This window comes from Pongo pygmaeus, chromosome 23 (genome assembly GCF_028885625.2).
Source record: "Pongo pygmaeus isolate AG05252 chromosome 23, NHGRI_mPonPyg2-v2.0_pri, whole genome shotgun sequence".
NCBI classification, from domain to species: Eukaryota; Metazoa; Chordata; class Mammalia; order Primates; family Hominidae; genus Pongo; species Pongo pygmaeus.
In genome coordinates, this window is record NC_085931.1 from 56,333,376 (window position 1) to 56,469,357 (window position 135,982).

At 44.6% G+C, this 135,982-nt stretch overlaps 2 protein-coding genes and 1 long non-coding RNA gene across 4 annotated transcripts; 1 reads left to right on the plus strand and 2 right to left on the minus strand.

The window, feature by feature from the left end:
- Positions 1 to 1,056: 1,056 nt before the first annotated feature.
- On the minus strand, positions 1,057 to 70,553 carry SMC1B (structural maintenance of chromosomes 1B). Of its 2 annotated transcripts, XM_054469816.2 has the most exons (25): positions 70,282 to 70,553; positions 65,529 to 65,717; positions 63,567 to 63,679; positions 63,274 to 63,477; positions 59,154 to 59,392; positions 55,906 to 56,164; positions 53,195 to 53,335; positions 51,532 to 51,614; positions 50,476 to 50,683; positions 46,544 to 46,729; positions 43,708 to 43,887; positions 40,307 to 40,453; positions 28,981 to 29,118; positions 28,299 to 28,415; positions 26,727 to 26,833; positions 19,660 to 19,801; positions 18,611 to 18,756; positions 16,528 to 16,681; positions 15,420 to 15,518; positions 11,681 to 11,837; positions 10,713 to 10,867; positions 9,209 to 9,360; positions 6,803 to 6,872; positions 2,607 to 2,717; positions 1,057 to 1,648 (listed from the first exon to the last, which is right to left on the minus strand). In XM_054469816.2, exons 1-25 carry the CDS (start codon positions 70,388 to 70,390, stop codon positions 1,550 to 1,552), a joined length of 3,705 nt encoding a protein of 1,234 aa, XP_054325791.2. In that variant the 5' UTR covers positions 70,391 to 70,553; the 3' UTR covers positions 1,057 to 1,549. The 2 variants fall into 2 exon arrangements, with proteins under 2 accessions (XP_054325791.2, XP_054325792.2); XM_054469817.2 differs by lacking the exons at positions 6,803 to 6,872; positions 9,209 to 9,360 and having other exon boundaries at positions 70,282 to 70,443.
- Positions 70,495 to 92,395, plus strand: RIBC2 (RIB43A domain with coiled-coils 2). The gene is made up of 7 exons (XM_054469818.2): positions 70,495 to 70,838; positions 71,145 to 71,226; positions 74,426 to 74,770; positions 79,780 to 79,898; positions 83,581 to 83,808; positions 88,480 to 88,646; positions 89,890 to 92,395. Exons 1-7 carry the CDS (start codon positions 70,725 to 70,727, stop codon positions 89,966 to 89,968), a joined length of 1,134 nt encoding a protein of 377 aa, XP_054325793.2. The 5' UTR covers positions 70,495 to 70,724; the 3' UTR covers positions 89,969 to 92,395.
- Positions 92,396 to 114,951: 22,556 nt separating this feature from the next.
- Positions 114,952 to 116,093, minus strand: LOC134739369 (uncharacterized). The gene is made up of 3 exons (XR_010125966.1): positions 115,972 to 116,093; positions 115,387 to 115,512; positions 114,952 to 115,158 (listed from the first exon to the last, which is right to left on the minus strand). It is a non-coding gene; the product is annotated as an uncharacterized LOC134739369 (long non-coding RNA).
- Positions 116,094 to 135,982: the final 19,889 nt, after the last annotated feature.

Below are 135,982 nucleotides of genomic sequence, written 5' to 3' on the forward strand. Positions count from 1 at the left end.
ACAGCCAAGCGCGGTGGCTCACGCCTGTAATCCCAGCAATTTGAGAGGCTGAGACGTGTGGATCACTTAAGGCCAGGAGTTCGAGACCAGCCTGGCCAATGTAGTGAAACCCTGTCTCTACTAAAAATACAAAAATCAGCCGGGCACGGTGGCAGGTGCCTGTAGTCCCAGCTACCTGGGAGGCTGAGGCAGGAGAATCGCTTGAACCCAGGAGGAGGAGGTTGCAGTGAGCAGAGATCACACCACTGCACTGCAGCCTGGGCAACAGAACGAGACTCCGTGTCAGAAAAAGAAAAAGGACAAATAGAGTGGCTTCTGCTGTCTGCAGTTCATAGAGGTCAGCTATCTCACCATACTGAAGTCCCCTCCAGGAAGGAACCAAATCTTTTGAGATTTAATTTCTTCCTCACAGAGTGCATTCTGTTACTACATAAAACAGTGTTGTTAAAATGGATACATTTACTCAGGAGGCTACTCCTTGGTTAGCACTTGGGCCCAAAGCAGTCTGAAGTGGAAGCCCACCTCAGAATTTTCTCGTTCCTTTTTTTTTTTTGAGACAGTCTCTGTCACCCAGGCTGGAGTACAGTGGTGCAATTTCAGCTCACTGCAACCTCCACCTCCTGGGTTCAAGCGATTCTCCTGCTTCAGCCTCCCGAGTAGTTGGGATTACAGGTGCACCCCATCACACCTGGCTAATTTTTGTATTTTTAGTAGAGACAGGATTTCACCACATTGGCCAGGCTGGTCTCGAACTCCTGAGCTCAAGTGATCCACCCGCCTCAGCCTCCCGAAGTGCTGGGATTACCAGCGTGTGAGCTGCCGCTCCCGGCCTGTCTTGTTCCATTTTGAAGTGGAAATGAAGTGGTGAAAGTGCAGCTTTCTGCACATAACAACGTTTGTAAGTGGAGAAGTCAGTTGTCACTTGAGAAACTCTGGATTCTTCAATATTTCTGTAACAGAAATTCTATTTAGAAAAATTCAGATTGCATCGAAACAGACATAATTCAATTTCACCATTAAAATATTTTTGGCTTCTAAAATTCTACATTGGAGACATTTGAAATTAGAACATTTTTTATTGATATTTTCAATACTAACATAGTTTCTCTGAAACAATTTCCCAAAAGCCAGGTTCAACAGTTTATTAACAATCTTATAACTAGTATGTTTAAAAACCAAGAGAAGTTCCCTTCAAGATTACTTGGGTGCGAGGCAAGATCAGAGTGAAGATGAAGCCGAATTCAAAATTTTTCCAACCAGACTAGCTTATTTCAAAGTAGAAGTTAGAATTATAGTACAAAATTGTACCTTTTGTTTGTTTTTTAAAAACTCATTTAACACCTGCTCTCACTGAAAACTTTCCCTACTAGAATGGGGTCTGAACACTCAACTAAAGTGAGCCACAGCCTCTTTGGCTAGACCGACTAAGGTTTCTCTTAAAGGGTGCACCAGGCTGGTCCTGCTTGCTCCAGAAGTCTCCTGTGGAGGAGCTGTGTGAGTATTAGAGTGGAAACTGAACAGTGATCAGGTGACCGCTGCAGGACTGCCCCTAGTGGGACTCTCCGTGTCTCTTGCTTTCTTGGCCTTCAGTGTCTGGATACTGAGAAAGATCTAGGGTCAAAACTCGGCTGAACATGCAGTCATCGTACTAAAATGGAGAGAAGACAGTTAAAAGTTCCCCTAATTAGGGAAAAAGTATTATTAAAGTAAAATAAGAGCCATTAGTGAGTCTAGAATTGCATTCAAAAGGAATCTTCTTCAATCTAATAAGATATCTGCATTTGTATCGGTTGTGGGTTTTTTTTGGTATTATCTGGTATGAGAATTTCCATTACTCATGCATTGTATTTCCAGGTGGTCCCCTAACATTCTGTAGGCACAGGAAGGTAAATTTTTATCTTTGCTTAAAGGAAAATTCAGGAAGTAAATCCTAACTGTCCAAAACCAAATGACCTGAACTAGTGGCTCTACTCCATGAGTTCAGGTTAGTATTTTCAATGGCTTGAGAAAGGTGTGTTCACATTTTAGAAGTTACTATACAACTGGGAACTTCTAATGTATTTTTTTGTTTTGTCCTCTGATACTTTTGGAGGATAAATGGTTCCTTGCTCTACCACAGTGCATTTGTTTTTGCTTAAAACACTGAAACACTACAGAAATAAGAAGTATAATGTTAACAGTTCGTGTAAATTAACATGGACTATTATTTCACGAAACAAAACTATCCTACTTACTGTTCTGCAATTTTCCATTTGCTTTTTTCACTTAAAATATATCTTCAATCTCTATGTATTGTCTAGGAAAACACCAGTAGTTATTTTTAATCTTATTTGATTAAAAAATCATTTCAGCGTTAGACTCCATTTGGAAGTTTTAATTAGGAAAGCCCGGTGGCTGTCAGGGTACTAAGGGAAGCTGGCAGTGCGTACACTCCTCTCGCCTCTGATTTGTCTACCTCAGGATAGATGCCGATTAGCGCACCGGCTCTGGAATAGAACTTGGGTACACTCCTCCCCTCTGATTTATCTTTACCTAAGGATAGATGCCAATCAGCGTGTCGGCTCTGGAGTAGAATTTGGGTACACTCCCCTCTGATTTGTCTTTACCTCAGGATAGATGCCGATCAGCGCGTCGGCTCTGGAATAGAACTCTTCTTTTAGGGAGATGACTATCATCTGAAACTGGTCTTGAGTTTGCTCTTTGATGTAACTTGACACCTGGAAGAAATAAAAACACACATTTCACTAGGAAGGAAAGGCCTTGTCTGGGCTCTGGGGACAGTAATTCTGGCATGTCTCTGAGTCTGGTCAGTTTAGGTGACAAGGACTTATCCACCTTTCCAATAATTCAATAAATCCTCAACAACTGCAGAAATGGAAATAGATTCTAAAATGAGATAAACTTCATTAAACCTATGATCTAAAACTTTAAGAACATTTTAAAGAATAAAGCTCCAACTTAAGATACTGTGATGTGATAGGTAATCAGCCTTTATAACAAGAAAAAAACTACCACTCAAAAGTATTTTTTGAGGGTGAAAAAGGGCTGGTATTTAAACTTATAACCTCTAGACTGGGTGCAGTGGCTCACACCTGTAATCCCAGCACTTTGGGAGGCTGAGGCAGGCGGATCACCGGAGGTCAGGAGTTCAAAACCAGCCTGGCCAACATGGTGAATCCCGTCTCTACTAAAATTACAAAAAAAATTCGGCAGGCATGGTGGCAGGTGCCTGTAATCCCAGCTACTCGGGAGGTGGAGGTTGCAGTGAGCCGAGATTGTGCCACTGCACTCCAGGCTAGGCGACAGAGTGAGAGACTCCATCTAACAACAACAACAACAGCAAAAATCCAAAATAATTTCCATCTTCCTATTTTGCCAACTCAAAGCCTGAAAGGAAAAACAGGGCAATTATGTATGTATTCGTAATCCATAATCAAGTCATTTGGTTAGAGGTGAACTCTGATTCCTTAAGGAAGCTCAATTCCAAGGAAATGAGAAGTGCAAAATGGACTCAATAGAGATGAGTCTTGGTGAACAAACCACTCAGAACTTGGACAGTGATAAACCCCAAGAAGAGAAAAACTACCAACAGTCTAACAAAGGTAATGCCAACTCCTGGATTTCTCTGAGGGCCTACAATGGGTCTTCTCCATGTGCACCAAAGATCCTGTGGACACAAGCTCTGGAAGTAGGAATGGTAGCTTCCATTGAGGAATGAGTGGCCATGTTTTATGTGAGAAAGGAAAGAAACTGCTCTAAGAGGCTGAATTCATAGAAGGAACTTCCAGCATTAGAGGCAATGGTAGTAGCCACTATGACAGGGCTGAAAAAAGGTCTTGGGCCCATAATAGGAAAAGAAGGGGAGACAGGATGCGAAGATGCAGGGCATGCGTTTTTCCTGGAGAGTTACCTGTTGGGCACCCTGATCACAAGAGGGAGTGGAGGGTGCTTCATAGTTCATACTACATAACTGCTCATACTCAATTCAGCAACGGAGTGTCAGAAAGATACATCTCAAAAGGAATAATGCAATTAAGAGGTTTTAATACGTAGGATGGGTACTAATAGGAGTCTTAAGTAAGATCTAGTACCTGGAGATGCCACCAATGCAAACATCTAATTTTTCCTCAAACAAATACCTTCAATACAGCCAAGAAAAAGATAACCACCAAGATTTCCCCTCACAGAATGTGGGATATAAAGTGCCAAAATTCTCCTCCTAAGGGGAGATTTCTCCCAAATGAGTCCGCCATGGAGTCCAGTCATTTGATGCACGCTGGCTGGCGTTCAAGAGACAACTCAAGATGTTCTTCTGTTCCTGTTTCCTTTCCCAGCTGCCATGAAGTTTCTGGCAGAGACTTTTTGGGGGTATGGAGTTGATGTGATACTCTTGTGTATCCTGTGCCATGTTAAAAATGCAGGGCCTTCAAGAGATTTTCTCAGATGAATACAATTTGAGAAATGCTCAAAGACTACATTCACGCCATCAGAAGGTACCTCAGGTTGCAGCTACCCAGGCAATTCACGTGGGACTCAACAGAGTAAGAAATCAAGGAGGTCAGCTTCGGAGGTGCAGAACCTACTGGGCGGTACCCCGAGACTGAACACATCTCTCAGCCATGGGCTCCTTAACATCACTCACAAGACTAGGTTATAAACCAGAATGCCAATTTCTTTCTTTTTTTCTTTTTAAATTTCTTTATAATAGAGACAAGGTCTCACTATGTTGCTCAGGCTGGTCTCGAACTCCTGAGCTCAAGTGATCCTTCCGCCTTGGCCTCTCAAGTGTTGGAATTACAGGCATGAGCCACCGCGCCTGGCCCAGAATGCCAATTTATAAATAAATGATGAGAAATACATCTCTCAGCATGACCAGAGCAGCCACCCTGTAAGCAGCCATTAATGCAAAGCCTGGTCATTTCTAGAAGATGGATGGGCCTGGAATCAGAACCAGGAGAACCTAATTCACCCATCTCCAAGAATGAATGGCCCCAGTAGCAGAACCATGATACTGGGAACTCTGCAGGCCAGTGCTACCCTTCCCCTGGGCAGTGTCGGGCACTGCCAGGATTTGCCTCCATCCTTTGTTCATGTTCCATAGCAGACCCCACTCTCATGTCCAAAATTCAATCTAGTCACCGTCAAGATGTGTGGGCTGAGAGCCCAGCTCTTTTAGGTGGGCTCTGAGTATCTACCCACTGATCCTTGAGTACTGACCAAAATTTAACTCTTAAGTGTGAAACTGTTCCTTAGTTCTCTCATTCTCTCAAAGACTGAAAACAGGATCATGCTCAAGTACAGTAAATTATTGGATACATTTTGATAGAACTGGGAAGTAGGGCTGGTGTGGTGGCTGACGCCTGTAATCCCAGCACTTTGGGAGGTTGAAGTGGGTAGATCTCTTGAGCCCAAGAGTTCGAGACCAGCCTTGGCAACATGGTGAAACCCCATCTCTACCAAAAACACAAAAATTAGCCAGTCTTATAACCTGCTCTCAAATAAATAAATAGATTAAAATAAAAAAAAAACTGGGAAGGTAGGATTTTAAACTTTAATTCTTTTGGAATTTATTTAGAGATGGTATTCTTGGGGCCTGTTATTAGGGGTTCTCTAATTCCCAATATCTAGATTTGGTGAGAAGCCTGTTATGCCAGCAGTAACAATGTTGATCAAGTACAGTGATCCTCATTTGACCCCCATGTTGATTTCTCTCAACTCTGGAAGGTCCTCTAAGCCTTGAATGAAAACTACCCTGAATCAACTTGTTTTAGATATTTAGCTTAGATTTCAAAAGGACTGATTTTTTTTTTTTTTTTTTTTTTTTTTCCTGGAGTGCAGTGGCACGGTCTCGGCTCACTGCAATCTCTGTCTCTCAGGCTCAGGTGATCCTCCCACCTCAGCCTCTTGAGTAGCTGGGACCACAGATGTGTGCCAACATGCTCAGATAATTATTTTTTTTAATTTTTTATAGGGACAAGGTCTCCTTATGTTGCCCAGGCTGGTCTCAAACTCTTGGACTCAAGCAATCCACCCGCCTCGGCCTCCCAAAGTGCTGGGATTACAGGCATGAGCCACCAAGCCCAGCCTACAAGGATTGATTTTTTTTTCTTTTTTTTGAGACAGAGTCTCTGTCGCTCAGGCTGGAGTGTAGTGGCACAAACTCAGCTCACTGCAAACTCCACCTCCTGGGTTCAGCCAATTGTCATGCCTCAGCCTCCCAAGTAGCTGGGATTACAGGCACCCACCACCACGCCTAGCTAATTTTTGTATTTTTAGTAGAGATGAGGTTTCACCATGTTGACCAGGCTGGTCTCGAACTCCTGACCTCAAGTGATCCACCTGCCTCAGCCTCCCGAAGTGCTGGGATTACAGGCATGAGCCACGCGTGCCTGGCCAAGGACTGATTTTTTTTTTTTTTTTTTTTTTTTGAGACAGAGTCTCACTCTGTCGCTTAGGCTGGAGTGCAGTGGTGCAATCTCGGCTCACTGCAACCTTCACCTCCCGGGTTCAAGTGATTCTCCTGCCTCAGCCTCCCAAGTAGCTGGGATTACAGGCACACACCACCACACCCGGCTAATTTTTGTATTTTTAGTAGAGACAGGGATTCACCGTGTTGGTCAGGCTGGTCTCAAACTCCTGACCTTGTGATCTGCCTGCCTCGGCCTCCCAAAGTGCTGGGATTACAGGCGTGAGCCACCGCGCCTAGCCCAAGGACTGATTTTTAATGAGCATTTTCCATTGCTTGCCTCACATGATCCTTGAATTGTAGACAATCTATTGAAAATGAAAAGCAGAAACTTACTTTGCCTATGTTAGTATTGTCTAGGGCTGCATCCACTTCATCTAAAACAAAGAATGGGGCAGGACGAAAACTAGAAAAAAATTACAATCAAGTAAGTTACAATTTTCTATTTGTTTTACAAAAGACTTGGAGGAAAAGATTAACAGTATTCAGAATAAATAAAACACATTCTTTTGGATATTTCTAAGTAATCGGTGACCTCTATGTTACTAAATCCAGTGCTCAGTTATCAGTCCACATGTATGTGACCTCTGCAAGGAGTATTTGGATTGGTCACTCCCTCCTCCTTGAAATACCGCTTTGTGACTTGTAAGGGGACACAGTCTACTTCCCCTCAGCCCCTGCTTTTTCTGAGTCTGCTGAGAACTCTTCATCTCTCCAACTTTGGATGGCAGCAGTGCCCTCAGGGCTCTGTGCTTATCTAATCAACTACCTTGGTGATTAAATCTGGCCTCAGGGTTTTAAATACCACCCAAATACTGATGGCTCCCGCCCTCTTACCAATAATTCTAACCTGTCTCCTGAGTTCTAACCTCAAATGTCCAACTACTTTCTCTACAATTCCATGTGGGTGTCTAATACATATCTCAAACTCTTCTCAAAGCAAACTTCTCCCCTGCCCTCCAAACACGTTCCCTCCTGTGGTCTTCTCCATCTCAGTTAATGGCAGCTCTTATTACTGTAGTTGATTAGGTCAAAACCCACAGAGCCATCCCCTTCACATCACTTCCTTCACACCCGTACCTGTCAGCAAATTCCGTCTGCACAACCATATCCTCTCACCTTGGCCCAATCACCATCGCCGTCTTTCACCTTGATTGTGACCAGTCTCCTAGCCCTATGCCTGCCACTGCTGCATACAGTCTATTCTCCATCCATGCTGGGCTCACTCTGGCCTCGGGGCCTTTTGCACTTGCTGTTGCTGATGTCTAAGAACATTCTTCCCTTAGCTGTCCACATGACCTGCTCCATTTATTCCTTCAAATCTTTGCTCAAATGTTACCTTCTCAAATAGACCTTCCCAGATGACTCTTCAATATTGCTAACCACTTCCCTGCCACTCACCATCTCCATTCCCTGCTTTTTTTCTCTATAGAACTTGTTACATTCTAATATTCTCCATATTGGATAATTTACCTTATACCTGGATAGTTTACTAATTTACCTTATTTATTATCTGAGTTCCCCAACTAAAATGAAGTATCTTCGAGGCAGGCATTTTGTTTTGTTCACAGCTGTCTCCCCAGTGCCTGCAACAGCACCTGATACACAGTAACTAGTAAATATCTGTTGACTAAATGGATGTGGGTGCCATCTGTCTGATTCTGCTCAGATGACTTGTTCAAAGCAGGCCTGCAGCTTTTATGGTTTTCTCTTTTCCTTTCCTGTGGCGGCCTATTCCTTTTCCTTCTAGAGACCAGTAAAAAGTTTTCAAACTCTTGTATGTTTTTGTTCCTGGTCATGGAAATAGAGAAACAGCAGTATCTATATTTTACTAATTGTATTATGCGTATTTTTTTGAGACATAGTTTTGTTCTTTCACCTAGGCTAGCGTGCAGTGGCGTCATCACGGTTTATTTGCAGCCTCGACCTCCTGGGCTCCAGCAATCCTCCCACCTCAGCCTTTGGGTAGCTGGGCCTACAGACATGTGTCACCACATCTGGCTAACTTTTTTCTATTTTCTGTAGACACGGGGTCTCACTATGTTGCCCAGGTTCAGCATCTGTACTTTAGATCTTCATCTAATGTTCTGAATGTTGAAAGAGGTTAATTGCCTTAATTGTAGATAACTTTTTGTTTCTTGATTTGTTTTACAAAGAAACAGTTCCACCACCATCAGTGGAAATAAGGAGATTAAATACTTTTATAGAAGAAATACTTCAACATTCTTTACTAAGTAGCAGCTCTCTGACTATTGACTAAGAAAATAATACACAAATTGGGATTTTTGTCAATCCTGATGTCACCTCTGGCCATTCCAAATATTTTTTCTTTTCTAAAATGGAATAGTAGTAGCTATTGATAATAACAGAAATTGAATAAAAATCTGTCACTAACTAGCTGGGCATGGTAGCACATGCCTGTGGTCCTGGCTACTCAGGTGACTCAGGCAGAAGGATCACTTGACCTGGGAGTTTGAGCCTAGCCTAGGCAACATAGTGAGACTCTGTCTCCAAAAAAAAAAAAAAAGCCCACTAAAAATCTAAGAATTCTGTCTTACATTTGCTGTGTAAAGTCTAAATTGTTGTAGGCCTAAAACATAATCTGAATTGTCTGACTGAAGAAGATAGTTTTGTATCCCATTTGCTACATATTAATAAAGACAATAGTTAATATATCTTCTGTAGGAAGGTCCCCTTGGCTTCTGCCCTGATATGAAAACTGAATAGCTTTTGTGACCTTACCTGTGCACGGCAAACAGGAGAGCCAAGGCTGCCACACACTTTTCTCCCCCTGACAAATTGTCCATTGGCATAAACCGTTTGCCTGGGGCCACACAGTTATAGCTAATTCCCTCCAAGTAAGGTTCTTCAGGGTTCTCTGGGCTAAGAAATGCCTGAAACACATGTTATTTATTTAGCAGTATCAGAAAAGCAACTGATAAAGTTCAACTTGGAGTTTAACTGCAAAATATTCTATTGGTTAGCTTTTCTTCAATTTTGATGGAAAACTACCAATGCCTATAAATAATGTATTTAGTTCTACATGTAATCACAGACAACAGGGTTGTCTGGGTAGGCGGTAGAGGGAAAACACTCTCCTAACATACCCAGGAATCAGCCCTTTCCACCAGACTGCCAGTCAAACCTCAGAGGCACATGCCACAGTCTTAAAAAACAGTCTTCATGCAGTTCACTCACCGATACATTCATCAAACATGTACTGAACACCTATTATGGGCCAGGTACTGTAGATAAACAGAGATGAATCTTGTTCTCAAAGAGTTAGGCATGGTGACTCATGCCTGTAATCCCAGCACTTTGGGAGGCTGAGGCAGGCAGATCACTTGAGGTCAGGAGTTTGAGACCAGTCTGGCCAACATGGTGAAACCCTGTCTCTACAAAAAATACAAAAATTAGCCAGGCTTGTTGGTATGCGCCTGTAATCCCAGCTACTTGGGAAGCTGAGACACTTGAACCCGGGAGGCGGAGGTTTCAGTGAGCCGAGATCGCACCACTGCATTCCAGCCTGGGCAACACAAGGAAACTTTCTCAAAAAAAAAGAAAGAAAGAAAAAAAAAAGAGTTAATGGGTTTTAGTCTTACTTTACTGAAAATAAGTTATTTTCAGTTGAAGTTCTAAATATCTGATCCAGGATCACCTTTTAGTCATAAAATGAGAAAACAAAAGCAGAGCAGGTACGTAAGTCTCAACCTACATCTTCATTTCACATTCAATTCCACAAGTATTTGCTATGGATACTGATAATGGAATGGGAGTGGTTCTCATTAAAAGGGTCATATCTGAATTTGAACCCTGCCTTTAGTTATTTTCCTCTCTTTTGTTACTCTGGTCAACTCCACAGATGAACCATCTTCCCAGGATCCTCTATTATTCCACATTTACCACAGAAACCAACAGTTCTATAAAATCAAATTAATACCAGACTACAGAATTTTGGAACTAAAAGAGAATTTGGAAACAAAATGATTTAGTCCATTTATTTTTCAGATGAAGAAACAGACCCAAAGAGGTTTTGACTTGTCCACACTGAACAGTGTGGAGTGAATGGGATCTACAATGCAGGTCATTAGATAACCACTCTTCATGAACTGACTTTGCCCCATGAGTGAGTTGCTCAAATAATGTGGCAGTGGTTATTTCTCAACAAACAAACAAACAAACAAACAAAAAACCACCACCAGTAACACAGAATTCTCACTAGTATTTGAGGATGAAAGATACATACTTGCGCGCTGTTGTTTCTGCAGAGCTTCTTGTAGATTTGATCAATTGAGATTGAGACATGCTCAAAACAGTGGGTGAAAAGATCGTATCTCCTTTTTTTCACTTGTTCGAACTCTTGCCTACACATTCTGGCTTCCTTTCTGCTGGCCTCAAAAGCTAAGAGAGAATCAATGTTCTTTATTTTAGAGACCACTGAGGAGGTTCTTTTACTTAGACTGTAAAGCATAAAATATTTTTAAAATTGGATTTGAGTTTGGATCTCTTGAGTAAAGGTACCTTCAAAATACCTAAACTATTATTAATTCCAAGAAAATAGCTCTTAGAATTCATAAGCCTCTTTTCTAGTAAGGCTAATTGCTAAATAATATTGACAAGTTCTGATAGGGTATGTATGTATGTATGTATGTATGTATTTATTTAGAGACGGAGTCTTGTTCTGTTGCTCAGGCTGGAGCTCAGTGGCGTGATCTCGGCTCACTGCAACCTCCACCTCCCAGGTTCAAGCGATTCTCCTGCCTCAGCCTACCGAGTAGCTGGGACTACAGGTGTGTGCCACCACACCCAACTAATTTTTGTATTTTTAGTAGACATGGGGTTTTACCATGTTGACCAGGCTGGTCTTGAACTCCTGACCTCAGGTGATCCGCCCACCTCAGCCTCCCAAAGTGCTGGGATTACAGGCGTGAGCTACTGTGCCTGGCCTGATAAGAGTATTTATTATGTCAATTTTGTTGGTATGAAAAAAATACATGTGTTTTAAAATCACCAATAAACCTGGTTTTAAATTAAAGCAAAACATTTCAAAAAGGAAACAATTAATGATTCAGTATTAAAAGCACACATTAATATAAGACCACAGAGCAAAAAATCTATAACAAAAAGGGACAACAAAGGGGGATTGTTGGCAAATGTTATAGCAATCAAAACACCCATGAACATAATCTTGTTAGTGACTACACTCAATTTTACCATCTGTGGATTCTTGAAACTTGTCTCTGACAGTCTTTAAGTTCTCCATTGCTCGTAGGTTTGGGGCTGCTGTTTTCAATAAGATATCTTCCTGGGATGCTACTTGCTGCAATAAGAGTCTAAGGTGGGCCTCGATTTCTTGATCAGACTGTAGAGCCTATTATGGGCAAAGAACAACACTGACTGGCATGGCATGTCTTTTACATCCAGCAAGATAGTGTGCGTGTGTGGGGCCCTTCACCATCTGGACCCCCCAGGTCCCTATGCATCCATTCCTTCTCTCCCCAAAGCCCTCTCTGAGCCTGGAGGTGCAGTCCTGCTGCAATATTTGTAGCTTCCTGAGTCGGCAGTGCTCTTTTCTTTGAACACATTTCAGCTCATTTTTTAATCTGGGTAAAAACCAACAATTTATACTTCACCTTCATTTATTTAAAAATATTCATAATCTACTATGTATTATACTGAGGATTCAATGATGGAAGCTATTCAGTCTTTGCCTTTAAAGACTTACAGGGAAGTCAGACATATAAACTGGATTAAAAATTTTTTGTAAGAGACAGGTCTCACTCTGTTGCTCAGGCTGGTCTCGAGCTCCTGACCTCAAGCAAGCCTCCCACTTCAGCCTCCTGAGTAGCTGGGACTTAAACCAGCTTTTACAGCGAGGTGAAAAGACTTCTAATAGGGCAAGCATAGGTACTACGGGGCAGGGAGAGGGGATCCAATCCAGCTAGACAGGTTAACACTTAAACCTGACACAAGTGATGAATAGAAGAGAAAAAGTGGCCATGCCCTTTCAGAAGCTTTTTTTGCCACAAATACAATGAGAGTACAAAAAGTAGGCTGTGTGTGGTGGCTCATGCCTGTAATCCCAGCACTTTGGGAGGCCAAAGCGTGTGGATCACTTGAGGTCAAGAGTTCAAGACCAGCCTGACCAACATGGTGAAACCCCACCTCTACTAAAAATACAAAAATTAGCTGGGCATGGTGGCGGACGCCTGTAGTCTCAGCTACTTGGGAGGCTGAGGCAGGAGAATCGCTTGAACCCGGGAGGTGGAGGTTGCAGTGAGCCGAGATTACGCCATTGCACTCCAGCCTGGGCGACAGAGCAAGATTCTGTCTCAAAAACAAAACAAACAAAAGTCTAACAAAATATATTAACAACATATGAACTGAAAAGATGTGGTGGATATTGCTACTCAGCATCTGTTCTCCATTTTTTTGGTAATGCAGCACATGCTTTTGACCAGGTAGATCCACTTCTCCCTCCTGGACCCCATGTACGTAGACTTAGAGGCAGGGCCTGCTTAGTCTAAGGTGAAGTCCACCATCCTCCTCCCTCTACAGTGATTGGTTCAGCAATGAATATGTGACCCCATTCAGGCAACTGTGATGAGGGGACAATTGCTGGGGCTTTGTAGGTAAAACCTTTCTTCAATTTTAGAACAGCATGTAAACCAAAGAGTATCTGAGACAGGTCTCAATCAATGTATTTTATTTTACCAAGGTTAAGGACTTGCCCCAGAGAGAAGTCTGTGCCTTTCTCCAAAGCTGATTTTGAGGGCTTTGATATTTAAAGGGGAAAAGCAGGCAGGAGCAAGAGGAAGTATATGGTCACATCACTGAATCCATATATCGCAAGAGAAAAGGAGTAGGCAGGAAACAGTCAATTATGTATTCATCTCATGCTCAGTAAATCAGCACTTAACCATAAGATGAGAAACCATAAATATATCCCCAAAGAGTTGCTACCTGGGGAGATACTTAATTTTTTTTTTTTTTTTTTTGAGACAGAGTCTTTCTCTGTCACCCTGGCTGGAGTGCAGTGGCACAATCTTGGCTCACTGCAACCTCCACATCCCAGGCTCAAGCGATTCTCCTGCCTCAGCCTCCTGAGTAGCTGGGATTACAGGCACGTGCCACTGTGCCCGGCTAATTTTTTGTGTGTTTTTAGTGGAGACAGGGTTTCGTCATGTTGGCCAGGCTGGTCTCGAACTCCTGACCTCAGGTGATCTGCCCATGTCAGCCTCCCAAAGTGCTGGGATTACAGGCGTGAGCCACCACGCCTGGCCTGATACTTAATTTTTTATATGTAGCTCTCTGCTTAGGAACAAAAGGAAAGGCAGTTTTTTGTATGACTCAGCTTTCAGCCTAATTTCTTCATCTTGGTATAGTGAATTGGGGTCCAAGTTTTCATTTTCCTTTCACTAGCACCACTGCAAAAGACAGCTTCTTTCATCTCTGAAGGTTGTAGCTGTGTGGCTGGAAAGCCAAGAATAGCTGCGCTCATGTTGCATTCAGGAGAGAAGCAGCTTCAGAATGAAGCCAACACCCAAAGAAATGTATGGCTACAGGGATGACTGGGAAACAGAGCCAGAGCTGCTCAATTAAAGGCACTAAATTAAGTTAAATTAAAGCTGGATTCCAGGTCTGTGCTCTGCAGCTGGGAAGGGTGTGCCACACCATCACCTACAATCCTGAGAGAGGCCTATGTCTACTAAGGGTACTGCAGTGGGATGCCAGCAAGCAAATTTGGGATGCTGGAGTAAGTAGTTGGTTACTTTTGCTTATTGAAGGACTTCTCAAAAACATTAATATCCATTATTAATCTCTTCTCTTCCCTTCCCAAGAAGGGAAAAGACTTTCTCAAAAAGTAACCACAGAAACTTTTCTTCTTTGGCTAGACATTTCATGATACCAGTGTTCTACACAACGCAGTCTGAAATGCTGACATAAACATTTTTTAAAGTAACCAATACATTTACTGCTATTTTGTGATAACATGAGACAATAAATATATATTTGGTTTTTATCCCAGTTCTAGGCACAGCACACCTAAAACCTTTGCAATTTCCTGAGTGGTAGGAGTGGGAGGGGCATCTTTTATTATTCATGATAAGCCCCTTTCAATCATACCTAATGAGCTGACTGTTGGAGGATGGGGACTATTCCAAGAGGAACCAACCAGGTGATTGGAGGGCTGGAACCTTCATCCCCTCTTCTCTAAGGAGGTGGGGGAGAAAGGCTGAAGATTGAGTCCGGATCACCAATTGCCCATGATTTATCAATCATGTATGTAATGAAGCTCCCATAAGAATCCCTAAACAGTGGGTTGTGAAGAGCTTCCAGGTTGGTGACCACACAAGAGATGCTGGGAGGGTGACACGCCCGGAGAAGGTGTGAGAGAGGGCATGGACCCTTTCTCATACCTAGTCCTATGCATCTCATCCATTTGGCTGTTCCATGAGTTGTAGCCTTTAAAAATGAACTGGTTAATGTAAATAAAGTATTTCCCTGAGTTCTATGAGCCATTCTAGCATATTATCAAATCTGTGGAAGGAGTTGTGAAAACTCCTGATTTACAGCCAACTGGCCATGAGTCTGGGAGGCCTGGACTTGTGATTGGTATCTGAAGAGTGGCCAGGCTTGTGGGACTGAGCCATCACTTTGTGGGATCTGATGCTAACTCCAGGCAGACAGTGTCAGAATTGAACTGAATTGTAGAACACCCACTTGGTATTCAAAGAATTAGAGAATTGCTTGGTGTGGGAGAGACCCACAATTTGTGTCAGAAGTTTCATGATTACAGTGTTTTTCCTTTGTATATTTCTTCCAAAACCATTAGGAAATCTTTAAAACAAACAAACAAACAAACTTAATTCTATCATCCAAAAATGATTCTGTTAAGATTTAAATATTCCATATTACTGTGAGTGATAAACAACAGAAAGCTTTCCATTACCTTCAAATCCTCGTTTAGAGAGCTGTAGTCTATTTCAAAGGCTGCTTCTTTTTCATAGATATCAATTGTTGCCTGCGTACTTTCTGCTTCAGTTCCCATCTGAAAAATACGTGAACACATACATTTGTTGATGAAGTTTGTTGTCTTATATGGGAGTGGTTCATGGCACTCCAAAAACAATTACAATAGTAACATCAAAGATCACTTATACAGATCACCTTAACAGATATACAATAATAAAAAAGTTTGAAAGATTTCGAGAATTATCAAAATGTGACACAGAGACACAGAAAAGTGAGCACATGCTGTTGGAAAAATGGTACCAAGAGACTTTCTCAGCATGGGCTTACCACAAACCTTCAATCTGTAAAACAAAAACAAAAACAAAAAAACCCCTGCAAGATCTGTGAAGTAGAATAAAACGAGGCATGCATGTATATGGGAGGATGTGCATAGGTCATATACCAAAACTATGCCATTTTAGATAAGAGACTTCGGCATCCTCGGATTTTTATATACATGGGGGATCCTGGAACCATCCCTGTGGATATCAAGCAATGATTGTACTTCCAGCCAATCTAAAGTGTCCTGTATAATCCAAATGTGGTGAAAAAGAAAGAAAAAAGGCCAACAGGGAAATGTTAGTGAGCCTTGGTTTTATCCTGTGATTTCTCTGGTGTCCATTCTTGCCTCCTCCTGTTCTGTCACCACCTGGAGATACTTAGTAGGGCACGTTTCTTCTGAGAAGGACCTCAATACAACTCTTGGAGAAGGTGCAGAGCAAGAACCACCCCTGCACATGATGTAAAATGTTTTGAGAGTGCAGGGAACCGCTGCATACTGCCTGTGGCTCATTGTGCAAAAACATTCTTAACTCCAACAACTTTAATTGTCTGATTTCTCTTGGGTATCTAATATGTAGGTAAGAAACATGGGTTCATCCCGTGGCCCTAGTCCTCTGAGATGAGAGTCATTTTGTCCTTTTTCCCTCCTACGAGATGTCTTCACCACCCCTAAAGGGGCTACAGAGCAAGAGAAAGAATAAGCAAAGGGCAATGCATTAAGTTCCACACAACGGCACATATTTTAGAGTCATTTGCTAGTATACCTCCACTTCAATGATGTCATCCAGTGACCCCGACAAAAGGATTATCTCAATGTCTTGCACTTTGCAATCAAGCAGCAAGTTATGCTTCTCTAATCGTTTCTGTTCCAGAGAAGTTTGAATAATTACAACTTCTTTTTGCAATTTCCCCACTTCCCTGTAATTACACAGATATGAAAAAGTAATTTTACTCATTATGTAACACTGCACCAAGGAAGAAAAATGTATGCTATAAACTTGTATGAGAAAAGCATTATTTATTCCTGTGAGTGCTGTTAAGTTCTAGAATCCTCTCATTGATGCTTGTAATTTAATTGTTAACACTCCTGAGAAAGGTCATGAATATACTCAGTTAATCTAAGGGAGCATCTTCCACTAATAAATGTTACTGATTTAATCAAGGTTACCAAAAACAGTGCTTTCCTAGTTAATTTATTTTTAAATCTGTATAATTTTTCAAGCTCCAATTCTCACTCAAATATAAGCTCTACATTTTAGACCTCAAACCAAGATAAATAGTCTCTTAGCAAAAGAAATCCCTTGCCAGGTAAGTCACATACACTTAATAATCTGGTTTCCTTGCTACCACCACCACTAATGTAGTAATGCTTCTATCTGAAAATGAGGGCTTGGGTTTTACTAATCGAAATGATGTGGGATTTTTAAAGGAAACTGGAAAGAGGACCAAAAGAAAATGGAAAAAAAAAAAAAAAGAAGAAAGTAAGAACTATGTGTTTTTCAAGAATATGAAGGGAAAAAGAAAGTATTCTGTTTGGGCTGAGTGTGGTGGCTCATGCCTGTAATCCAGCACTTTGGAAGGCCAAGGGAATAGGATCATTTAAGCCCAGAAGTTTGAGACCAACATAATGAGACCTCATCTCTTAAAAAAAAAAAATGGAAGAATGTGTTCTATTTACACAAAATACAAGAGTTTTAAAAAAGCAAGAGTAAATGGACTTTAATTCCACTCCAAAATCTTAGACAAAGAACTTTCTGGCTGTATCTTGAAACACTGAAGGTCTTCGAACAGTGAGAAAAACTGTGAAATGCCAAAAGGCTTAGCAAAAACAGAGAATTAATTTTGTCTAATCACTCATGGTTATGTAAATCATGATGCATGACAGGAAAGCAGGTGTCATTTTGGTACAGGACAGTCAATTCAAATTGTCGTTGCCATCATCATGGCAAACACACAAGCTAATCTTGTGCCAGGTACTTTTTTGGTTTTTTTTTTTGAGACAGAGTTTCACTCTTGTTGCCCAGGCTGGAGTACAATGGCACTCTAAGTGCATATGAATATTAACATATGTAATACTTACAACGATTCTGTGAGGTAGGCACTATTACTATCTCCATTACTGATGAGGAAATTAAGGTATCATATGTAAACAGCAAAGCTGGGATATGAAACCAGAAATTGTGGCTCCAAATTCTATCTCCTTACCCTCTGTGCTATCTTGCACAGACTAGAGGGAATCTCTGTACAACAGAAAGACACCAATGTCAAGGGAGAATTAGGGTAAGGGACTCTATACAGGTTCATGTTTTCATCTAACAAAAAGAAGTATTTGCTCTAGGCCAGAAGCAGTGGCTCACGCCTGTAATCCCAGCACTTTGGGAGGCTGAGGTGAGCAGATCACTTAAGGTCAGGAGTTCGAGACCAGCCTGGCCAACATGGTAAAACCCTGTCTCTACTAAAAGAGAAACACACACACACACACACACACTAGCTGGGCATGGTGGTGTGCTCCTGTAGTCCCAGCTACTTGGGAGACTAAGGCAGGAGAATCATTTGAACCCGGGAAGCAAAGGTTGCAGTAAGCTGAGATCATGCCACTGTCCAGCCTGGGCAACAAAGGGAGACTCCGTCTGAAGAAAAAACAAAACACTATTTGCTCTAAACAACTAACCACTTCTCCTGGTTGAGAATGTTTGAAAAAAATTAGAATGTTTGAAGGGTGTCATGTGAGACCAAGAGCAACAAAGGGCACGTATTCAAATGCAACTCATTTCATACATTTCAGACAGTTAGTGTCCATGTTTAAAACTCTGACTAGGTCTTTCAAACTGATGAAGTCTTAATTACCTATCAACAGCCAGAAACTTCTTCCGTTCCTCTTCAATTTGAGTTTGAACTTTCTCGGCATTGGAGTTCTGAGTGATACGTATGTCCTTAAGTTGCTGCTGCTTTGCCATGAGCTCATTCACTGTCTGCAGACAGTTTTCTTCAGCCTGAACAGAGAGGATTTGCATTGTAGATTTACTATATTTTATATTAATAAGGTACTTCTATGTTCTTATCAATAACACCAAACCAATTATCCCGAGATGAACCTTCTCACCCTGTGTGCTACTTGACCCTCCATCATGGACTGTGACTCACATTCTATACTTTTTAGAAACTGGTGATCATTACCTGCCTTTATCCTTCATTTTGTTTTTGTTTTTTGTCCTTATTTTGGATTCATTCCTCAGCTCACTGACTTCTGTTCCCATTCTCCAATGACAGTGTTTTTGCTATCATGATCTCTAACTGGCAATTAAACATTTTCCAGACTTTTATGTTTTTGACAGCCTTGATCATTTCCTCCTTCCTGAAACTCGGGGGCTTCTGTGATACCACCTCTTCTGGCTCTCCTCATAAGCTAAGTGACCACCTTCCAGATCCCATCGCTGCTCCACTGCTCTTCACTGCCTACCTCCCTGCTAGGGAGTCTCAACCATTCTCATGTGGTTTCAGTTTACTCCCATAAACCAGCAACTCCCAAATCTGTATCTTCAGCCTAGACTTCTCCCATTGTCTACTCTTTAACAGCCTGCTGGAAATTGCCATCTAGACATTACATAGGCAACTCAAGCTCTACAAGTCCAGAATTTTCTCTCCTTAACCTGCTGCTCTCATTCACCAATCACCCCAGTTAGAACTAAGGAGTCATCTGTGACATCCCCTTGCCCTTCCTCCCATGTTGACATCCAGTAATTCATAAAGCTCTGCTGATTTTACTTTAAGTATTTCTTAAATCTGTCCCCAACCCCTTCACTAACAGGACCCTTCAGGATCTCACAAAAGGTTTACTACATGAAGGAAGTCATAATTTCAATGAAGAGGCACTTCAGCTACCCATTATTAATTACCTTCTTTAGGTGATCAATATCTTCACTACCTTTCTGGATAGTTTCTTTTAATGTGTTGATCTTATTCAGTTTCTTCTTAAGCTGATTGCGACTATACTCAAGTTGAATATTAAGCCGAGTTTTTTGTTTTTCAAATTCTAATCTAGTATAATAAAGTCAAGCATTACAAGTGTAAACAGAAAACTTTGATTCCTTCTTAACTTTTTCTTATGGGAAATTTCAAACAAATATAAAAGTAAAAGGAATACTATAATGAACCCCCAAGTAGCTGTCACCCAACTTAATAATTATCAATTCATGGTCATTCTTGTTTCATCTATAACTCCACTAATTGCCCCTCACACCACTGGCTTATTTGAAGCAAGTTCTAGACGTGATGTAATTTCACCTGTAAGCATTTTTGTATGTATCTCTAGAAGTGAAATGACTTTTAACTCATAACCATAAAGTATTATGGCTAAAATATAATTCATTAATACCAAATTGCTGTCATTGCCAAATTTCCTTTTTAAAAATTTTCTTTTAGTCTGGGCGCAGTGGCTCATGCCTGTAATCCCAGCATTTTGGGAGGCCAAGGTGGCAGATCACTTGAGGTCAGGAGTTCGAGACCAGCCTGGCCAACATGGTGAAACCCCACCTGTACTAAAAATACAACAATTAGCCAGGCTTGGTGGCGTGTACCTGCAGTCCCAGCTAATCAGTAAGCTGAGGTGGTAAGAACTGCTTGAACCCGGGAGGCGGAGGTTGCAGCGAGTTGAGATCACACCACTGCACTCCAGCCTGGGTGACAAAGTGAGACTCCATCTCAAAAAAACAAAAGCAGAAACAAAAAAACTTCTTTAAAAAAAAAAGAAAAATTGGTTGTTTGAATCAGTATCCACACATTGCATATGGATGATGTGTTTCTTAAATCTTTTATAATCTACAGATTTCCTCTCCTCTTTTTCTTTATGTGTTTATTCTTATTATTTAGTCTTTTCAAATAACTTTTTTTTTTTTTGAGACGGAGTCTCACTCTGTTGCTCAGGCTGGAATGCAGTGATGCGATCTCAGCTCACTGCAACCTCCGCCCCCTGGGTTCAAACAATTCTCCTGCCTCAGCCTTCCTAGTAGCTGGGATTACAGGTGTGTGCTACCATGCCCGGCTAATTTTTGTATTTTTAATAGAGACAGGGTTTCGCCATGTTGACCAGGCTGGTCTCGAACTCCTGACCTCAAGTGATCCACCTGCCTCTGCCTCCCAAAGTGCTGGAATTACAGGCGTGAGCCACTGTGCCTGGCCCAAATAACTATTCTTATATAAACACCAAACTTGGGAACTTTCATTCCTACTTTGCCAGCTTCATATACTCCTCATAAAGAATTCCATTGTCAACTGTAGCTCATCCTTTCCATGCTCACCCTGCCCCTCCACACACCCTGCTAACAGAATCATTTGTTCAAGAAACATTTTTAAGTACTAACAGCTATTGTGCTAGATGCTGCTAATACAAAAACAACTATAACAATTAAAACATTAAAAACTATTTAATGAGAGGTTACTATATACCTGACACTGTTATAAAAGTTTTTACATGAATTAACTTACAAGTTGTAAAACTCTACTAGGTCAGTAATATTATCATCTTTATTTAACAGATGAGAAGACCAAGGAACAGAGAGTTAAGCAACTTGCCCAAGGCTACCCACTTAGTGGTAGAGCCAGGGATGACACACTCAGACAGGGGGACAACGGAATCCCTGCTCTTAATCCGCGACCACACTGCCTGTAGGAGAGGTTAAGAAATTTATTTGTGCCGCAGGAGGCAGACATACAGATGATGTAGAAGTGGGACGCTTCTTCACTTGGCTTTGGGGTGTCACATTACCCTGGCTTTCCTTTCCCCCAACTAGCTGCTCTTTTAATGGTTCTTTCTCATCTCTTCAACTTGCTAACATCTTGTAGGATCTCTTTTCCTTTCTTTTTTTTTTTTTTTTTGAGATGGAGTCTCGCTCTGTTGCCCAGGCTGGAGTGCAGTGGCACGATCTCGGCTCACTACAAGCTCCGCTTCCCGGGTTCATGCCATTCTGCTGCCTCAGCCTCCCAAGTAGCTAGGACTACAGGCACCTGCCACCACGCCCGGCTAATTTTTTGCATTTTTAGTTGAGACAGGGTTTCACCGTGTTAGCCAGGATGGTCTTGATCGCCTGACCTCGTGATCCGCCCACGTTAGCCTCCCAAAGTGATGGGATTACAGGCGTGAGCCACCACGCCCGGCCGGATCTCTTCTCCTTTCTATCCACATTCATTCCATTGTTGCTCTTGTGTAGTTACATGACTTCAAGTGCCATTTATATACGGACATTCCCAAAATTTATACCTCTAGCCTGGGCCTCTCCTTTGAACTCCTAACTTGTGTATTCAGCTACCCATTCTATACCTCTAAGTGGATATCACAGACATCTCAAACTCAGTACCTACAATACACAGTGAATAAGCTACTACAAGCAACAGAGGATTTATTAAAGTTACTAGATGTTAGATCAATCTAAAATTTGAGATTAGGCTGAGCATGGTGGCTCACACCTGTAATCTCGGGCACTTTGGAAGGCTGAGGTGGGCACATCGCTTGATCCCAGGAATTGAAGACCAGCCTGGGCAACATGGCAAAACCCCATCTCTACAAAAAATACAAAAATTAGCTGGGCATGTTGGCACACACCTGTGGTCCCAGCTACTTGGGAGGCTGAGGTGGGAAGATCACTTGAGCCCAGGAGGCAGAGGTTGCAGTGAGCCAAGATTATGCCACTGCACTCCAGCCTGGGTGACAGAGTGAGACCCTGAATTAATAATGATAAAATAAAATTTGAGATTATTTTTCTACACTAGTAGAAACCAACTAGCAAAAGCATCATAAAAACACATACTGTTCACAAGAAAAAAATAAACCCTATAATTATCTAGAAATTAATAAGAAAACATAGATCTCTATGGGAAAAAAAACTCCAAAATTCTAATAAAGGATATAGATGATTAGAATAAATGGAAAGACATTCTATGTTTTTAGATGGGATGACAATATTTTGAAGGTATCAATTCTCCACAAATCTATCAATCCAATGCAATCTCAACTAGAATTCCATTTTGATTGTTTTTTGGGTTTTTTTTTTTTTTTTTTTTGAGACAGAGTCTCCCTCTGTCACCTAGGCTGGAATCTGGTGGAACAATCTTGGCTCACTGCAACTTCTGCCTCCCAGGTTCAAGCAATTCTCTTGCCTCAACCTCCTGAGTAGCTGGGACTACAGGCATGTGCCACCACGCCCAGCTAATTTTTGTATTTTTAGTAGAAATGATGTTTCACCATGTTACCCAGGCTGGTCTCAAACTCCTGAGCTCAGGTGATCTGCCTGCCTCGAGCTCCCAAATTGTTAGGATTACAGGTGTCAGCTACCGTGTCCAGCCTCCAGTTGGATTTTTGTGAGAACTTCAATAAACATTGTAATAGGCAGAATTATTTAGAAAGCAAGTCTAAATAAGAGGTCCAGGCTAGAGATACAAATTTTGGGAATGTCAGTATATAAATGTTACTTAAAGTCATATAACTAGACAAGTTCAAAGTTTACCTCAGAAGAAGAAATATGACAAGGTTAAAGAGGGGGCATTTTATGATGATGAATTAATTCATCAAAAAGACAGTGATCCCAAATATGTATGCACCTAATAACAAGGCTTGAAAATACATTAAGTAAAATCTGGCTAGGCGTGGTGGCTCACACCTGTAATCCCAGCACTTTGGGAGGCCGAGGTGCATGGATCACCTGAGGTCAGGAGTTTGAGACTAGCCTGGCCAACATGGCAAAACTCCAAAAAACTAAGTGCTGCGATTACATGCATAAGCCACTGCACTCAGCCACAAATAATTCTTAGATTTGCTCTTGAGATACTTTTCCATATCTTGTAGGCATTCTTCATTCCTTTCATTCTTTTTTTCTCTTGTCTTTTCCGTAGCCTATCTTCAAGTTTACTGATTGTTTCCTCTGCTTGATCCATTCTGCTGTTGACAGCCTCTAAGGAATTTTTCAGTTCAGCAAATGTATTTATCAGTTCCAGCATTTCAATCTCTTTGTTAAGCTTCTCTGATAAATTTCTGAGTTGCTTTTCTGTTATTTTGGAGATCACCAAGTTTCCTTAAAACTTCTACTTTAAGTTCTTGATCAGAGAGCTTGCCTACTAGTCTCACTAGGCTCAGTTACTGGCTCCTTGCTTTGTCTGTTTTGGGAGGTCATGGTTCCCCATTTGCTATCGTTTCTTCTGTATGTACATCTATCTCTTCACATTAAAGGATTATCTCTGTCTGGCTTGTTTTTGTTTTTTTATTTGGTATGTTTGCTTAGAAATTTCTTTGCAGTATACCTGTTGGGTACCTTTTCTTTTTTCCCCTCTGATAGGCTCACTGCCTGCTTTTTGGCACCAGGTGATGCCTTAAGCTCAGGTTTGCTTCAGCTCCAGCAAACTTTGGAGCGTTGCCTATCTTGCATGGGGGAGGTCCTAAAGGGGATATCCTGACAGTTTGGGAAGGCTGGCTACAGGCCGGTGCCCAGGGGACATATGGAACCTACCTCTGTGTGGTGCTGCTGAACAGCCACTCTAATTTGGTGTCTCCTTTGACCAAGTTACACAGCAGAGCTTCCTGGACTGGGGATGCTAGTCCTGCTTCACTGCTTTGTCTGTCGGTCCTCAGGAACTTTTCTTCCTTCAGTGATACTTCCTATGGGCTGAGGCAGGGACAGGCCCCTTGCCAGGGAACCCAAGATGGTGAGGAAGCTGGTTGTCCACCTTGATCTCACTCTTTCCAGGGTAGTAACCATGAGTCAGGGGAAATTTTTCTGCACACTTGGTGCCTGACATATTGGGAGAAGGGCACCACAGATATAAGTCCAACTATCTTACTGTCTGCAAGATTTTTTACTGCTCTGTGGCTTCAGGAACTGTCTCATTCTTGTTTTTGAATTCTGAGATATTGCTGGTGACAATCTCAGCACTGTATATTTGTTTTTGGTTTTCTCTGGGAAGCAGTGAAGCCAGCTTGATTCTATTCTGACATTTTGGTGACGTCACTGCCGAATTTGTATACTTTATTTTTCTTGTCTAACTTTATTGACTAGTATCTCTAGAATAATATTAGATAATAGTGATACTGAGTATCTCTAATTTCTGACATTACTAGGAAGTGAAACCATGAAACCACAATGCTGATTTCTCAGATGTATTTTTTCATATCATAGGTATCTTAACTATTCACATCTTAAGAATATTCAATCAAGAATAAATGCTGAATTTTGTCAAGTGTTTTTTCATCATCCTTAGAGTTGATCATATGATTTTTTCTTAATATGGTGAATTAAACAATAGATTTCCTGATACAGAACCATCCTTATAGTTCTGATATAAAGCCCACTAGATAACGGTACATTATTTTGTTGTTGTACTGCTGATTTGTATTTAACCTTGTTTTACTTGGTTATTTATAGGTGAGATTGATTTACAGTTTCTTATTGTATGTATACTTTTTTGAATTTTGGAATCAGTAATATGTTCCTTTTATAAAAAGATGCATTTTTTCCTCTTCTACATTCTGAAACAGTTTTTTTTTTTTTTTTTCTGAGATCGAGTCTCGCTCTGTCACCCAGGCTGGAGTGCACTGGCATGATCTCGGCTCACTGCAATTTCTGCCTCCTGGGTTCAAGCAATTCTCTGCCTCAGCCTCCAAAGGAGCTGGGATTATAGGCACCCACCACCACGCCTGGCTAATTTTTGTATTTTTAGTAGTGATGGGGTTTTACCATCTTGGCCAGGCTGGTCTTGAACTCCTGACCTCGTGACCCACCTGCCTCGGTCGGCCTTCCAAAGTGTTGGGATTACAGGCATGAGCCACCACACCCGGCCTGAAACAATTTTAATATTGAACATCTGTTTAGACATTAAACACTGAAGTTACATGTGCCTTTAAAGTTTGCTGAGATCATTCACATGTGAAGCTATCTATACCTGGTGTATTTGGCAATGGGGTGGGTAGGAAGCCTTTTTACTTTATCTTCCTATTGTAACTTGCCATCTTAGATTTTTCTATCTTGTTTGAGATAATTTTTGGTAATATATTATTTCTTGAAAATTACCACTTACTAACTACATATATGAATATTTACAGACAAGCAAATTATTGTCTTATTCTTTTTTTTTTTTTTTTTTTTTTTGAGATGGAATCTTGCTCTGTCACCCAGGCTGGAGTGCAGTGGCACGATCTCGGCTCACTGCAAGCTCCACCTCCCAGGTTCATGCCATTCTCCTGCCTCAGCCTTCTGAGTAGCTGGGACTACAGGCACCTGCCACCATGCCCAGCTAATTTTTTGTATTTTTAGTAGAGACAGGGTTTCACCATGTTAGCCAGGATGGTCTCGATCTCCTGAACTCGTGATCCGCCTGCCTTGGCCTCCCAAAGTGCTGGGATTACAGGCGTGAGCCACTGCACCTGGCCTATTGTCTTATTCTTTTAATAACCAGTATACATGTAATTATGCCCCTATTCTCTTATTTTGTGTATTTATGCTTTCTCTCTTTAAAAAATTATGGAACAAAAAGTTAGATCTCTTTGTAAGAATATAAATTTTTACTAGCTGTTTCTTTTTTTTTTTTTGAGATGGAGTCTCGCTCCGTCGTCCAGGCTGGAGTGCAGTGGCACAATTTCCGCTCACTGCAAGCTCCGCCTCCTGGGTTCACACCATTCTCCTGCCTCAGCCTCCCGAGTAGCTCGGACTACAGGCACCTGCCACCACGCCTGGCTAATTTTTATTGTATTTTTAGTAGAGATGGGGTTTCACCATGTTAGCCAAGATGGTCTCGATCTCCTGACCTCGTGATCCGCCTGCCTTGGCTTCTCAAAGTGCTGGGATTACAAGCGTAAGCCACCACGCCCGGCCTAGCTGTTTCTTGATGAAATGAAACTCAGGCATAATTCCTCTAAATTATGAAATAATAACTATTTTTATAAATATGTAAGCTCCTTACCAACATCTTTTTATAAAAATACCTTTTTTGATCAATTTCTTGTTGCCGTTTAACATGTTTGTTCTCAAATTCACGAATATTTTCCACACCAATTTCTTGACAGAAGTGTTGGAAGATATCATCTTCTACCTTTTAAATTATTTTAAAACAATTGATTTAATAAGCAATTTTAAGAAATATATAATCTTAAATATGTTTTTCCCTCCAAGATTTTCCTGAATTAGGCCAAAAACTAATCCCACCAAGCATTACTGTATTCTAAGAAGCCAGTACTTTCTGTTCCTTTAATTCCATAAATTAATTTCAAATTTCTTATTAAAAAAACTAAGAAGGATCATAATTGGCCTTATTAAATGCTTTGGCTTTCAAATTTCTTATTCAAAAAAACTAAGAAAGATCATAATTGGCCTTATTAAGTGCTTTGGCTTTATGAATGTTTAGTATAAAACTGGAAGAATTCCTTTTACTTTAGACCCACCAAAATATTACATTCTACATAAATAAAGGAAAGATTCTTTATGTATGAGTAATACATTAGCACCTTTGCCAGTATAATAACAAGTGGAATGGGGCATAGAATTAAGAATGAAAAAGACTTGGAAAAGCTAGAATGGGGAAATTCAACAAAGTAAAATTTAACCTCAATGTTTTAAAGCTGATTTTATGTATAAATTATAGGATGAGAAAGACCTATTTTAAGAACAGGACATTTAAAAAACTTTCAGATTTTAGTTGAATATACATTAAATATGAATGTGATATGACTGATGCAGTAGTAAGCTACAGTTAGCTTGACTAGATAATCCAAGTCATGAAAAGTTACAGTTATAAACATAAAGACCCACAATATGCTGTACAGACAATATTTTGACATCATGCTCTGTTCAGGGGCATTGATAACATCCAGAGGATGGTTACCAGAGCTGGTCTTAAATCCATGGCAATGTGAAATGAATAAAGAAACTAGGGATATTTAACCTGGAAAAGAGATAACTAATTAGGAAGTAACATAAGTGTGGTTCCAAATCATGTGGTAAACGTCAGGCCTAAAAGCAATGGGTGGAATTAATTGATGGGTGGTGTAACAAATCACTTTCTAAGGATCAGAGATACTCCACAGTGGAATGAATTAAATCAGGAAGTTTCTATCCCTTTATAAGCAGAAGCTAGGTGACCAAATTTTATTGTCCTAGAGCCAAGTACTGTGCCTGACACAGAATAGGTGTTTTAAAAAAAACTACTGAGTAAATAAATAACCTTAAAAGATAAGCTGAATGACAGTTCTTTCCCTCATGGTATTAGGGAAGTGGGAGAAAAGAATGAGACTATAATTTTCACAATGGGCAAGGAGAGGTTGGAGTGCAGAGGAGAGTAAGCACAGGTCATTGTCTCTTGAGGTGAGCAACAGAGGTTCTCAAAAAACACAAGGAAATTAATTTGGCAAACCAATAAAACTTAGCTTACAACATTGTTGTTTCTGATATGGCACTGTTACCTATCAACCTTTGCTTTAGCATATATTTAAGAAGCTCTAAATCTAGTATCTGGTCTAGAACTACATATACCATTTAGGAATAAATATAACATTCATGACCTTATCTATCTTTTCTTGAAATTCTTTAATTCTTTGTTGTCGTTCCTTGATTCCTTCACTCAACATAATACATTGAGACTCAATATTTAGTAGTTCACTTTGTAGCTGAGATTGTTCCTAATAACAAAAGAGAAAAATTTTTTTAACATGGCTGTTTTAGCTTTATATAGTGAAGCCAAAAATGTGATAGGTATCTTTCAGAATAAAAGAAGAATCTATGAGATAAGATGAATTCACCTGGATAAAAGATTAAATACCACATAAATAATTACAGGACTATAATATAATCTCAATCATGGGATAAAGTATCTAAAAATTGGCCGGGCATGGTGGCTGTAATCTTTGGGAAGCCAAGGTGGGCAGATCACCTGAAGTCAGGAGTTTGAGACCAGCCTGGCCAACATGGTGAAACCCCATCTCTACTAAAAAAAATATAAAAATTACATGCCTGTAATCCCAGCTACTCGGGAGGCTGAGGCAGGAGGATCACTTGAACCTGGGAGATGGAGGTTGCAGCGAACAGAAATAAAGCCACTGCGCTCCAGCCTGGGTGACAGAGTGAGACTCTGTCTCAGGAAAAAAAAACAGTATCTAAAAATTACATGGAGCTATATAAATGTAATTCCTGAAATTCTATGTTCTGGATCAAATGCTTATCATATTTTATGTAAGTCTATATTACCTGGTAAAAAGCAACAAGGTGCTTCTTTTTAATCATCTCTAGTTCATTTTGTGAATATTTGAGTCGTGTTTGAGTTCCTTGTACCAGGGTCTGTATTTGTTTCAAATCTGTTTCTTTGCGGAGTGTCTTCATTAAATCCTAAAAAGAAAGAAAAATACGAGAATATTTTATGATAGAAAAGCCCTTTCACTTTTCAAAGTGCTTTTATATGTAATAATTCACTGATTTTTACATACCACCACACCTGCACCTTACCTCCCTTTCCTCTGATAAGAGACTGGGCAATTTAGTACATTAGTGATCTGGAGTAACCAAAATGCCATACAGCTTCCTCAAAAAAACGAACACTGCTTAATAGGAAAGAATTGGGAATGGAAAATGAAGAGGGGTGTGTATATTCCATCCAACGCACATTAATGACATATATAGGATCATGTAATTGCCTTGTTTTTAGTGCATCTTTACCTTTTGGCTTGCCTCTCTCATTCCCTTCTTCTTTCACTCACCTTATTACTCAACCAAATTAACTCCCTCAGACACTCCCTCCCATTGACTCCAGGTCTTTTTTTTTTTTTTTTTGAGACAGAGTCTTGCTCTGTCGCCCAGGCTGGAGTGCAGTGGCACAATCTTGGCTCACTGCAAGCTCTGCCTCCTGGGTTCACACCATTCTCCTGCCTCAGCCTCCCAAGTAGCTGGGACTACAGGAGCCCGCCAGCACGCCCGGCTAATTTTTTGTATTATTAGTAGAGACGGGATTTCATCGTGTTAGCCAGGATCATCTCAATCTCCTGATCTTGTGATCCGCTCGCCTCAGCCTCCCACGGTGCTGGGATTACAGGCGTGAGCCACTGCGCCCGGCCGACTCCAGGTCTTTAGATAAACTCTTTCAACCAACTGCCAAGCAGAAACTCTGAATCTACCTATAACTTGGAAGGGCTTTCTCCAACCCCCAGCTCCCAGTTCTCCTGCCTTTCTGGACTTAACCAAGGTACATCTGACATGTATTGATTGATGTCTTAAGTCTCCTAAAACATATACAACCAAGCTGCAGCCTGGTGACCTGGGGCACACGTTCTCAGGACCTCTTGAGGCGGTGTCACAGACATGTCCTTAACCTTGGCAAAATAAATTTCTAAATTGATTGAGACCTGTCTCAAGATACCTTCGGTTTACAATAAGATGGGGCACAAAATTACTTTCTCCAGATGTGCCGATACCATTTATTAAATAATCTACCCTTTTCTCACTGAACTGAAACATCATCTTTGCTCAACATTAATTGTTAAGTATACTGGGCTCTATTTCTGGAATTCCTGTTGTTTCATTAACCTGTAAGGTACCCGTAAATAGCTATATCTTGAATTTAGTAAGATTACCATAACTTCTAATCTGAGACTTTAGGCAGTCTAGTCCACAAGCAGTAAGGTTTGTTTTGGGAAAGGGCTGTTACTGTCTTCGTTTCAAAGCTAAACTATAACCTAACTTCCTCCCAAAGTTAGTTTGGCCTAGGCCCAGGAATGAACAAGGACAACTTGGAGGTTAGAAGCGAGGTAGGGTCAGTTAAGTCAGATGTTTTTCACTGCCTCAGTTATAATTTTGCAATGGCAGTTCCATAACTTTAAATGATGACTATTGCAGTTTTCATAAGTAATCTAGGTAAATGATTAAAATAATTAGGCAAATGTGATGGGATAAATACTTGTAGACAAACTCATAATTTGGAATCTAAAGTTATATTAAATAATAGATATTTCATTATTGCGTATTTTCCAATAAAAATATATTGTAGGAAAACATTCTAAAAAAAAGGATGTCCATTTCAAAAAGGTGAACAATTTTTGTCTAATTCAAAGCTTATTTAAAGATTATGTATAAAACAAGGTAAAAGGAACCAGAAAATAAGAGAAAAGAAAGTTATAAAAACAAAGAGGGTTTTTTTTTTTTTTTTGGTAAGAAAGCTTAAAGAGAAATAATTTTATATGAGAAAGAATCTTGTATAGTAAATTTAGTCCTAGAATAAAATGACTGGTTGTTTAAGAAAAAGGGATGTTCAGGACAAACCAGAAAGTTCAAGCATATCATGAGTGGTCTGTGTAAGTCACAATAAAAGGATTTATAGAAAAAAAAACAAAAAACTTTTAGATGATCAAGTTGTCTCTAATTAAAGGGAAATTATAATGGTCTTTCTAGAGATTGGGCTTGATGTAAAAAAATTATTCTTGCAACATGTGTACAAATAAAATACAGCAGGCCCAGTAAAATACAGCAATTCAGTCCTACCGTGATTTGTCTTTAGTAAAAATGGAAAACTGGAGAGAGAAAAATTATGTTTCAAAAACTAGTACACCTGTTGTTAGATTCTAGTCTTGCCTAATGTTTTTGAATTTTTACAGTTTGGACCAAATTCTAATTTTTCTTGGTTACAAGTCTTCAAAATAATGTTTTCAATTATTTCCTTCTTTTTTCCCCATTTTTCCTAATTTGGAGTCGCTGAAAACTAAGCTGTGCTTTTCGTAAAGCCCTACGAACTGAAGCTAGACAACTTAAACTTCAGAAGAAAATAACAGCAACCTATTTATGTACATAAGCCACTTTCACACCTGCCTACTAATGTATGGACTTCAGAGTAATGTGGCCTATATCGATTTCCAGGATTGTTCTTTTGTTTTTTGTTGTTCTTCCTTCCTTCCCCTATTTTCACAGGACATGAGAAAATCAGCTTTCCTGGTAACTTGGAACCTACTCATCTAGAAATAAACCATCCTAGCCATGAGAGATCACATGAAACCTGAGACCAGAGACTCATTTTCCTCTAAAATGCTTTCTCCAAAATATTCTTAAAAAGAAAAGGGGGGAAATGTGAAAGGAAAATAAATCTTGGGGCTCCAAAATCACTAAGCTAAAGGAAAAGTCAAGCTGGGAACTGCTTAGAGGAAACCTGCCTCCTATTCTATTCAGAGTCCCCCCTCTGCTCACCAAGATAAATGCATATCTGACTGCCTCCTTTGGAGGGGCTTAATCAGAAACTCAAAATAATGCAACCATTTGTCTCTTATCTACCTATGACCTGGAAGCCCCCTCTCTGTTTCAAGTTATCCTGCCTTTGCTTCCAGTTGTCTTGCCTTTTCCAGAGCGAACCAATATTCATCTTACATATGTTGATCGATGTCTCATTTCTCCCTAAAATGTATAAAACCAAACTCTGCTCTGACCACCCTGGGCACATGCTGTCAGGACCTCCTGAGACTGTGTCATGGATGTGCGTCCTCAACCTTGGCAAAATAAACTTTCTAAATTAACTGAGACCTGTCTCAGATATTCAGGGTTCACACTTCCAAGACTACATTGAATAGGGATAACAGATAACTGTCTATTTCTTGATTTTAAATAAAATGATTTCAGTGTTTTCACCATTTAAGCAATTATTTCTGTTCAAGAGCTATTTATTTTATTTAAATAATTTCCACTAATTAGTCTTTTACTTAGTAGTATTTTAACTAGGTCTGGCTGCTGAATTTTATCAAATACCTTTTCTACATATGATGACATGACTTTTCTCCTGCCTTTAATTCATTAATATAATAGATTATGATGATCACTTAAACACCCATGTATTTGTGAAATAAATTCTATCGTCAGATGTATTATTTTACTACAGTGTTCAATTCTCTAATACTGACATTTTATTTAGATATTATATATTTATACTCATAAGGGAAGTCAGTTTTTAGTTTTATTTTTTGTACTATATATTTTATATTAAAGTTATACTACCTTTATAAAATAAGCTGGAAAGTTTCCATCTTTTTTATATATTACATAGAACTGAGCTGTAAACTCATCTGGTCCCAGAGGTTATTTTTGGTTTTTACTTGTGGTAAAATATACGTACCATAAAATTTACCATCGTTACCATTTTTATTTGGCTAGTCAAGCATAGTTGTGAGATCTTTACCATTTCTAAGTGTACAGTTCAGTAGTGTTTAAATATATCCACATTGTGTGCAAGCAATCTCCAGATCTCTTCATCTTGCAAAACTGACACTGTCTCACTTGAACAACAACTCATTCTCTCCCCTTCTCCAGCCACTGGCAACCACTGGTCTCCTTTCTGTCTCTATGAATTTGACTACTCTAGGTACCTCATGTTAGTGGAATCAGACAGTATTTGTCTTCAAGTTTCATCTATGTTGTAGCATATGCCACAATTTCCTCCCTTTTTAATGCTGAATAATATTCCATTGTATGTATATACCACATTCTGTTTATCCATTCATCTATTGATTGACACCTGGATTGCTTCTACCTTTTGGCTATTGTGAATAATGCTGCTATGAACATGGGTGTATAAATCTCCTTTTGAGACCCTGCTTTCTTGTTTTGGGTATATGCGTAACATATTCACAGGTTTCTGGGGTGACAAAAAAAAAGAATTGCTGGATCATATGGTAATTCTGTTTTTGATTTTTTGAGAAGCCATCATACCATTTTCCATGATATGATACACCATTTTATATTCCCGAAGTCTTTTTTCAGTGTAGATCACAGTGGCATTAAATATTTTGTTTTTTTTTTCCTCACACAAAACTAGTTAGACTGATGCCATGACTCAATAATGGAACTAATTTTCAGCTCCTTAGTACAATGGCTTTGATCCTCATGTTTGCTTTTCCCTTGGTGCAATATTGCTGCTGCATCTTGACTGCATTCCAGTCAAGAGGAAGAAATGCAGAACACCAAAACTTTCATTTATATCTCACTGGCCAAAACTTGTCACATGGCCAGCCCTAGCTACAAGGCAACTTGTGAAATTAAGTTGCTTTTGTTTTTCACAATCTTGTAATAGAGTCTAGAAAGGAAGGAAACTGTGGATGGGGATTAGGCCAGCAAACCACACCACTGCCTATCTTTTCAAACATTTCATTTTTTTTTGTTCAATCTTGGTAATTTATATTTTCTAAAAAATATCCATTTCTTCCAGATTTTCAATTTTTAAAACCAGTTATTTGCATGTAGGATGCTTTTAAAATTATTTTAATGTTTTCATTTCTGATCATGTATGTTTGCTTCTAGCTTTTTTTTCCTTCATTAGGACTGCAGAGTTTATCTAGTCTTTCAAAAGCACTAGCTTTTAGATTTGCCCCTTTTCTATTTTGAGTTGTTTTCTACGAAATTAATGTCAGCTTTAACAAAATTTCCTAGCCTGGGCATGGTGGCTCATGCCTGTAATCCCAGCACTTTGGGAGGCCAAGGCAGGCAGATCACAAGGTCAGGAGTTCCAGACCAGCCTGGCCAGCATGGTGAAACCCCGTCTCTACTAAAAATACAAAAAATTAACTGGGCATGGTGGTGCGTGCCTGTAATCCCAGCTACTCGGCAGGCTGAGGCAGGAGAATTGCTTGAACCCAGGAGGCAGAGGTTGCAGTGAGCCAAGATCACCCACTGTACTCTAGCCTGGGCAACAGAGTGAGACTCTGTCTCAAAAAACAAAAAATTTCCTTGTATAACTTTTGTTATTTTGTGGGTATTCTAATTTCTTTTATTTTTATTTATTTTTAAACAGAGATGGGGTCTTACCATGTTGTCCAGGCTGGTCTCGAACTCCTGGGCTCAAGTGATCCTCCTGCCTTGGCTTCCCAAAGTGCAGAGATTACAGGCAAAAGCCATCACGCCTGACCAGTTGTTCTAATTGCTTTCCTTTTTTTTTTTTTTTTTTTTGAGACAGGGTCTCCTTCTGTCACCCAGGCTGAAGTGCAGTGGCATGATCACTGCTCACTGCAGCCTTGACCTCCCAGGCTTAAGTGATCCTCCTGCCAAGTAGCTGGGACTACAGGTGCATGCCACCACTCCCAGCTAATTTTTTCATTTTTTATTTTTTGTAGAGAAGAGGTCTCACTATGTTGCCCAGTCTGTGATTCCTCTATTTTTTTTTAAAGTGACTAATAAGTTCCCTTATATTTTTCTTTCTTCTTTAGTAATGTAGACATTTTCCTCTTGATGTAGCTTTTACTGTGTCTCAAAGATAATGCTAGGAAGTATATTCCTATTAATCATTTTTGAAATATTTTGTAATTTGCCTCTGGATTACTTCCTTAATCCCCAAACTATCTACAAGTACACTTCTTAATTTCTATAGAGACAAATATTATTTTGGTCACTATTTCTTATTTCATTAAATTATGATCTAGGTGACCTATAAAAAGCTCTACTTTTAAAAAACTATTGAGGTTTCCATTGTGGCCAAGCGTATGATTAATTTTCATAAATGTTTAATAGATATTTTTAACAGTATCTCACATTTATTGAGCACTTACTGTTCTATGCAATTTACATTTATTAATCAACTTAATCCTCTTAATGCTACGAAATAGATGTTATTATTATCCCCATTATACTGATGAGGAAACTAAAGCATAAAAGCGTGTAACTTACTCAGAAGTCACTCTGCTGAAATGTTCCACTATATTTTTATTTTTATTAAGAAGTAGTTTCAAGCCTTCTTTTACCTAATTCAACCAAACTAAACACTTAACCTTTCCTTCTAAGAGTGATTTTCCAACTCCTGAGTTATCTTTTCCATTCTATTAAATAAAATTAGTCTCACTCTAAATATTAATATTTAGGTGCTATGTGCTGCAAACAGTTTTATAATGGAAATCTTTGTCTTATGTTACATATAATCTTCTTTATTCAATTAAATTATAAGTACTTACTGAAAGCTTACTACACACAAGGATTTTTAAACTTAAAGTTCACATTGTCTGATATTATTACTTTTGTTTTCTTTTTGTTTGCATTTGTCAGGTAAGCATCCCATTATTTTTCAACATTCAGGGTTTTTTCTTTTTTCTTTTCTTTTGAGACAGTCTTGCCTTGTTGCCCAGGCTGGAGCGAAGCGGCATGATCTTGGCTCACTGCAACCTCTGCCTCCCAGTTCAAGCGATTCTCCTGCCTCAGCCTCCTGAGTAGCTGGGACTGCAGGTGCGTGCCACCAAGCCCAGCTAATTTTTGTATTTTTAGTAGAGACAGGGTTTCACTATGTTGGCCAGGCTGGTCTCGATCCCTTGAACCCCTGGCCTAAAGTGATCCACCCACCTTGGCCTCCCAAAGTGTTGGGATTACAGGCGTGAGCCACCACGCCCAGCCTCAACATTCAGTTTTAAAATGACTTCTTGTAAATAACACTCACTTTTTTAATCTATGAATCTTGATCTTTTAATGGGAGACTTAAATCTACTCATGTTTACCGTAATCATTGACATACAAAACTTTCATTTCTTCCATCTTACTTTTGTTTTATTCTTTTCACTCATTTTTATTAGTTTTCTATTTGTCCCTGTGTTAGCTTGGTATACTTAACACTCGAGTCCCTCCTGTCCCCCTGCGCCCAATATACATACGGTCTTTAGAATATTCTAACTTCCTCTCCTCACAGATGAGACTTTTGGAACACATTGACCTTTCTCTCCACTTCTTATTCCTTGACTTTGCTGAGTTCGTTTAGCACTATTCGTTTATTATAATTAGGTCTATTCTAATTCATGTGTTGCTTAGAGTACTTTCCTTTTTCTTTTTACCTTTTTTTTTTTTTTTTTTTTGAGACAGATTCTTGCTCTGGAGTGAATTCTTGGCTGCAGTGCAGTGGCACAATCTGGGCTCCCTGCAACCTCCGCCTCCTGGGTGCAAGCGAGTCTCCTGCCCCAGCCTCCCAAGTAGCTGGATTCACAGGTGCAGGCCACCACGCCCAGCTAATTTTTGTATTTTTAGTAGAGACAGGGTTTCACCATGTTGGCCAGGCTGGACTTAAACTCCTTCCTGGCCTCAAGTGATGCACCAGCCTCAGCCTCCCAAAGTGCTGGGATTACAGGTATGAGCTATTGCTCCCAGCCACTTAAGAGTACTTTCTCTAGTATTTTTGTCACATGGAGTATGTGGATGACAATCTGAATTTGCTTATTGGCAGATCCTCGAAAGGTAAATAATATCTTGGTTGTAGTCCTCTTCCTTTTAGCTATTATTCCATAGTCCCATCCAGTTTTGCAGTCTGATACGAGCCTTTTTTTTGTTTAAACGTATAAGGAATTTTTCTTGAAGGGCAGGTAGCTTAGCATTGCTTCTATAACCTATAGGTTAAGGAGTTGCACCCAGATCTGTGTTATTGTGGGCCCTTTCTCACCAAACGTACATGAAACTCTGTGTGTCCTTTCAACTGGTCAATTAAAGTTGATCCTTAGAGAAATTTTCTTGTTTTTAATTTAATTTTCTCTTTCTCTGTGTTCTTTTCCTCCTTTCAAGAATTTATTAGTCTCACATCAAGTTTCCTGAGTCTATCTACTAAGTCTCTATTTTCCTCATACTTCATCTTTGTAATTTTGTTACCCTAATTGAGATGCTTCTTCCACTTAGTCTGCCAGGTTACAAATTTGGTTCTCAGCAATGACATGCTTTCCTTCAATTCATCTACTACATTTTACAGTTAAGAAATATGTTTTTGGCCAGAGGTGGTGGCTTATACGTATAATTCCAGCACTTTGGGAAGCCAAAGTGGGAGGACTGCTTAAGGGCAGGAGTTCAAGACCAGCCTGGTCAATATAACAAGGCCCTGTCTCTACAAAAAATTAAAATTAAAAAAAATTAGCAGGGCCTGGTGGTACACCTCTGTAGTCCCAGCTACTTGGGTGGCTGAGGTGGAAGGATCCCTTGAACCCAGGAGTTCAAGGTTACACTGAGCTATGATGGCACCACTGCCCTCTAGCCTGGGTGATGGGGCAAGAACTGTCTCTTTAAAAAACAAACAAACAAACAATAAAAGAATTACTTTTTTTTTTTGAGATGGAGTTTCATCCTGTTGGCCAGGCTGGTCTCGAACTCCTGACCTCAGGTGATCCACCCGCCTTGGCCTCCCAAAATGCTGGGATTACAGGCATGAGCTACCATGCCTGGCCAGAAGTACGTTTTTTAGTCCTAGGAAATCTTTTTGTGTGTTGGGGATTGGCAGGGGAAGGATGACACTATACTAAATTTCCTTAATGCTCCATTACTTTTTTTGTTCAAGTTATTGCCTGGCTCCTAGAACACCTCAGATACGTTTACGTATTTCTTTGCCCACTGAGGATCATGTCTGAGTATTAAAATACCTGAAATCACAGCACCCCACAAGGATTTTCTATACCTGAGGGTCAGTAATTACAAGAGAAGACTGTCAGTACCACCCTGAGACAGAGACCACCCTGAGGCAGAGGAAAAGATACCTCTCTGGTATCCCTGGACTCTTCCAAACTCAGGAATAGGGAGGCCACAAATTTCCTGCTAAGCTAATATTTAGCTTCATGGGGTTCAAGAAGACCAGGCATCCTCACATGGGACAAATGTTTAACTTACCCCCAGATTCCGCTATGTCCTGATTCTTACCCAAGCACTTTTCACATCAAAAGAGACAAAGCCCTATATCAGCTTTTCCCAGCAGCCTCCCTCAGAACCCAAGACATCATTCCCACCTAGCTGCCACCTGGTTCAGGTTGTAACACACAGATGGAACCTTAGCATGGACATGGATGGGAAGCAAGATTCACTTTAAGTTGGCATCTTCCCAGAACTTTCTCTGTGCCTAGGCCTAAATTTGTTAAAATCTTTAAAAGCTGAATATTTCTATACCTTAGATTAAAACATAAAATGTAGTCTTATGCTTCAGAAAAAGATGAAAATTAGTCAAGTAACCTTGCCAAAATATATGCTTGAATCACCCAAGTAAGAAAACTCAATAGAAACAATAAATGAATAATCTGAAAGCATTCTATATTGATTTAGCATCTGGAAAATTTGGCTTCAATAAATGAGAGAATTACAATATTCAACAAATGATACTTTTGTAAAATGGTAAGTCAGTTGGTAAAAATAAAGCTGGATCCCCAGTCATCAAAATAAATTCCAGATGAATAAAAAATATAAATGTTAAAAACACAAAAGCACTATTAGGAAGCATTATTGAACTTCTTTTGTGATCTTCAGAAAGAATTTGGTCTTTCTAAGCATAACACATCCTAAAATCCAGAAGTTATAAAAGATTAAATTTGGCTACATAAAGATTAAAAACGCATGTATGACAAAAAGAACAAAGTCAATGTGAAAGAGATACTCAGCAATTAAAAAGGAATAAACTTTTGATACATACAACATGAATCTCAAAAATACTAAGCTAAGTGAAGAAAACATAACACAAAAGACTACTGACTGTATGAATCCATTTATATGAAAGTCTAGAAGAGGAAAAACTATAACGACAGAAAGTAGATTGGGTTGTGAGGCCCCAAGGGGTCCAGAAGAGGGGACTGAGTAAAAGGAACCCAAAGGAATTTTGGGGGTGAAGAAAATGTTCTATATCATGAGTGCAGTGATGGTTACGTGACTACATACATTTGTCAAAACTTACTAAATTATACTTAAAAAGGGTGACTGTTATTGTATATAAATTATATTCCAACCGAAGCTGACTAAAAAGTCAAATGAAAAAATGTTTACAACACATATGACTAAGGACTAATTTACTTAATACAAATAATTCTTAAAATAGTAATGAAATAAGAAACAATGTACTAGAAAAATGTGCAGAGAAAATAAGCAGTTCACAGAAGGAAAAATTACAGAGGACCATTAAATTCATGAGGAAATGCCCAACCTCAGTTATACTTTAAGAAATGCCTATCAGGCCGGGCACAGTGGCTCACGACTGTAATCCCAGCACTTTGGGAGGCCAAGGCAGGCGGATCACCTGAGGTCAGGAGTTCAAGACCAGCCTGACCAACATGGAGAAACCCCATCTCTACTAAAAATACAAAATTATCTGGGCATGGTGGCACGTGCCTGTAATCCCAGCTACTCAGGAGGCTGAGGCAGGAGAATCACTTGAACCCGGGAGGCGGAGGTTGTGGTGAGCCAAGATTGCGCCACAGCACTCCAGCCTGGGCAACAAGAGCGAAACTCTGTCTCAAAAAAAAAAAAAAAAAAAAAAACAACAACAACAAAAAAACTTGCTGCAAACACTATTTATAGAAACAGTCTATCATAAAACAAAGAAAATAGGAAAAATAATGCATACACTTGCACACACAAAGAAAATTTCTGGAAGCTATGTATCAAACTGTGTTTAGTAAATACCACTGAGATATAAGAGAGTAAGGGAAAGATTTTTATTTTTTATTTTTATTTCATTCTGCATTATTTGAACTCTTAAACTATAGAATTGGCACTGTTATTATAAAAAATCCACCTAGTTTAAAAACACAATTATTCTACTTAGTATATTACAACTTTTATGGCATGGATTTACCTTTAGCTCTTGGATTTTCTGGCTTCGTCTGTCTCTTAGATTCTTTAACTCTTTCTCATCCCAGCATCTAGCCTTGTACTTTAAGTCAGTTGACCCTCCAGAGATCACTCCAGATTTTAAAAATAATGTTCCATCAAGAGCTACTGTCTGTAAAATTAAAAATATTTTACCCTGGAGAAATGTACATAAAGATACAGATAAAGACATAATGTGGCAATTTTTAAAGCTAAGAATAAAACATATGAGAAAAGCCACTTACTGAACTTTACTAATAAAATATCTAGTTTATGAAGAGACCCCAAACAATAAACAAACCACAAATATAAAACCCATTTTACTAAGGCCCAAAGCAATTCTAGGCAATAAATTATTGATTTAGTCTTATATCAATATCTGGGTTGGTTCCAATTTTTCCTATTATACACAATGGTTCAGTGAATAAAGCTTGTACACATATCATTTCATACACATGTAAGCTAATCTATATGCTAAGTTCCTCAAAGGTACAAGTGAGATAACTGCCCTTCACAGAACTGGTATAAATTTAGGTTCCCACAGCAGTGAACAGAAGAATCTCTTTCCCCATAAAGTGTTACTAAACATTTTGATGTTGGTCAATCTGACAGGTGAAAATAGTACCTCAGTGTAATTTTAATGGGTATTTCCCATATGAGTGAGGTTGCATTTTCATGTTTAAGAATTATTATATTTCCTTTTATGAAAACAAGTTTGTTCATATCCTTGCCCATTTTCCCACTATATTATTGTTCTTTTCCATAGTGATTTGTAAGAACATCTGCTCTTTACTATGAGCTATAAATATTTTCCCCAGTTTGCCATTTTTCTTTTGATTTTTCTTATGGTAGTCTTTGCCATGCAGAAACTCTTTGTTAGGTGAATTCATTCATCTTTTATAGCTTTTGGGTTTTTTGTCATATTGGAAAAGCCTTCCTGTCTCTGAGATTAAGAAAAAATTTCCCAGGCCAGGAGTGGTGGCTCACGCCTGTAACCCTGGCACTTTGGGAGGCCAAGGCAGGCAGATCACTTGAGGTCAGGAGTTTGAGACGAGCCTGGCCAACATGGTGAAACCTCATCTCTACTGAAAATGCAAAAATTAGCCAGGCGTGGTGGTGGGCACCATTAATCCCAGCTACTTGGGAGGCTGAGGCACGAGAATCGCTTGAACCTGGGAGGCAGAGGTTGCAGTAAGCAGAGATCACACCACTGCACTCCAGCCTGGGTGACAGAGCAAGACTCCATTTCAAAAAAAAAAGAAAAAAAATTTCCCATGGTTTCTCTTCAAAATTTTATGGTTTTACTTTTTAAATTAATATTTCTAATTCATCTGGAATTTATCCTGATACAAGGAAGAGTTTTAGATTAACTATATTTTATTCCAGGTGGTAACCAGCAAAGTGGTACCCTGCACTTTATTCACTATTGTTTAATATGTGCAATTTTGGAAAAAATAATCTTTTCACAAATTTTCCAGCTACTTACTGACATTTTTCTGGGTCTGTTTTTTGCTTCACCATATTAAAAGGGCACAGTATAAATAGATCTTTCTATAATATATATGTTTTAGAGTAACAACCAACCAGTCTATAGGAGATGAAAATAAATAATTGTATCTCTGGTTAAGTGGAACAGATAGAATAATTACATATATGTAAAGAGATTCAGGATTTTTAAATTTTGGCACATAAATTTTTTAAATATGTAAAAACTGAGTTATCACTAAAATATGGTGCCCAAACTATAGCTAGCAGAATTGATGTAATTCATATTTGTAGTTTACAGATACTGTATGTAGTTTATATATACTGTAGTTTATAAGTAAACAAGTAAACCAAAATATTTAATACTACTTGCAATGTTTGACTAAAGAAAATTCTATAACATGGTATCAAGTATATAGAAAACCAAAAGCACAAATTGCAGATGATTCACCAGATGATTTGTGTGAAAATGTGACATCTATCCAATTATTTGACCCAATCTAAAACACAGAGAAAATTCTTTCAAAGTTCCTGAGATATAATTAAGATACAAATAAGATACATCTGATTAAAATTTTGAAATACTGATAAAAATAAGATACAACCTAAAGGGGTAAAGATGTTACTGTGAACAAGATAGAAACCACAAATATTTGTTATATGAAGGAATAAGCAATCATATCTTCATGTGACTTCTTTAATTTGACTATACAAATCTTCAAATACCAATTCTATGAAATATACAAATACACAAAAGTCAATGTTAGTGCAGTTAATTAGGCAGCAAAATAAGAAAAACACTTAATAACTTACTACCCTAGCTTAAATTTAACATGTAGAACTCAATGACAGTGATCACATCATGCTTAAGATTATTGATCAGAAACACCAAAATGCATGAAAAATTAATCATGTTAGATAAGTCAATAAATTTAACACTGGAAATCTTCATGTCTCATTAAGAAGTGCCTGCTTTTTGTTAATTTGCAATTCTGGACATTCCAGATTAAATGTGTTAATTGACTAGTAAGTAATAAAATTACTACCAGTTTTTGAGAGCTATTTGCCAGGCACTATAATAGCATTTTTCATGTTATTACTTAATTTAATTCTCATAACCCTATAAAATAGGTAATATTATTTCCCCAATTTTAGATGAGAAAACTAAAACTAGAGGTTTAGAAACTTCCCTAAAGTCACATAATTAGTTACTAAGTAGCATCACTGGTCTTACTTTATAGCTTATACCCTTAAGCATTATGTTATACTTCATCATAAATGTAGTTTTTAAAAAAAAACTACATCAGATTATTTGAGTTTAACATTGCTCAACTAAATACAAATATAACTAAATACTCTCTATTCAACTGAGAGTAAAATAGTACTTATTTTTAAGACCAAAATTATTCCCTCAAGATACTTGTATTTAGTAATCTCATTTCAATTGTGTTTTCTAGAAATTCAAATATGTTAAACCTTGAATATGCAAAAGGACAGTTAGTATCTCCACTAAAGTATGGAAGAATTAGCCCACATTGTAAAATAAATACCCAAAATCTTTCCTGGTATTCAAAACCACAGGTACCATATCCAGGGTCCATATAAGGTTTAAAACAACAACAACAACAACAACTAACTGCTTTAGGATATTATTAAAATAAATCTAATTTCCAAAATTATTATTTACGATATTGAGAAATGCTATAAGAGTTTTTTTTCTAAATTCAACAGAACATTATAAAAACCACTGAAGCCATAGCCACCTTAGGTTCTATGTTGGTTCTCTTTAGAAAAAAGAACATATAAAACGCATATGTAAATAACTGTGTGTGTTTCTGTATGTTAGTCTTATAAATACTACTTCAAGTTATCCAAAGGTGTGATCCAAGCCTCTTTTCTTACTTTCTGTCTTTCAGGTCCACTGAATGCAATATGCCTTGCTTCTTCCACAGTCTCACAAACAAGACCATTTCCACACACAAACTGAATCACTTTCTTCAGCTGAGGAAACTGAGTCTTTATGACATCAATCACCATTTTACAGCCTTTAAGCTCCCTTAATCTTTCATTGATTGGCTTGATCTAAAGGGTTTTAAAATATTTAACATGTTACATACACTGAAATAAAAACCAAATGTTCATTATATTCTTTCTTACAAAACATACATACGCATGGCAGCAAAAGATCAACAGTATGTACCCAGCCAGGCGTGATGCTCACGCCTGTAATCCCAGAATTTTGGGAGGCCGAGGTGGGCAGATCACTTGAGGTCAGGAGTTCGAGACCAGCCTGGCCAACATGGTGAAACCCTGCCTCTACTAAAAATACAGAAAAATTAGCCAGGCATGGTGGCACATGCCTGTAATCCCAGCTACTCAGGAGGCTGAGGCAGGAGACTCGCTTGAACTTGGGAGACAGTAGTTGTAGTGAGCTGAGATCGCACTACTGCACTCCAGCCTAGGCGACAGAGTGAGACTCCGTCTCAAAAACAAAACAAAACAAAAAAACAGTATGTACTTACATACCATAAAAGATTGATAAGAACATGATGAACTACATCCCATCATTGGTTTGGGTAATATTTTTTAAAAACAAAAACTTCATCAAAGCCAGAAGACGTAATTTCCAGTTTCAACTCTGTCACTAACTAGTCAGGATAAAACAATGCATAGGAAGTGTTCCACAAAACACTTTCAAAATCATAAAATCTAGTGAAAAATAATGCCCATTTTAGATACGTGTCAAGAGAGCAGCAAAACACTATGGAATTTAAAAAACCACTTTTGGGCCAGGCGTGTAGCTTATGCCTGTAATCCCAGCACTTTGGGAGGCTGAGGCAGGTGGATCACCTGAGGTCAGGAGTTCAAGACCAGCCTGGCCAACATGGTGAAACCCTGACTCTACTAAAAACACAAAAATTAACCGGGTGTGGTGGCAGGTGCCTGTAATCCCAGCTACTCAGGAGGCTGAGGCAGGAGAATTGCTTGAACCCGGGAGGCAGAGGTTGCAGTGAGCCGGGATCACGCCATTGCACTCCAGCCTGGGTAACAAGGGTGAGCCTCTGTCAAAAAAAAAAAAAAAAAAACCCCACAAACAAAACACTTTCGACTTAAATGATTAGGAAAGCCTTCAGACCTTCTTAGTCATGACCTTTAGTTTGAGTTTACAACAGATCACAAAGTGTCTGCAATGTATTATCAAAACCCAGCAAGTACGATCTCACTTTTTAATAAAACAAAACAAAACAAAGCAGAAAACTTATATGCAACCAAAATGTGTGTGTGTATGTGTGTGTATATACATTTGGGAATATGTAGTTATATAAATTGAGTGTATGGAAGCAATCTAAAGTAGTTACTATTAAGGAATCAGGCATTATGAAGGGGTAGGAGTATTCCCTTTATATTTGATACACTTCTGTGTTAAGATTTTTTAAAAAATGAGTTTGTCTTGGAAAAAACCTCAAGTGAGCAATAAAACAGGATTCTAACAGACAGATGAGATGGGGTAAAGAGTTTTAGTGAGCAGAAGGTAACAACAGTGTGGAAGTACAAAAGGGAGGTATGGACCATGAGTAACACCAGCCAGCATTTGCTGAGCCTCTCCTCTGTGCAGGTCCTGTGTCAGGTGCTTCACATGTAACAATTCCTTGTAGTAATCCAATAAGGTAAGAATTAATTCTTCCATTTCCACACATGGAAAACTGATGCTCAGAAAAATTAAGAATAGGACTAGCATGGTGGCTCACGCCTGTAATCCCAGCACTTTGGGAAGCCAAGGTGGGCGGATCACCTGAGTCGGGAATTTGAGACCAGCCTGACCAATGTGGAGAAACCCCGTCTCTACTAAAAATACAAAAAAAAAAAAATCAGCCGGGCGTGGTGGCACATACCTGTATCCCAGCTACTTGGAAGGCTGAGGCAGGAGAACTGCTTGAACCCAGAAGGTGGAGGCTGCAGTGAACCAAGATCACGCTACTGCACTCCAGACTGGGCGAAAGAGCAAGCTCCGCCTCAAAAAAAAAAAAAAAAAAAAGAAAAAAGAAAAAAAAAAAGAAAAATTAAGACTACATTAGTAAGAGCTAATTAGAAGTAGGGGCTGAGATTCAAACTCAGAGCAGTCCAGCTCTAAGGCATGTGCTCTTAACTATTATGCAGACTGCCTGCAATTCAGGGTCTTGACTGGTGAACCAAAGAGAACATTTTCTTGAGTAGTCAATGAAAAATCACTGAAGGATATCAATCATGATATGACAGAGTTCCTGCTTCATGAATTTAGACTCAGGATATGTTAAGGTATCTCAATACATACCTCAAGGCTCAAAATTTAGCCTTTTCCACAAAGAGCTAACACACTAGGTCAAATATTTACAATTGAGGCTGAGTTGGCATTTCCAACAGACCATACGTCTTATCCATTTCCTATATTTTGCTATATAGGACAGAATATATTGCTGGCTAATAGGTAGAGTGGTGCACTGCTAGTGCAATGAAATCAAAGGTAGAATTCTGTAAAAACTAGATAGGGAAGAAACGGTATGATGTCAAGAAAGAGAGTAGCCACTTGATATTATTCTTTGCTTGCCAATATATTTAACACCAGCCATTTAAATGATTGCCTAACTGGCATCCAAGCTACAATTTTTCTCTATCACTATCATAGTTTTAGGCAATAAGATCATTCTTTAAAAGACAAGATTTTTATCACTATAAATAACAAGCATTACAAAGTTCTTACATCAAGGTAATCTAGAGCGAGGAATGTCTCAGGTTCAGCTCTTTCCTCCTTCAGAAATCGAATACAATCTTTTGCCACCTTTTCAGAGGCTACAACAATGGCAGTGATGTACCGGCCAAAAAGCTTAGTAACAGCCAGCTGGTATTTCTTATGAATAGGATGACACAGGTCAAGTAGTCTTCCAAACTTAGCAGGTTTCAAAAAAGGAGAGAAAAAACAGATATATTAGAGTGAAATATATAATTCATTGTTTTCTAATGTAACAAAGTAGCGCAGACAAAAACTAATTTTATAAAATTACATACATCATAATTAATAGAGTTTTATTCAAATAGACCAAAGTTTCATTATGCAATGTCCATCTAGCTATGTAACACTTCATTTAAAAAAAGAGTAACAGAGGGACTAGCCTTACCAAAATATTAAAATATTTTCTAAAACTACACAATTAAATAATATTCATTTATTCCCTGATCTATTAAACAAGAATCTATAAGGGACCTACTATTGCAGGTACTGAGTTAGATACTGGATAAAACATAAATGAACAAAGCAGATACTTTCTGACCTCACAGAATTTTCAGTCTAGTGAGGAAGACATAAATAATCAATAATCACATGTATGTACAAAATGGAGCTAGACACTGACAGAGAGTGCTCTGAGAATATTTAACAGGGACCAGGTTGGCATAAGAAGTCTAGGAAGGATTTCCAGCTGGGTGTGGTGGCTCACGCCTGTAATCCCAGCACTTTGGGAGGCCAAGGCAGGCAGATCATGGGGTCAAGAAGAGATCGAGACCATCCTGGTCAACATGGTGAAACCCTGTCTCTACTAAAAATATAAAAATTACTGGGCATGGTGGCGCACGCCTGCAGTTCCAGCTGCTCGGGAGGCTGAGGCAGGAGAATCGCTTGAACTCGGGAGGCGGAGGTTGCAGTGAGCCGAGATCATGCCACAGCACTCCAGCCTGGCAACAGAGCAAGACTCCATCTTAAAAAAAAAAAAAAAAAAAAAAAATGTCTAGGAAGGATTTCCATGAAGTGTTACTTGACCTGAGACCTGAAGAATGGTCAAGAATTAATTAGACTGAAGTTCAAAAACTTTACTAGAAAATGTTTGAATGTCAAGCATCGTGTATCAGTGGTCTCTAGAATATCTGAAGGTTTAATTTTGTATCTTTGGACTCTTTCTTCCGTGTGTTAGGTTCTACTTCAAGAATACCATTTTCCTATGATAAACCATCACTGTCTTTGCTGTTTAAATATCTTTGACTTTGTCTTCTCCATTAATTTGTGATTATCTCAAGCCTTTCTTCAGGGTCAATAATTTGATTTTCAGCTGTGTAATCCATTATTTGCTACCTTTTTTTTTTTAAAGAGATGAGGTCTTGCTATGTTGCCCAGGCTGGTCTCAAACTCAAGTATTCTCCTGCCTCAGCCTCCAAGTAGCTGAAACTATAGGCGCACACCATCACGCCTGGCAGCTACTTCTAATTTATTAGTATTTCTTGCTATTAATGCTTCTAATTTGTTAATTTGTCTATGTTATTTATTACTTACATGCTAACTATAATTATTCAGTAATAATGCCTATTCTTGATTTGTTTTCACAGCTTACATTTTCCTTTTTATCTTGTTTTACCTCATATTTAGATCTAGTTTTATAAATTCAAGTTCTTATTAAATTGCCCATAGTGCAAAACATTTATGGGGATTTTCTTCTGTAACCTTCTAGACTGGGCTCTTTGACTTCTAAATGTTTTAAAATAGTTTCTTTCTCTTTGCTGTTATTGTATGTACCTATAGCTGCCACAGTGATTCTTTTCACTTTGCTTATGTTTAACGTGAGTAGCTCTGTTCAGATCTTTGATTTGCTATGGTGGATAACTTTATTAATTCCCTTTCTCACAGAAGTGAGACAATTACCTCCTCTGAGCAACAGTTGATAGAATAAGTATTTCCTATTCTGTTTACTTTCTTGTAAGGGATTGGATGGTAGGGGCAAATGAGAACTCACCTAAGACTTTTAAAGAACACACTTCATTTAAGTACCTGAATTCTCTCTCATCTGAGTTTTTAATTAATATCCCATACCAAGGTTCTTCTACTTTGAGGGAGGAGGACAAATTCCATCTTGAAGAGAGGGCTTCAAAATGGCCTCTCAATTTTAAAGCCCTAGTAAGTGAGAACTTGGGTCTTCACTTCCATTACAGAGCACATGAGCTTCACGTTCCCCAATTCACCAGTGTTTTTTTGTTTTTGTTTTTTTGAAACAGAGTCTCGCTCTGTCACCCAGGCTGGAGCGCAGTGGTGCAATCTCGGCTCACTGCAACCTCTGCCTCCCAGGTTCAAGCAATTCTCCTGCCTCAGCCTCCAAAGTAGCTGGGATTACAGGCATGCACCACCACGCCCGGTTAAATTTTTTGTATTTTTAGTAGAGACAGTGTTTCACTGTGTTGGCCAGGCTGGTCTCAAACTCCTGACCTCAAGTGATCCATCCACTTCGGCCTCCCAAAGCGCTGGGATTACAGGCACCCAGTTCACCAGTTTTTAAATCTCTCTCCAGTTAGAAGAGGAAAAGGAAACACATACATGTGAGTTTACTTCTTGCTAGATCAAGGAATACTAGGTGAGAATTCTCAGGAATTCGTCAATTTATCAGTTCAGCTTCTGTGGAGTTGAGAAAAAGCAATGCTATACTTCAATACTTTTTTTTTTAAATCCTAGATTATCACCATTTTCTAAAGTTTATGGCATCAGGTCGATTTCTTTCTTAACTAGTTGTGTGTGTGTGTGTGTGTTTCACTAGTTTTTGTCACTTGGATAGGAATTGGGGGATCCAGATTTTGTGACCCAGACTTACTCCTCCATCATTATCCAGAAGTCAAAACCAACATTTAGGAGTCAGAAAGTCAAAACAGATGCTATAAAGGAGATGAAGATGGATGGCCAGAGACATAGGAGGAAAACCATGAAAGTGTGGATATGGAGGCCAATGGTAGATGTTTCCTTTTTTTTGGAAACAGAGTCTCACTCTGTGGCCTAGGCTGGAGTGCAATGGTGTGATCTCAGCTCACTGCAAACTCTGCCTCCCGGGTTCAAGCGATTCTCCTACCTCACCCTCCTGAGGAGCTGGTATTATAGGCGCCTGCCACAACGTGCGGCTACTTTTTGCATTTTTAATAGAGATGGGGTTTCACCATGTTGGCCAGGCTGGTCTCAAACTCCTGACCTCAGGTGATCCACCAGCCTCAGCCCCCTAGAGTGCTAGGATTATAGACGTGAGACACTGCCCTGGCTTGTAGGTGTTTCAAAATAGAGCAGTGGTTACCAGTCTCAAATGCTGAAAACAGGCCATATCATAAAATAAGGATTGCACAGTATACACTGATGTTAGTGACAAGAGGATCAGATGCCACCCCGATACAAAAGGAAATAATCTTGTGATGCTGGCACCCCAAGCAACAAGTGATACTGTATTTTGGCTAATGAAATACACTAGCAATACCGGATGCACAGTCATACTTAGAGAATAAAAATATGCCAATGATGTCTGCTGAAAAAATATTTCAAAAACAAATAAAATCATGAAAAACATGAGGTTTGAGGCTATGTGTCTGGGGGGCTCAGAGTACTTCACAGCATCCAAGTCCTTTTGGAGATACTGGCCACAATTTGAACTTTCTGAGTACTATGTTCATGTCATGCTTCTCCCCAATAATTACGTATCTACAGCTACTACTGGAAGTTTTACCCTAATTATTTACTGTTACATTTTAAATATAAAGAGTCAAACACAAAACTTAAAGATGTCTGAAATAATATTGCTTTGTAATAATGGTAATATTTCTAATCCCAAATGAGAAGATACTGTTGAAAGCAAACAGGAAAGCTTAGTTTTTTTGTTTAAATTAACTATTCATTCTCATTACCACAGAATCTGGGTACAGTCTTTTAAGGTGTTCCAGAACGTCTGCTCTCTTTTGCAGACGTTTTCCTTCATGGGTATCAATCCCAGCATTCTGCAATTCACTTCTAATGAGATTCAATTCTTCATTAACTTCAGACATTCTTGATTTTGTTTTTTCAATTTCATCCACTAGGGTTTCCTCTTGCTGTTTTTTCTCTTTCAAGCAATCCCTACAAAATAACAACAAATTATATAGCAAAATGATAAACCAAAATTTAGGAATTACCAGGTACAACATACTCTTGTCTGGCATTGCAGGGGAATAGAGCAGCGCTCTATCAATTTTTAAAGGGTAAAAAATGCAATAAACCTGACACCAAACATGGGCAAAAAATATTTTGCTCATTCTTTGTTGATCTGAAAAATGTGGCTGGGCCAGGTGGCTCACTCCTGTAATCCCAGTACTTTGAGAGGCCGAGTGGGTGGCTGGCTTGAGTCCAGGAATTTGAGACCAGCCTGGCAACATGGCAAAACCCTGTCTCTACGAAATACAAAAAAAAAAAATTAGCCAGGTGTGGTGGCACACACCTGTAGTACCAGCTATTCAGGGGGCTGAGGCAGGTGGATCACTTGAGCCCAGGGGGTGCAGGTTGCAGTAAGCCATGATCACGCAACTGCACTCCAGTCTGGGCGAGAGTGAGACCCTGTCTCAAAAAAAAAAAAAGGAAGAAATACATAAATAAGAAAGCTGCAAGGGGTGCAATGGCTCACACCTGTAATCCCAGCACTTTGGGAGTCCGAGGAGGGTGGATTGCTTGGTCCGGGAGTTCAAGATCAGCCTGGGCAACATGGTGAAACCCCATCTTTACCAGAAATAGAAAAAATTAGCTGGGTGTGACGGCATGCGCCTGTAGTCTCAGCTACAGGCTGAGGTAGGAGAGTCATGTGAGCCCCGGAAGTTGAGGCTACGGTGAGCCATGACTGCACCACTGCACTCTGGCCTGGGCGATGTGAGTGAGACCCTCTCTCAAAAAATAGAAGAAAATTGCTGCAAGAAATTTTTTTTTATTCTACCTACATGCATGTCTTTGTATACTCCTCTAACTTCTCTATTCGTTTTTTATGATCTTCTATTTGTTCTTTTATTTGTTTTAGATTTCCCTAAAAGAGGAAATGAAATCTAAAATCAATTACAGCAATTCCAAACCAACAAAATTACATGCCTAGAACTTACTATAATATTATAAGCTGTTATAAAATTGAAAGATATCAAATATAATTATATGAAAACACTTATCAGAGCAAATTACAGATCAGGGTTCAACTCCTGACTCTTTACCATTTGCTAGATATTTGATCTCTAGCAATTTCTCTCTGTAACTTCAAACTTCAAGGAGGTTATTTTCAAACATCTATATAGTTCTTACCCCTTAACTAATTTACTGAACAAATATATTAGGTTGGTGCAAAAGTACTGCAATTACTTTTGCAACAACCTAAATATATTCACTGGCTACCATGTGATAGGAACTAGAGGTACAAAAATAAGCAGGAAAGAGTCCCTGCCGTCAAAGAACTAATGTCTGGTAGGAGAGACAGACAATTAAATACGTAATTATAGTAGAGTGGTTTTGTGTTATAATAATATAGGAACCTATAGGGCAACTAATAGCCTTGTGGATGAGGATTTTGGGAAAGTTTTGTTCTATTCACTTTATCATTAAATCCAACTGGAGACTACTACAAGTCTTCTCCATCTGTCTGCAACTACATGTGTTCTTCTTATTGTTTTTTTATATTCAAAAGACAACAGCAATTCAACCAACACTTACTGACATCTACTAAGTGCAAGGTTCACAATGGACACAATTAGAATCCTGCCTTTAATAAGCTTCCAGTCCAGTAGAGAGGTACCAATTAATTTTAATTTTTATGCGATCTGACAAAAGCCCTTAGATATAGATAAAAAATTGGCTGGGCACGGTGGCTCAGGCTTGTAATCCCAGCACTTTGCAAGGCTGAGGAGGACGGATCACCTGAGGTCAGGAGTTCAAGACCAGCCTGACCAACATGGAGAAACCCTGTCTCTATAAAAATACAAAATTAGCCAAGTATGGTGGTGCATGCCTATAATCCCAGCTACTCAGGAGGCTGAGACAGGAGAATTGCCTGAACCTGGGAGACGGAGGTTGTAGTGAACCGAGATCGCGTCATTGCACTCTAGTCTGGGCAACAAGACCGAAACTTCGTATCAAATAATAATAGGTAGTTATATGAGGAAGAAATTATTTTTGGGTTTTTTAAGAGCTGGGATATAAAGAAAAGGAGGGCCAGGGAAGGCTTTGCGGTGTTGGTAACTCTGGATTTTAACATGTAAAGATGAATACGTTATTCCAAAAAGAAATTAGCATGTACAAAGGCAAAAATGTCCAATGTGTATTTTCATAAATCAGTGCATAATTTTATAACATATCAATTATACAATTATACAAATGTTTCAAAAGTAATTCCTGCTATGTTACCACCTTTGTTTTTCTCCTTGCACAAAATGCCTCTTCTACTCACAGAACTATCATAGATTATGCCTTTTATATTTGTATCTTCATCTGCCAAATCATGAAATAAATGAAATGAGACCGTATAGTGTAAGGTTAAGGAGATTCATTCTGGAGACAGGTACAAAAAGGAAATAAAATTTCATTAAGAATGATTCTAAATCATTACTGTACAACCCAAGATACCTGAACTTCTCCATGCCTCCTCTTTTCAAATGCCAGTCTTTCTTCGTCTGTCTTCTGTTCCCACCGCAGTTTTTCCAGTTGTTGAGTCATTGTAGCTACTTTCTTTCTTACTTGTTCCTTAAGTTCTTTATAACGATCCAGCTGTATAAACAGTATTGAAAAATTGCTAATTCAGCTTAAGAAGCATGAGAGCAAATTCTTTGTATGAAATCCTGTACTAGAAGATAATTAATCTTCCCAAAAGCTTGCTTTATATAAATTAAATCATAATCGACCACTTTTCCCCGGTAAAATAATGTGAGCATGAAAGCTTCCTTTAAAAAAACTGTTTATTATTTATTTATTTATATTTGAAACTTATTTATTTATTTATTTTTATTTTGCCCAGGCTGGAGTACAGTGGCACAATCACGGCTCACTGCAGCTTTGGCCTCCTGGGCTCAAGTGTTTATCTTATTATTCATAAGGTAATCATTTTTTCCTCTCATAAACACTTAAAGATACATGTGGCTTTGAGGAGACATGATCACTTAATTGACAAGAAGGAAAGTGATTACTTAAGGTGCTTTAAAATGTTCAGTGATGAATTAATCTCTAACTTATTATACAAGATTTAATTATAATAAATCAGTAGATGGCAAAAACATGTAATTGACAAACAACCACATTTTTATCATTTATCTCTTTTATCAATTTTATGATAATCTTATATCACAATTATATACCAAAATAATTATGACTATATAAGTAGAAAAAAAATATCATTTTCTCTGGATTCTCCTTTCTAAGATTTTTGCACAGAGACCTTAGTATAGAGGTTTTCGTTGCTCTATTTTAAAGTCTTTTAGGCCAGGCACAGTGGATCATGCCTGTAATCCCAGCACTTTGGGAAGCCGAGGCAAGAGGATCACTTGAGCCCAGGAGTTGGAGACCAGCCTAGGCAACACAGTGTGATCTCATCTCTACAAAAAATTCAAAAATTAGACAGGTGTGGTAGCATGCACCTGTAGACAGGAGGATCAACTGAGCCCAGGAGTGACACTGTAGGGAACTATGATTGATAGCAGCAGGAGACAGACAAATCCTAGACAGACAGGGGTGGGTCCCCAGTGAAACCTGACCTTCAAGCCAAAGACAGTATAAAGCCTAGCTACAAGCGCTGGGTAAATCCACAGACAAAACTGAGAACCTCTCTTGCTGTTTGGTGTGCTTACCTCTGATTGATCCCTACCCTTCACCTATTTTACATACGCCTACCCTTCCCTAATTGGTTTTTCACATTGTTGTACCCACTTTAGGGTGGTGCCGTTGTTTTAGCCTTTTTTTGCATACTCACAAACCAATCAGTACACATTCCTCCATTCTGAGTCCATAAAAGCCCCAGACCCAGCCACACTGGGGGAGAAACCACCTGACTTCAGGTAGTGGATGACCTCTTGCATCCCCTCTCTGCTGAGAGCTGTTTCATAGCTCAATAAAATTCTTCTTTGCCTTCCTCACTCTTCGATTGCCAGTGTAGCTTCATTCTTCTTAGATGCAGGACAAGAACTCAGGACCCACTGAACGTGGGTACACAGAAGGCTGAAACACTGTGGCCCTCTGCCCTCTGCTGGCAGAGGGCAGCTGCCCCACACGACAGGAAGCAGTGGTGGGGCCGAGCAAGCCCCGGAGCTGAGGGCCAGAGTGGGTCAAGGGGCTGACAGAGCTGTTAACAAGCCTTCAGACGTGCATCCTTCCGGCTGCAGACAGGACTAAAGAGCTGATTAGCACACTGTAACACCCCCTCTGGGGCTTTAGGGTCACGAGCACCCTTGCCTGGGTGCCACTGTGTTCCCCTCATCTGGGCGCCAGAGCCCACTGTGGAAGTGGCTTGCGACACGCCTGGTCCAGTTCCAAGCACCACATGAAGCCTGCTTCTGTGCCGGTACTTGGAACAGCTGGCTGGAAACTAAACTTGCTTGCTCACACACCCTCTTCTGCTGGGGGCTGAGTGAGCAGTCGTGGCAGCTGTGGGATTCACGCCAGAGTGCAGGCCAGGTGCAGCCTGGCAGGCTGAGTGGACAGGGTGTCTCCTGCAGTGAACGTGGGACCAAGCAAGGCCTGGGCAAGGGTGTCACCAACTGAGGGTCTCTGGCTGACAAAGTGACTGAGAAAAATCCTGCATCGGCCGGGCATGGTGGCTCACGCCTGTAATCCCCGCACTCTGGGAGGCCAAGGCAGGTGGATCACCTGAGGTCGGGAGTTTGAGACCAGCCTGACCAACATGGAGAAACCCCGTCTCTACTAAATATACAAAATTAGCCAGGCATGGTGGTGCATGCCTGTAATTCCAGCTACTCAGGAGGCTGAGGCAGGAGAATTGCTTGAACCCAGAAGGCGGAGGTTGCGGTGAGCCAAGACCACACCATTACACTCCAACCTGGGCAATAAGAGCGAAACTCCATCTCAAAAACAAACAAAAAAAATCCTGCATCATGATTATGCAACTGCACTCCAGCCTGAGTGACACAGCGAGACCCTCTCTCTACAAAATTAAAATTAAAAATAAATAAATTTAGTTCTGTATACAGGCTGAAAAATTTAAATCCCCACAATTTACACTGAGGATAATCTCTTAAAATATCAGAGAGGTCATCTTTTAAATTTTTTTCTAATTCAAAGAGGCTGAAATAATAGAAACATAAGATTTCCCCTAAGTTGTCCTTTTTTACCTGACTGGCTTCCAGTTCAATGTCTCGCTTTTTATGTAAAATTTCTTCCTCAATCTGCTTTTCAAAACTTCTCCATGCAGCATCTAAATCAGCCAGCTCTGTCTCCAGGGCTTTTATATCATCTTCCTGTTTAGAACATTGTTTTTCGCTGTCCTTTATTGATTTCTTAGCCACATCTAATTTCTTAAGGTGGTGAGAAGTGTTTTCTTTGGCTTTAATGTACTGAGGCCTCTTCTGATTTAAAAGGGTTTCAACTGACCTGAAAAGGGAAAAATGTTTGCTTTAAAGAAAATTCCATTTCTTTAATATATAAAGGGAAGAAGTTGTTTTGATCAAACCACTTTAAAAAAGAAATCCTAAAAATCAACTTTCAGAGACTGTAAGCAGATCAATGGTTGCCAAAGGTTGAGCAAGGTCAGGGGGAGGGGTGAATAAAGCACACGGTCACTTTTGAGAGTGGTACTGTAGTGGTAGACACTTGACACTATGAATTTGCCAAAACCTGTATTACTTTACAGCACCAAGGATGAACCTTAATGTAAGCAAATTAAAAAAGAATCACTCAGGAGGCTAAGGGATCCTAGATGGAATGTAGAATGCAATAAAAAATCTAACTTTATTATAAATGTAGAAACAGCCTTACTGAAGGGGTGGAAGGAAAACATGCTGATCTAATTCTAGAAATGAGTGGAGTCTGTAAGACTAAAAACAGAAGAATTGTACATAAGTACTATACTATAGTTACAAAGATGCTTTCCATGGGGGTATGGGTTAACAATTCTGACACTATTACACGTGATTACTGGAAATGCACAATTAAGCAAACGGATGGCAGATGGTAGAAGCCAGATTTCCCATTGTTGAAGTGGGAGGTTACAGATAAGCAAGAGAAGGCTAGAATGATTAATGTGGTAATGGCTTAGAATTGGGAGACATCAATATGAACTCATGTTTAGCTTAATATAGATGGTCACATATGAAAATATTTATAGCTATGTGTATAAATAGTATACACAGGTATTTCCTAGTTCCAACAGCTGAGAAAGCCTAGAAGCAAGGACACGCCAGCAGCAACGAACACACCTACCACCTAGATGTTGGTTTCTAATACTGTTCTCCGATAAAAGGAACCAGGGTTCCTTGGAGAGCCTGGGGCAGGCTGCCTGGGGCAGGCTCATACAAGCTGGGGCAAGCTGATGCTTGGACTGGCTTATACAAGATGACACTAGAAGATACTTATCTTCTAGAAAGTAAGGAAGAGCTCCCAAAAAAATCACAATAATGAGAATATTTCAAAGGGACACAGGAGCCAACTCAAAGAGTTCTCAGTGGCCACAGCAGGAACAATCAAAGCAACAAAATCAACAATGTAATATTGGATTATAACTCTAAATGCAAAATATCCATAAATCTATACTGATGTAAACAAACAACAATTAATTTAATTTTAAAATAATTAAGTAGAGACAAATCTGTGCAGAATTCCAAATAAATCATGTAGATACTTTGCCCTTAAGGTAAAACATAACTCTCCTTACTCCTTAAGTGTGGGCTAAGCATAGTGACTTCCTCTCAAAGATTATAGTATGAAAAGGGAGAAAAAATTACCTCACAGAGAAGAAACATGACAAACACTACTTCAGTCAGGTGATCAAGGTCAACATCAACAGTGATACCATGTTGACATGACATATGATATAGTACATGATAAATGTCATGTAACATATATAATACACTGACACTCTGATAGAATATAATGAGAATGACATTTTACTTCTGTGGTCTTCCTCCCCACAGTCTGTATCTTCAGTCTAATTATGAGAAAACCATCAGACAAATCCCAACTGAAAGATGTTCTACAAAAAAACTGACCAATATTCCTCAAAATTGTCAAGTTCATCAAAAACGAGAACTGTCACAGCTAAAAGGTGCCTAAGGAGACATATAACTAAATGTAATATGGTATTCTGGATCATAAAAAGGACATTAGGCAAAAACTGAGAAAATATGTATAAAGTATGGACTTTAGTTAATGTATCAATATTTATTAATTCTGACAATGTATCATAATAATGTAAGATGTTAATAACAGGAGAAACTGAGTTTTGGGAATATGGGACTGATACAGGAGCTAAAAATAAATTATTTAGGCAGATAGTGAAGGTTGAGAGAGTCCTCAGCAGAGCTTCCCTTTTAACAAAAAGCAGCCCCCAAATCATTTCTCTTCTAACAAAGAAGAGCCTGAAAAATCAGGCTACAAACATACATAAGCAAGCTGGAAGCTTGCACGAGTGAATGCCGGCAGCTGAGCCAATAGAAAGGGGCTACTCAGAAGCCAGCTATGTTCAACATGAAGGTTCCATCTTCCCTTTTGTCACCACGTGTACAGTAGAAAAGCTGGCAACATGGCGCCAGCCAGGTACAGAATCTGCATAATAAAAAATTAGGGTGGGGTTGCCAGCTTCTTTGTGCACTATGCAAATGGCACACCTAGTCCTAACCAGTTCTTCACGTGCTATGCAAATGGAATACCTGATCTGACCAACCCTTCATGCCCTAAATCAGACACCGCCTCCTCAAGCTCATCTATAAAACCTCTTGTACTTCACTGTGGACCAGAAGACCCAATTGGGAGCCCTTCTCTCTGCATGAGAGAAAACTTTTCTCTTTCACCTATTAAACCTCCACTCTTAACCTCACTCCTTGTGTGTCTGCGTCCTTGATTTCCTTGCTGTGAGCCAATGAACCTTGGGTATTACCCCAGAAAAACACCACCACTTCAGGACCATTCTATACTATCTTTTTTTTTTTTTTTTTGAGACGGAGTCTCGCTCTGTTGCCTAGGCTGGAGTGCAGTGGCGCGATCTCGGCTCACTGCAAGCTCCACCTCCCAGGTTCACGCCATTCTCCTGCCTCAGACTCCCGAGTAGGTGGGACTACAGGCGCCTGCCACCATGCCCGACTAATTTTTTGTATTTTTAGTAGAGACGGGGTTTCACCGTGTTGGCCAGGATGGTCTCGATCTCCTTACCTCGTGATCCACCTGCCTCAGCCTCCCAAAGTGCTGGGATTACAGGCGTGAGCCACCGCACCTGGCCTATACTATCTTTATAATTTTTCTGTATATCTAAAAGTATTCCAAAGTAAAAAGCTTATTTTTAAAATCAATTTTCAAAGTGTCACTTATATTATTTCCTCTATCAAGCTACATATAACCCAACTGTTAATATCTACTTTTAAAAACTCACTTTAATTCTTTTTCTGTTTGTTGTAGTTGTCTAGTTAGCATTCCATGTTCCTTTTTCCTGGCTTTAACTATGTTTTCATGATGAGACAAAGACTCTCTTTTGACACTCAAATCCCTATTCACATGCTCTAACTTTGTGTTCAGGAGATGAATCTTTTTCTCATTATGGTATAGTTGAAAAAGTTTCAGTTGTATCTTGTTCATTTTCAGTTCTTCAAGGAGACTCTGGTAACGTTCTGCCTATAAAAGAGTATAATTCAACAGCAGTTAAAAGGGAGTATATTTAAGTCGGCCTTTCATAAACTCAACTACTATACCAACAAATTAACTAATGAATTTTTATTTGTTATTAGGACATAATGTTCTCGTCAAAAGTAGCATAATTTGGCGAGAGTTTCTGAATATACTTTTTAAATAACCCAATACACCAGTAAATGATTTTGTGTTCTTGTGCTCAGTGGTATGATGATAAGAACAACAAAGTGGCATGCATTAACCTGGGTCCCTTTTGTCTGGACCTGTGAGTTTGACAACTCAATCAGTATTTCTGGCATCAGCTTTCTCCTTTGTAAACTGAAAGAAGAGTGTGATATGACTTATAAGGTGCTAGCAACTTTAAATTCAATGACTCCAGGAAAAATTCCTACTACAGGAAGTAGTTTTTCTACCGATAAAACAGGACTCTTACAGTGCTAAATTATATGTGAAAAATAATAATTTCCTTAACATTTGTGCTATTAAAAAAATAAAGGAACAGGCTACCTCAAGAGGAGCTCCTAATCAATACTGGAAGTATTCAAAGTAACAGGCTATCCACTAGGATGTTGTAAAAAACAATTAGGAAGTTGTTTTGTTCTAACTGTCCTTAAAATGTTTAAATTTTGCAGTTCAGTATATTGTGATTATTATAGTCTGACTTCCACTGCTGCCACTCCTTTCCACTAACAAAACCAAGGACATGTACACATATTAGAAAATATGAAGACACAGAGAAACATCACTAATAAGAAACATCCATTTTTCATTTACTTCTTCAAATATGTATTGAGTATCTACTATGTGCCAGGCGCTCGTCTATGCATTGAGAATATAGCAGAAAATAAGACAGACTATCCCTGATCCTGTTTGTTTGTTTGTTTGTTTGTTTGAGACAGAGTTTTGCTCTCTCACCCAGGCTAGAATGCAATGGCACGATCACAGCTCACTGTAGCCTCAACCTCCTGGGCCCAAGAGATCCTTCTGTGTCAGCCTCCTGAGTGGCTGGAAAGACAGGCGTGTGCCACCACACCAGGTAAAGTTTTTTATTTTTATTTTTGTAGAGGTGAGGTCTCACTATGTTGCCCAGGCTAGTCTCGTACTCCTGGGCTCAAGGGATGCTCCCACCTTGGCCTCCCAAAGTACTGGGATTAAAGATGTGAGCCACCATACCCAGCCCAACCCTGCTCTTGTGCAATTTATATTACACTTATTCTAATGGGGAGAAGAGAGAAAGAAAAGTCAGAGAATAAACACGAGGACTAAACTCTGATGTTTTTTCTTCTCTTGCCCAAATTTCTATCTAGGGAGCCTGGGGAGTCTGCTTTACAAAGTCTCATCAGAGGTTTTTTTGTTTGTTTGTTTTTCTTTTTGAGACAGAGTCTCACTCTGTCGCCCAGGCTAAAGTGCAGTGGTGCGATCTCAGCTCACTGCAACCTCTGCCTCTTAGGTTCAAGTGATTCTCCTGCCTCAGCCTCCTGAGTAGCTGGGATTACAGGCATGTGCCACCACGCCCAGCTAATTTTTGTATTTTTAGTAGAGACGGGGTTTCTCCATGTTGGCCAGGCTGGTCTCAAACTCCTGACCTCAAGTAATCTGCCTGCCTCGGTCTCCCAAAGCGTTGGGATTATAGGCATGAGGCGCCATGACTGGCCAGAGGGGTTTTATTCAACCCTATATAATATAGCTTACTTTCCAACCTGATGCTGGCATAGTATCACATGACAGATAAGGAAGGAAATTAAAATATTTTAACTGCATATTCTTCGCCATATCTTGAAATAGCCGTGCAAAGTTGTCTCTTGTGGGGAAAAAAATCTACATTCTGTAGAGAATCCCCTTTCCCTTTTCCAAACCTTTTTTCCTGAACCAAGAGACAACCAACTAAGAGTCCGATACCTTTTTAAGTCTGATAAGAAACATTTACAATGTATTCTCTCTGAAGCCTGCTACCTGGAGGCTTCATGTGCATAACAAGAACTTTGGTCTCTACAATCCCTTATCTTAACCCAGACATTTGCTTTCTATTGATTCCAGGTCTTTAGATAAAACTCTTTCAACCAATTGCCAATCAGAAAATCTTTGAATCCACCTACAACCTGGAAGCCCTGGCTCCCCCTCCTTTCCAGAATGAACCAACATACATCTTACAAGTATTGACTGATGTCTTCTGTCCCCCAAAATGTATAAAACCTAGCTGTGGCCCAACCACCTTGGGCACATGTTCTCAGGATCTCCTTAGAGCTGTGTCACAGGCCATGGTCACTCATATTTGGCTCAGAATAAATCTCTTCAAATATTTTTACAGAGTTTGACTCTTTGTTGACAGACAAGCAAACAAATAATAAACAAGATAATTTTATACAGCAATAAACGCTACAAAAGAAACAAAATAGGGTAATGTGCTAGTACAAGGGAAAGGGTGCTAATTTAGATTGGAGGAATGAACAGTGAATGCCTACCTGAGAAAATGGCTTTTTAATAAAAACATGAATGAGAGACTACCAGGTATGCAAAATCAGGCATGCAGCTATCTAGGCAGAGGAAATAGCAAAAGCCCCAGAATAGAAAGGAGTTTGGTGTGTTCAACACATAATAAAGGCCAAGGTGGCAGCAAAGCGTAGGAAGTTAAGGCTCAAGAGGTAAACAGAGACAAGGCTAGTACGCCTTATAAGAGACAAGATTCTTGGCCAGGCGCGGTGGCTCAAGCCTGTAATCCCAGCACTTTGGGAGGCCGAGGCAGGCAGATCACGAGGTCAGGGGAATGAGACCACGGTGAAACCCCGTCTCTACTAAAAATACAAAAAAAATTAGCCGGGCGCGGTGGCGGGCGCCTGTAGTCCCAGCTACTGGGGAGGCTGAGGCAGAAGAATGGCGTGAACCCAGGAGGCGGAGCTTGCAGTGAGCCAAGATCGCGCCACTGCACTCCAGTCTGGGGGAAAAAAAAAGAGACAAGATTCTCAGTGCAGTGAGAAGCACTACGCTGGAAGGTTTTATGCATGGAAAGTTAGGATCTGATTTGAGTTTCAAAAATATCACTTTAACTACAACCGAAAACAAGGTACTATATTAGGCATTGTGAAGGGGCCCAAGAAATGTACAGAAATACATTTGCATGTTATGTGGTCATGGCCTCCTAGGAGGTTCCCGAGACCCTTTTAGGGAGTTCCTGAAAGCAAAATTATTTTCATAATAATACTAAGAGTTTGTCTATTTCAATGTGTCGACACTTGCACTGACAGTGTGGACAAAATTGCTAGGCCTTAGCATAAGTAAGATTTAACACAGAAGTGTTTATGAGAATCCAGCTGTCTTTTATCAAGTTAGACATTAAGGAAATTATAAACGTGGTAAAACAATGTCTCTCTTCTAATTGGTTTTGGAAAATACAGTTATCTTTCATAAAAATGCTATTTATATTAACATGTAATGAGTTTATTGCTATTTTTACATGGATCATTAAAATATTTTTTAAATTTCCAGTGTTAATTTCACATACAATAAATATTAATAGATATAACCCATATGAACAAAAACTCTTTGGGGTCCTCAATAATTTTTAAGAGCATAAGGGGTTTAATACCCAAACATCTGAGAGCCTTTGCCACATAAGACATAAACCCCTCAAGTTTGTTTTTAGTTGGGAAAATCAGACATTTTTCTAGTTCAGGCTGTCCCGCCTATTCGGAAAGAAAAACCCAAATAGCGGGAAATATATCAAAAAGTTTATCTTAATGAATATTGGGCTTTAATTGTCTTATACTATTAAATTAATCTTCTTGGTAACCCCAAGCCCATACCTAGTGATTCTAACATAGAAAGTTTTATATCCAACAACTAATGGTTACATCTTCGCGACATCTTACCTCTTCCTTCTCTAATTTTGCTTGTCTGCGCTCTGCTGCTACATTTTTTTTCTTATTAAAATTAAACTGTGCATCCTCTTCGGCTTTTTGTAACTTTCTTTTCTTTTCTTCATATTCTCCTATAAGCTCTCCTGAACTGCTGATTTCCTCAAAAAACTGGGTCCTTTCTTTGGGTTTCTTCATTGAAATTGACTCTACAGTTCCCTTTTAAAAACAGTAATGCACATCAACATATAAAATATAGTGACGTATTTTCAAAACTCTGAATCAAATAAACTACTACAGCTACTTACCTGAAAAACTAAACAATTTTGTGCTTTGACTATTATGCCTATCTTTTCCAACTCTGCAATGTAAACAGAACGACTCACAAGATTATCATCAAAGCGAAATTCTGAGCATCTCCCTAAAATAAAAAAAAAACCCTGATAAAAAATATATAAATACCAGATATACCTCAAAATCCACTGAAAGTTTAATAAAATTATTTTTCTTATTGAAATGGCCAGTTATATAATAATATACATGGGAATAAATGCATTTAATGAATCAACAAATATTGAGTATCCATTACATGTCAAGGTCTCTTTTACAGTGGCGAACAAAACACATGAAAGTCTCTTATCTGAAGGAGCATATATCCTAGTCAGGATGTAAAAGGAAAATAAATCTCAGAACCCCTAACTCACTAAGCCAAAGGGAAAAGTCAACCTGGGAACTAGGTCATGCAAACTTACCTCCTATTTTGTTACTAAATAAGGTAGCTGTAAAGATTAAAAAACAACAACAACAGCAACAAAAACTGCACGCCTCCCTCACAATTTACTCACAGGGAAATTCCTTGTGGGCCCCAAGATCTTTACCCTAAAACAATTCTGTTGAATTTCAACCTGACAATATAAATTGATAGCTTATCTTCACATGTACAGGACAAAGGACAAAACTCAAAAGCCATCCCTCTGCTCACCTGAGATAAATGCATATCTGATTGTCTCCTCTGCCCTATCTTTATCTTTTTTTTTTCTGAGACAGGGTCTTGCTCTGTTGCCCAGGTTGGAGTGCAGTGGCGCAATCTTGGCTCACTGTATCCTAGACCTCCCAGACTCAAGTCATCTTCCCACCTCAGCCTCCTAAGTACTGGGACTACAGGCTCACGCTACCACACACAGCTAATTTTTTGTAGACAGGGTCTCACCATGTTGCCCAGGCTGGTCTCAAACTCCCGAGTTCAAGCAATCGTCCTGCTGTGGCCTCCCAAAGTGCTGGGATTATAGGCATGAGCCCCATGCCCAGCTTATATTATCTTATATAAAAATGCAGATTCACTGAGCTAGCCTAATGCATAAATGACTATGCCTCTACCCCTGTCACATGTGAACAACTGATCAAAGGCTCAAAAGAATGCAACCACTGGTCTCTTATCTATCCATACCTTTAAAAAAAATTTCTTCCTCTTTCCCAAATCCCCGCTCTTTTCCCGTAAATATATATACACACACACACAAATTCAAACATTTCACTCAAGTTGCTTTTTGGTGGTAGAAAAAACTGTCTATAATAAAACCAAAAATATGCATACAATTTGTTCATCACTAAGAAAAACTGATAAACATAAAGAACCTCAAGAATAAATTTTATGATTTCTCTGTCTTCAGGGTACTCCTTCCTTCATCTTATTATTATTTTTTTGAGACGGAGTCTTGCTCTGTCGCCCAGGCTGGAGTGCAGTGGCACGATCTCGGCTCGCTGCAAGCTCTGCCTCCCAGGTTCACGCCATTCTCCTGCCTCAGCCTCCCGAGTAGCTGGGACTACAGGTGCCTGCCACCTCGCCCGGCTAATTTTTTGTAGTTTTAGTAGAGACGGGGTTTCATCCTGTTAGCCAGGATGGTCTCAATCACCTGACCTCGTGATCCACCCACCTCGGCCTCCCAAAGTGCTGGGATTACAGGCATGAGCCACTATACCCGGCCCTCCCTCCTTCAACTTAACCAAATATCCAGATTTTAAGATGTTATTTGACAGTAGGGGGATTTGAACAATTATGTCAGTTAAAGAAAAGCAGACATAATTGGAGAATTATGTGGCGAATCAAACAGGTTCTGTTACTTGCTTCTGAGATATGCTATGCAAGAGAAAAAAGAACTCTAGCTCATTACACCAGTAGAATAATAAACCATACCCTCCAAAGAAAGAAAAAATGGGCAATCTTACTTGACTCTTGAAAAATAAAATGAAAAAAAATTATAAAAAAATACCTCGGATAATCCTTGCAAATGTTTTCTCTTCGCCACTTTTTTCCACATATACAATTTTTACACTTGCAAAAGAAGAAATAGGTTTTCCAATATGTGCTCCATGAATGAGTTCTTGAATAGTTTTCACTCTTAAATTAGCTATTTTCTCTCCCATTACAAAACTAAGTGCATCCATTACATTAGATTTTCCTGGAGAAGAAAAGAGATAAAACATTATTCATTCTTAATGATAAAAAGCCCTACTCAGAGCTGAAGAAATCAGGCCACCAATCGAAGTGAAATATAGCCAAAAGACATGTCCTTTTTAATCAATGTTCAAAATGCATGACTGAAATATTTGATGTAGATAACTTGTTTCTTCTATGCATCTATTGTAGACTATTAAGAGGTCTAAATTTAAGGACTGAAATACACCTATCTAAATCCCAGCTCTCTTCCATTGTTAGGTATCACACCATGGCAAATCATTTAACTTCACTGAGTTTCAGTTATCCTCATTTTATAAATATGGAAACTACCACCTAAAGCATTGGTGCAGCACCAAATCCTCATATACTCTGAAAAAGAGAGGCTAAGGCTGGACGTGGTGGCTCACGCCTATAATCCTAGCACTTTGGCAGGCCAAGGTGAGATCACCTGAGGTCAAGAATTCGAGACTAGCCTGGCCAACATGGTGAAGCCCCCTCTCTACCAAAAAGTATAAAAAAATAGCCGAGCTTGGTGGCACGCACCTGTAGTCCCAGCTACTCAGGAGGCTGAGGCAAGAGAATCACTTGAACCTAGGAGGCGGTGGTTGCAGTGAGCTGAGATTGTACCACTGCACTCCAGCCTGGGCAACGAGGAGAGACTCCAACTCTAAATAAATAAATAAATGAAACAAGAGAAGCTAACTAAATCCAGGATCAAGGGCTAGATTAAAATTGTTTATGATTGGTATGAGATGGAGCTACAGAAAATTTATATAGCAGGCTTGATACTGTTATCTTTTGAAAGTCCTACTTACAAGGTTGGCTGGCTTACAGGGATTTGGATTTGGATGTTGGGAGGGTTTCTAACATTCCCTATTAAGAATGGCTCACAGTGCCTAAACTATCTGTGCAAACAATCTGATTTAATCTGAACATATGCTTTCTTTCTAGGATTCTGGAATATTATTTTATAATTTTTTTTGAGGAAGGTCTGGCCTAAGAACATTCTGGAACTTGGGTACATGATAGGCAAACGGTGCCTATGTGACAATCTCCCGATAAAAACGCTGCACATTGAGTCTTTAGTGAGGTTCCCTGGTGGGCAACATTTCACATGTATGGACTAGCTGCTGGAGGAATGAAGCACTGAGTGACACCAATAGGTAAGGACTTAGAATCTCGTAACTGGTTTCCTAAGACTTTGCCCCATACACCGTTTCCCTTTGCTGAGTTCACTTTGTATTTTTTCACTGTAATAAATAATAGTATTGAGTCAAACTATATGTAGAATCCTGTAAGTTTTCCCAACAAATTACTGAACCTAAGGGTAGTTGTGGGCATTCCTAACCCCAATGTTACATCTGTTACCCAATCATTGGCCCATAATTTTCTCTAAGACAATTTCCAAGGTGCAATGTCAATGCAGCTGTCACCATCACTATTATTTCTCCTTTTCACATCCCTTCCCCTATATCCACGAAGCAGTTTAAATTTTCAGGCTGGGCACAGCAGCTCACGCCTGTAATCCCAGCACTTTGGAAGGCCGAGGCAGGAAGATCACCTGAGGTCAGGGGTTCGAGACCAGCCTGACCAACATGGTGAAACCCCGTCTCTACTAAAATACAAAAAATTAGCCAGCTGTGGTGGCGTGCGCCTGTAATCCCAGCTACTCGGGAGGCTGAGGCAGGAGAATCGCTTGAATCCAGAAGGCAGAGGTTGCAGTGAGCTGATATTACACCACTGTACTCCAGCCTGGGCAAGAGAGGAAGACTCCATCTCAAGACAAAAGAAATAATTAATTTTCAATGCCAAAAGTAGGAAAGTAACAGGAACAAAGCAAAGGAATACTACCAGCCACCGGAAATCCGGCTTAGTTTTAGAGGTTTAGGGTCTTTCTAAAAAGAACTAGAAATAAATTGCTGCAAATTTACTTAGCTGAGTCTCAGTCAACTAACAAGTATGAAACGGCTTTTTTGGGTTAATGGATAATCTGCAGATTGAGGGCTATTGTAAGACAGTGCATACGAGACAAGATAAACATTCACTGAATTAAATTATTAAGTAATTTAAGTATTAAGTAACAGAACTAAACATAAACTATAAAATCAATAAGTCAATCCTTATTTAAATCTGCCTAAAATAAATACTTCTCATCCAAATCCATTTATTCCATTAAATTTCATTAATATTGTCCCTGCCTAATAAAGGTATAGTCTGTCAAGAGAGTCAAGGCAGCATAACATACCACAAAGTGGCAACAACCCAAACTATCAACTGATGAATGGATAAACAAAATGTAGTGTATCTATACAGTGGAATGTTATTTGAAAATAAGAAGGAAATAAGTACTAACACAAGGAGTAACATAGATGAATCTGAAAAACATTATGCTAAGTGAAAGAAGTCAGACACAAAAGGCCATCTGTTGTCTGATTCTATTTCTACGAAATGTCCCAAATAGGTAAATCCATAGAGACAGAAAGTGAATTAATAGATACCAGGGGCTAGGTGGAGAGGAGATAACAGGGAGTGATTGCTAATGAGTACAAGGTTTCTTTGGGGGCAATGAAAATGTTTTGGAAGTAGATGGTGATGATGGTTGCACAACTTTTGAATATATTAAAAACCACTGAACGGTGCATTTTATTTATTTATTTATTTATTTATTTATTATTTTTTTTTGAGATGGAGTCTTGTTCTGTTCTTGCCCAGGCTGGAGTGCAGTGGCGCGATCTCAGCTCACTGCAACCTCCGCCTCCCAGGTTCAAGTGATTCTCCTGCCTCAGTCCCCTGAGTAGCTGGGACTACAGGCGTGCACCACCACGCCAGGCTTTTTTGTATTTTTAGTACAGATGGGGTTTCACCATATTGGCCAGGCTGGTCTTGAACCCCTACCTCCAGTGATCTGCCTGCCTCAGCCTCCCAAAGTGATGGAATTACAGGTGTGAGCCACCATGCCAGGCCTTATTTTTTTGTTGAGACGGAGTCTTGCTCTGTCGCCCAGGCTGGAATGCAGTGGCACAGCCTTGGCTCACTGCAACCTCCGCCTCCCGGGTTCAAGTGATTCTCCTGCCTCAGTCTCCCAAGTAGCTGGTATTACAGGCACGTGCCACCACCCTCAGCTAATTTTTGTATTTTTAGTACAGACGGGGGTTTCACTATGTTGGCCAGGCTGTTCTCTAACTCCTGACCTCAGGTGATCCGTCCGCCTCGGCCTCCCAAAGTGCTGGGATTATAGGCATGAGCCACGGCGCCCAGCCAATTTTATTTTATATTTGTCTTATTTTATTTTATTTTAGAGTCGAAGTCTCGCTCTTGTTACCCAGGCTGGAGTGCAGTGGCGCTATCTTGGCTCACTGCAACCTCTGTCTCCTGAGTTCAAGGGATTCTCCTGCCTCAGCCTCCTCAGTAGCTGGGATTACAGGTGCATGTCACAACACCCGGCTAATTTTTGTATTTTTAGTAGAGACAGGGCTTCACCATGTTAGTCAGGCTGGTCTCGAACTCCTGATCTCATGATCCACCCACCTCGGCCTCCTAAAGTGCTGGAATTACAGGTGTGAGCCACCGCGCCCAGCCTTTTTTTTTTTTGAGACAAGAGTCACACTGTGTTGCCAGGCTGGAGTGCAATGGCGTGATCTTGGCTCCCTGCAACTTCCACCTCCCAGGTTCAAGCGATTCTCCTGCCTCAGCCTCCAGAGTAGTTTGGATTACAGGCGCGCGCCACCACACCCAGCTAATTTTGGTATTATTAGTAGAGACCTTCGCAAGTCCTCTGGCCTCTCCAGACCTCAGTTTCCCCAACTATAAAATGGGGAGAGCGGCCATGTGCCATGGCTAACCAAAGACGGTGTCGCCAGGAACTCAGCAAAAGCTCAGTCAACTGGGTCATCGTCACTGCATTCCTGGGTCAAAGCTCCCTTGGATCCAAATGGTGGTTCCGGCTGCTTGGAACCCATTACCTCCTCGACAGCTCCCTCTCACTTCAACGTCGGATGAGAAGGGAAAAGGGACGACAGTGACCAGGGCCAAAGGCCAGAGCCGTCCCCGAAGCAGGAGTGAGGGCAGAGAACAGGGCCCAGGGCGGGACTGGGGCGGAGAGGAAGCGTCAGGACCCCCGGGGTGGAGGGCGAGGGTGGGCGCCCCAGAGTGGGGGGCGAGGGTTGGGGGCCCCTGAGATGAAGGGCGAGGGCCGGAGCTGAGGTGGGGTGGGGACCCCCAGGGTGACGGAGGAGGGTCGGGAGCCAGGAGGTGGAGGGCGAGAGTGGGGCCCGAGGCGGGGCCGAGAGGAAGGGTCGGGACCTCTGAGGTGGGGGGCGAGGGTGGGGACCGAGGTGGGGCGGAGGGACAAGGGTCAGGACCCCTGAGGTGGAAGGCGAGCGCCAGGGGTGATGGGCAGGGGCTGGGCCAGGCCAGGCCGGGATCCAGTCGGGGTCAGGGTCCAGGACTGGAAGGGGAAGGCCGGCCAGGCGCCTGCGGCAGCGCCCATACCCCACAGGCCACGTGTGGCCTGGACGCCTGGGACGGCGGAGGCGCTCCGGTGGCGCCCCGAGCTGCTCAGTTACCAGAGCCGTTGGGGCCGATGATGCAGGTGAACTTCCGGAAGGGGCCAATGACCTGGCGGCCCCGCCACGACTTGAAATTTTCCACAAGCAGCAGCTCTAGGTGGCCCATGGCGCCGCCCTCCACGCCTCACCCGCGTTCTCAAGCGCCCGCGGAAAAAGCGCGGGAAGGGATTCGCCAAGTGTCGCGAGAAGAGAGCGAGACGCGGCGAGCGCGGAGCCGTTCCTTAGCAACGAGTTGTTGACATTTCTGAGAGAGCGGGATCTTCTGTTCCTCTGCGGCGTCGCTGGGAGCCCGACGGAAAACCGTGCTAAAGGCTTGTCTTTCCCCTGCCCGACCTAGGGAGCCAACCTCGCCTGCGCTACAGCTTGCTTATTTTCGTCGTCTGTTCTCCTGATACTGCGTGTTCTAAAAATCCCTTAGGCTTTCCGTGGGTTCCCAGACCATGGCGGTGGCACTGCCCAGGGACTTGCAGCAGGACGCCAACCTGGCCAAGAGGAGGCACGCGGAGCTGTGCAGGCAGAAGCGGGTCTTCAGCGCCAGAAACAGGATAATTGGGGTGAAAGGGCAGGGGCCGGGACGGGGTTAGAGCGGCAGATGCGGGCGAGGGGCTGCGTGGAGGGGGAGAGGAGATGAGTTCTAGGATGAAACATCTGAGCCAGGAGGCTACAAACGGCCTCCTGCAGGGCCAGTAATGCTCCCTCTGGAGCTCGCCTGGAGACACCAGCGGTTCTCCACCCCTGAGCCAGATTTTCTACAACTCGTTTACAGTGGGGCAGAGATTAAAAATAATAATAAGTAGGATTGTTATTACTGAATACAATTATCTGGCTCTAACCCTTCTCCTCTGTTTTTCCATTTATAGGGCGACACTGAAGCCTGGGATGTTCAAGTTCATGACCAGAAGATAAAAGAAGCTACTGAAAAAGCTAGACACGAAACCTTTGGTGAGCATTTCCTGAATGCTTATCTGTTGGTTTAGGATTGTGTGCCTTTAGACTCCAGTCTTCCCCACCGCCCCCCTGCCCCGTCTTTTTTTTTTTTTTTTTTTTTTTAATAGAGATAGGGTCTCACTATGTGGCCCAGGCTGGTCTGGAACTCCTGCGTACAAGTGATCCTCCCACATCAGTCTCCCAAAGTGCTGGAACTACAGGCATGAGCCACAGTACCCAGCCCTCCTTTCTTCACATATATAAAAAGTTGTCATTTTCACACTCTTCCTCCTTTTAAATTTCACAATTTCTTGTGCCCAGTTAACTTAATGCACTGATTCTTCTCTTAAAAGAAAAACAGCTATTGAATTCGAATGTGGATTATAAGAAATAGATTTTAAGGGTAAATGTATGTTTTCCTTCATTTTCTTAAAAAACTGGACAGGAAAAGCCTTAAACACAGAAAGACACACACACACACACTCACTTGCTCTGCTCAAAAGTTTAAGACCGTCTATGAAGGACAGCTGTTTATACCAGACAACACATATGTCCAGGCTCACACCCTCAAGCTGGCTCAGAGATAGGCATGATTCAAATCATAGTATTCAAGTACCTTAAATACTGTTATTCAAGGTATTATTATTCCACTTCAAATAGAACTCATTTTCCCCTATCATGTCCAACAATTTTAACAATTGTTGAAATAACACACTTTGAGAGGCTAAAACTAGAGGATCACTTGAGACCAGGAGCTCCAGACTTGCCTGGGCAACAAAGCGAGACCCCATCTCTACAAAAAATAAATTGAAAAAAAAAAAGAAATTTCAGTGTTTTTAAACACCATAAAGATTTTTATAATAGAAAAAAAAGCAGGATACAAAATTGTACATACAATGGGCTGTTATGTTTTTAAAATATTTTAAAATATGCTCAGAAGAAGAAGAAAGGAAATATGCCAAAATGTTAGCAGGGTAATGTTGGAGGGATAGAATTATGAGTAAACTTTATTTTCTCCTTTATACTGTTCTGTATGTTCTAAATATTTTATCTTTTTTATTAATATTTTTAGTTATGAGGTAATTCAATCTTACAAAAACAGTGTGACAGGTACATATGTACCCACCACCAGACTAGATGTTAACATTTTGCCAAATTGGCTTCAGATATCTTGAGTGTTTTCTGAGAATTGTGTTTTATATATGTGTGTGTGTGTGTGTGTGTATATATATATATATAGCAACACCGTTCCGCCCCCCAACCTCTTAATTTTCCCTTCCTTTCTCCTCAGAAGTGTTTATCATTCCCACGCTTTTTTTTCTTTTTTTTTTTTTTTCTTTTGAGATGGAGTCTTGCTCTGTCGTCCGGGCTGGAGAGCTGTGGCGTGATCTCAGCTCACCGCAACCTCCGTCTCTTGGGTTCAAGCAATTCTCCTGTCTCAGCCTCCTGAGTAGCTGGGATTATAGGTGCACATCACCATGCTGGGCTGATTTTTGTATTTTTAGTAGAGACGAAGTTTCACCATGTTGGCCAGGCTGGTCTCGAACTCCTGACCTCAGGTGATCTTCCCACCTCTGCCTCCCAAAGTGTTGGGATTACAGGCATGAGCCACCAGGCCCAGCCCCCATGCACTATTTATGCTTGTACTATTTATGTATGTATTCATAACAACATAAAATTGCTTTTATGTTTTTAAAATTTATGTAAATGGTATCCTATTGAATAGATCCATTTGCAATATGTTTTTCTTTCATCCAGGCTTGTATTTTTGAAATTAATCAGTGATTTACATATAGAGGGTATTCATTTTAATTGTTTTATGGCATTTTGTTATATGAATTAACTACAGTTTCTTCATCCATTCCCATACTGATGGCTGGTTTAGATTTTTTTTTCAGTTGTTTTGTCGTTGTGGACACTACTGCAATGACTGTCCCTGAATTGTGTCCCTAGCACATGTGAAAGGGATACCTAGAAGTGGAATTGATGGGTCAAAGGTAGTTTTATGGGGTATTGAAAAATTGTTTTGTTGTAAGTGTACCGAGTTACACTCCTACAAGCAGCAAATGAGAGGTCTTTTTTTTTCGGGAGATGGAGTCTTGCTCTGTCACCAGGCTGGAGTTCAGTGGAGCGATCTCGGCTCACTGCAACCTCTGCCTCCCGGGTTCAACCGATTCTCCTGCCTCAGCCTCCCAAGTAGCTGTGACTATAGGCACACGCCACCACGCCCAGCTAATTTTTGTATTTTTAGTAGAGACGGAGTTTCACCATGTTGGCCAGGATGAGCTCGGTCTCTTGACCTCGTGATCCGTCCACCTCAGCCTCCCAAAGTGCTGGGATTACAGGTGTAAGCCACCATGCCCGGCCGCAAATGAGAGATCTTGTTTCCCCACATCCTTACTAATGTGTGCCATTATTAGCATTTTAAATATTTTGCCTTCAATTCATTGGATGTTTCCCACCTTGTATGGGTGATCATCCTTTCATAATTGTATTGATTACTCAGGTTTTGTTTTTTGTTGTTTTTTTTTTGAGACAGAGTCTCATTCTGTCACCCAGGCTGGAATGCAGTGGCGTGATCTTGGCTCACAGCAACCTCTGCCTCCTGGATTCAAGCGATTCTTTTGCCTCAGCCTCCCAAGTAGCTGGGACTACAGGCTCCTGCCACCACGCCCGGCTAATTTTGTATTTTTAGTAGAGACAGGGTTTCACTATGTTGGTCAGGCTGGTCTCAAGCTCCCAACCTCAGGTGATCCACCCACCTCGGCCTCCCAAAGTGTTGAGACTACAGGCATGAGCCACCACACCCGGCCTCAGGCTTCTTTATAGTGATTTGCCTGGCTGTTCCTACACTTTGCCCATTTATTGGGTTGGGGTTTTGAGTTTTTTTTAATTGGTTTATAGGTACTCTTTGTATATTCAGGATCCTAATCCTTTAATTGCTGTGTTACTTTTTTGGAGGGTTGTATTACTTTTGCAGTCACTAAAAAAATTAGTTTTTAAAGTACATTCATGGGCTGGGTTCAGTGGCTCACTTCTATAATCCCAGTGACTCGGGAGGCTGAGGCAGAAAGATGGTTGGAGGCCAGGAGACCAGCCCAGGCAACATAATGAGGCCCTATCTCTAAAAAAGTAAATAATAAAAAATAAAATGGATTCAAATTTATTTTTTCCTCTGAATCCTAAGCTTATGGATATGCCATATCTCTTCCAGCTGCTGAAATGAGGCAAAATGACAAAATCATGTGCATATTGGAAAACCGGAAAAAGAGGGATAGGAAAAATCTCTGTAGGGCTATCAATGACTTCCAACAGAGCTTTCAGAAGCCAGAAACTCGCCGTGAATTTGATCTGTCCGACCCCCTAGCCCTTAAGAAAGATCTTCCAGCCCGGCAGTCAGATAATGATGTTCGGAATACGATATCAGGAATGCAGAAATTCATGGGAGAGGATTTAAACTTCCATGAGAGGAAGAAATTACAAGAGGAACAAAACAGAGAATGGTCTTTGCAGCAGCAAAGGGAATGGAAGAACGCCCGTGCTGAACAAAAATGCGCAGGTAATGAAACAGAAGAGACAGGCTGGTCTCAACTCTCTCTTCAACAAACCAACCCTACAGTTTTTTTTTTTTTTTTAAGCAACCCTACAGTTTTTGTGGGATTTGTTTAAAGTCCTACTAATGTGCACAGCCACATGCTACTTTGGCCCTGTGGGGAAAGAAAAGTCAGAGCCTGCCCTCCAGGAGGGAAACACCTCCAATCACACCTCAGTCATGTGGAAAACACCTTCTGTGTCGGGGTCCCAGTTGGATGCTGGCGTGCAGAGGTAACTCAGAATCGGTCCCTGCCCTCCCAGTCTGCTGGGAAGATGAATGGGAAAGATGCAGGTCTCCCTGAGTCTCTTGGGTGCTGTGGTAGAAATTCCTGCAGGGGACTTTGGGGTGTAGTTGCAGGCATGGTGGTCACATGCCCTCACCAGGACTCCCCAAGCCCAGGGAACCTCTTGAGCAAAGGCTCCAAGGCATGAAACAGCCTCTCATTGAGGGAACTGCAGAAAGCCCCATGCGTCCTCACTGAGGTCAGCAGCATTCTGCTCTCCCAGCTCCTCTTCATGCCTGCACTCGAGCAGCACCGACCCTCCCAGCCACTTCTGTGCCAGAAAGACCGGGTAACGAAGATGACAACAACCCTGCTCTCTTGGGGTGTGTCAGTGGGCGATGAAATAGTGAGGAGCTATGAGGAAGACAAAACAAGGACCAGGCACAGAGAGGAACGCACTCCGCCTTCTTGAGCCCCTCCTCTCTGCTTGTTAGTTTGCGGTCTCCTTGCTCGGCTCATCCTCCTCCCAGCCTCTTTCCCCAGTCTACTCTCCATGAGTGAGGTCTCCCCAGATCATCTTCTCCCATTCTTTCTGAACCCACTCCTACCAGATTTATGCCCTCCCTGCTCCACTGGAACTGCCCTGTCCAACCTCACCAGTGACCTCCATGTCGTCCAATCCAAGGTCGGTTTTTGACCTTCGTCTTGACCTACCATCAGCACAACACACAGTCGATCACCTGCTCCTCGAAATCCGCATGCAATTCAGCTTTCAGAACACCACTCTCATATTAGTTCCCTTCCCATCCAGGTCCTTTGTTGGTTTCTCATCTGCTCAACCTCTGGCTGTTGTTCACACCAGTGCTCTCCTTTACCAGCTAAACTCACCCCTGAGTGATCTTGTCTGGTCTTATGGCTTTAAATGCCACCTATAGGCCATCATTTCCCAGGTTTATACCTCCAGCCGGGACTCTTCCCTGAATCCAGACTCATAAATCCATCTAACTTCTCTTGGATGTCTAATGCACTTGTCAAGATCAGCACAAGTCCAATAACTCTGTTCTTCCCTGCAGACCTGACCTTCTACCCACATCCGTGACAGCTCTTTTCTTCTAGCTGCCCGGGCCCCAGCCCAAGTAATCTTGACTCCTTCCTTTCTCTCCATTTTTCAACTACTTTCCACACCCTCCGACATTCCCATTCTGAACTAAGGCTATCAGCATCTCTCAGCTGGGTGCAGTGGCTCATGCCTGTAATCTCAGCAGTTTGGGAGGCCGAGGAGGAAAGATCACTTGAAGCCAAGAGATCAAGGCCAGCCTGGGCAACAAAGTGAGACCTCATCTCTACAAAAAATTAAAAAGTTAGCTGGGCATGGTGTCGTGCCCATGTAGTCCCAGCTACGCAGGAGGCTGAGGCAGGAGGATCACTGAGCCTGGAAGGTCAAGGCTGCAGTTAGCTGTGATTGCGCCACCGCCCTCCAGCCTGGGCAACAGAGTGAGACCCTGTCTCAAAAAAAAAAAAAAAAGACCGGGCACGGTGGCTCATGCCTGTAATCCCAGCACTTTGGGAGGCTGAGGCGGGCAGATCACGAGGTCAGGAGATCGAGACCATCCTGGCTAACACAGTGAAACCCCATCTCTACTAAAAATACAAAAAATTAGCCAGGAGTGGTGGCAGGCGCCTGTAGTCCCAGCCACTCGGGAGGCTGAGGCAGGAAAATGGCGTGAACCCAGGAGGCGGAGCTTGCAGTGAGCTGAGATTGTGCCACTGCACTCCAGCCTGGGCGACAGAGCAAGACTCCATCTCAAACAAACAAACAAACAAACAAAAAGCATCTCTCAGCTGCTCTTTGGGTCTCTCCCCCTATCCTACAGAGTAAACATTTCTCTCAGAGTAAACGATTTTTTTCAGGGACCTACAACGCCTTCACAGTCTGGCCTTATCTCCTGCTATGCTGCCCTCTCACTCCATTCTTTCCACACTATCTTGCTGTTTTCAGACGTGAGTATATCAGGCTCACTTCTGCCTCAGGGCCTTTGCATGTGCTGTTCCCTCTGCTTAGAAATGTCTTTCCCCAGATATCGGTAGGGATCACCACTCTCCTCCAGGGCTGTGCTAAAGTGCTATCTTATCAGTGAGGCTTCCCCGACCCCCCTATTTTAAACCCTGTACCCTCCTCCCACCCCACATTCCATATCCCGTTGCTTTATTTTTCTCCATAGCCTTGATCACTGACATGTTGTATGGTTCATCCATCTCCCAAGTGGTCTAAATTTCCACCTCTGGCCAAAAGGCTTTGTTTCAGCTGTGGACTTGGTTCTTCAGCGGTCTCCTTGACGTCTCACAGGACCCCTCACAACATATCGGAAAGCAGCCCTGGATCCTCTTCTGCATCTGCTCCTTTTTCCATCTTTCTCCTCCCACTAACTGGTACCTCCTGCCCTTAAACCAGAAGTCTAGGGAATCATCCATGACCCACCCCTGACTCCAGGCCATCTCTGACTCTTGTCCCTTCTACCTCCTGCATATATTTTGAACTGTCCGCTTGTCCCCATCCCTGCTGTCACCCTTGTGGTGCAAGCCACCATCTCAGCTGAACAGACCTCTGCCAAGATCTTTCTGATGGCCTCCACTTCCTTTCTTGCCCCTCTCTGGTCCATTCCCAAAACAGCAGTCAGTGATATTTTTAAACAATGTGGGGTTTGGCCAGGTGCGGTGGCTCACACCTGTAGTCCCAGCACTTTGGGAGGCCGAGGCGGGTGGATCCCCTGAGGTCAGGAGTTTGAGACCAGCCTGGCCAACACGGTGAAACCCCATCTCTACTAAAAATACAAAAATTAGCCGGGCATGGTGGCGTGTGCCTGTAATCCCAGCTACTTGGGAGGCTGAGGCACGAGAATCACTTGAACCCAGGAGGTGGAGGTTGCAGTGAGCCGAGACTGTGCCACTGCACTCCAGCCTGGGCAACAAGAGCGAAACTCGTCTCAAAAAAAAAAAAATGCGGGGTTGGACAGCATCACCCTACCCCTTCGATCCCAGCTTCAAGCCCGCTAATGGCTTCCCACGCACTTGGAAAGAGATGCAGAATCCTCCTGCAGCCCACAGGCTCTGCATGCTGGGCCTCTGCCCACCTCTCCACTGTCGACTCTGCCCCCTCCACTTGCTGTGTTCCTGCCATCTTCCTCTTTCACTTCTGGATTCCACTGAATCCTTTCCCACCCCAGAACCTCTGCACCTGCTCCCAGCCCACTTCTTTTGTCCTGCAGGTCTCAAACTTCATTTGCTCCCAGAGAAGCAATCCCCTACCCTCCCCGCGAAACTCAGCCGCCTCAGCCAGGAGCCCCCAGCATATCTCCTCTTGGTCTCTCCGTCCTTTCCTCCCTGTCACTGCTACAGTTGGTATTAATACATTTATTCTGGGTTCATGTGTTGGTTGTTGTCTCCTCTCCTAGGCAGCAAGTTCCAGGAAGGCAGGAAAAGCCCTTTCTGTCTTACTCCCCATTATGTATCATGTGCCCAGCAAAGTGGGACCCCCATGCCAGGCTCTCCATGGCTCTCTGTTAAATGGATGAATGAACAAATGAACCATGAGAGGTGAGGCTGACTGTGCAGAGGCCAGAAATTGAAGATGAAAGAGTTTGGTCTTTGTTTTTGGAGACAGTGAGGAGACCCACAGGGCACAAATACTTGAATGAAAAAACTTCTGATTGATGACTTTTTCTTAACATAATAATTCTGCAAGCCGGGCATGGTGGCTCACGCCTGTAATCACAGCACTTTGGGAGGCCAAGGTGGGCGGATCACCTGAGTGAGGTCAGGAGTTCAAGACCAGCCTGGCCAACATGGTGAAACCCTGTCTCTACTGAAAATACAAAATTAGCTGGGCATGGTGGTGCACGCCTGTAATCTCAGCCACCCCGGAGGCTGAGGCAGGAGAATCGCTGGAACCCAGGAGGCAGAGGTTGCAGTGAGCCAAGATGCACCACTGCACTCCAGCCTGGGCAACAGAGCGAGACTCCGTCTCAAATAATAATAATAATAATAATAATTATTATTATTATTATTATTATTATTATTATTCTGCAAAGGAGGTATGTCCTGCTTCACAGGTAAGGACACAGGCTCAGCAAGGCTAAGTAATAGTTGAGGTTAACAGAGCTCGGAAATGTCTGGGCTGGGATGTGAGCCTCCTCTGTTTGACTCCAAATCTTCACATTTTGCTTTTGGACCTTCTGCCTTGACCCGTTCACCTCCTACTCCTCCTCTTTCTCTTCCTCATTGGCCTGACCAAGTCCTCCTGCCACTCCACAGTATCTGTCAGCTGGCCCTACTTCCTCCATAGAGTCCTGTCTGGTTTCTTGCTCTTTCACTTCTGGATTCCGCTGAATCCTTTCCCAAAACCTCTACACCTGCTCCCAACCCACTTCTTTTGTCCTGCAGGTCTCAAATGTCATTTCTTGGGGCTGTAGAGTATCTCTTGCCCACAGTAATGATGTAGCTGCCTCAGGATATAGCAGGACAGCAAAGGGCACACCACCAGCCTGTGCCAGGACCCCAGCATAGTAGTGATCACTAGCACTCATCTGGGAGCTTGACTCTCCCACAGCCTTCAGAGGCAGGTCCTGTCATTATTGTTCCCGTCCTCATGCTCATGGCTAAGGACGTGGTAAGAGGCAAAGGCACGAACGGCCACACGTGGGAAGGTGCTCCTGTGGCCAGGTTGGTCTGATTGCTTCTTGCCTCCTTTCAGAGGCCCTCTACACAGAGACAAGGCTGCAGTTTGATGAGACAGCCAAGCACCTGCAGAAGCTGGAAGGCACCACCAGAAAGGCGGTTTGTGCGTCTGTGAAATACTTCAACAAGAGCCAGGTATAGGTACTCCGAGACCCCGGGCTCGACGACTGGAGGGGAGGACGAGCCCACTACGGCTTCCCGAGGCTCTCCGTCCTCCCTGGGATCCCAATCTCAGCCTGCTCCCCTGGTCACATCACCAGCCCTGACAGAGACCCTGATGGGCTGCCTGATAACAGAGATGGATGAGACCCAGTCCTGTCCCTTAGCACTGAATCTTGGAGGGAAACCTGCCAAACTAGCCATGTAACCTGGGGAAGTCAGCTCACCTTTCTACACCTCAGTTTCTTCTTCTGTAACATGAGGATGGTGACATCCACCTAGACCGTTACCGCCTAGCTCTGCTCCAATGCCTGGTGCTGGTTTCCGTTTTTCCCACCTCTCAGACTTCCCCTTTACGGAGAACAGCTACTTGGATGCTCACCGATGGCAGCGATGATGAAGAAGATCATAATGAGCTCGGACACTGGGGCCTCCTGAGACCTCCCGCCTCCTCTCTAAACTCTGGCTCCCCTCCTTCCACACACTCCCCTCCCCTCCAACCTGATGCTGAAGTTGCTGAAATAAGTTCTTCTTTTTGTTTCTTTGGGTTTTTTTATTTGTTTGTTTTTGAGACAGAGTCTCACTCTATCACCCAGGCTGAAGTGTAGTGGCACGATCACGGCTCACTGCAGCCTCGACCTCCCAGGCTCAGATGATCCCCCCACCTGAGCCATCCAAGTAGCTGGGACTACAGGCACACACCACCATGCCCAGCTAATTTTTGTATTTTTTTGTAGACACAGGGTTTTGCCTTATTGCCCAGGCTGGTCTCAAACTCCTGAGCTCAAGCAATCCTCCCGCCTCAGCCTCCCAAAGTGCTGGGATTACCATGTCTGGCCCTCTTTTGCTTTTGGAAATTAGAGCTCACCCCTATGCCTCTCCCTTCCCCAACAAGGTTTTCTTTTCAAATGCACTTCTGTTTTCTGGTGGGTGGGGATTTTGCCTGAGTTCGTTGATCAGGTTCGCTTGTCGACTAGAACTATGGTCCCCAAAGAAGGCTGTGCAGGATTTGTGGGAGAGCAGATACCAGAGCCCTGCTTCATATTCATTTTTAACTTCATCACTTTTGATTTCCATGTACATATGTAGTTATAAGCATGTGCTATCATTAAGGTATAGTAGTACCACGCTGTGAACTAAATATATTGGAGATACAAGCTCAAAACTGTCCTGCTGGTGGGGGCAGGCAATCAAAAATCCCAGAGAGGCTGGACCAGACACCAGAGAATGTGGGTTTTCAACACGGGGGAGAGGAATGAGGAGAGCCAACTGCAGGTGCTGAGGAGGACCAAAGGGCAAAGCAAGACACCTGAAGTCTGAGCTCACCACCTAGTGAGCTGCAAAGGTCTTAGAGATCATCCATCTCTGCCCTTCATTTTACAGAGGGCACCCAAAGAGGGGAGGCTGTTCGCTCCAGTCCCCATTGCAAGTGCATGGTAGGATGGGGCCCTCCACTGTTGGCTGGTGATCCGCTCATTCATTTATGGAAGTGATGATGTGATGATGATGATGATGATAATTCACTCATTCATTCATCAATTCAACCAATGTTTATTGAGCCCTTCCTGCTGGGCACTGGGGTGGCTTTTGCTAAACCCTATTGTCTCATTCATCAATTTATTCATTCGTATATTCTAGAAGATGTTTAATGGGCATCCACAGCCTGCCTGGTTTTCTCAGACCCCCAGCTCCTCATGTGGTTGCTGCGAGGCAGCACCATCGCAAACACTCCTGCACTGGGGAAAGTTGCCCTCTGGCTTCTGCAGCTCTGCTCCTAACTACAACTAGGCTTTTTAATTAACCTGGGATGTTAATCCAAGGTTCTGGATAACTATCCTCAAAAGAAAAGTCCAAGCAGGCCGGTCCAGTTCAACAGGAAGGACACACGTGAGGGCCTCCAGTTCTCGGGTCGGGGCTCATTTCATCAGAGAGGCATTGTGGCATCAGGGTCTGACACGCAGGCTCTGGAGCCCGACCACACGGGTGCAAGACCAGGCTCTGCCCTGCAGCCTTGGGCAGGCCACCCACTGCCTCCATTTGATCATCTGCAGAATGAGGAAGTGATAACACCCTTTTGTGTCAGTCAGAATGTACTAACCCTTGCTGGGGTAAGAAGCACCCACCAGTCTCAGTGGCTTAAACAGAAAGTTGATGTTCCATGCATGCTCCCTGCCCGCCATGGACGGGCTGTGAGGCCTGTTCCTTGGCATGCTCACTTTGGAGCCCAGGCCCTGGGATGGAGCGACCGCCAGCCGGAGGATCTCTGCAGGAGGAGGGAAGGAATGTGGCTAGTCCCCCCAGCTTCCTCTCGGGAGCAGTACTGCCACCTCTACTCACATTTCTTTTTTTTTTTTTTTTTTTGAGATGGAGTCTTGCTCTGTTGCCCAGGCTGGAGTGCAGTGGCACAATCTTGGCTCACTACAAGCTCCACCTCCCGGGTTCACGCCATTCTCCTGCCTCACCCTCCCGAGTAGCTGGGATTATAGGCCTATGCCACCACGTCCAGCTAATTTTTTCTATTTTTAGTAGAGACAGGGTTTCACCATGTTGGCCAGGCTGGTCTCCATCTCCTGACCTCGTGATTTGCCCGCTTCGGCCTCCCAAAGTACTGGGATTACAGGCGTGAGCCACCGCGCCCGGCCTCTGCTCACATTTCACTGGTGAAAGCAAGCCACGTGGCCACGCTCACTCTAAGTGGGCAGGACAGGTAGTTCTGCCCCGTGCCAAGGAAGAACAGTGTTGAATCACTTGAACCTGGGAGGCAGAGGTTGCAGTGAGCTGAGATTGCGCCACTGCACTCCAGCCTGGGTGACAGAGCGAGACTCCGTCTCAAAAAAAAAAAAAAAAACCGGGTGTGGGGGCTTGGAAGGATGAGCTGACTTCCTTAGGGAGTACTCAGTGGCAAGTCCGGTATTGAAGTTGGGCCTGTGTAACTACAAAGCTTGTACTGTGTGACTCAATCAAGCTGGCCTCTGGTGAGCACATGTGGAAGGCCGGCTCCTTGCAAACTGCCCTGTCCATGTGTTACTGAGGACAGCTGTTAACCCAAGTACATGTCTCCTAAGCCATCTCCTGACTTTACAGAGAAATGACTGCAGCCCAGAGAGGGGAAGTGACTTGGTACAGGTCACACAGCCAGGGACCCCCCCAGGGAATCAAACAGAAATGAGACCTGGAATTGCTTTGTACTGGGGGCTGCGGCTCAGGACCACTGAAGTGACAGTGCGTTTTCTACCTTTTAGAAGTCACCACTGTTGTAAATCACTCTGTTGAGTGTTCTTTGCAGCCCACAGATGTCCAAGGGTTGCCAGGGGCACAGAGCCCTGTCTTGGGTGGGACCAGGCCCACGCGGGGTGGCAGCCTAATCCAAGGAGGGAGCTCCCTGCCTTGGCAAGTTGGTGCAAGACCCAGAGCTCTTATGCACACACCCAACAGGTGGTGATCCCCCAAGTCCAGCCCACCCGCCCAGCAGTGTGCAGGCAGCCAGGGGTTCAAGGACCCACCCACATCCGTGCCTGACAAGTCTCCCCTCCACCCGACTCCTGCTGCCCTTAGCATATCCTCCCCTCGAGGGCCCCCAGTGAGATTTGCTGGCCTGGATATCAGAATACCCCTGGGGTCACTTGGACCATCTTCTTTAATGTCTTCACCTGCTTAGGCCATCGAGTCAATAGAAAGGAAAAAGCAAGAGAAAAAGCAAGAACAAGAGGACAACTTGGCCGAGATCACCAACCTGCTGCGTGGGGACCTGCTCTCTGAGAACCCGCAGCAGGCAGCCAGCTCCTTCGGGCCCCACCGCGTGGTCCCTGACCGCTGGAAGGGCATGACCCAGGAGCAGCTGGAGCAGATCCGCCTAGTCCAGAAGCAGCAAGTCCAGGAGAAGCTGGTGACTTCCCCACCCCTTTTTCCAGAGCCCACAGAGCCAGGCTCTTTGCTCCCGCTGCCTTCCAGGCACAAATGTAGTTGTAGCAGGCCTTGTGCTCTGCCCTAGGACCTGCACTCAAGGAGTTTCCCTTCTAGTTGGGGGGAGACAAGAGCCAGATATTGTCACACCTGTATGATGTGGCATCAGGAGTACGAGTGCCAAGAAAGAGGACAGTAGAATGGGAAGACATTGAAGCAAAGACCCAAAAGAGGGTAGAGAGGGAGCCGTGTGTCTACCTGGGAAAAGGGCGACCGGGCAGGGTGAGCTGCAAGGGCAAAGGCCTTGAGGCAGGACCCTGCCGGACCTGCTCAGAGAAGAGCGTGGAGCCTGGTGACTAGAGTGGAGTGAGGAGAGGGGCAGGTGCGGAGGCCTCAGAGGCAGAGGGTCGAGGTCCTGGCAGTCCACTGGGGAGGACTTTGGCTTCTTCCGTGACTGAGACGGGGAACTCTGCAGGGTTTTGGACAGAGGAGTGACAGGATCTGACTTAGGTTGAACAGGATCCCCAGCGTGATCCCCCGGTATTGAGGGCAGACACTAGGGGTTGAGGGGGAAGGAAGGAGATCTCCAGGAAGGCCTTTGCAGTGTTCACAGTGAGAGGCGATGCTGGCTGGGACCACGGGGCAGGCAGTGAGGGTGCTGAGCAATGGTCAGATTCTGGATCTGTTTTGAAGGTAGAGTCGACAAGATTGGATGAATGATTGGGTGGGGAAGTGTGAAAGAGAGGAGTTAAAAGACGACTCTAGGTCTTGTGGCCTGAGCAACTAGAGGGATGGAATTGGCATTTCCAGAGGTGGGGAAGATGGTGGGAGGAGCGGGTTGGTGGGGTGGGAGGGGTGGAAATCAAAGTTACAATTTTGGATACGTTAAGTGTGCAAAGTCCATTAGACATCTGTATCTATTAGGATTACATTTGCCTGAATGTGGCAGAAAACCACAGATAACAGCATCTTAAATAAAATAGAACTTTCTCTCTTGCAAGTAGACTAAATCCTCAGGAAAACAGTCCAGGGCTGGTATGGCAGCTCTGTGGTCATTGACTGATGTCCTGCTATCCTTGGCTCCTGGCTCTCACTTCTTAGTGCAAGATGGCTGCTTGAGCACCAGCCATCACGTGCATAGTCCAGCTACCAGGAGGGAGGAATGGAGAACACTCTGAGGAGATTTCCACTTACATTTCACTGGACAACACTTAGTCACAAGGTTGCCCCTAACTCTAAAGAAGTCAAGGAAATGTGTTTATTCCAGACAGTGAAGTGCTGGTGATTGTTTTACTAAAGAAGAATGAAAAATGGTTACTGGGAGACAAGTAGTATTTTCTGCCACAACCTCCAATTAAAGCCCAGGAGGCAGCTGGATATGTAACACAGGGCTCAGAACAAGGTCTGGGCCAGAGGCATAAATGTGAGTCGTCACCTACAGAGAAAATGTATGCATGTATTTTGAGACAGTCTCACTCTATCACCCAGGCTGGAGTGCAGTCATGCAGTCTCGGCCCACTGCAACCTCTGCCTCCTGAGTTCAAGCGATTCTCCTGCCTCAGCCTCCCCAGTAGCTGGGATTATAGGCATGCACCACCACGCCCAGCTACCTTTTGTATTTTTCGTAGAGGTAGGGTATCGTCATGTTGGCCAGGCTGGTCTCGAACTCCTGGTCTCAAGTGATCCGCCCACCTCAGCCTCCCAAAATGCCGGGATTACAGGCGTGAGCCACCGTGCCCGGCCCTACAGAGAGTACTTAAAACTGAGGACTGAGTCCTGCACCCGCCAGGACCCCCCTTCTCACCACCACTGTTGATAAAGAGCAAAGGCATCTGAGAAGGGGCCGCCAGGGAGGTGGACAGATGCAAGCCGTGGTTTCCTGGAGGCCAAGTGAGGGAAGGTGTTTGGGAGGGAAGGAGAGGGGAACCCCTGGGTGAACGCTGCTGCCAGGCTGCAGGCTAAACGCTGGATCCAGCACCATGGCAGTCACCGGGGACCCTGTCAGGAAGGAGCATGTTTGGCAGAGGAGTGGGGCTGCCAGCCTAATGGGCTCAAGAGAGAACAGGCAGGAAATGAGTGGAGATGGCACATGTAGACAGCACTTACAAGGCGTTTGCTGTAAAGGGTGCAGAGAAATGGAGTGGGAGCTGGTGGGGGCCGTGGGGTGAAGGGAGAGTTTTTGTTTATTTGTCTTGATTGTAGAAATAACAGCATGCTTGTCATTCAGTAGAGGGGAAATTGATCCAGAGGAGAGACTGGCTGGAGCCGTGTCCCTGGGCTGCAGGAGGAGCGAAGGACATGGAGTGCTAGTTGAGGGCTTGGTGTGGCCTCTGGGAGCTCAGAGCCGTCATTGGAGTCACGGGAAGGGGCGTCAGGGCGGGAGCTTGCGAGTGAACAGAAATGAGACCTGGAATTGATTTGTACTGGGGGCTGTGGCTCAGGACCACTGAAGTGACCGTCATTTTCTACCTTTTAGAAGTAGAGCTGAGCAGGGTCGGGGGGAGTTAGTGCTAAATGGTCATCTAGAAGAGCTGGAGAGGGAACAGCCTGGAGGAAGGGGACAGGATGGTCGGACAGTGCCCAGGGCCCGCTGGGGGGTCATAGTCATGACCTTGAAGTGACCCCAGAGAGCGCTGTTGGGATGTCCCCCACCATGCTTAGCCAGATTCACTGTGGTCACCACCTGCCTGACCAAGAGAAGGACTCAGGGGGCTGAGCGTATTGGCCTGGGAGCGTCTGCCATGAGACAAACCAGGGGGCCAGAGAGAGATTGGAAAAGTGGCGGCCAGCGGACTGGAGGTCACACTTTGCGGGGGGGCATAATCATTGGAATCAGGGACTTGGAGAGAGAGAGGAAGAGGCAGGTTAGAGCAGTGAGACTGTTACTGGTAATGACAAGGGAAGGTGGAGGGTCCCAAAGGGAGGGTCTCCGGACCCACAGCATCAGCCGGGTGGGGCCTGCAGTCTGTGGTTTCGAAAGCCCCCAGGGGATTCTGATGCCTACTCAAGTTTGGGAACCACTGGTAGGGTGTGCCCAGGGGGTGAGAAGGTGAAGCAGGGACTAGATCTTTGGAGAGGAGGCAGGAGAGCTGAGCAGCTGGGGACAAGAGAGGGCTGTCTCTGTGTGTGCTGAAACCACCGAGAATCCTGGCAGGAGAGATCTGGAGAGGGACTCAAACCTGCAAAGAGTGGGTGGGAGAGGCCAGGCTGGGGTGGCAGGTGCCATAGTTGGTGTAAGCTTCTGATTTGGTGGGTCTGGGGAGGAGGAGGGACAGTGGCAGTGGCGTGGACCAGGGCGTGAGGAGTGGGTGGGGCAGCTCGCCCACCTGCTTCCCTGCAGGCCAGAGGTGCACGCGTGTGGGAGGCTGCAGTGGGGCCGGGACCTTGGCAGGCAGGGCCGTGAAGTTGAGGAAGTAGTCCAAGGTGGAAAGGGCGCCGGGGCTGGAATCAGGGTCCAGGGCCCTGCTCTGTGCTTCAGGACTGCAGCTCTGCCTGGACCGTCTGGCACAGAAGATCGGCCGGCCATCCTGAAAGCAGTATTGCTGTCTAGTTTTCATTTTTTATAGAAAATTAAGAAGACAGAAAAGCACAAAGGGGGAAAAACACACATGAAACCTCCCCACTCAGAAAGCCCCCTTCCTTTCTGGGTCCTTGCCTCCATCCCCTTTTCTATGCTTGGAGGTAACTGGGAAAGTTGGGATCTCACAGCAAACAGCTGGGCTGTCTGCTTTGCTCTTATCCCAGGTGAGTGTGTCCCATGCCATTCCCTGTTTGTCACCAAGCAGCTTGTGTGATGACCCCGGGCTCCTGAGAGCAGCCTCGCTTTACAGCGGGGGACACTGAGGTTCGTGAGAGCAGGGTGACTTGCCTCGTGGGTGACAAAGCCCGCCAGCCTGCCTTCAGTCCCAGGATGGGGCCGCCCAGACCCCCGTGCCACTCACTGGACACTTATCCTTGCTTATTTGGCGGGAGGAGGCTCTGCCCTAAAAATGGCAAACGTGGGCAAAGGGGACTCGTCTTCAGCCCTAACAAAGCTGACAACACGCGGGGAAGTACCCCTCCCTCCACACAAATCCAGCTTCCTCTTCCAGGGTTCCAGAGTTTTCAGTGAGGAGGGCAGTGAGGAATGAGCTGAAACATAGCAACTCAGGGGTTGGGGTGCCCCTCTAGGACCATAACCTTCCTGTCACCGGGTGAGGCTGTGGTGTCTGCATGTTCTGGAAGCCGCCCAAGTGATCTGCGTTCAGCTGTGGGGCAGCCAGCCGTGGCTCATGGAGGTGGCATCTGACTGCTGACCGAGCCAGGGAGCCCCCTGAGGACCTGAGGAGGAAGACTCTGGGCCCAGCCTGCACCTGAGAGCCCTGCACCCGGGAGCCGGGAGTGGAGGCTGCTGTAGGAATTGAGTCCCTGCTGTGCCTTCAGGAGAAGGAGGACGGCCAGCACCTCCTGACGGGGGAGGGCAGCCGGGCCACATGGAATGAGGGCAGGCTGGGGGTCTCCTCTGGCTTCCCGCATGACATTGGTCACCTACCTGCCCCTCCTCTGAGCCTCAGTTTCCCCATCTGTAGAATGAGAGGCCAGGCCTCCTAGATAATCCCCTGGGGCTCTTTGGCTCTGGGGAAAGGTAGTGGTGAGCCGCCTCTTTTCCTTCCAGAGGCTGCAGGAAGAAAAGCACCAGCGAGACCTGGACTGGGACCAGCAGAGGATTCAGGGGGCTCGCGCCACCCTGCTGTTTGAGCGGCAGCAGCGGCGGCAGCAGCGAGACCTGCGCAGAGCTCTGGACAGCAGCAACCTCAGCCTGGCCAAGGAGCAGCGTTTGCAGTGAGTGCTGGGTGGGACCAGGGCCAGGTCAGGGACTGGGTGGAGGGACCGCGGGGCTGTGGAGGTCAAGGACAAGGAGGGGGCAAAAGGGGAAACACCCCGCCCTGGTGGTCCTCATCTGGACACTGTGGACCTCAAGTGGGCTGGCTTGGGTTGACAGACCCATGGGCCACGGGTCACTGCTGTCCACACGGGGTGCATGGGTGGAGGGCACCGGAAAGCCCCAGGGAAGAGCACTGAGTTTGCTGGGGGAGTCAGGAAGGCTTCCTGGAGGAGGCTTCATGGCTGAGACCCAGGAGGAGGATGGCACTGCCTACTCAGGGACGGCTTTCCAGGTAGAGAGAGGGGCTCCTGGGCTGCCCCGAAAAAGCCTGGAGTCTCTTGGTTATAGACAGGACCCCAAGAGTTCAGAGCTCCAGCTACAGGAAGATGTTAAATGCAAGTAAACAGGTGAACTTGCAACTGAAAAACACAGTATTTATTTACTTATTTATCAAGCTCTTGGCTTAAACTCAGGGGCGACCCAGGAATATTTTCTCCAATCTGATGTCTGGTTGCTGGTGGGTCCATCTGTTATCATCACTTCCACTGAGGGCCTAAAAGGAGCATTAAGAGTGATCTGAGGGCTGGGCGCAGTGGCTCACGCCTGTAATCCCAGCACTTTGGGAGGCTGAGGCGGGCAGATTATGAGGTCGAGACTTTGAGACCAGACTGGCCAACATGGTGAAACTAAAATAAAACTAAACTAAAAATACAAAAATTAGCCAGGCATGGTGGCACACGGTTGACATCCCAGCTACTGGGGAGGCTGAGGCAGGAGGATGGCCTGAGCCCAGGAGCTAGAGGCTGCAGTGAGCCACGATCGCACCACTGCACCCCACCCTGGGTGGCAGAGAGAGTTGGTGTCTCTAAAAAAAAAGAAAAGAATGATCTGAGAAATCAAACGGGGTGAACAAAGTGTACAGTCACACCCACGGAGATTTAATTTTCATATGTCCCCAAATGTTACTGGTGTAAGTCCCTAATCTAACTGCAGTGTAATTATAAAGTGACTCTCGCCACTGAGGAGCGGTTGAGATGGATCATTTTGCGGGGCTCATTACGTGTGAAATGTATTCTGTATTTTGGGGATAACACACTGATAAAAAGTTTGTGTGCCTTTTCAAAAAAAAAAAAGAAAAAAGAATATTTAGGAAGTATACACATTTGCTGACCTTTTTTTTTTTTCTCATTTTGTTATCAGGAAAAAATATATGAATGAAGTCTATACAAATCAACCCACGGGAGACTATTTCACACAATTTAATACAGGAAGTCGATAATGAGGAAGACACCCTTGTTCCCGTCATTCACGTATAAAGAGTGGCAACCTTAAAGAGTCACGTTTCTTTTTTAAAAATACACTCCTTGGGCCATAAGTACCCTTCAGCTGTAATCGTCCGCTGTGGAAAAAACCTTTATCTAACCTCTCCCTTGTATTTCTGTGAGGAACATTCGTTTCTGTTCAACTCAGCTCAGCGAAGGTCTTGGGTGGGGCTCTGGGAAGGAGCTCCACGTGGGCCTGCTCAGGGCCACCCTAGAGAGATGTGGTATTTAAGGTGGTATTTAAGGTGGGCCTGTGTTCTGCACAGACTCTAGGTTCAGCTGCAGTAATCGTTACTGCTCCCAAATGCAAGCTATGTGCAATTCCAAACACTTCATGTGGAATTCACTAATTTGATTCTCACAACAGTTGGTGGTGGGTATTTTTACTACTCACATTTTCTAGTTGAATAACCTGAGTTACAGACATGTTAAGTCACTTAGCGAGGTCATACCCCCAGGAAGTGTGGTCGCTTGGGATTGAACCCAAGGAGAACTGGCTCTCAGGCACTTCACTCGGCTGGCTCCTACAACTGACCTGAAACAGCAGTGGCCTTGAAACAACAGAGGCTCGGCCAGGCTCTATGGCTCACGCCTGTGATCCCAGCACTTTGGGAGGCTGAGGTGGGCGGATCATGAGGTCGGGAGTTCAAGACCATCCTGGTCAACATGGTGAAACCCCGTCTCTACTAAAAATACACAAATTAGCTGGGCGTGGTGGTGCGCGCCTGTAGTCCCAGCTGGTTGGGACTGAGGCAGGAGAGTTGCTTGAACCCGGGAGGTGGAGGTTGCAGTGAGCCGATCTTGCGCCACTGCACTCCAGCCTGGTGACAGAGCAAGACTCTCTCAAAAAAACAAAAAAACAAAAAACCAGAGGCTGATTCCTGCTCTCATAGAAGCGCAAGTGCATATGGTGGCTCTGCCGAGGCTCCTTCCAGCTTGGGGCTCTGTCCTCTCCGCCGCCACACGCAGCTTCTGTCTTGTGGTCCAGGATGCTGCTCTCGCCTCCACCATCCTGCCACGCTCTGGCCAGCAGCGAGGAGGAAAGGCAAAAAAGAAGGGGGTCGGCATGCTAATTCTCCATGACAACATGGCATGGAAAGTGCATTTCACCTCCGCTTGTATCCCATGGACCAGAATTCAGTTATGTGACCACACCTAGGTGAATGGAGGCTGGGAAGCTTATCTGGCTGACCGTGTGACCAGGCCATCATTCCACAATTGTAGCCATCATTCCACAATTGTATACAAATGAAGTAATACATATTGGGGTACAACTAGTTATCTGCTGCAGGCCACACTTGAAGAGTGACTTGGAAATTGCCAGGCAGGAGGTGTGGGGAGGCATTTTCCACTAAGTGTGGGGACTAAGTCCAGCCCTGTCCTTGACCTCAAGGACAGGATTTCTGGCCCCAAGGCCCAGAAATGACTGGGTTCCCCCACCCCAGTTAGCTCTTCCTTCTCCACATGGGTCTCTTGTGGGGCCATATACCCAGGGCCATTGACAGATGGCAGCTCTTGGCACGTTATCCTTAGCTGAGATAGAGCTGGATACTCCAGTGCAGACAGCTTCGCTCACCTTACCCTCCATCTAAATGTATCTGGTTCTTCCCACGCTCAGACCCTTCACTGGCTGACGTTTCACCTGAGCCTCAGGATCGGTAGGGTTTTTAGGTGGGCAGAGTGGGGCTGGACTTGCTAGCAGGCATAAACAAAGGCACTGTGGTGTCCAGGAGAGAAGTGGCAGGGCAGTATCTGCTGAGGTCGGTATGCAGAGGGCCTGGGGGCTGGTGTGGGGTGGGGGTGGAAGGAAGAGGCCTGTGGCCAAGGTGTGAGGAGCAGGCGGGGCCCAGCGAGGAAGGCTGCAGACTTTATCCTGAAGGCAAAAGGGGAGCTTGGAGAGAGTTGTCGGCCAGGCAGAGAGGGCTGGGTGTACTCTAGCAGCCCAGCAGGCTCAGGCCACCCAGGGGCTGCCAAAAGGGAGGCAAGGCTTTGCAGACAGACTTTACGCCTCCCTCTGGATCCTGGCCCACACGGGCTCCCAGGCAAAGCATTTAAACGAATGACCACACTGAAGACGTGGTTCAAATCCACAGTCAACCAAGTAATGCTGCCACCCCCAGGCTGGTGTGGGACCATGGGCGGGACCCGGGGGACTGCCTCTGGAGCTGTAACTAGAGTGTGGATTGTGATGTAAAGCCAGAGAGGGGAGGGCAAGAGTCGGTTTGTTAGCGCGCCCTGTGTACCAGGCTCCCACTGGGCCTCTTGGGCAGGTGGTCTCTTTAAACTGCCCCCATCGCACCGCTGGAAAGCAGCTGCTTAGCCTCGTTTTGCATCCACAAAATGAAGGATCTCACTATTCTCATTGCACCAGGCAGGGCCACCATGCAGAGCCCAGGGCTTCAAAACTCTCAGCCAGCTGCTCACCCCTTGTTTCCTGAACTGGAGCTGCATGTTTTCAGAGTGACTGACGGTAACATGGACACTCCCTGTAGGGAAAGGGGTTGGGGGTGTACTCATTTCCCAGGCTGCCATTAACAAATGCCTGCAAACTGAGTGGCTTAACCAGGTGAAACTTCGAGTTCCTCGAGGTGCTGGAGGCCAGAAGTCCAAATCGAGGTGTAGGCTGTGTTGCTTCCCTCTGAGGCTGCGAAGAAGGATCTGTTCCGGGCCTCTGCCCCAGCTCCTTGGTGGTTTGCTGGTGATGTCTGGTGTTCCTTGGCTTGCACGCACATCACTCTGATCTGTACCTTCCCCCTCCTCTGGTCTTCCCTGTGCGTGTGTATGTGTCCAAATTTCCCCTTTTCATAAGGACACTAGCCATATTGGGTTAGAGCCTAACCTAATGATCTCATATTAACTAATTTCATTTACAATTAACCTATTTCCAAATAAAGTTCTATTCTGAGGTACCTGGGGTTGGGACTCCAACATATCTTTTGTGGGAGAACCCAATTCAACCCACAACAGGGGGAAAGGCAGGAGGGCACCTGGTTCCGTTGCCTCCCAGGATAACTCCATTAGGAACACTTGTGTCCAGGCTGAACAAGCCAGGCTCTGGGAGGGCCCCAGTGATGGGCGAGTGACAGCCAATCCTGTCATTCATCCTCCTGCTTTCAAGTGGGGAGATAAAGGGAGAAATGGGAAGTAATGTCGGTTCTTTCAATGAGCACTGAGCACTCTTCCTGTCCTGGATCAGGCTGGGGCCTGGGCCACGATCGCCACGTCTAATGGGAGACAGGGACAGGGAAGGAAATCCTTGGGAAGGAGGCAGAGGAGAAAAGGCAGACAGCCCCAGGAGGCCGCCGCAGCCATCACCACTGCGTTTATATGCCTGGAATCACGCCCCAACGTGGAGAGGCTTGCTTTAACTCTGAAGGCTGCAAAGTTGTAAAAAATACTCCTGAAGGAAGGGCAGGCGTGAGAACTTTGGACGCAGACTTGCTTTCCGTGCGCCCTCTGCCGGTGACCAGCAGCACAACACAGTCCCTGCCGTTCTCCAGGCAGGAAGAGGCACGAGGTGGTTAAACTGCGGAGGCCCAGGCCCTGGGCTGGGCAGTTTCTTGCAACAGCCCCGACACTGCCGGATGTTGTGATTCCCGTCCACAGGATAAAAGACATTCCGTGTGTTGCCCCTGGGTGGAAGGCAGAGCCGAGGCCAGACGTGGAGGGTTACTCTCCCCTGAAAGGCCCATTGTGATTTCATAAATCCAGAGGGTTTTTGTTACATTTCCTCCCTAATTTTTTTTTTTTTTTTGAGATGGGGTCTCACTTTGTCGCCCAAGCTGGAGTGGCACAATCTTGACTTACTGCAACCTCCGCCTCCCGGGTTCAAGCGAGTCTCCTGCCTCAGCCTCCGGAGTAGCTGGGATTACAGGAATGCACTACCACGCCTGGCTAATTTTTGTGTTTTTAGTAGACACAGGGTTTCTCCATGTTGGCCAGGCTGGTCTCAGACTCCTGACCTCAAGTGATCCGCCCATCTTGGTCTTCCAAAGTGCTGGGATTACGGGCCTGAGCCACGGCACCCAGCCCTCCCTGCTACGTTTTATTTCAAGCATATAGAAAAACTGAAGGAATTGTACAGAATGTACACATACATCCACCACCTAGATTCTACAATTAATATTTTGCTGTATTTATCTCCTAGCTCTCCACAGACTGGCTTTTAAAAATTCTAGTTATATATACGCCGCTTACAAAAGACACATCTAAAACAAAACAGCACAGAAAAATTAAAATAATAGCGTTCAAAAGCCATTTGTATTTGCCCAAATGACTTATGTCCACACTTATGTCTGGCATATGGGTGTCTACAGGAGCTGTATTCATAATTGCCAAAACCGGGAAGCAAGCAATGTGTTCTTCAATAAGTTAATGGATAAAAACACTGTGGTACCTCCAGACAACGGAGTCTTATTAATGTAAGATATAATAGTAAGAAAGGAGCTATCAAGCCATAAGAAAATGTGGAAGAACCTTAAATGCATATTGCTTGGTGAAAGAAGTCAATCTGCAAAGGTTATCTACTGTATGAGTCCAATCATATGACTTTTTTTTTTTTTTTTTGCAAAGGAGTCTCACTCTGTCACCTAGCCTGGAGCGCAGTGGCACCATCTTGGCTCACTGAAACCTCCGCCTCCCAGGTTCAAGCGATTCTCCTGCTTCAGCCTCCCAAGTAACTGGGACTACAGGCATGCATCACCACACCTGTCTAATTTTTGTATTTTTAGTACAGACGGGGGTTTCACTGTGTTGGCCAGGCTGGTCTTGAACTCCTGACCTCAGATGAACCGCCCACCTTGGCCTCCCAAAGTGTTGGGATTACAGGCATGAGCCACCGCACCCAGCCTGACTTTTCAAAAAAGGCAAAGCTATAGAAACAGTAAAAACATCAGCGGTTGCCAGGGGCTGGGGGGAGGAAGGGATGAATAGGCAGAGAGAGCACAAGGATTTTTAGGGCGGTGAAACTTTGCTGTGTGATGCTGTAACCGTGGGTACATGTCGTTATACATTTGTCAAAATCCACAGAATGTACACAGGGTGACCCCTAATGTAAATTATAAACTCTGGGTGATGATGATGTGTCAGTGTTGGCTAGTCAATTGTAACAAATGTACCACACTAACATGAGACGTTAATAATAGGGGAACTAGGGGTCTATGGGAAGGGAGCATATGGGAACCCTCTATACTTGCTACTCAATTTTCTTGTAAACCTAACACTGTTCTAAAAGATAGCCTATTCATTTTAAAATGAAGCCATAAGATAAACAGAAAGAAAAATAGTCATTTGCACATGGTTCTTTATTCTGTGTTCAAGTTCTTATGTTTAGAATAATGGGAAGGGGGCCAGGCACGGTGGCTCATGCCTGTAATCCCAGCACTTTGGGAGGTCGAGGTGGGAAGATCACCTGAGGTCAGGAGTTTGAGACCAGCCTGGCCAACATGGTGAAACCCTGTCTCTACTAAAATACAAACTAGCCAGGCGTGATGGTGGACACCTATAATCCCAGCTACTCAGGAGGCTGAGGCAGAATAATCCTTGAGCCCGGGAGGCGGAGGTTGCAGTGAGCTGAGATCACACCACTGCACTCCAGCCTGGGCAACAGAGCAAGACTCTGTCTACAAAAATAAAAATAAGGCCGGGCGCCGTGGCTCACGCCTGTAATCCCAGCACTTTGGGAGGCCGAGGTGGGTGGATCACGAGGTCAGGAAATTGAGACCATCCTGGCTAACACGGTGAAACCCTGTCTCTACTAAAAATACAAAAAAATTAGCCAGGCGTGGTAGCGGGCACCTGTAGTCCCAGCTACTCGGGAGGGTGAGGTAGGAGAATGGCGTGAACCTGGGAGGTGGAGACTGCAGTGAGCTGAAATCGTGCCACTGCACTCCAGCCTGGGCAACAGAGCGAGACTCTGTCTCAAAAATAAATAAATAAATAAATAAATGACAATAAAAATAAGGCCAGGTGCAGTAGCTCACACCTGTAGTCCCAGCACTTTGGGAGACCAAGGCAGGCGGATCACGACGTCAGGAGTTCAGGACCAGCCTGGCCAACATAGTGAAACCCCGTCTCTACTAAAAATACAAAACATTAACCGGGCATGGTAGCAGGCATATGTAATCCCAGCTACTCGGGAGGCTGAGGCAGGAGAATCACTCGAACCCGGGAGGCGGAGGTTGCGGTGAGCGGAGATTGCACCACTGCACTCCAGCCTGGGGGACAGTGTGACACTCCATCTCAAAAAAATAATAAAATTTAAAAAATAAAAATAAAGGATCAGCCTTATGCTAAATAATGAAAAGATTCTTTCTTGCGGTGTCCAGGTGACTCCAGCCTCCACAGTCTGCTCTAGTGAGTCACATCTCAAATGTCATGTTCTTCAGCCTACAGAGGTACACAGTGTAGAGCACATACAAAATAAATGTGCAGAACCAGATATTCAGTGACTTGAGGGTACAGCCCTAGAGCTGAATTTTCCTAGCTTTGTAGATGCGTTGCTCTAATCTCTGCCTCCATCTTCACGTGGCCTCCAGCTCTGTGTGTCTATTTCCCCTTCTTTTCTCTTATAAGAGCTTGTCATTGGATTTAGGGCCCACCCTACTACAGGTTGATCTCATTTCCAGATATATCTGTTCCCTCCTATCCCTAAATCCTACGCTTACTAACTTCTGATATTTACCTGCTGCACTGTAGACAAAGACAAGAAATGACATCATTGGGTCCTTGTAACGACCCTGGGAGATAAAGAAGCCGTTACTCATGACCTTTTCTCTTTTTGAGACAGGGTCTCACTCTGTTACCCAGGCTGAAGTGCAGTGGTACGATCTTGGCTCACTGCAGCCTCGACCTCCTGGGCTCAAGCGATCCTCCCACCTCAGCCTCTTGAGTAGCTGGGACCACAGGCATATGTCACCATGTCTGAATAATTTTTGTATTTTTTGTAGAGACATCACCATCGCCATTCACCACCATAATCATCATCACCCCCACCACCGTCCCCACCATCACCATCGCCACCATCGCCACCATCACCATCACCATCACTGTCATTACCATCCCAGAGCTGTAGTGAAGGTTCATGGGTTTCTAGCAGTCTTTTTTCCATCCACTCCCCATCCCCTTTTTCACTGAAGAGGTAGCCACCTTCCAAGTTCCAGATTAATGCAGAGGTCTTAGTTTGGATGCTGTCTGTATTAGTCAGTGTTCTCTAGAGGGATAGAACTAATAGGATAGATGTATGTATGAAAGGGAGTTTATTCAGGAGAACTGACTCACACGATCACAAGGTAAAGCCCTACGATAGGCCGTCTGCAAAGTTGAGGACCAAGGATTATAATGATGGTTGCACAATTCTGTAAATATATGCAAAACTGCTGGCTTGTACACTTTAAAAGGGTGAATATTATGGTCTGTGGATTATAGTTCAGTTTTTTAAAAACCCATGAGATATCACTACACAGCCAATGAATTGACCACATCAGACGAAGGTCGAGATGCAGAGTGACTACAACTTTGGTCCATTATTGGTAGGAGAGAGGTAGTTTCTACAAAGCTGACCATACGTTTACCCTATAACCTGGCTATTGCAAGAGAAGTGAAAACATACATTCACCCAGGTGTGGTGGCTCACGCCTGTAATCCCAGCACTTTGGGAGGCTGAGGTGGGTGGATCACCTGAGGTCAGGAGTTTGAGACCAGCCTGGCCAACATGGTGAAACCCCATCTCTACTAAAAATACAAAAATTAGCCGGGTGTGGAGGCACGCACCTGTAGTCCTAGCTACTCAGGAGGCAGAGTCATGAGAATCACTTGAACCAGGGAGGCAGATGTTGCAGTAAGCTGTGATCATGCCACTTCATTCCAGCCTCAGGTAGAGAGTGAGACTGTCTCAAAAAAAAAAAAATCACAAAAAGACCTTTACAGAAATGTTTATAGCATCTTTATTCATGATAGCACCAAACTCTGATCAACCAAAATGTCTATCAACAGGTGATCAGATAAACAAAAGTTATATTCCTATCGCTCATCACTTAAAAGAAATAAACTGCTGATATGCCCGTCAAATGGCCGAATCAGAATCATAATCAGGGCGGGGCGCTGCGGCTCACACCTGTAATCCCAGCACTTTGGGAGGCCAAGGGGGGCGGATCACGAGGTCAGGAGTCAAGACCATCCTGGCTAACATGGTGAAACCCCATCTCTACTAAAAACACAAAAAAATTAGCCAGGCGTGGTGGCATGTGCCTGTATTTCCAGCTACTCGGGAGGCTGAGGCATGAGAATTGCTTGAACCTGGGAGGTAGAGGTTGCAGTGAGCCAAGATTATGCCACTGCACTATAGCCTGGGCAATAGAGCGAGACTCCATCTCAAAAAAATAAATAAATGAAATAAAAAATAAAAATAAAAAATTAGCTGGGTATGGTGGTGAGGGGTGGGGTGAGGACGTACCTATAATACCAGCTACTTGGGAGGCTGAGGCAGGAGAATTGCTTGAACCCGGGAGGCGGAGGTTACAGTGAGCCAAGATCTCACCACTGCCCTCCAGCTTGGGTGACAAGAGCGAAATTCTGTCTCAAAAAAAAAAAAAATCATAATCAGAAACATTGTAACAGATACAAAGGAGTTCACAATTTACAATTCTATCTATGGGGAGTTCCAGAATTGGGATAACTATTCCAACAGTGCCTGCCTGGGACAGGGTGAGGGGGCTTGATGGCAAATAGGCATGAGGCTACTTTTTGGAGTGATGGAAATGGACAGAAAAAGAAAAACCAACCACACTCCCACCCCTGACAGGACTGCAAAGGGAGGACCCCTAAGAAACTGGGTACCAGCTGTATGCGTGCAGCAGGACGAGCCGCAGACAAAACTCATCAGACATTGAGTTAAAGAAGGAAGTGGTTTTTCGGCCGGGAGCATCAGGCAAGACTCCTGTCTCAAGAGCCGAGCTCCCCGAGTGAGCAATTCCTGTCCCTTTTAAGGGCTCACAACTCTAAAGGGGTCCGGTGAGAGAGTCGTGATCGATTGAGCAAGCAGGGGGTACATGACTGGGGGCTGCATGCACCGGTAATCAGAAGGAAACAGAACAGGACAGGGATTTTCACAATGCCTTTCCATACAACGTCTGGAATCTATAGATAACATAACCGGTTATAGGTCAGGGGTCGATCTTTAACTACCAGGATTAGGTCAGGCAGGCCCAGGCCCGGTTTCGGGTCTGGTTCGTAGGCACCGGGCTACCTGCCTTTAGTTTCGCTTCTCTTTCCTTTTCTGAGTATAAAACAAGATAAAACAATATGAGAGGGTCTGTCTCTCTTTTCTCATGTGCAGTGAGCTGTTGCTGTCTACCGGAGAGCTGTCCGCCAGCAGGTGGCACATCTATCTCGCCTGCTCCCAGCATAGCCTCTGGCCATCTTGTTTCCACCTGCACCGGGTCTCCCTCTGCAGAAGTGACAGCCACTTTGGAATGTTGGTGCAATGAGGTGACAGGTCCCCACGCTCCTGGGTGGAGCAGCGTCCTGAGCCTGGTTACAGGAGGGTTCCTGGGGTGAAGGTTGGGGATGGAGCAGGGGCCTCTGGAGCACCTTTTCCAAAGAGGCATGTTTTCTTTTCTTTTCTTTTCTTTTTTTTGAGATAGAGTCTCGCTCTGTCATCACCCAGGCTGGAGTGCAGTGGTGCGATCTCAGCTCACTGCAACCTCCACCTCCCGGGTTCAAGCGATTCTCCTGCCTCACCCTCCCAAGTAGCTGGGACTACAGACGCATACCACCACGCCCAGCTAATTTTTTGTATTTTTAGTAGAGACGGGGTTTCACCGCGTTAGCCACGATGGTCTTGATCTCCTGACCTCGTGATCCACCTGCCTCGGCCTCCCAAAGTGCTGGGATTACAGGCATGAGCCACCGCGCCCAGCAAGAGGCATCTTTTCAACCATATGGATTGTGCCCACGTGATGTTAAGAGAGTGGTGAAAAGAAGCTGGAGGAAGCCGAGTGAGAACGAGGCTGTGAGTGATACAGAGTAGGTAGTTGCCAGGTGGGGCTTCCTCTGTGCTTGCCCCGACCAAGTAAAGGCCTTGATCCTCCCCCACCCACCACCTCATCCAGCCCACCCCCAGATTCATGCTCCCCCATCTTCGAACCTCACTTGCCCTCTGCCCAGACCTGGCAAAGTCAGTTTCATCTACTGAGTCTGGAAGGTCTGCCTTCCTTTCTTCTTCCAGCGAATGAAGGATGAATCGAAAGTCCCTGGGGCCAACCCCTAGCATGGCCCCCAGAAGTAAACGGGAATGGGAACGAGGGCAGATGGAATGTCTGCGAGTCAGTGGGTCTTTTCTTTTCACCAGACGTTCTAGAAAGCTCTCCAGACACACTTGTTCTAACAGTGTCAGAAAAGACTCCAGCCTCATTGTCCACAATTGTTGGGGACAGAACATTCCAGAGCCTATTGAAGAAAAAAGTGGGTAGGGCCATCTCCTCCACACCAGGCTGATCTGTGAATTAATTGCCCCTGAAGGTTTTCCCCGGGGCTCTGGAGCTGACAAATGCGCCTTTGTTACCTGGATATCCCTTGGAAACTGGCAGAGCCTGAGGACAGGACTCATAGCCACAGAGTCTCTCACCCAAAGCCACTCAGTGTTCTCGGCTGCCCATCTGGTAACTGGCCCTAAAATGGACGTTCAGCTCCAGCACTGCCACCCCTCCCAGCCCCACTGGCCCCACCTCCTCATTCCCAGCTCAAATTCGTGACCAGGGGGCCTATGAGACCTGGTCATCCTTTCAGATGGACAGTCCATAGGTCAAGGCCCACTCCCTGGCCCCATCCTTGCGTGGGGAGAGTCGGCTCAGAGTATATTCAGAGGCAAAAAGGGCGGTGGGCTTGAAGCACCAATAAACATGTCCAGCAAAATATGCTGATGGTGTACATGGCTGCTGCTTGCTGAGCCCGCGTGTACTGATGCCACAGAGCTTATCTTCTTAAAATCTGTAGGAGGTGGCCAGGCGCAATGGCTCACGCCTGTAATCCCAGCACTTTTGGGAGGCCGAGGCAGGTAGATCACCTGAGGTCAGGAGTTCGAGACCAACCTGACCAACATAGAGAAACCCCATCTCTACTAAAAATACAAAATTAGCCGGGTAGGGTGGAGCATGCCTGTAATTCCAGCTACTCGGGAGGCTGAGGCAGGAAAACTGCTTGAACCCAGGAGGCGGAGGTTGCGGTAAACTGAGATTGCACCTTTGCACTCCAGCCTGGGCAACAAGAGCGAAACTCCGTCTCAAAAAAAAAAAAAACCTGCAAGAGGCTGCGAGAAGTGTTACCAGTTTCATATCCCCGATGAGGATGAGGAACGTGAACACAAAATACCTAAGACAAGTCTCAATCCATTTAGAAAGTTTATTTTGTACCTGGGCTTGGTGGCTCATGCCTGTAATCCCAGCACTTTGGGAGGCTGAGGCAGGCAGATCACCTGAGGTTAGGAGTTCAAGAACAGCCTGGCCAACATGGTGAAACCTCGTCTCTACTAAAAAGACAAAATTAGCCGGGCATGGTGGCAGGCGCCTGTAGTCCCAGCTACTTAGGAGGCTGAGGCAGGAGAATCACTTGAACCTGGGAGGCAGAGGTTGCAGTGAGCCAAGATCATGCCACTGCACTCCAGCCTGGGCAACAAGAGCAAAACTCTGTCTCCCAAAAAAAAAAAAGGAAAGAAAGTTTATTTTGCCAAGGTTAAGGACGTGTCTGTGACACAGCCTCAGGAGGTCCTGCTGACATGTGCCCAAGGAGGTTGTGGTATAGCTTGCTTTTATACATTTTTGGGAGACATGAGGCATGAATCAATATGTATAAGATGTACATTGCTTCAGTTTGGAAAGGCAGGACAACTGGAAGCAGGGATTTCCAGGTCATAGGCATATAAAAGATAAATGGTTGCATCCTTTTGAGTCTTTGATCAGCCTTTCACTGAATACACAATTTCCATGTGAGCGGAGGGTAGAGTAGTCCTGTGTGCCCTAGTCTGGCTCAGTGAATTTGCATTTTCACATAAACGATAGGGCAGAGGAAGCAATCATATATGCACTTGTCTTAGGTGGGCAGAGGGCTGACGGTGAGTTCTGTCCTTTGTCCCACATCTGTGAAGATAAGCTATCAATTTACATTGCCAGGGTGAAATTCAACAGAACTGTTTTAGGGTAAAGATCCTGAGGCCCACAAGGAATTTCCTTGTGGGCAAATTGGGAGGGAGGTATGCAGCTTGTTTATCTTTGTAGCTATCTTATCTAGGAAGAAAATGGGAGGCAAGTTTGCCTGATGCAGTTCCCAGCTTGACTTTTCCCCTTGACTTTGTGATTTTGGAGTCCCGCGATTTTCCTTTCACAAGAACTAAGGGCTAGAGACGGGAACTCACTTTCCCAAGGTCCCAGAGCCAGTTCAAGATGGAGCCAGGAATTGCGCCCAGTTCTAAAGTCCCAGCTACCTCTGACAGAATGCCCCCAAGGAGACAGTCAGCAGAGCTCCAGGAGGGGAAGACAGGTGACAACCCTCCAGTGTATTTCTCTAGCTTGACCTCTGCTGTGAATTCCAGGCTCGGTATCCAAATGTCGACTTGATAGCTTTACTGGGATGTCTAACAAGCAGGCAGTCAACATGAAGGCATCTGAACAGAACTGGTTTCCCTCTACCCACACCTGTCCCTCCAAAGTCTTCCCTGTCTTAGGCTATGGAAACCCCAGTGCTTCCAATTGCTCAGGCCAGAGAGTTTGGATCCATCGTTGGGCTCTCTCTCTCTCAATCCATGAGCAAATCCTGTTGGTAAGACTTCAAAATATAAAACAAATCTGGCCAGCCACGGTGGCTCACACCTGTAATCCCAACACTTTGGGAGGCCGAGATGGATGGATCATCTGAGGCCAGGAGTTTGAGACCAGCCTGGCCAACATAGTGAAACCCCATCTGTACTAAAAATACAAAAAAAGAAAAAAAATTAGCTATGCATGGTGGCTGGCACCTGTAATCCCAACTACTCGGGAGGCTGAGCCAGGAGAATTGATTGAACCTGGGAGATAGAGGTTGCAGTGAGCTGAGATCATGCCATATTTTTTGCATGAATTGGTGAAATGTGGGCGTGAGTTTCACAGCCTAAGCCTGAACACCCAGGGTTCAGGCATACTGAGGACAGGTCTAGACAGCAAGGAATGTGGATCCTCCAAAGACCTCTTTGTGTGATGATGGAGGAGCTGCTGGGAAAATCTCATCCTAGGGGCAATGACAGTCCAGGCACACAGACGTACGTGTCCTAGTTATAATGCGTGACTGATAATGAAGAGAGCTGGGGCTCAGCTCCGTGGGGTCTGTTAGAGGTCTGGGAGAGGGCACTGGAATTCAAAAGCTCGTATCTCTGTGAGCCCTAGGGGGCACAGGCAGCGTGACCCCACAGTGGCACCCAAATCATGGCCCAAGCTGTCAGAGAGCATGATCAACCAAGCCTGGACGCCAGGTAAGTGGCACCACCTCCCGACGATGGAGAAGCCATGTCAAGAGGCCGGAACAACATGGTCTGAATCACACCCAACCGCATGCTCGTAGTGCAGCACTTCTAAGGAATGCATTTGTGCTGCATCCCTCTCTTCCCTGGGTTCAGAGGTGAGAGGACATAGCTTCTGCTGCAGAGAACTCATGCTCTGGAAGTCAACGCTGCCATGAGCTGTGACGGCACCACTGCACTCCAGCCTGGGTGACAGAGCGAGAACCTGTCTTAAAAAACAAACAAACAAAAAAAACAAATGAACGTGTAAAATATGTGTTTACCAAGAGCCCACAACAGTATTCCCAAAGTTCTGGTCCTTGGCTTCTGCAGCAATGAAGAAGTCCTGGCTATGCACGGCTGCTCATGCCTGGAATCTCAGCACTTTGGGAGGCTGAGGCAGACAGATCACGAGGTCAGGAGTTCGAGACCAGCCTGGCCAACATGGCGAAACCCCATCTCTACTAAAAATACAAAAATTAGCCGGGCATGGTGGTAGGTGCCTGTAGTCCCAGCTACTCAGGAGGCTGAGGCAGGAGAATCGCTTGAACCCGGGAGGTAGAGGTTGCAGTGAGCCGAGACGCGCCACTGCACTCCAGCCGAGGTGACAGAGTGAGACTCTGCTTCAAAAAAGAAAAAAAAAAAAAAAAGATTGACACCTTTGGAGGATTTTGAGCAAAGAGTGATTGGACTTCCATGCTGGAATGACCTGTCTGGCTTCTGGGATGAGACTAGAGTGTAAGAAGGCAAGCATGGAACAGAGAGACCAGAGAGGACAGGGCCGTGGTAATTATCCAGGTAGGAGACAGCCGTGGCTCAGACCCAGATGGGCAGCAGAGGTGGTGAGAAGTGATTCGCTACTGCACAAATGTAAAGATGGAGCAAAGAAAGCTGCCGACAGATCAGATATGGGGTATGAACGTGGGTCAGGATGATTCCAAGGTTTTTGGACTTGGCAATTATTTGAATAGAGTTGTGGTTACAAAAATGGATGTCTTATTTCAAAAGGATCTCTTGGGCTGAGCTCACCAAGCAGGGACAGGCACTGGACATTGGAGTTAACCCTTCTCCAGCCCCTTCGGTCCTGGTCGTCCAGTGGAGGAGACACCAGGCAGCGGATGGTTTAACCAATCAGGTGGGGCAGGGCTGTAAGGACAGAGAGACCTGGTGGAAGTGAGGAGTGGAAATAGACTGCACCTGTGGCCTTGTTTCTTCTTCTGGGACACATATTTTAGGAAGGGTATTGACACATTGATGCATTAAACAAGATCCAGGGCCAGGCGCAGTGGCTCACGCATGTAACCCTAGTACTTTGGGAGGCCAATGCAGGTGGATTGCCTGAGGTCAGGAGTTAGAGACCACCCTTGGGCAACACGGTGAAACCCTGTCTCTCCTAAAATACAAAAGAAAAAAAAAATTAGCCAGACATGGTGGTGCGCGCCTATAATCTCAGCTACTTGGGAGGCTGAGGCAGGAGAATCTCTTGAACCCGGGGGTCACAGGTTGCAGTGAACCGAGATCATACTACTGCACTCCAGCCTGGGCGACAGAGTGAGACTCCGTCTCAAAAAAAAAAAAAAAAAAAAAAAAAGAGCCAGTGATAAGTCTAATAACTACACTAATTTTGAAATAGAGGTGGCCATTATTTATTGAGGAAATGGTCACAGGTGCTGCTAATCTTCCCCTGGAATGTTCTGTACCTTCATCATGGGAAGAAGTACTGCATTTGGTGACGGGCTGGTTGGAATAAAGGAGCAAGTTTCCACTGGCCGGGCACGGTGGCTCACACGGATTACAGGGTCAGGAGTTCGAGACCAGCCCAGCCAATATGGTAAAAATACACACACACACAAATTAGCCAGGCGTGGTGGCGGATGCCTGTAGTCCCAGCTACTTGGGAGGCTGAGGCAGGAGAATCGCTTGAACCCTGGAAGCGGAGGTTGGAGTAAGCCGAAATCAGGACACTGCACTCCAGCCTGGGAGACAGAGCAAGACTCTGTCTCAAAAAAAAAAAAAAAAAAAAAGAAGAAGCAAGTTTCCCCCATTCCATTTCATGGGCTCCCTTCTCCTCCGGCTTCTCCATGGATCTCTTGGGAATCTGTGTGCTCAGCTTAAGAAATCCTGTATTGGCCGGGAGCGGTGGTTCATGCCTATAATTCCAACACTTAAAAAAAATTTTGTCAAGCCAGGCATGGTGGCTCATGCCTGTAATCCCAGCAATTTGGGAGGCTGAGGTGGGCAGATCACAAGATCAGAAGTTCAAGACCAGCCTGGCCAACATGGTGAAACCCTGTCTCTACTAAAATAGAAAAATTAGCCAGGTGCAGTGGCTCACGCCTGTAATCTCAGCACTTTGGGAGGCCGAGGTGCTCAGATCACCTGAGGTCAGGAGTTTGAGACCAGCCTGGCCAATATGGTGAAACCCCATCTCTACTAAAAAATACAAAATATAGCCGGCTGTGGTGGCATGTGCCTGTGCTCCCAGCCACTCGGGAGGCTGAGGCAGGAGAATCGCTTGAACCCAGGAGGCAGATGTTGCAGTGAGCCGAGATTGCACTACTGCCCTCCCACCTGGGCGACAGAGTGAGACTCCATCTAAAAAAAAAAAAAAAATTTTTTTCAAATATGAAAAAAAGAAGGAACCCTGAATTACACCCATTCTGCTGATGAGTTGAATAAAACGAGGCTCAGGCAGGTGAAGAGACTTGCTCAAGACCATGTGGTCCCGAGCTGGATGGGAATCCAGGCTGCGTGGCCACAAAGCCCACTTCAGACTGCTGCCCTCCGTCTGTAAATTGGAGATCACCCGGCTCACCTGGCTCGGCTGCTGTGAGAATTTGGTGCAATGTGTGTGCAAAGGTCCAGTCCACGGGAAGGGCTCCATCAACAGCTACTCCTGGGATCCTGGGATCGCCGGATGAGATGGAGGCCAGACAGAAAGAATGGGCTCTGGGCGCTTGCCCTGTGGCTGTCAGCGGCCTGGATGATTTGAGGATGTTTTTGAAGAGCCCAGCCCTCCCTCAGGCTACAAGTTGGCAAGTTGAGTCCCAGGCCCGGCTGGTGGCCTGGGGCCAGCTGGGTGGGTGGAGCAGGGAGCTGGCTGGTCACCGAGGCACCAAGCAGGGAGGAAGAGAGAGGCTCCCCCAAACTTGACCCAACCCTGCCTCGCAAGCAAGCACCAGAGGAGGGAAAGAATGGACTCGATCTCTCGACTCCTTTCATGTGGCCGTGTGCACAAGATGAATGGCCGGGGAGCTGTCAGGAGGAAGGCCTCGGCCTCTGGATCTGGGTGGTCTTCCTTCCTGTGGAATTAGCTGCACAGGCTCCACGCTCTCTTGCCTCCTCGCCAGGGTTCCCAAGTCACACCTGGTGCAGCCACAATTGCACTGAGGCCCCTGGAACCTCCTGGGGGTTTATTATTTATTATTATTATTTTTTTTTGAGATGGAGTCTCGCTTTGTCACCCAGGCTGGAGTGCAGTGGTGTGATCTCGGCTCACTGCAAGTTCTGCCTCCCAGGTTCATGCCATTCTCCTGCCTCAGCCTCCCAAGTAGCTGGGACTACAGGCACCCACCACCACGCCCAGCTGATTTTTTTTGTATTTTTTAGTGGAGACGGGGTTTCACTGTATTAGCCAGGATGGTCTCGATCTCCTGACCTTGTGATCGGCCCGCCTCGGCCTCCCAAAGTGCTGGGATTACAGGCGTGAGCCACCGCACCCGGCCTCTCTTATTTTTTTTTTGAGACAGAGTCTTGCTCTGTCTCCCAGGTTGGGAGTGCAGTGGCATGATCTCGGCTAACTCCCAGGTTCAAGTGATTCTTGTGCCTCAGCCTCTCGAGTAGCTGGGATTATGGGCACCACCATGCCTGGTAATTTTTGTATTTTTAGTAGAGATAGGGTTTTGCCACGTTGGCCAGGCTAGTCTCGAACTCCTGGCCTCAAGTGATCCACCCGCCTTGTCCTCCCAAAGTGTTGGGATTACAGGTGTGAGCCACCGCACCCAGCCTATTTATATACGTATGTATGTATGTATTTATTTATTATTTTGTATGTATTTATTATTTATGTATGTATTTATTTATTATTTTTTTCTAAGACAGAGTCTCACTCTGTTGCCCAGGCTGGAGTACAGTGGTGTAATCTTGACTCACTGCAACCTCTGCCTTTCAGGTTCAAGCAATTCTCTTGCCTCAGCCTCCTGAGTAGCTGGGACCACATGCATGTGCCACCACGCCTGGCTAACTTTTGTAATTTAGTAGAGATGGGGTTTCACCATGTTGGCCAGGCTAGTCTTGAACTCCTGACCTCAAGTGATCCTCCTGCCTTGGCCTTCCAAAGTGCTGGGATGACACGCGTGTGACCTGCTGCACCTGGCCCTATTTATTTATTTTTGATGCAGAGTCTCTCTCTGCCACCCAGGCTAGAGTGCAGTGGTGCAATCTTGATCTTGCCTCACAGCAGTCTCCACCTCCTGGGCTCCAGCAATCCTCCCACCTCAGCCTCCCAAGTAGCTGGGTCTACAGTTGCGCACCACCACACTTGGCTAATTTTTGTATTTTTGTAGAGACCGGGTCTCACCATATTGCCCAGGTTGGTCTTGAACTCCTGGGCTCAAGAGATCTGTCTGCATCAGTCTCCTAGAATGCTGGGATTACAGGCGTGAGCCACCGTGCCGGCCCTCTTGGGGGTTTCTCGGGCTAAGCCATTACCTCTCAGCCTCCGTGCCCCGGTGGGCTCTGAAGGAGCCTGTTTCATCCTGAGCAATGGTGGAGGCGGAGGCTGCAGAGGAGGGGTGAAGTCCTGGGGCTCTGGAGGAGACAAAGGACCCTGTTGGTGTCCCTCAGACCCGGGTTCTGACCCCTCTGCTTCGTGTGACTTCAGACAAGTCGCTTTACCTCTGTGAGTCTGTTTCCCCAGCTGTAAAATGGGGATCATAACATCAACCTACCTCTCAGGATCCCCAAGAGGAGGAAGTAGGCGAATGTACAAGAAGGCCCCTCCCACCCAGCCTGGGCACTGCTGGTGCTCACAGGGACTCAGGAACAGTGCGTCATGGGGCGTGGGTCACCTTCCCTGGGCTCAAATACCAGCTTTGCCTCTCACTGGCCGAGTTCTCTTGGAAAAATGACCTACGTTTCCTAAGTCTGTGTTTCCACATCTGGAAAATGAGGATGATCCGCACATAGTTGTCCCAGTATTATTCTGAGAATTAAATGAGATACTTCATTAAAGTACTTGGTGCATAGGATGAATAAATAAATTATGGGAATATGTAAGGCCTGTGAGTGGAGAATGCCATGCTGGGGATGTTATTTGGAAGGATCCAGAATCACTAAAACAGAATTTAACAGGGAGAAGGATAAAAGTTCTCCATTAAAGTTCCAAACATGAGTTTCGTATATTTTTCCATTTCTGTGTCAGAGAAGCCACACCTCTCCCATCACCAGCCCTTGGAACCTGCAGAAAGAAATGTCAAATGGGAAGACCTCGCATGTGCTGGCTTTTGGCATTCGCCTGTTTCTTTTCACAGCCAACGAACCCGCACTGAGCACCGTCTGTGTGCCCTGAGGTAAGGGGTCTGGGGAAGCCCCAGGAAATGAGCCCAGGTCCTCATCCCTAAGGGGTTCACCCTTTAAGGCTGTTCAGCCTTCCTTGTTGAAAGTTCAGATGAACACCCTGAAATTGACCAAGTGGCTGGCTTTCTTCCACCCAGAAACACATTGGGAAATGGATATTCTAGAAGAGTTCTCCAACAACCATTTCTTGGAATTGTAAATGTCTGAGGGCTGCTGCAATACTTCGGATTATCTTGTTTTCTTGATCCGTGGAAGCCAAGATTTTAATGCTACATCTGTGTGAGTATCTTTTGATAATAAGAACCAAATGTTGTCGGTGGAAATGACTGGAAATTACACTTAGGATCAGAATGTGGGGTTTTAGATTCCCTCTTGGAAGGCAGTGCTGAGAAACAAACACAAGGGACATTTTCCCTATAAATCACTCAGGATGTTGCAACACTCAAGGCTCCTGCCTGCTCTCTCCAGGCATCAGGAAGCCTGGGATGGAGCACCCTGGGTGAAAGTAGTCCACTGGTCAGTAGTAAATATCCTATAGCTCAAATTAAACCTCCAGTTCCCGTCTCCCCTCTAAATTCTTTCTTATTTTTTCTAGACGGAGTCTCACTCTGTTGCCCAGGCTGAGTGCAGTGGCGCGATCTCGGCTCACTACAGCCTCCGCCTCCCAGGTTCAAGCAATTCTCCTGTCTCAGCCTCCTGAGTAGCTGGGACTACAGGTGCATGCCACCACGCCTGGCTATTTTTTGTATTTTTTAAATAGAGATGCGGTTTCACCATATTGGTCAGGCTGGTCTCGAACTCCTGTCCTCAGGTGATCCACTCACCTCGGCCTCCCAAAGTGCTGCGATTACAGACATGAGCCACTGTGCCCGGCCAGTTCCTTCTTTTTCTGCTGCTAGAAAGCTTCACCTGGCTGTCCCACAGGCACGTTCAAAATGAACTCATCATTTTCCCCAAACCTGCAGACTCCACATTGATGAAAGACACCACCTGGCCCTGGGAGAGAAACCTGGGAACCATTCCTGATCCTCCCCGCCGTGCTGCCCCCACATCAGTCAAGTCCTGGCCCTTCTCTCTCTCACTTAGCTCCCCCTTGGCACCGGTCCTGGTTTGGGGTCCTCCTGCAGAGCTCGGGCCATTGCTTCAGCCTCCTCTTGCCAGCCCCCAGCGGTCGGCCTCCCACTCCTCCAATCTCACCTCCAGCCAAAGTAATCTTTGGAAAAACCCAGCTCCCACTTGGCCATGGCTCTTCTTAAGAACTAAATTGGAACCTGAATGCATCAGTTTTCTCTACTTGAACTCCACCTTCACATGAAAACATAAATGACATCCACAGAAACTCAGATCTAGGATTTAGGAAAAGGCGGTAGGGAACTTCCAGGAACTGCCCTGAGACCAGGACACTCAGGGTGCAGATGGTCCCCCTTCCTTCTGTCCACTATGTCCTGAACAATAGAACTGATGGTCTGGTGGCAGGATCTGGTACCTGTGCTGGGGAGGGCCCAGGACATAGAGATGACCCAGAGGCAGTCCCTGCAGTGAGGGGCTCTGAGGATGGGTCGTTGAGAATGACTGAAAGGGGAGGGGCCAGACAGGGGCAGAGCCAGCTTGAGAAGCACCTTGGAAGGCAGGCCAAGAGCTGGATCCATGCCCATGGGCTGGGGGTGATGGCAGAGCATTAGCAGGACGCGGAATGGGTGGTGCTGGGCTTTCGAGCAATCCAGCTGAAGGCCACAAGCTCACCTATACCCCGTTCCAAATCTTCGCTTGTGGCTTGGGCTTTGCACTTGGGAATCAGGCTGAAGGACAGAGACCACCCTGGGCCCCACCATCCCTCAGCTAGAACTGCTTCTTAGGCTTGCGCCAGCATCTCCACAGTGTTGGGAGGCCTTCCTGTTGCAGCCTGAGAGTTTCTGATTAATAACAGATTTTATGTGCATTTGATTCATTTTGCTTTTTAGAGGGCCTCAAGGAAATAAATATTTGCTCGGTGAATGAACAGTCCCCATTTCTCTAACATAACTCCCCTCCCAGTCTGCCCTGAGACACCCAAAGGGCAAAGCTAACAAGAGCTCGATGTGGTTTTGTCAATGATGGGGGCATCTCTAGCACAACAGTAATCATGGCTAATGCCTGCTGGGCCCCTATCATGTTCTCAGCATTTTGTTTGGATGACTTCATGTCACGCTGACAGCAATCTGTGAGCTCCATGCTCTGATTACTCCCATTTGCAGATGAGAAATTGAGGCTGCCGTGGGCTAAGCCACCTGTGGAAAGTCACCCAGTCAGTGAGGGTCTGGACGCAGCTGGTCTCACTCCAGAAAGCCCACTGTGATGCATGGTGCTGGGCTGCCCTGGCCCCGAGATCCAGCAAAGCTCCTTCCTGTGGCACATTCTCTTTCACCCCCTTCTTCCTGCTAGAGCACAGACCTGAGCCAGCCACCCTCCAAGCCTATGATCAGTGGGCGCAGAGTCTAAAGAACCGTATTGAGGCCGGATGAGGTGGCTCACACCTGTCATCCCAGCACTTTGGGAGGCCAAGGAAGGTGGGTAGATCACTTGAGGTCAGGAGTTCGAGACCAGCCTGGCCAACATGATGAAACCGCGTCTCTACCAAAAATACAAAAATTAGCTGTGTATGGCGGCGCACGCCATGCCTGTAATCCCAGCTACTCAGGAGGCCGAGGCAGGAGAATCATCTGAAACGGGGAGGTGGAGGTTGCAGTGAGCTGAGACCGCGCCACTGCACTCCAGTCCTAGCCTGGGTGATGGAGCAAGACTCTGTCTCAAAAAAACAAACAACAACAACAACAACAAAAACCAAGAACTGTCTTGCACAGAATGTGGGACAAACTCAGAACAGTCAGTACTCAGCATATGTCTGCGGAAAGAGTGATGGGTGCCTTCCCTAATAAGACAGTCAACAGCCCCCACCGCTGCAGGACCCTGCCTTCCCCGGAACCAGCAACTCTTTTGGATGCCAACACTAAAGGCTTTGGGGCAGCTGTAAATTGATATCTGGGAGGGGAAGTCCTTACCCCTCAATCCAGTTGATATAAATGGATCCATCTGTCCTTTCCAAATGGCTGGTCCTACGAGCAGTCAGCTCCGTGGTCAAAAAGATTCACTGAATACCCACAGAATGGTCAAACGTTTTGGTGAATCCATCATAAATCAATGTGTGGTTTTCTTTTGGGAAGGCAGGCATGGGCTTTGGGTACAGGAGGGTCACAGAAGTAACAGTGGAGTACTCTGTCCCCACCTCCCCGCAGAGGAGCCCATCCTAAAGGGGCCACTTCCAGCCATTCTGACTGCAGTCACTGCCTCCTGGGCCCTGGGTGCGTGTAATTGGTTCTGCATGGTGTTTGTTATGGTTTAGCTTGAAATCAGAAAGAAAGAACTTGGTGGGGAGGGTGTCAGAGACCACATGGTTGACTCCCTACTGGCGTCTCTACTAACCTGTTCTCAATTAGAGGTTTGTGGGGCTCAGGACCTGGAGTTTGTTTGCAAAGCTCTTTGACCAAATTCAGCCTCTGAGCGCCCTTTTTGGAGCCGTGTTTCCTTTTTAAAATGCAGGCTAAAAAAGTGGAGGTGAGAAACAGCAAGATCGTGCGGCCGGGAAGGGTTGGGATATTATTAACCCTTGTCCTTCTGCACCAGGCTAAGTCCAGCAACAGGTTTACAGGGCTGACACTCCTCCAGCCAATGCTTCCAGCCGTTGCTGGCCACCTGGATTCAAGAAACAGCTAGGTGGAAATTTGGGAAGAAGCAGTATTTTCTTCCAGGGCTTGGGTACCATTTTTGCCATCTACAGAAATACACTTTGCTATATTTAGGCAGTGCTATTAACAGGCCTCTCTCTCTTTTTGCTCCCCCTCAAGAATGTTTCTCAGTTTGTTTTTGTCATTTAACATTTTTTTCCTACCACCTGGAGAAATCATCAAACACTCACATCCATGAATCAAGTTTTCCCGCCACTTGCTAATTAAAATAAATCTCTGGCCAGATCATGGCCGTCTAGCCTAATTTAGGTGTCGGTGGAAAATATGTGTGTATGTTTACCCCACCTCGGAGAGCTGGTCGCTGGTATTTATGGGCACCTGCTCTGTGCCAGGCACTGCTGGTTGCCCTACACACATTCGCCGAGTTCAGGCTCTTTTCCGCTGCGTTGTGGGAACTGTGATCCTCATACCACGTTACAGAGAGAACGCTGTGCCCTAGGGAGGTCACACCACTTCAATTCCACAGCCACAAGGGCTCGGGGAGATGGAGATCAGAATCCAGATTTGCTTGACTCTCATCTGTGTCCAATATGATGCTAAACAGCCACCCTCGGTGTGGCGCTCAGGTCAGAGCTGGAAGTGAGACACATTTGGGACATCCACTTCTGAGGTTCGGCAGATTTTATTTTGACTTAGAATTCCACCAGCGTCTGACTAATTGATCCTGCCTGAAGCATGTTCCATCAAAAGGGCCCTGGCCTAGGGACTCGAGGGGGGCGGACCTCCCTCTGAATACACCACCGTCCATCAGCACTACCCGAGAAGTCAGCTTTTAACTTCCGGACCTCTCCCCACGATGAAGGTGACAAGTGAGGCCCTCTTTATTGCTCCCAGAGGTCCCAGCATTTTAGATATTTTAGGTATGAATTAGGAAAAACCACCCCTGCCCCCATGCAGGGCTCTCTGGGTGGGTGTGGTCCCTTGTCCAGACACACGGCTTGGCCAGCTTCCAGTGGGTGACATCCGGGGCACAGCCTTTATCCCAACAACTGACAACCACAGGGTCACAAGCAAATGGGTCATATGGATCATATTGAGGGAACTGTGTGCAGACACCATTCTAAACACTTATAGTTATATGAACTCATTTAATCTGCACAACAGTCATATGAGGTAGGTTCTATCACTATTGCCATTTAACGGATGAGGAGGCCGGTCGGGCGCAGTGGCTCATACCTACAATCCCAGCACTTTGGGAGGCTGAGGCGGGTGGATTACTTGAGGTTAGGAGTTTGAGACCAGCCTGACCAACATGGCAAAACCTTGCCTCTACTAAAAAAATAAATACAAAAAAAATTAGCTAGGCGTGGTGGTGTGCACCTGTAATCCTAACTACTCAGGAGGCTAGGGCAGGAGAATCGCTTGAACCCAGGAGGCAGAGGTTGTGGTAAGTCAAGATCACACTACTACACTCCAGCCTGGGCAACAGAGCAAGACTCTATCTCAAAAAACAACCAACTAAACAAACAAACAAACAGATGAGGAAGCTGAGGTTGTCATTTGAGAATACAGGAACCATGGGCCAAGGCTTTTTTTGTTTTTTGGGGTTTTTTTTTTTCAGACAGGATCTCACTCCGTCCCAGTCACACAGGCTGGAGTGCAGTGGTGCGATCACAGCCACTGCAGCCTCCTACAGGTTCAAGCAATCTTCCCACTTCAGCCTCCTGAGTAGCTCGGACCACAGGCATACACCATCATACCCAGCTAATTTTTGTATTTTTTGTAGAGGTGGTGTCTCACTACCAGCCACCAGCCCAGGCTGGTTTTGAACTCCTGGGCTCCAGTGATTCTCTCACTTCAGCCTCTCAAAGTGCTGGGATTACAGGCATGAGCCACCACACCTGGCCCCAGGGTTATTTTATAGGACAAACTCCACCACGTGACTCTCCTGAATCCTTCTGGGCAGCCCTCACTGTAACATCACAGAAGATGGACATGGCCTCCAAAGCCCCCTCGGTCAGGTTCCTGCCTCACCCCCTCCAGGGCCCCACACCCACCCTGCTCTGGCAGCACTCCAAAAGTGCTCTGAGCCTTTGCACTGGCTCTCTATCCTCCTCAGATTATCCTTCCCCACCTGGTCTGCCTGGCAAACACCTCTTCTTCATCTCTCAACACTTCCTTGAGCATCGTGGTTTGAGGGTCTTTTCAAGAGCAGCTTCTTTCTTCCTTCCTCTGGGTCCTGCTGTGTCCACCACATACATCTGTCACAGGACACCTTACAGCTTTTCTGTGTTCACTGTGCACCTCCTGCAGTCGACAGTGGGTCCTGGGAGGACAGGCGCCAGGCCACTGTAGGGGTCTTGTACCCTAGGCATCCTGCAGGCTGGCCCAGGCTAACTGCTTAGTGCTTGGGAAGGGCCCTGCCCTTCTGCCAACCCCCAGCCCAGGCCAGCCTTGTTCAATGAGCCTGCCCCCACCCAATCTCCATGCCACCCATGTTAGGCTCCTCAGGGATGATCCAAACCACACTTAATATTTGCTGAAACCAAAATACCTTCTGTCTAGATCTGATGGTTGCGAAGTTCTGGATAACATAATCTAGCCTGTTCTTTTCTCATACTTGTTTGGTGGCACTGGTTTGCTGATGTCTTGAGCATCTGTGAAACAGTCTCACAGAGGCCTGGGGAGAAAGCAAACAGACGTAGAAATCTTATGGAGATTGCTACTCATTTCAGTGAACCCAAGGCCGTGTTCTCAGCAAAGCATGCTGGGAAACACTGGGCTAGGCATGTGTGGTGAACATGGGTCCTCGGACTCTCAGCTCCTCAAAGGAGATGTACTCAAATTCATGGTGACAGTATTCAGATCGTCCAGGGTAAGGGCTTTCCGAATTAAGAGAAGCCCTCAGTACAGACCTCTTGCACCACTAAATACCTCACTCGGAAATTGCAGCATAATGGTTTTGCATGGCTATAAAAGGACCTGGAGTAAGCCGTGTTGGCCAGGCCTCATGCCCAAATTCCTGGGGCATTTTCCTCATCCTACAGCCCTGCACTATTGGGGCTTTGTAGTAATGTCTGGGCGGCACCCACACGCGGGCCCCCTGTCGCCATGAAATGATGGCCCATTGGTGCCCTACCTGGCTGTGTGCACTGCGATGACAGGTCCTGAGGAACACGGATGGTGGTGGTGAGAGAGGAGGAGGCAGCGCGAATCTCAAGCCTCTTTCTGACTTGGGCAGCTGGCTGGGTGGGAGTCTCTTTCACAGAGGCAGGAAACACAGGAGGCAAGCCAGGGTTGGGGTGGAAATGTAATCAGCGTCCTAGGGCTGCCATGACAAAGCCCCACAGACCGGCGGCTTAGACCCCAGACTTCTTTTTTTTTTTGGAGACTGAGTTTTGCTTTTATCGCCCAGGCTGGAATGCAGTGGTGCGATCTCAGCTCACTGCAACCTCCACCTTCTGGGTTCAAGTGATTCTCCTGCCTCAGCCTCCTGAGTAGCTGGGACTACGGGCATGCACCATCACACCAGCTAATTATTGTATTTTTAGTAGAGATGACATTTCACCATGTTGGCCAGGTGTCGAACTCCTGACCTCAGGTGATCCACCCGCCTTGGCCTCCCAAAGTGTTGGAATTACAGGTGTGAGCCACCGCACCCAGCTTAGATCCTGGGCTTCTTGCCTCATAGTTCTGGAGGCTGGAAGTCTGAGACAAAGGTGTCAGCAGTGCTGGTTTCTTCAGAGGTCCCCTGCCTTGCCCTGTAGATGCCTCCTCCTCCTATGTCTTTACGTGGGCATCCCTCTGTGTGTGTCTGTGTCCTAATCTCTGCTTAAAAGAATAATAAGGTGGGCTGGGCGCAGTGGCTCACGCCTGTAATCCCAGTACTTTGGGAGGCCGTGGCGGGCAGATCACGAGGTCAGGAGTTTGAGACCAGCCTGGCCAACATGGTCAAACCCTGTCTCTACTAAACATACAAAAATTAGCTGGGCCTGGTGGTGGGTGCCTGTAATCTCAGCTACTCGGGAGGCTGAGGCAGGAGAATTGTTTGAACCCAGGAGGTGGGGGTTGCGGTGAGCCGAGATTGCACCATTACACTCCAGCCTGGATGACAGGGCAAGACTCCATCTCCAAAAAAAAAAAAAAAAAAAAGAATAAGGCAACTTCAGCCCTCATCTGTTAAATGGGAAGACAACCAGTCACATTCTTATAAGAACTCACCCTAATAGACTCATTTTACCCTAATGACACCATTGAACACCCTGTCTCCATGTGCGGCCACATTCTGAGGTTCTGGTGATGACAGACTTCAACATGTGGATTTCTCGGGGACATGATTCCGCCTGGAACAGCATGTGTGCAGTTCTGAACAGGCCAAGTTCTGAGAACCTCTGAGATGTCCAAGAGGTGGCGTTGGAGGTATGTGTCTAGGTTCAGAGGGAGGGCAGGGCTGGGGCTGGGAAAATGATGGTGCCTAGAGCCACAGAGTTGAGCCAGGACTAAACACACAGGAAACCCACAGGGAAAAGGGGGATGGCAGCTGTGACTGATGGGACACAGGAGACCCAGGGGACAGTGGAGTCACAGGAGGGACCCACGGAAGGGACTGCTTCAAGGAAGAGGAAGTGTGGCCATGCTGAATTGGTTTTGTTGGGGCAGGCCTCTTTCCCCCAGCCCTCATTGTATTTCATGTCTTCCCCAAGATGGCGGGCATCTGGAGACAGGAACTTGGTTTTATCCAAGTCCCCAGCACCCACCCCAGGGGCTTGGCTCAGGAAAGGAATAAAAATTGAAATATAAAAATATCCATAGGCCAGGTGTGGTGGCTCACACCTTATAATCCCAGCACTTTGGGAGGCCGAGGCGGGTAGATCACCTGAGGTCAGGAGTTCAAGACCAGCCTGGCCAAGATGGTGAAATCCTGTCTCTACTAAAAATACAAAAAATTAGCCAGGCATGGTGGCGGGCGCCTGTAATCCTAGCTACTCCGGAAGCTGAGGCAGGAGAATTGCTTGAACCCAGGAGGCGGAGGTTGCAGTGAGCCGAGATCACGCCACTGCACTCCAGCCTGAGCAACAAGAGTGAAACTCCATCTAAAAAACAAAAAATTCATTTACAGTTTTCTTTAATCAGGTATGAATTTCTACTTTAATAAAATCAGCCTCCCTTCTGAGAGTTAAAGATGGGTAGACATAGACTTTGATCATAAGAGGCGTACACCCTGCCCAGCAAATGGTTCTGAGCTAAAGTGAAACACTCAGACAGGCTGTTCTACTTGGAAGGTTAAAAAAAAAAAAAAGACAAAAAGAAAAAGACCCAACCCAGCCTGTGCTCACTGTGTCTTTCTTTGGCTTTTAAACACTGATTGGTCGAAGTGAATGATGTTTTCCAGATGCTCCCATCTCCTCCAGCCTGGAGTCCAGCTGGCCAGCTGGGCCCCCACTGCAGGCCTCTCCTTCAGTCCAGCCTCCTGCGCAGCCAGGCGGCCTTCCCTGGGCCCAGCTTCCATCCCTCCTCCCTTCAGCGGTGTGGCTGCGGCCTCACTTCCTGAGTAGAGGAGGCCTGGGCCCATGGTCCCCGTGGACCCTTCTGGCTCTAACATTCTACAGCTGTGTGCTTCCCGGGCTTATGGTGCCTCAGAATCAAAGTCAGGCATTCGAGGACCCCAAGGGGGTTAGCAGTCATGACGCCTTTTATTTGAAAAGTGCTTCATAATCCTCAGGGACACCCCCTCCACATCTGTCCCAAGCTGCCTGCCTGGCCCCACCTCCTTGAGCATGGGTCCTGGTCCCACTGCCTTGATAAACCCACTCCTGGTGACATGCACCCCATGCTTGCTCTGCCTCTGAGCTGCTATCCTGGGACTCCTCCACCCCTTGGCATTCATCGCACACTGGCTTGAATCAATAGATAGCTTTCTTCTCTTAGAATAAATATCTTTCTGGCTGGGTGCAGTGGCTCATGCCTGTAATCCCAACACTTTGGGAGGCCAAGGAGGATGGGTTACATGAGGTCAGGAGTTCGAGAGAGACCAGCCTGTCCAACACGGTGAAACTCAGTCTCTACCAAAAATAGAAAAATTAGCTGGGTGTGGCAATGCACACCTGTAATCCCAGCTACTCGGGAGGCTGAAGCACGCGAATCACTTGAACCTGGGAGATGGAAGCTGCGATGAGCCGAGATCGCACCACTGTACTCCAGCCTGGGTGACAGAGAAGAATTATGCATTCAGAGGAAGTTGCAAAAAAATAGCACAGAGACTTCTGTTTCTGGAAAGATAGAGAATATATACTTTTCCCTATTTCTCCCGCTAGGTACGATCCCAAACCCCAGACATTAAATATGAAACAAACATAAGAATATTCTGAGAGAAGGCTGGGTGAAGTGGCTCATGCCTATAATCCCAGCACTTTGGGAGGCCGAGGTGGGTGGATCATTTGAGGTCAGGAGTTCGAGACCAACCTGGCCAACATGGTGAAATCCTGTCTTTACTAAAAATACCAAAAAATTATCCAGGCATGGTAGCGCATGCCTGTAATCTCAGCTCCTTAGGAGGCTGAAGCAAGAGAATCGCTTGAACCCAGAAGGCGGAGGTTGCAGTGAGCTGAGATCATGCCACTGCACTCCAGCATGGGTGACAGACGGAGACTCCATCTAAAAAAAAAAAAAAAAAAGAAAATTCTAAGAAGGCAAATTGACTAGGGACCACAGGACCCAGGGAGCCAGCATGGTGGTGGGCTCTCTGGGTCTTCCTTCTGCCTTGTATACATATTATAAAGTTGGAGCTAGGGGAGCTGGCATCTAGAAATGCCAAGAGGCCCAGACAAAAACAAGTCCCACCAAAAGCCTGTTCTCTCTCACCAAAGGACTAGCAGACGGGCAGTCTAGCAAGACAGAAAACTTAGACAATAACTGCTCTAACTAAACACCACAGAAAGAAAACATCACCCCACCCACACCCATGAGAGGTGGTAATGAGGTGCCCCACCATCCTCAGTGAGCTGGAACTGGAGAAGGTCAGGTGGAGAGCCAGGTCTTTCATCCCTGCCAGCTAGTGATGAGGCTCCCCCCACTCATGGTGTCAGTGGGGACACACAGAAAGTCTGGGCTTCCACCCCCACCTGGCATTAGCAAGGCATCCCTCCTCATCTGCAATGGGGCGGTACCCTAGGAGGCCTAGCAGAGAGCCAGGACTTTTTACCATGGCCCAGCGGTAACGAGGCCACTCCTTCGCACCATCCCAAGGCTTCAGATGGGAAGAAGTGATAAGGCATTTTCATTTCACCCACCAGGAAAGTATCAGTGGAGGTTAGCAGGGAGCCTGAACTCCCTCCCTGATCCAGCAGCAATGAGGAGTGCAGCACCCTCAACATTCAGGTGTCAACAAAGGCTAAGTGAGAAACTTGGATTTCTGCCGCCATCTGGCAGTAATAAGGCAGTGCCCCTTGGTTCCCCTGCCTGAACAGTGTCAGAGAAAGTCAGCTGAAACAGAAGGTTTAAATAATATCCACAATCTTGTTTGTTTTGTTTTGTTTTGAAACAGAGTCTCACTTTGTTGCCCAAGCTGGAGTGCAACAGCATGATCTCAGCTCATTGCAACCTCCACCTCCCCGATTCAAGCGATTCTCCTGCCTCAGCCTCCTGAGGAGCTGGGATTATAGGTATGGGCCACCACGCCCAGCTAATTTTGTATTTTTAGTAGAGACAGGGTTTTACCATGTTGGCCAGGCTGGTTTCAAACTCCTGATCTCAGGAGATCCGCCCACCTCAGCCACCCAAAGTGCTGGGATTACAGGTGTGAGCCACCACACCTGGCCTGGAATCTCGTATGTTATGTAAGAATATCCAGGTTATCGCTAACACAGTGAAACCCTGTCTCTACTAAAAATACAAAAAGAAATTAGCTGGGCATGGTGGTGAGCACCTATAGTCTCAGCTACTCAGGAGGCTGAGGTAGGAGAATGGTGTGAACCCAGGAGGCAGAGCTTGCAGTGAGCCAAGATTGCACCACTGCACTCCAGCCTGGGCAACAGAGCTAGACTCCATCTCAAAAAAAAAAAAAAAAAAAAAGAAAAGAAGATCCAGGTTACAACTGAAAATCCCTCATTATACCAAGAACTAAAAAGATCTCAAACTGAATGAAAAAAGGCAATAGATATCAACCCCAAGATGACAAAGATGTAAGATTATTTGACAAATATTTCAAAGCAGCCATGATAAAAGTGTCAGCAAGCAATTTGCTTAAAACAAATTTAAAAAATAGAAAACTGGGCTGGGCGCAGTGGCTCATGCTGATAATCCCAGCACTTTGGGAGGCCGAGGTGAGCAGATCACCTGAGGTCAGGAGTTTGAGACCAGCCTGGCTAACATGGTGAAACCCCGTTTCTACTAAAAATACAAAAATTTAGCCAGGCGTAGTGATGTGTGTCTGTAATCCCAGCTACTTGGGAGGCTGAGGCAGGAGAATTGCTTGAACCTGGGAGGCGGAGGTTGTAGTGAGCTGAGATTGTGTCATTGCACTCCAGCTTGGGCAACAAGAGTGAAACTCTGTCTCAAAAAAAAAAAAAAAATAGAAAACTGGCTGGGCGTGGTGGCTCACACCTGTAATCCCAGCACTTTGGGAGGCCAAGGTGAGCGGATCTCTTGAGCCCAGGAGTTCAAGACCAGCCTGGGCAACATGGCAAAAACCTATCTCTACAAAAATACAAAAATTATCCAGGCATGGTGGCATGAGCCTGTGGTCCCAGCTACAGCTGGAGTGGCTGGGACACAGGACACCAAGTCCCTAGGCTGCACACAGCTCAGGGACCCTGGGCCAGGCCCACAAAACCACTTTTTCCTCCTAGGCCTCTAGGCCTGTTGTGGGAGAGGCTGCTGCAAAGGTCTCTGACATCCCCTGGAGACATTTTCCCCATTGTCTTGGGGATTAACAATTGGCTCCTCGTTACTTATGCAAATGTCTGCAGCCTGCTTGAATTTCTCAGAAAATAGGATTTTCTTTTCTATTGCATTGTCAGGCTGCACATTTTCTAAACTTTTATGCTCTGTTTCACTTTTAAAATCAAATGCTTTTGACAGCACCCAAGTTACATCTTAAATGCTTTGCTGCTTAGAAATTTCTTCTGCTAGATACCCTAAGTCATCTCCCTCAAGTTCAAAGTTGCACAAATCTCTAGGGCAGGGGCAAAATGCTGTCAGTCTCTTTGCTAAAACATAACAAGAGTCACCTTTGCTCCAGTTCCCAAGAAGTTCCTCATCTCTATCTGAGACCACCTCAGCCTGGACTTTATTGTCCATATCGCTGTCAGCATTTGGGGCAAAGCTTTCCAACAAGTCTCTAGAAAGTTCCAAACTTTCCCACATTTTCCTGTCTTCTTCTGATCCATCCAAACTCTTCCAATCTCTGCCTGTTACCCAGTTCTAAAGCTGCTTTCACATTTCAGGTATCTTTTCAGCAACTGGTGCTGGGGAGCATACACCAAGACAGACCATATCTTGGACCATAAAACAAACTTTAACAAATTTTAAAGAACTGAGATCATGAGGGTATGCTCTCTAATCACATAGAATCCAACAAGAAATTAATAGCAAAAAGATAACAGGAAAAGCGCCACATACTTAGAAACTCAACAACACACTTCTAGACAATCTATGGGTCAAACAGGAAGTCTCAAGGGAAGTAAGAAAAACACATTAAATTGAATAAAAATGAAAATACAACATATTAAAATTTGTGAGACACAGCTAAAGCAATATCATGAGGGAAATTTATAGCAATAAATGCACATATTAGAAAAAAAAGCCTCCAGCCTGGGCAACATAGTGAGACCCCATCTCTATTTTAAAGTTTATCTGTATAATTTAAAAAGAAAAAGAGGCCAGGCATGGTGGCTCATGCCTGTAATCCCAGCATTCTGGGAGGCTGAGGTGAGCTAATCACCTGAGGTCAAGAGTTCAAGACCAGCCTGGACAACATGGTGAAACCCTGTCTCTACTAAAAATACAGAACTGACAACTCAGCTGTTTCCTACATTCCTAGAGCATGTTCACTGTCAGTCTATGTGGACCCCTTGACCAGGTTCAAGAGTTCCTTTTCATTCCAGTTTATTGAGACTTTTTTTTTTTTGAGTCGGAGTTTTGCTCTTGTTGCCCAGGCTGGTGTACAATAGTGCAATCTTAGCTCACTGCAACCTCTGCCTCCTGGATTCAAGCGATTCTCCAGCCTCAACCTCCCGAGTAGCTGGGATGACAGGCACCCGCCACTAAACCCGGCTAATTTTTGGGTTTTTTTTTTTTTTTTTTGACACTAAGTCTCGATCTTGTCACCCAGGCTGAAGGGCAATGGCGTGATCTTGGCTCACTGCAACCTCTGCCTCCCGGGTTCAAGCGATTCTCCTGCCTCAGCCTCCCAAGTAGCTGGGATTACAGGTGCCTGCCAGCATGCCCGGCTAATTTTTGTATTTTTAGTAGAGATGGGGTTTCACCACGTTAGCCAGGCTGGTCTTGAATTTCTGACCTCAGGCAATCCACTCGCCTTGGCCTCCCAAAGTGATGAGATTACAGGAGTGAGCCATCGTGCCAGCCTGTATTTTTGGTAGAAATGGGGTCTCACCACATTTTCCAGGCTGATTTTGAACTCCTGACCTCAGGTGATCCACTGGCCTCAGCCTCCCAAAGTGCTGGGATTACAGGCGTGAGCCACCGCACCCGGCCTACTGAGACTTTTTAAGCATCAATGATTGTTGAATTTTGTCAAGTGTTTTTTCTGCTGTATTAGTTTGTTTTCCCACTGCCATAAAGAACTTACCTGAGAGTGGGTAAATTATAAAGGAAAGAGGTTTAATTGACTCACAGTTCTGCCTGGCTGGGGAGGCCTCCGGAAACTTAACATTATGGTGGAAGGTGACAGGGAAGCAAGTACTTTCTTCACAAGGCATCAGGAGAGAGGAGGGTGAAGGATGAGCTTCCAAACACTTATAAAACCATCAGATCTCTTGAAAACTCCCTCATTATCATGAGAACAGCACGAGGGAAACCGGCCCCATGATCCATTCACCTTCCTCCCTCCACATGTGGGAATTACAGGTCCCTCCCTCAACATGTGGGGATTACGATTGGAGATGAGATTTGAGTGGGAACATAGAGCCAAACCATATCATCTGCATATATTGAAATGATTACATGATTTATGGCAATGTGGTGAATTACACTGATTGATTTTCAAGTGTTAAACCAACCTTGAATTTCTGTGATCAGTCTGACTTGGTCATGATGGATTGTCCTTTTTGTATATTTCTGGATTTGATTTGATCATATCACATTAAGGATTTCTGTGTGTGAAAGGAAAATAAAATCTTGGGACCCCCAAATTACTAAACTAAAGGAAAAAGTCAAGCTGGGAACTGCTTAGGACAAACCTGCCTCCCATTCTATTCAAAGTCATCCCTCTGAGGCTCACCTGAGACAAATGCCTATCTGATTGCTTCCTCTTCCCTGTCGTTTATGTAAAAATGCAGATTCACTGAACCGGACTAAATTGTGTATTCAGTGGAAGACTGGTCAAGGACTCAAAAGAATGCAACCTTTTGTCTCTTGTCTACCTCTAACCTGGAAGCCCCCACTTCGAGTTGTCCCACCTTACAAGACCAAACCAATGTACATCATACGCAGGAAGCTCAGAAAGCTTAAAATAATGGCAGAAGGTGAAGGGGAGCAGGCACATCACATGGCAAAAGCAGAAAGGTGAGAGAGAAAGAGAGAGAGAAGAGGGGGAGGTGCCACACGCTTTTAAATGACCAGATCTTGCATGAACTCAGGGTTAGAACTCACTTATCAGCAAGGGGGTAGCCCAAGCCATTCACGAGAAATTGGCCGCCGTGATCTAAACACGTCCCACCAGGCCCCACCTCCAACATTGGGGATTACAATTCAGCATGAGATACGGGTGGGGACAAATATCCCAACTGTATCAGCAAGGATATTTCTATATTTTGGAAATCATTCCATTCAAAATTGACAAAATGAACAAACAAAGCCTTGTCACTGGAAGTGGTAAGCTTCAGTATTGCGGGGGTGTTGGGGAGGGCAATTGCTCAGGGGGAACTGGCATTTTCCAGATTCGTTCCAACTCATTTGATCAGTGAGTCATTACTGTGTGGTGTTTTTAAAAAGCAGTTGAAATACTCTATTGCTGCAGCAGAGAAGGATCCAGGCAGCCCAGCTCCAGGTTTTGAGTCTCGGTGGTGACTTCAGCGTTTAGAAACAATTGTTTTTGGTTCAGTTCTAAAGCATTATGAATTCTGTTTAACTATGAACAAATTCTTATTTGACCCTCTAAAGTAGATCTCCTATCTTTATGATCTGTTTCATTTTCCATTAAAGTTTTAAAAACATATTTCAAATATCCCCTGGCATCAAAATGAAGTTATAAGACCTCAGAATCACCAACAAATGCTCTCTTTCTAGAATGCGAATGTGTGGGGAAGTTTTATTAAAGTGATTTTCATGTGCAAAAAGAGATTAGGCACGAATAAAGCCTGCCATAAAAAGCACACACATTCTCTGGGGAATGTCTCAGTTTTGATTTCAGAGTTCAGTCTCGGCAAGATAATGATAGTCTTTAACATATGCACATTTCTTTTCTTTTTTAGTTTGGGCTTGTTTTTTGTTTGATTGGCCTATGTCCCCATTGTGATTCTAACTTGCCAAAACTTAAACCTGAAAAACTGGCATTCGAGATTAGGCATAACATTACGAAATTATACATACCTCCAAATTTTTTCATGCATTTTGGATAGTCTCAATTCCAATGTTCTTTTATGCCAATAATGAACATGTGCTGAGATGCAGTGCGGGTTGTTCAAAGTGCTTGCCAAACATACTTCTAAAGCTAACCCCATTAGGGGAAGAAAAAAAAATCACATTACAGCACATTGGCTCAAAAGCAATGTACCCAAAGGTTGGCCCTCAAATGTTTCTCATTAAGAATCTTCCTTCCCCAAGGGCAGGCCTGGACTTGTTTGTTCCTTAATTTTCAGCCTTTAGCTCAGTGCCCAGCAGTGTGAGGTGGTTAATTGCTGCCAACCAGACAGGTTATTTGAAAATATTTGCCTTTAAGAGGTGTGTTAAATGAACAGTCCCCAGAAGTAAGATCCACGCCTCAGGGCAAAGGATGTTGTACCGCTTTTCACTTCCAAAGTGGACTTGCAAACTGAGATGTCGCTCTGAAATCCAACAAGCTGCTTGGCCTGGAGGGAAAGGTTTCTGAGAGGGGCAGAAGAGAGCGCTGGCACTGCTGTGTTCCTGGGTAGGGCTGTGCCATGCCATGCTCCACACTGTCCTTTATTTTTATTTTTTTATTTCTTTTTGTTTGAGATGGAGTCTTGCTCTGTCACCCAGGGTGGTGTGCAATGTCACGATCTTGGCTCACTGCAACCTCTGCCTCCTGGGTTCAAGCAATTCTCCTGCCTCAGCCTCCCGAGTAGCTGGAATTACATGCACTCACCCCCATGCCTGGCTAATTTTTGTATTTTTAGTAAAGATGGGTTTTCACCATGTTGGCCAGGCTGGTCTTGAATTCCTGACCTTAAGTAATCTGCCCACCTCAGCCTCCCAAAGTGCAGGGATTAAAGGCATGAGCTATCACACCCGGCTCACACCCCTCCTTTAGAATAGTAGCGCCTACACCTGGGTGGGGTGAGTGAGGGCTGGTGCAGACAGGACCCGCTGGTGGCTTCTGTCTGGAATAAGCTTCTTCATCCCTAAGTAATTCTTACCTCTTCTTCGAAACTCTGGTGAGACGCTCCCACTCTGCGGAGACTACTTTGAGGCCCAGTCTGGGTTACCTGTCTCCTCTCCTGGGCTCCGGGTCCTCCCCGTGTCTGCCTGTCACAAGCTAAGCCCAAGGTATTGCCATCCTGTTTCCCTCCTGGCCTGTCAGCTCCTTTGGGAGAGGACCGCGTGTGGCGCATCTTTGTGTCTCTGTGATCAGCAAAGGATGCTCCTACGTTCCCCACTAACCCTCCCTCTGCCCACCCCAATTCATCAACGTTCTTTTGAAGGTGCTTTGTCCTCCCCCGCCCACCGCCATCCCCAGCTGCTTTTTCCTTGTGCTTGCTTTCCAGCACTTTGACTGTGCTGTGTCTAGAATGTGGTTTTCTGTATGTTTATCCTGCCGGGGCTAAGTAGAGCTGCTTTATTCTGTGGATTGCTATCTTTTATTATTTTCTGGAAATTCTTGGCCATAATCTGTTCCTTTCTCTACTCCTTTCTCTGCTCCCGTTCCTTTCTCTCTCTCCTCTTATTCTGGGACTATGCTTACTTGAAGGGGTGATACGGTTTGGCTCTGTGTCCCCACCCAAATCTCATGTGGAATTGTAATCCCCACATGTTGAAGGAGGAGCCTGGTGGAAGGTGATTGGATTATAGAGGTGGGTTTCCCCCTTGCTGTTCTCGTGATAGTGAGTGAGTTCTCACAAGATCTGATGGTTTAAAAGTGTGGCACTTGGCCAGGCACGGTGGCTCACACCTGTAATCCCAGCACTTTGGGAGGCAGCGGGTGGATCACCTGAGGTCAGGAGTTCGAGACCACAGCCTAGCCAACATGGTGAAACCTAGTCTCTACTAAAAATACAAAAAGTAGCCCAGCGAGGTGGCACGTGCCTGTAATCCCAGCTACTTGGGAGGCTGAGGCAGGAGAATCGCTTGAACCCGAGAGGCGGAGGCTGCAGTGAGCTGAGATCGTGCCACTGCACTCCAGCCTGGGTGGCAAAGGGAGACTCTGTCTCAAAAAAAAAAAGTGTGGCACTTCCCCCATCTCTACACCTCCTGCTCTGCCATGGCAAGACGTGCCAGCTTCCCCTTCTCCTTCCACCATGAGTGTAAGTTTCTTGAGGCCTTCCGGTCATGCTTCCTGTTAAGCTTGTGGAACTGTGAGTCAACTCAACCTCCTTTCTTCATAAAATACCCAGTCTCAGGCAGTACTTTTTTATTTTTATTTATTTATTTATTTATTTTTGAGACAGGGTCTCACTCTTGTCCAGGCTGGAGTGCAGTGGCGCAATCTCGGCTCACTGCAACCTCCACCTCCTGGGTTCCAGTGATTCTCGGGCCTCAGCCTCCCAAGTAGCTGGAATTACATCATGGAATTAGCCACCATGCCTGGCTAATTTTTGTATTTTTTGTAGAGACGGGGTTTCACCATGTTGGCCAGGTTGGTCTCAAACTCCTGACCTCAATTGATCCACCCGCCTCAGCCTCCCAAAGTGCTGGGATTACAGGCATGAGCCACCGCGCCCAGCCTCAGGTAGTTCTTTATAGCACTGTGAGAACAGACTAATACAAGGTGAGAGCTTTTAACTATGTCCCATAGGTCTTTTTATCCTCTGATTTGTTTTTCCAATTCTTCTTTCTGTGCTTCAATTTACGTATTTTCTATTAACTTGTCTTCGAGTTTACTTTTCTTGGCTTCTGCTGTGTCTAACCTATTGTTAAACCCTTCCCTTAAGTTTTTGTTTTGTTTTGTTTTGTTTTCTGAGACGGAGTTTCGCTCTTTGCTGCCCAGGCTGGAGTGCAATGGTGCGATCTTGGCTCACCGCAACGTCCGCCTCCCGGGTTCAAGTGATTCTCCTGCCTCAGCCTCCTGAGTAGCTGGGATTACAGGCATGCGCCACCACGCCCGGCTAATTTTGTGTTTTTAGTGGAGACATGTTTTCTCCATGTTGGTCAGGCTGGGCTTGAACTCCCGACCTCAGGTGATTTGCCTGTCTCAGCCTCCCAAAGTTCTGGGATTACAGGCGTGAGCCACTGCACCTGGCCTGTATTTTTAGTAGAGGTGGCGTTTCAACATGTTGGACAGGCTGGTCTCAAACTCCTGACCTCAGGTGATCCATCCACCTCAGCCTCCCAAAGTGCTGGGATTACAGGCATGAGCCACTGTGCCTGGTCCCCTTAAGTTCTTAATTGTTTAGTTCTAGAATTTTAATTTCGTTCTTTTTCTTCAAAGATGTCAATTTCTCATTGAAAAATATAACTTTTATTATTTTATCTGCATTTCCTCTATTTTCTTTGACACATTAATCATTATTACTTTTATTGACTTTTTGTTTATTTATTTGTAGAGACAGTGTCTCACTCTGTCGCCCACACTGGAGTACAGTGACACGATCATGGCTCACTGCAGCCTCAAACTTCTGGGCTCAAGGGATTCTCCCACCTCGGCCTCCCTAGCAGCCACCAGAGGCACAACCCACCATGTCCAGCTAATTAAAACAAATTTTTGTGGAGATGGGGTCTTGCCCAGAGTAGTCTCAAACTCCTGTGCTCAAGTGATCTTCCCACGTTGGCCTCCGTAAGCGCTGGGATTAGAGGCGTCAGTCATCATGTTCAGCCTCATTAGTATTTCAGAGTCCTTGTCTACTCACTTTAATATCTGCATCTGACTCTTTTCATGTCTAGTGATTTTAATGAGGTGCTGAACATTGTATATAAGAAGGAAGAAGGCTCTAGGTGATGTCATTCGCTCCAGGGATGGGTCCTCTTCACCTCCTAAAAATATTCATGCTTAAGTGAAAAAAGCTGTATATGAACTATCCCTATTGGATAACAAGTATGAAGGGGCTTTTCACCTCATTCTAATCAGAAACTGAGCAGTAAAGGGGCAGGGCTGCAGTTCTCATCATATTCAGCCTGTATCCAGGGTGTCCTTGTTTCCAGACCATGCCTTCATAGTCTCTCTTTTTTTTTTTTTTGAGATAGAATCTCACCTTGTTACCCAGGCTGAAGTGCAATGGCGCCATCTTGGCTCACTGCAGCCTCCGCCTCTCAGGTTTAAGCTATTCTCATGCCTCAGCCTCCTGAGCAACTGGGATTACAGTTGCACACCACCATGCCCAGCTAATTTTTGTATTTTTAGTAGAATCGGGGTTTCACCATGTTGGCCAGGCTGGCCTCGAACTCCTGACCTCAGGTGATCGGCTCGCCTCGGCCTCCCAAAGTGCTGGGATTACAGGCTTGAGCCACCATGCCCGGCCCATAGTCTCTTTATTGAGAACCCCTGGGACTTTGTCTCCTCAGCCCTAAAAGATGACAAGACAGCAGCTCTGTCCGTCAGAGGTTCCAGCCTAGCTCTCCCCACTCCTTCCAAGTAGCCTTAAAATCTGGCAAGTGTCTGGAGAGGAGACATTGGCAGTGTGTTTGAGACAGGTCTCCTCCCAGGCTGATCTTTTGTTCCCTAAGCACAATTCTGCCCTTTAGAAAAAGTTTCCTCCCCACTCCCCAGCTTCCGGCACCAGAACCCAGCAAATGTACCTCCAGGGAGAACAGGCCAGATTCCCACAAGTCTCCTTAGCACACTGTCCCATGTGACCACTCAAATATCTGCTGCTTCCCCCACCCTGCAAAGGCTTTCTGCCTTAAGAAGCCCAATCCTTAGCCCTCAGGAAAAAAATAAAATAAACAAAACAAAACAAAACAGCTGGAGACCGTCCACTCACCTCAGGGCCTCCCAGCACTAGAGTCTTATCTAATCTAAGCTGCGTTGCCTCCACAGCTCTTTGATGTCTTTCAAAGTATGTTTTTTGCTATTTATTCAGCTTTTTCTAATTGTGGCAGTGGGAACTTTGGCCTATGATGATCTACTAAGTATTCTGATTTAAAAAGTAGAAAAAGAATGTCTCCTAATAGCTTATCCACATACTTGCTTTTTAAAAAAATCATGCTTAAGTGAAAACACTAAAAGCACAATTGCATGGACACTAAGATTGCGGCTGCAGAAAGCCTCCATGCAAGCAAGCCAGAGCTAGAGGGAAATGCAGACAAATGAAGCCTGCTGGGCTGGGCGAGGTGGCTCACACCTGTAATCCCAGCCATCTGGGAGGCTGAGGCAGGAGAATCACTTGAACCCTGAAGGCGGAGGTTGCAGTGAGCGGAGGCTGCACTGCAGCCTGGGAGACAGAGCGAGACTCCAACTCCAAAAAAGAAAAAAAATGAAGCTCGGTGGGCTGGGTGGTTGGATTCTGGGCCCCTGTTTTTCTGTGCTTTTGATTTCCTTTAATATGACTTAAATGACTCAAATGAGGTTTATGGAATTTTCCAACATGTCATTTTGAAAATCCAGGCTTGGCTCTGTGGTTCCACCTAAGGTCTGCTTGAAGCTTTTGTCCCGGGTTCTTGAATGGACCAATGCCCACCCACTCTACCTGTTGTGAGTCACCCCAGGTGATTCCCTGCTCTTTTTCTTTTCTTTTCTTTCTTTCTTTTTTCTTTTTTTTTTTTTTTTGAGATGGAGTCTCACTCTATTGCCCAGGCTGGAGCGCAGTGGTGCGATCTCAACTCACTGCAACCTCCGCCTCCCGGGTTCAAGCAATTCTTGTGCCTCAGCCTCCTGAGTAGCTGGGATTACATGCATCTGCCACCACGCCCAGCTAATTTTTGTATTTTTAGTAGAGACGGGGTTTCGCCATGCTGACCAGCCTGGTCTCGAACTCCTGAACTCAGGTGATCTACTCGCTTTGGCCTCCCAAAGTGCTGGTACTACAGCCATGAGCCACCACACTGAGCCGATTCCCTGCTCTTTTGAAGAAGCCCCCACCTCATCTTGCCCCTGTCATTAAGAGTCTTAGAAAGGTTAAGGTCTGGGAGAATCAACCACATCAATCCATTTAAGTCTCCTATTGTCTGGTGCTTTTGTGGATTGAGCTCTAAACTTGGAGCTGGGGAGATAAGAGAACCAGGCTGAGCCTCTCACAGACTGTGTGCCACCTAGAAAGCCACTGCCTTTTCCAGCCTCAGTCTCTCCATCTCTAAAGTGGGCACAATACACCTGCCTCTCAAGGTTGTTGGAGGACTCAGGGCCATACTGTGTGTGGTGCCAGCCCCAACTCATGCTGAGAGAGATTGGCAAACCGTCAATGCCAGCAGGAGCTGGCAGGGGGGAAGGACCCGTGGGGACCCAGAGGAGGGCAGAGAGGAGAGGAAACACACATCCCACACGGCCCCACAGACCACCCACCCTTCACCCCACATCTGCACACTGGTGCACATTGCACCATCAAACTCTGAAACCCCAGGGGGAGTTAAAGGCATCTGGTGGTCTGAAACATGAGACCGCATACAACATGGTCATAAATGAAGTCAGTCTTATAAAGTATGAAATCCAAGACGCAGGCTGACTTTTTCCTGTTTCCGAATAAACACCGCAGATTTTACATTCAGAAGGAAACTAAGACCAGAGATAAAGTTAGAGTCCCGTTCTGTGGTGAGATCACCACCTGGTATCAAGTGTACCTCTCAGACCAAGAAGCTTCTGTCTGTGATCAGGGAGGGGGAGTGCAATGCTGAGATAGTTTTTGTCTGTTTGATTCGATTCCGCTCCCAGGACAGTAGCTCGGCGCATGGTCACACTCAACAAAATCCTTGCTGAGCGAGTGCATGAATGAATAAAGAAGCCGTTCACTGAGCATGCAGAGAGAGGAGGCTGAAGACGCAGCTGAAGAAAACAGACAGAGTAGAGTGTCCCTAGGGCCACACGTGGCAGTTTGGGAGGCTGGACTGAGTCCTGCAGACACTGGGGAGTCAGGGCGTGTGGCAGGATCCTTCTGCTGTTGCCCAACAGTCCCGGTGCTGCAGGAGGGAGGGGCGGGCGTGGGGATGGCTGGACCTTGGGCATTGCCAGAGACATCATAGCCTTCCGGGACAGCCCAGGGGCTTGGCACAGTGTCTTGTTGTAAAGCTTGTGGGGCCTGCAGGGCCTGTTCTGGCTACACCCACCCACAAGGCCACGCAGCCAGAGGTTGCGGGAGACAAACAGGAGCTGAGCCAAGAGGCCAGAAGGAAGGCTGGGAGCAAGCCCCAGCAGAAGCCAAGCCCAGCAGACAAGGTTTGTGACATCGAGAGGAAGCCACTGTGGTGCCCTGGGCACAGCGTGGCCAGGGGGACAGGGGGGAAAGGCTCCCCGGTGATGCTGAGGAGACACGGGGGGACAGACTCCCTGGTGGTGCTGAGGAGACACGGAACACCCCACACTTCCCTCTGTAGAAAGCAGATTCCCAGGCCTCGGGGTTAAATGGGAACCAACAGGCAGCATGGGGCCAGGCCTTGGTTAGAGCTCCATCAAGACATGCTAGCATGGAATGGGTGGGACTGGCTCATGCCTGTAATCCCAGTGCTTTGGGAGGCTGACGCAGGAGGATCACTTGAGCCCAGGAGTTTGAGACCAGCCTGGTCTACATAGTGAGACTCCTGTCTCTACAAAAACTAGAAAAATTAGCCAAGCGTGATGGTGTGTGCTTGTGGTCCCAGCTACTTGGGAGGCTGAGGTGGGAGGATCGCTGGAGACTGGGAGGTCAAGGCTGCAGTGAGCCTTGATTGCACCATGATTGCACTCCAGCCTGGGCAACAGAGTGAGATTCTGTCTAAAAGAAGAAGGCATACCAGCATGTGGCCAAAACAGTGATGGAGACACCCACTCCACCTACAGAGGCTAAGGCCTGTCTCCAAACCTTTGCCCTTCTCTCTGCCTCAGATGCCTCTCCCCTCCCATCTCTGCCCACAGAACTCATCATACTCTTCCCAGCTCAAGTTTCAGAATCTCCACGAAGTTTTCCAAGGTCACCTCTTCCTGCCGCATCCTCCTCCTCCTCTATCATAGCCAACACTTAACAGACAGTGCCAAGTGCAGGGCTAGAAGCTTCATATGTGTTATCTAATTTAATGCTCCCAATACCAGTATGAGAACAGTGTCATCATCCTTTTGCACACAGAAGCCACTGCGGCTCAGAGCAGGTAAGTGGCTTCCCCAAGGTCATCCAGCCGGTGAGAGATAGAAGCCATGTTCAAATACAGGTCTCTGAGGGCAAAGCTCATTCTTAAGCATTAGGACCCCTTGCTACCCGTGAGAGAGTGGACATGGCCCCCAATATTGTCTCTTGGTGCTCTCTCTTGATCTTTTTCTTTTAGGGTTTGTTTTATATACTTGTCTCCACCCAGGAGACCAGGAGCTGAGTCTCTTGAGAGCCAGGATCTTGTCCCAGTTGCCGCATGCTCTCCCCTCTTGTTCCCAGCCCTCACCCATGCTGCCCTTCCCTCCCTTTCCCGCCCACCTGGCAAACCTGCTGGGCTCCAGGCAAACACAAGCTCCTCCAAGGGCCCTCCCTGCTCCTTGCAGGCCACCTCTTCTCAGGGATCCCACAGTTTTCCATGGCGCTGAAATGGCTGGTGTAGGAATCCGTCTCCCTGAGACTATGAGCTCCTCAAGGAAGCTGGGACTGACACCTCCATGTCTCCAGGGCTCAGCCCAGAACCTGGCACAGCTCTGTGTCCAGTGTTGGCTGAATGAATGAATCCAGTCCACCATGAATTGATCCTGAAGTGGACCTAGAGTTGGAGGGACTAGACTATCGATTTTGCAACTTATTAACTATGTGATCTCAGACCTAAGTCCCTTCACCCATTTGGGCCTCAGTTTTCTCATCTGTAGAATGGGGATGATTTGAGGAAAAGAGAGGTTGAAGCACTTCATAAACCGAGTTGCTGCATAGTTGTGAGGTGAGGTGATGGAGGTTCCCAAGCCCAGGCTCCAGGGAAAGACTTTGGCACTTGCTCCTTGCTAAACAAAGCATGCAATTTTAAAGGTTCACAGCTATCACAGATTTTCCTAAAACATGCGTCAATACAAAAGATTGTTGAGTTCCTTTAGAAAAACACTGTAACAGAGATTCCCTGAACTGACAATTTAGCTGAGCAAGTTTGCTCTGGCTGTACAGGCCCCAGGGACTCCTCCATACCTGCAGCTGGAACCCATGAAGAAACTTTGGGCCTTTAATTAGAACCATTTGTCCTTCCAATGAACGGCAGGTGGCTGGGCCAACTTAGAAAGAGATGCTCATTAGAGCAGTATGTGCCCTTTGATCCATCCGTCTGACTGCTGGGACTCTGTCCTAAAGAAATAATCCCAAATATGGAAAGGCTTATGAACAAATACACCATCTTTGGAGTATTTCTTGTAACAGCAGAGAAACTGGAATCAACCGGAATATCCAATGGGGAATAAGTTGGTGATGTTTCCTCAACTTGATGGGACTTTATTACCCACTGAGAAGAAATGGCTGGGAAGGTTTTGGAGCAACATAAAGTATGTTTATGATAGAATGTTAAGTAAAAAAATCAGTTTACAAAACTATGTACTCTGAGATGAACCATGCAAACTATGCATATAAATATTAGAAATAGGCTGGGCATGGTGGCTCATGCCTGTAATCCCAGCACTTTGCGAGGCCGAGGCAGGCGATCACGAGGTCAGGAGTTTGAGACCAGCCTGACTAACATGGTGAAGCCCCGTCTCTACTAAAAATACAAAAATTAGCCAGGTGTGGTGGCAGGCGTCTGTAGTCCCAGCTACTCAGGAGGCTGAGGCAGGAGAATAATTTGATCCTGGGAGGCAGAGGTTGTAGTGAGCTGAGATCATGCCACTGCACTCCAGCCTGGGCGACAGAGTGAGACTCCGTCTAAAAAAAATTCATGGTAGACTGGATTCATTCATTCAGCCAACACTGAACACAGACCTGTCCCAGCTACTCAGGAGGCTGAGGCAGGAGAATCGCTTGAACCTGGGAGGCGGAGGTTGTGGTGAGCTGAGATGGCGCCATTGTACTTCCAGCCTGGGCAACAAGAGCGAAACTCCGTCTCAAAAAAAAAAAAGTTTATTATAAATTTTTAAATATCAAAAACATAGACTGTCTCTAAAATAAAATCAAGACAAAACAAAATTTAAAAATAATTAAAAATAAAAAAGAAACAAAGGGCTAGTTTTCCAAGGGTAGAGGTAAAACCTGACGTTGTAAAAATGTGTTCTGGAGAATCATTCGTATGGCCTGTTTTAGATTTTTTTTCTTTAATGAAAAAGTAACACATGTACAGGGTAAAAAATATTCTGTGTGAAAGATATACAAACACCACAATCCTAATGAAACTGCCTTTTTCTTCCAATATTTTATCTATATTTGTATATACTTTAACAAAGTCTAGTGTACATACAATTCAAAATTCCGGCTGGGTGTGGTGGCTCATGCCTGTAATCCCAGCACTTTGGGAGGACAAGGTGGGAGGATCACTTGAGCCCAGGAGTTTGAGACCAGCCTAGGCAACATAATGAG

Bases quoted from the DNA above. Each gene is read 5' to 3' on its own strand.
- SMC1B (XM_054469816.2), bottom strand. From the start codon at position 70,390: ATGGGCCACCTAGAGCTGCTGCTTGTGGAAAATTTCAAGTCGTGGCGG. The intron at 10,868-11,680 runs GTAAAATTGAGT...ATTCTCTCTTAG, and splicing joins GTTTCAAGAATCCACAGATG to CTTTTGAGGCCAGCAGAAAG. The intron at 2,718-6,802 runs GTAAGTTTCTGC...TATTTCTTCCAG, and splicing joins ACAATACTAACATAGGCAAA to GTGTCAAGTTACATCAAAGA.
- RIBC2 (XM_054469818.2), top strand. From the start codon at position 70,725: ATGGCGGTGGCACTGCCCAGGGACTTGCAGCAGGACGCCAACCTGGCC. The intron at 71,227-74,425 runs GTGAGCATTTCC...TATCTCTTCCAG, and splicing joins AGCTAGACACGAAACCTTTG to CTGCTGAAATGAGGCAAAAT. The intron at 88,647-89,889 runs GTGAGTGCTGGG...TTTTGTTATCAG, and splicing joins GCCAAGGAGCAGCGTTTGCA to GAAAAAATATATGAATGAAG.